The 144,179-nt window shown below is 37.8% G+C and overlaps 1 protein-coding gene and 1 long non-coding RNA gene across 4 annotated transcripts; one reads left to right on the forward strand and one right to left on the reverse strand.

Moving 5' to 3' along the window:
• The first annotated feature begins 14,796 nt into the window (after nucleotides 1-14,796).
• On the forward strand, nucleotides 14,797-112,535 carry LOC127636120 (cell adhesion molecule DSCAM-like). Of its 2 annotated transcripts, XM_052116524.1 has the most exons (33): nucleotides 14,797-15,426; nucleotides 35,625-35,942; nucleotides 37,421-37,567; nucleotides 70,438-70,584; nucleotides 70,770-71,048; nucleotides 71,464-71,739; nucleotides 72,408-72,704; nucleotides 73,471-73,746; nucleotides 74,781-75,059; nucleotides 75,159-75,278; nucleotides 77,199-77,378; nucleotides 87,803-88,017; nucleotides 88,364-88,460; nucleotides 88,632-88,760; nucleotides 92,089-92,256; nucleotides 92,704-92,774; nucleotides 93,414-93,654; nucleotides 96,725-96,871; nucleotides 98,669-98,824; nucleotides 99,048-99,181; nucleotides 100,416-100,569; nucleotides 103,115-103,232; nucleotides 103,600-103,760; nucleotides 103,846-103,944; nucleotides 104,967-105,155; nucleotides 106,810-107,100; nucleotides 107,224-107,400; nucleotides 107,581-107,611; nucleotides 108,217-108,332; nucleotides 108,435-108,602; nucleotides 109,351-109,548; nucleotides 110,315-110,617; nucleotides 112,174-112,535. In XM_052116524.1, exons 1-33 carry the CDS (start codon nucleotides 15,384-15,386, stop codon nucleotides 112,521-112,523), a joined length of 6,075 nt encoding a protein of 2,024 aa, XP_051972484.1. In that variant the 5' UTR covers nucleotides 14,797-15,383; the 3' UTR covers nucleotides 112,524-112,535. The 2 variants fall into 2 exon arrangements, with proteins under 2 accessions (XP_051972484.1, XP_051972483.1); XM_052116523.1 differs by lacking the exons at nucleotides 14,797-15,426; nucleotides 35,625-35,942; nucleotides 37,421-37,567; nucleotides 70,438-70,584 and having other exon boundaries at nucleotides 70,971-70,996.
• A 3,868-nt stretch (nucleotides 112,536-116,403) lies between these two features.
• On the reverse strand, nucleotides 116,404-120,533 carry LOC127636132 (uncharacterized). 2 transcript variants are annotated; one of them, XR_007969554.1, is made up of 5 exons: nucleotides 120,457-120,533; nucleotides 118,616-118,739; nucleotides 118,383-118,491; nucleotides 117,580-117,973; nucleotides 116,404-116,538 (listed from the first exon to the last, which is right to left on the reverse strand). It is a non-coding gene; the product is annotated as an uncharacterized LOC127636132 (long non-coding RNA). The 2 variants fall into 2 exon arrangements; XR_007969553.1 differs by lacking the exon at nucleotides 120,457-120,533 and having other exon boundaries at nucleotides 118,616-120,110.
• Between the last annotated feature and the right edge of the window lie 23,646 nt (nucleotides 120,534-144,179).

The following is a 144,179-nucleotide window of genomic DNA, read 5'->3' on the forward strand; positions in this document are numbered from 1 at the left end:
TGCATGCATAAAATGCAATCCTGTTCTTTCATCTGTCTGTCATGTTGACAGCTCTTCTGCTAAAACAATGTTAACGTCCCATAGCTGTTCTCCAGCGATGAGTCCAGATGGAGAATATGCTGGTACCTGCCCTTCCCTTGCCACTGCCAGCACATTCACTCCGGCCCCCCCAGTACACCTCCACTTCACAGCATCTGTGCCATCCTGCCGTCTCTCCATCAGACAGTTACAGGTTCCGCCATGCGTGGCAGGCCTGCAGCTGTGCAGACAGCCAGCACAACATCTGTGTGTCCTGTGGGACAGACGTGGGGAATTTCCTGCTGATCTAATCAGCTGCGGTCGGCCTTAAGCACAGCTATGAGCCAATTCTGTATTGAAAGGATTTCCCTGCCCAGTATTTCTTACTGGACTGCTTTAACCTCCAAAAATCTACAATGTAAAAACACAATAATTGCAAGAAATTTCAAAACTCATATTCAGGAGCAGGTCACAGAGTGTTCAGTTCATGTCCACACTAATACGTTTTTGAGTGAAAACTCTGTTTTCGATTTCCCAATGTAATTTATTCCCGAAGTATGAGGTACTAGAGTGCATTTATGAAAGGATGAGAGGCATTTACGTGGCAAAGTCTATATATTTTCAAACAAAAAAACATATAAGTGTGGACAAAAAAAGTGTGTAGTAGAATAGAAAAGAATATGGTAGGATAGGGTAGGCTAAAGATGAGCATCACAGAATAGAATAGAATAGAATAGAATAGAATAGAACAGAATAGAACATAATAAAATAGAATATGCTAGCATAGGATAGGCTAAAAATTAATAGAATAGAATACAGTCAGGTCCATAAATATTGGGACATCGACACAATTCTAATTCTAATTCATCGACACAATTCTTTTTGGCTCTATAAAACACCACAATGGATTTGAAATTAAACAAACAAGATGTGCTTTAACTGCAGACTTTCAGCTTTAATTTGAGGGTATTTACATCCAAATCAGGTGAACAGTGTCAATATGAGATCCAAAGAGCTGTCACTATCAGTGAAGCAAGCCATCATTAGGCTGAAAAATTAAAACACCCCATCAGAGAGATAGCAAAAACATTAGGTGTGGCCAAATCAACTTTTTGGAACATTCTTAAAAAGAAAGAACACACCGGTGAGCTCAGCAACACCAAAAGACCCGGAAGACCACGGAAAACAACTGTGGTGGATGACCGAAGAATTCTTTCCCTGGTGAAGAAAACACCCTTCACAACAGTTGGCCTGATCAAGAACACTCTCCAGGAGGTAGGTGTATGTGTGTCAAAGTCAACAATCAAGAGAAGACTTCACCAGAGTGAATAAAGAGGGTTCACCACAAGATGTAAACCATTGGTGAGCCTCAAAAACAGGAAGGCCAGATTAGAGTTTGCCAAACAACATCTAAAAAAGCCTTCACAGTTCTGGAACAACATCCTATGGACAGATGAGACAAAGATCAACTTGTACCAGAGTGATGGGAAGAGAAGAGTATGGAGAAGGAAAGGAACTGCTCATGATCCAAAGCATACCACCTCATCAGTGAAGCATGGTGGTGGTAGTGTCATGGCGTGGGCATGTATGGCTGCCAATGGAACTGGTTCTCTTGTATTTATTGATGATGTGACTGCTGACAAAAGCAGCAGGATGAATTCTGAAGCGTTTCGGGCAATATTATCTGCTCATATTCAGCCAAATGCTTCAGAACTCATTGGACGGCGCTTCACAGTACAGATGGACAATGACCCGAAGCATACTGCGAAAGCAACCAAAGAGTTTTTTAAGGGGAAGAAGTGGAATGTTATGCAATGGCCAAGTCAATCACCTGATCTGAATCCGATTGAGCATGCATTTCACTTGCTGAAGACAAAACTGAAGGGAAAATGCCCCAAGAACAAGCAGGAACTGAAGACAGTTGCAGTAGAGGCCTGGCAGAGCATCACCAGGGATGAAACCCAGCGTCTGGTGATGTCTATTCGTTCCAGACTTCAGGCTGTAATTGACTGCAAAGGTTTTGCAACCAAGTATTAAAAAGTGAAATTTTTATTTATGATTGTTAATCTGTCCCATTACTTTTGGTCCCTTAAAAAGTGGGAGGCACATATACAAACTGTTGTAATTCCTACACCGTTCACCTGATTTGGATGTAAAAACCCTCAAATTAAAGCTGAAAGTCTGTAGTTAAAGCACATCTTGTTCGTTTCATTTCAAATCCATTGTGGTGGTGTATAGAGCCAAAAAGATTAGAATTGTGTCGATGTCCCAATATTTATGGACCTGACTGAATTTTAGGATAGGGTAGGGTAAAGACTAATAGAATAGAATATGATAGGCTAGGGTAAAGACAAATAGAATATGGTAGGATAGGGTAGGCTAAAGACGAACATCATAGAATAGGTCATAATGGAATAGAATATGTTAGGATAAAGAGGAATAGAATATGGTAGCATAGGATAGGCTAAAGATGAATAGAATAGAATATTATAGGGTAGGTTAAAGATGAATAGAATGTGGTAGGATAGGGTAGGCTAAAGACGAACATCATAGAATAGGTCATAATGGAATAGAATATGTTAGGATAAAGAGGAATAGAATATGGTAGCATAGGATAAGCTAAAGATGAATAGAATAGAATATTATAGGGTAGGTTAAAGATGAATAGAATGTGGTAGGATAGGGTAGGCTAAAGATGAATAGAATAGAATATTATAGGGTAGGTTAAAGACGAATAGAATGTGGTAGGATAGGGTAGGCTAAAGACGAACATCATAGAATAGAACATAATAGAATAGAATATGTTAGGATAAAGAGGAATAGAAAAGAATAGGGTAGGGTAAATACAAACAGCAAAGAACAGAAAAGAATAGAATTTGGTAGGGTGAAGTGGAATAGAATAGATATGATAGGATAGTGTAGACTAAATATGAATAGAATTAAATAGAAAATAACTGAATAGAAAATGGTAGGACAGGGTAAAGACGAACATAATAGATATGGTAGGATAGTGTAGGCTAAAGATGAATAGAATAAAATAGAAATAACTGAATAGAAAATAGTAGGACAGGGTAAAGACAAACAAAATTGTATAGGTTTGGGTAAAGATGAAAATAATATAGAGTAGAATGGAATAGAATATGGTAGGGCAAAGACAAAAAAAATATAGAATAGAGTAGAATAGAATAAAGTAGCTATAGGGTAGTCTAAGGACAAATTTAATAGAATATGGTAGGACAGGATAGGGTAAAGATGAATATAACAGAATAGAATAGAATAGAATGTGCTTGGATAGGGTAGGGTAAAGATGAATAGAATAGAATAGAATAGAATAGAATAGACAAAGCACTTTATGGAAAATGAGTTTGATTCCCTTCAGGTTTAAATAAATCCACATTTATTATCCCTTTCTGAGAAACTACACTGCAACATAATATGCTGATGTTTAGATTTCAAAATGTAAAAACTATTTCCAACAAATATGCCACTGGTCTATAAAGAACTATATCTGAAAGTGTGTGAGAGAGAATGAAGAAAAAGAAAAAGAAATAAATGAAAAGAACTTCATAAATTTTTATGATATAAGGTCAGCCATGTGCTTTCGTTACTAAGCAACACTGCAAGCCTTGGTCTGAGGGTTTGTCAGAAGTTGACTCAGATGTGTTTTTACAGCCGTGAGAGTGACAATCAGGCTTTGATTACTGTGCAGCATCAAAGCCCACTGCAGCTGCACATGAGCTAATCTATATATGAATCTACCTCATGCTCGCAGATTATTAGGGAAACGTGAACATAGCAAAATTATATATACAGTGTAATTACTATTACTAATTAAAAAGTGAGATTGGAATAGAATAGCTTTAATGCACACATCATTGAAAAATATAAATATGTTTTTTACACATAACATTAATTTATATTTACACCATGTAAAATATACAGGCTGTTTTATACCTTTTTCCTTATTTCAGCCCGTTTCCTGTTTTAAATCCTTATTTCAGTGTTTCTGTTTTAATGTACTGCAAAATAATTAGTATTGGAATGATGAGCCCATGTAAAAAAAAAATAAAAAATAACGTATCAAAGGTGCAGTTTCATGATGCTTCTTAAATTCCTCTTTAATTTCCTTTCATTTTCCTCTGTCCATCTCTCTCTATTTCTCTCTCTCTCTATTTCTCTCTCTCTCTCTCTCTCTCTCTCTCTCTCTCTCTCTGTCTCTCTCTCTCTCTCTCTCTCTCTGTCTGTCTCTCTGTCTCTCTCTCTCTCTCTCTGTCTCTCTCTCTCTCTCTTTCCTACAGAGTGCTGTATTATTGCATTATGCCTGTAGTGTCCTGCTGGGCATGGATCGGTGCAGAGAGCCAATGGCAAACCGACAGGCAGGTGGAGGTCAGTGGCCAGTGAGGCAGGGTGGGGTTACAGTGTAAAAATCAGAAAAAAGAAAAGGGTCAGCTGTTCTTTATTCATGCACTGAAAACAGAGAAATAATGATATATATATATATATATATATATATATATATATATATATATATATATATATATATATATATATAATTCTACAGTTCATTTGATTGAACAATGAGTGCAGTATAAGTAATCAGTATTTTTGTCAGTTTTCCCTGAAGAGAAAGGTTGTACAATTTGAATATTTGACATACAAAATAAAATATTTGTATATTTGATAAAAGTGAATTATGACATTTTAAATTTGGGAATGGTCACTTTTCATGATCCAATCAATCCCTGATTGATAAAATTATAAATATAAAACATCCGAATTGAATATCCTGTTTTAGTTAAAAACACATTAAAAGTAGAATGCATTGTAGAAATGTAAAAATGCTGGAATAGTGTTTTTTTTTTTTTTTTTTTTTTGGTTTTTGTTTTTCTGAGCAGAGATCGGAAGAGGTTTTATTAAACAGATAAATGTAGACATTATGAAAAGGACATGTTTCTTGACTTGTGAATGATGGTGCTGCTGTATAGAGCCTTTAGAATCTGAGAATTCAATATATATGATCAATACATGGATTCCCTACAGCAGGTCATTAAGACTGTTCAGCCCAATCAAGCGCTTATTCTCCTGTGTGAGACAGATTCACCATTTTATTTAGCTCCCAGTGATTCATGAGTTACCTTATTAAGCAGGAGCCCTCCTGTAAAATGAGCTCATTCGCTTGATCACACGGCTGCTGGGATTAATCAAATCAGACATAGATCAAATCGTAAGCATTTTAAACAAGATTGTGACGAGGAGGAGGGTGTGGCCGGGCCGTGATGGTGCACTGATCAGCTGATTCAGCGCTGCCAGAATCGGCCAGGCAATGCCCTCCTCATCACACTCCACCCCCACCAGTTTCAGGCAGGGGCACCACCGGACCAGCCGATGATCCACCCTACCTCATGTGAACCAGGGGGAGAGACGAGGGGGAGGCGTGTAGAGAGGAAAAAGGCAGAGCCGGAACCCTCCGTCCCCAGGCAGATGGCCGCGGCTGCTGGAAGCGGCGAGGACTCTGCGAAAGTGCATCCTCCTCCCTCCAAGGTTTTGGCACCACTGTAACAGCATAAGGATGGGCAAGGAGGCGGCGAACAATCTGAACAGTCAACCTAACTTTTAATGTAAAACTCAACATAAAGGAGGAGTGATGGTGGCGTAGTGGGCTAAAGCACATAACCAGTAATCAGAAGGTCACTGGTTCGATCCCCACAGCCACCACCATTGTGTCCTTGAGCAAGGCATTTAACTCCAGATTGCTCCAGGGGATTGTCCCTGTAATAAGTGCACTGTAAGTCGCTTTGGATAAAAGCGTCTGCCAAATGCATAAATGTAAATGTAACGTAAAACAAACAATAATAAAAACACATACATGTGCAGCCGCATGCGCTCTCTCTCTCTCTCTCTCTCTCTCGAACTTTACCTCTCACTGTTTACATAGATATACCGGACGGACGGATAGATAGATAGATAGTAACACTACATGCAGGGGAGTGTCTAGAGCATTTTCAGTGGGGGGGCCATGCTGGGGCACTGCCTCCAAACGGGGTGGCCGCCAGTGACCAAAAAAAGCTAAATTCTACAGTATATTACGTAAATCCTTATTTTTTTAACTTGAATAAAGTTACTTGTAAACAAATGTAGTAATAAAGCACATTTTTGATTAATTTAGTTTTTTGTCATCCCTGTATATATCCATTAAGTTAAATTTGAGAGCCAGTGTTTATTATTTTTAGTGTTTTCATAAAACTAACAAGTTTATAAAATAAAAGCAATTTGAATAATGAGCAATTTTAAAAACCCAGAAGCAGAAACGATGTCAACTATTTTCTTTTAATTAGTTTGGCCATTACAATATATAGTAGTTTTATTCACAATCTCTTTCAAATAATAATAATAATAATAATAAATTCCCCCCACTGTAATAATTCAAATGGTTTGGCCAAAACATCACGGTGTTTCATTCAACATTTATTTCAGATTAATTTACAAAAAAGCTGAGTAACACAGAGTTGAAGTTTTAGCACTGTAACAGTTCAAATGAAAACACCACAGTTTAAAAATAAAATATGGAACCATTACATTGTGCTCTGCTAATATATTAAAGAACAGTCTTTAGTTTAGAAACAATAAAAACATTAGCAGAAAGAGAGGAAAACAGTCTAAAAAGAAAGAAGGCAGACCTCAACTAAAACAGCTGGATTCTTCTGTTTCGGTGGTGACTGGCAAGCTCACATTATTATTTATAATGGTTGCAGAGTTATTATCTATATTGATTAAAAATAATGGTATTGAAGATCTTTCAGTGTTGGATAGACATGTACTTATAAGCCAGTTTGCTGACGATACAACATTGTTTCTAAAGAATGAATATCACATTCCATTAGCTTTACATTCTATTAACCAGTTTTCTAAAGCTTCGGGGCTACATTTAAACCTAAACAAATGTGTAATGTTAACACTGCATGAGTTTCCTTTGCGGTCATTATCTAATATACAAATTAAAAGGGAAGTTAAATATTTGGGGATTATTATTTCTAAAGATAAAGATGTTATGAAGAATAAAAATGTGTTGAATTACAGATAAATGTAAGTCCATATTGAATAGATGGCTGCAGAGGGATCTTACACTTTTTGGAAGGGTTCTTTTATCTAAAATGGATAGTTTGTCCAGACTCATCTATCCAGCCTTCTCCTTGCCCATATCGACACGTATGATTAAATTAATAAATAAGGTGAATTTTAAATTTATTTGGAGAAATAAGTGTCAGTACATTAGAAAGGAGGACATGATTAAAAAATATGAAGACGGTGGGGTGAATGCTATCGATTTTGACATTATGAATGGTGTTTTGAAACTGAAATGGTTAAAATCCTTCATTCAAAATAGCCACTCCTTTTGGTTTATTGTCCCCAATGCTAACTTTAACAAACTGGGGGGAATACACTTTCTGTTATGTTGTGACTTTGAGTGCACCTCGTTACCAGTTAAACTTTCAGCCTTCCATCAGCAAGTGCTGCTCTATTGGAAACTATTGTTCAAACATAACTTCACTCCTCACAACACTCCAGTTTGGAATAGTAGATATATAAAATTTGGCAGAAAATCTGTATATCTTGAAGAATGGATATGTAAAGGGATTTGGGCTATTACCCATTTTTTGGATGATAATGGAAATTTGTTACTATATAGAGAGTTTTGTGAGAAATTCCAAGTACCGTGTACCGATAATATTTTTAATAGAATGATTAGAGCTATACCAATTATGTTAAGATTAATGGTTAAAGAAGACATGTTGTAGTCCAAAATCTCCCCAGTGCTGAGACAGCTCTCCTTAGAAGGTTATGATTTTTGTAATAAAAAATGTACAAATAGAGTCATTAGAATTTATTTTTACAGGCTTATTACCCAAACCCAATTAGACGGGAATACCTGCTTAAAGATTTTGATAAGGTTGAAATAAAAAAACTTTGGAAAAATGATTTGTCTTTTCCTCTCCCTCCTAAAGCTAAGGAGGTGAACTTCAAAATTTTAAATGAGATTTAGCCTACTAAAGAATTTTTAAGATTGAAATTTAATTTCGATGTGAATAATTGTGTTTTTTGTGAAACAAATATTGAAAATCTAGAGCACGTCTTCTTTGATTGTGATCTGGTGCAACCCTTTTGGAGTGAGGTGCAGAATTGGTTAAGGTCTAGGAGGGTTGAACTCCCACCTCTCATGTGGAAGTTAATTAGGTTTGGTGTTTGTCTGGAAAACAAAGATTGTGATTTTGTTATTAATTTCTTGTTATGTTTTGGAAAGTTTTTCATTCATAAATGCAGATGGTTTAAATCTAAACCCAACTTTAATCACTGGATGAATGAGGTTAAACTCTGGTGCAAATCTTTAAAATTTGTTAAAAATCAGAAAGCCCTTAAACTGATTTCTCTTTTGGATATGTTTAAATTAATTTAAAAAGTACCTATTTATTTTTTCATTTTATTTATTTTTGTTTTTTTCTATTTAATTATTGGTTTGTTCATAGTGTGTTTTCTGTTCTTTGTACTAGCTATGCTCAACCTATGGCTGAACAATTGAGGTTATATTCAGAGATTTGTTGATGTACCTTGTTTGTTTGTGTTGTTGAAGGATAATAATAAAAAAAAAAAGTATGTCGAAACAATTTATGGCAATTGTAGACAGTAGTTATTTGAGAAAATTGTTATGTATATTTTGATAAGTCACTTGCGATTTGTATCCTTTTTTTTGGCAATAAAGATGACTTTATTAAGCTTTAAAAAAATAAATAAAAAAAAACGTCTTTGAATCACGAACTTCAATATAAACTGTAAACTGTCTATAAAAGGTCTATAAACTGATTGGCCGTAAAATGAACCAATCACAAGACATCTTATAGGGGGGGGCACCTGGGGTGGCCAATCGAATTTCGGGGGGGGGGGTGGCCCCCCCTGGCCACCACGTAGACCCGCCCCTGACTACATGAGGTTGTTGAGCTTCCTCATCTTTTTAATAGATAATATCCATTTCACATCCAGAGAAAGACTGAAGACTTCTGGAAATCCAGTAAGATTATTTCATTTATTTTTACAGCATTATAGATGAAACGAAGGAGCATGTGAGAAGGGTTCAGAGAGAGCTGTGTGCTTTTGTAAGGCATTCTCCAGCCCAACGGCTGCAACAGCTGCAGGAAAGGCAGTTCCTATGCTGATGCTCCGGCAGAGAAATGCTTGTTAGGGCAGAATATAGCCAGAGCTCCAGGGACCAGCCAGACACAGAGAATATTCATAACTGTAATGGGTATCAACAACATTGACAAAAAAAGCTGGTGTAAGAGAGAAAGAGAGAGAGAGAGAGTGAGAGAGAGAGAGATGTGCTGAAAACACGAATTTATCGAAAATCTGTATTGCATCAAATATTTTTTTGCTCCGCTTTCCTGCATTCCAAAAGCACCACTATAGACCAGTTGTTCTAAACTTTTTTTGCTTAAAGGGATAGTTCACCCAAAAATAAACATTTTCTCTTGATATACTCATATCCCAGATGTGTATGACTTTCTTTCTTCTGCAGAACACAAACAAAGATTTTTAGAAGAATATTTCAGCTCTGTAGGTCCTCAAAATGCAAGTGAATGGGTGCCAATATTTTGACACTTCAAAATCCATATTAAGGCAGCATAAAAGTAATCCATATGACACCAGTGGTTAAATGAGTGTGCTCAGACACAATATGATAGGTGTGAGTGAGAAACAGATCAATATTTAAGTCATTTTTATCATAAATTCTCCTCCCTGCCCAGTACGGGGCGATATTCACAAATAATGTGAATCACCAAAAACGCAAGAAGGGGAATGTGAAAGTATTGATTGACTGAGCAGGGAGGAGAATTTAGTTAAAAAGTAAAACTAGATACACAAAAAGTTTTCTCAACCACACCTATCATATCTCTTTAGAAGATATGGATTTAATAACCAGAGTTGTCTGGAGTACTCTTATGTTGCCCTCATGTGGATTTTGGTGCTTAAAAAATTTGGCACCCATTCACTTGCATTGTGTGGACCTACAGAGCTGAGAAATTCTTCTAAAAAAATCTTTGTTTGTGTTAAAGAGATAAAAGAACATCATAGAATCTGGGATGGCGTGAGGGTGAGTAAATGATGATAACATTTTCATTTGGGTGAACTAACACTTTAAGGAACCAGATATTACATTGGACATCACTTTACAAGCCACAAAGTACTGAAATAGTTTATCATACAAAAGTAGCAAAAATCAAACATCAAATGTATTAATATACCCATGAACTTCATAGTCCCAGCAATATGCAAAATTACAGTATTAAAGGAATATTCCGAGTTCAATACAAGTTAAGATCAGTCAACAGCTTTTGTGGCATAGTGTTGATTACCACACACACAAAAAAATTTCATAGAAAATTTACATCCCTCATTTATCTTTAAAAACAACAACAGAAATGCAAAAATCAAGGTTAAAGTGCAGCACTTACGAATGTAAGTGAATATTCATGAATAAAATGGTTTAGCATGTAAAACAAACTCAAACATCAGCCCAAATCCCAGCAGACTCCTGCCTGTACTGCTTATAATTAACTGCTCTGTGTTTTAATACGTTCCCTTAGGTTTTCTCCCATCCTCTAGGCTGGAGTCACTCCGAGAGAGCAAACCACAGGAGACGTGTCCATGGGCAACACCTATCTATGGACGCAACATCCCCGGCATGCCTGGTGTACATGACTTGCCCTCTTGAGAAAGAACACCCAGTGCCGCCCTGATATCTGCTCTGTAATAGCAACCAACAAGCTGCTCTCTCCTAAACCCCACAGATGAACAGTAGCTTTTGCTCTCTACCTCTCGTGATCTGCGCAGAACTGAGCATAAACATTGTTATTGGCTGCAAACCCATCTTTTTCTCCCTTTCTTTATCCACGTCTTGTGAAATCAGCCTGTCTGGTCTGAGCAGAAGCTTTGTGAATCAATGGTTGCTTTAGACACAAGCTTACAGTGCAAAACATGCATGAAAACTCAATTTTGCTGCAGTAAAACAGCTCACGCATGAAGCAAACACATGAGCACAGGTGGAGTACAGGTTAAAATCACAGTCACTGATGTGATTAATGGATGAAATATTGTAAATTGGTAAATGCTATCAATCTGATTTGAAATAGATAAGACACAATAAAATGACATGGATGTGTTTTTTCAGGCAAAACCAAACGAGAGACGAGAATCCTGGGAGCAAGGCTCTGTAATTCAGGAAATGGTGCAGAGGTTGTGCATGGTGGCGGGTGGGGGGTTATAGGATGATCCGAAGGGAATGAAATGACTTGTGCAGCTCACGTGAAGAAAGCAGGCAGCACTGATAACTATGAATACTGAGAAAAGAAACAAAACGTGTGCCTTGAAATTAATTCTTAAAACATGTGGCTTTCCTTGCATTTCTGGTTCTTGTTTTTATTGGCCATTCAAATTGTATGTTATGCTGCCTGTTGAGTTAATCATAGCAGCACAGTGCGGGCACTTTCTAGTAAGTTGCATCTGTCTTTCTGTAAATGCATTGCAAATGTATCAGGATAAACGAGTGAGTAGACCTCAAGAAAGCAGACTGGAGCAGAGGGTTAGCTGTGTCCCGCTGACTGACTCTAATAATGTGTTGTGGTTTTTGGCAGTGACGAGTGACAGCTACTGTATACTGCAGCATGCATGGATCTGGAAGTCACAGACAAGAGCCTGCAAAGACAGGACAGGGGCATTTTTTGACAAATCACACTAGAAATAGAATGTGTAATGGCTAAAGAAATATATATATTATTCTAATCTTTTTTTTTTATCACACAGCTACATGGAATACTTTATTCTGATTGTTCAATCGCGGCATTCTGCAGTCAAATATTTTTGTATAATAAATGCTAGATTGTATATAATTGATCGTTGTCTCTAGCAACTGCTAGTTTCATCTCTCTTGTATCATTCCATAAAATTAAACTTAACTGGACATGAAGTATTAGGTATATTATTCAGTTTAAGTATATTATGTATTTGATAAGTAGTGGGTATTTGGTAAGTTATAGAAGTCCTGATCATCCTGTCAGGGTTTAATTTATATTATAGTTCAAATTTAAAACAATATTATTATTATCATTAAAAATGAAAAAAAAAAAAATGTTTTAAATAAGTTTATTCTATTATTATAATATAGAGCATAGGCTACTCAAATCTAATTAAAGGTTAATGTTTTTCATGAAAACGCAATGAGATGCCTCACTGCACAGGAGGCAAATGCTCTGATTTGTCAAGGTCAATTAATGGAGGCAGCTTCGGGGACAAAGAAAAAAAAACACACATGTCCTCAGGGGTCCTGAATCCTATAAACCACATTAAATGACACAAATTCATGTCTTCCAATTAAGAGCATTTAGAGGAAGCTGTCATAGACAATTGTGATGTCACTTTTTGCTTTATTTTTTATAGATTACAGGTCACCGTAGAGTGACTCGTGTACAATTGCTTTAAATGGAAATCTATGTAAAAAAAGGAAAAAAAAAAAATATATATATATATATAAATTTACAATAAAAACTTGCAACTGTGGTTGCCAGAACTTTACAGCAAAAAATACAGTGACAATGTTTCAGGCATGACGCGATGGCATTTTGGTGTCTTTACAGTTTATAAACAGTATATCATCACAAAATGTAAACATACCACCTTCTGGAACTACAAAAATGTATTGTACTTAATAATTTAATACTTAATAATGAAGGTGGTAAAATAGAAAACCACATGATGACTTAAAAGTAATCAAAAGTGGCCCTTCATCAAAAGACACCCGATTATAGTTTTTCACTATAGATTTTACAGTAGTGTACTGTAAATGTGCATGTATGCATGGGTTGTCTTGTTAAACATAATCAGAACCAAGTTTCATTGTTGAATGTAATTTTTTTATGTCTAAAATATTAGACAACAATTTTGACAATAGGCCAATTTAACTGTAAATTTACAGGTATTGTCATACATTGTGTTAAATATATTTTATACTGTAAATGGTAGAAAAGATAACCAGAAAATATGTTTTTTTTTTTTTTACTCAAGCATTTTTTCAAGTTTTTTTTAACAGTGTATGCTGCAAAGGTGCAGTCCTTAAAGTCTAACTTATAATACTCAGAGGTGTAAAGTAAGAATGTACAAATTCTTTGTTAAAGTACTCAAGTATTTTTTTTTATATATTTCTGCTTTACTCTAAAAAAAATTTGTTTTTCATTACGGTTGGTTCTGAACAGAAACTGTATTTTTTCAGTTTTGGTTTCAGAGTTCCACAGGCGTCTTTCCAAACGGTAACCGGTTAGAACGAAATAAAATAAATAAAAAGGGTCCTTTTTAAAATGACAGTACTCTGTGGTAAGGGTGAATGATAAGCCAGTTGCAGTTGTTGCCAGATCTCGTCTCGTCAAGATATGGTCTGGAAAAACATGCTCAATATAAGGGACAAAATAAGCGAAAATATGAATATGCAATACAATTTTTTCCTACGTGGGGGAATCATCAGCATAGAAATCATAAGTGTAGTATGCAGTAGCCTTTATAAAGTAATGTCTTTACAATAAATGTATTCCAAATATTAATTATATCCCCCAAAATATTTCAAATATGCACCTGGCCAAATCAATAAATAGCTTTTATCTCTTTTTCCAGCATGCCTGCACACACTGCGTGTGCACATTTGAACTAAATGTGACCTTCTGATGGCCAAATTATTATATATATTTTTTAAACCCATAGAGAATGCATGCACAGACCATGTTCTTCCAGAGCTTTATTCTGATTTAACAACGAACATTGGGATAAATGAGAATGGTGCACACACTCATCTTTAGCTGCAATAAGCCATATAAAACAGAACAATTAACTGTATAATGGACAATTACATTTTAATTACAGATCTACTTCTCAATCAATACCCGGTTCCCATTCTGTTTTTCGGTAACATTCTGTAAAACATTTTGTATTTGACCTAATTTTTTTTTTGGTTTTCATTCCTTGAACCAAATTTATTCCCTGCTCAGGTGTAAATACCTCTGATGACTTTAAGTTTTTCTTTACTACGTTTTAAAAAGAAAATGTATATCTACTTTGCTCTAATATGTTTCTCCAGACCTGTTATATTTATGACTAAACACTGTAAATAATAACAGTTGGAAATGTAAACTGCATGTGGCTCGGTGATAGTTAGGCTATGTTTAATTTAGCAAACAATGCATTTTAAACTTTTGTTCAATTTGATTATTTTGAATTGGTCAATCTTTTTGTGAACCGATTTGTGAATCTTTATCAAAATCACAAGAGGCAATGCATGTCTTGCTTTATATCATTTACTTGTACTATTTATACTTAAGTAGCCTATATGTAACATCAGTTACTTTAATACATTTACGTAAGTATTTTTCTCATTAGCTACTTTAACTTTTATTTGAGTACATTTCCATAATTAAATCTTTTTACTTAGTAGGCCTATGAGAATTCTCTGTAGCATATTTCATATGACACTGATAATGAAGTTAGACTGTTTGGTGTGCTTGGACTCTTTCTTTAAGAGCAGTACCCCTGCACCTTTAAGGCTGAGAGAGAGAGAGAGAGAGAGAGAGAGAGAGAGAGAGAGAGAGAGAGAGAGAGAGAGAGAGAGAGAGAGGTGGGGGGGTGTAGTTATGTTCTCTGATGCTCTGGTGCTGAGACTGAGCTCTGGAGTGATCAGTGCAGCAGGGAAAGATGCGCGTGCTTGCTGACTGCTGGACGGCGCGAGGTGGTGAAGAGGGATTTTGCTCTGAGTACAGCTAACAACCGTAATCTCTAGACATTCATGAGCTGGAGTTTCAGGGCTTTTTCTTTTCTTTATTTTTTCGTTCCTTTTTATGATTTTTTTTTTCCTCTTCTTTAAAGTTTCTAATATGAATTTGAAACATGATTAATAGAAGTGGATTTACGTTTTCGCGTTTTGTTTAAGCTTAAAACGTTAATTAGGCCCTCTATTGTGCGTGAAACTACACCTGTGTAGTGCTCTCAGTAAGCGCGCGCTCTGACTCAGCATTGCACCTGCCTGCCGCTCATCGTCTCGCGCCACAGCTGGATCTCAGCTCGGCGTTTAACGGAGAAAATCAGCCAGGAGCGCGTGCGAGCGTGCGTGCGTGCTGGCGTTCGAGGGAGAGAGAGGGATAGCGAGCTCTGGTACATATGCATCTCTTCTGCTGGAACTACCAATGAAAGATATTTAATATTTTTCCGCAAGAGTTATTTTGGAGGAAAAGTGTGCAGTGGGTAAAGACAAATCTTAGTTTGGAGATTGAAAGGAGCGGGGCATGTGGATATTGGCCATCATCTTTTTCCAGTGCATTTTGAATGGTGAGTAGTCTTTTTTCAATTGTCTGGCTTCTTGGAAAATAAATAAACATCGAATTGAATTAAGTAAACAATTAACCATTTCGTGATGAAAGGTGATGCATTCTGGTCCATTTCAGCACAGCTCGAGTTTGTCTCTCATGTCACATCCGCAGGTTAATTCTATTCAACTATACACACGTCGCAGAACCATTTCAACATTCTTTGAATTAAATGTAAAAAATTTAAAAATGTTAACAAAAATCAAAACATGCATGCTTAATGTTCCCAATAGATAAATAAAAAAGCATGAAATGTATTTGCTCATGGGCTAATTATTTAGGAAACGCCAATGATGGACACTCAATTAAGGAGCATTTAAATCGTTTGTTTTGTGAGGAACTTAAATCAGCTTTCACTTTATTACTTTAACAGTTCATAATATTAAACACACATGCATAAGTATGCAAATATGATGATAAAGTGTATTATGAATGTCAAGAATTAAATGAATCTTGCGGTCCCTGTGAGACCAAAAGCTGATGTTTTTACAGATTTGCTTAAATAAAAAAACAAATCCCAAAGGGGGGAAGGAAAAAAAGGAAGAAATTTAATGATAGAAATATTAATGTAGGTTAAATGCAGGGTACATTTTTGAAAGAAAGCTCAATAAAAAAAATTATCTTAAAACCCTATATGAAAACAAGACAATTTGTTTTATTGTGGCATAGTGGCACAGCCGCCATGTTTCAAGAGGAACAGTGGAGCATTGAATAAAAAAAAAAAACTCTCAGTCACTCAATTGCCACTTTATTTAAACAATTGAACTGTAACCATTTTCAGATGTTTTATTCCACACATGCATTTTTTGGTTTGGGTGTCCAAATCTTATGACCTCTAAAATCCTACCGCAAATGCTCGTCAGGAGGCGAGTGTGTTGATGGCTTTAAAATGGAGAGACATTGAGTGGGTGCTGGTTGCTGGGCTAAAACTGGATGGGTGTGTTTGTGGTAGAAGACAGAGAGAGAGAGAGAGAGAGAGAGAGATTGAAGGGGGGTGGGGGGGTGCATTTAGGTGGCTTTGATAGTATTTGAAAAATATTAGAGGACACAGCTATGCTTTAACACAAAGGGAATCACTCAAATCGACAAAAAAACTAAACAAACAAACAGTTTTTTTTTTATTTTGAATATCTTTTTTGTGAGCTTTAATGAAAAATGTCACATTTCTGCAGGGTAGGGATGCAGCCAGAAGAGACACAGTCATTTGACCATAATTAATGGTATATCGATGCAATTGATTATCATTTCAAAGAGATTCCTTTTTTGCAGAATTGAATGGTACATGCCTACTGAACTGTGTTTAAACAAGCATTTCTAAAAAGCATTTTAAGTGTTTCTTTTTTATCAATATGTTCCCATTTGTGCTGTTGTGTATGTTCTAGTATATGTGGGTCTCTCTCCGAGGCTCAATTGATCAGTTGTCTGATGCAGTGCCGTTGCTGTCAATGCAGCTCTCTCTCTCTCTCTCTCTCTCTCTCTCTCTCTCTTTGGGCAGTGTAGCATGTTCCTTGCGAAAGTGTGTGTGTTTGGGGGGACAGTTGGGAGCCATACAAATTGAGCCTTTCATGATTTGGTTAAGCTCACAGCCCAGTTCTCTACTGGTCTCCATGGAAACTCCTCAAATGTATGTTGGTGCAGTGGCCTTGGAGCTTCCTGCACAGGTGACCCCGGAAGTGTTCCGTATAATGACTACCAGATAAACGGAGGAAAATATTGCGTGCTTGTTTGTAAAGCTGTTCGGGATCTTTATCGGGTGTTAAGGATAAATGAATTCCCCAGCCTCTTGAACATCCCTACAGAGATTTTTTTTTCTCTTGATGTTCTGAAATAATTTTTGGACACAGGAACACCCTTTCACAGGAATGCTTGTGTAGAACAATTAAATGAAAAAAAAAAAATGTGCATCTAGATTTTACAATTCTTGTTAATACAGTAATTAGTAGATTTGAGGGATTGTTCACCTAAAAATGAAAATTCTGCCATTTACTCTTCCTCAAGTTGCTTTAAACATATATGAATATCTGTATTCCTAACTACAGCCTCAATCATTATTTATGTTCATTGCATATTTTTTATTGACAGTGATTGGTGAACGAGGCTAACATTCTGCCCAACATATCCACTGTTTTCTAAAAATAGAAAGAAAGTCACCCTGGTTTGGAACACCATGAGGAAGAGTAAATGATGACAGAATTTTCATTTTTCGGGTTAAATCAACCCATTTTTCAATCAATGCAATTATTTCATAAACTAGTTTAATGCTGTTATTATGTCAGTTTTTCTGAGCTCGGCTCCCTGCTATTGAACAAATAATGTTTTTGCATATAAAATCATGCTGAGATGTTATCAATGGCTCTTGTGTTTTTGAAGAGCACTCGAGTCTGTGTGCATATTAACACACAAATGTAATTGGAACAGCAGAACTGTCCTCGCACAGACCAAGCAGAAAGTATGAGTGATGTTGTTTTTGTAAACTGATGCTAGGGGCCGACTCTGACATAAACACAAATGGACATGAGTAAACAGTACAGTGTAGAGCAAAGCGCCCAATCAGTTGTCGCTTTCCCAAGACAGTTTTAGCTGAGTCCATATCAAACAGACAAATGTGTGTGGGCATATCCATTTATTTTCCTGGACTATACACATGCCTTTGAAGACACAGTGTACTGTGGTGTGCTAGATAAATCAAGGCCATGTCACAATTGGGTAGCATTTTAATATTGATCTAGTTCTCATTATTAAGATACCACTTGGGTGAATCAATGCATCAGGAAAGCAAAATGTATTTTAGAAATAAAGGCAAATCCCTTATAAAGAGATGGATATATTGTCTGTGTCAAACTCTACATTGATTTATACAGCTCTACACAAGTGAGTAGATCTTACTCCAGCATAACAGTAATTCAGTAAATGGCATTTTGATGACCAGCTTTGCTAACTGTTTAGTAAGAACGCAGTCTGATCAGTGTTCCTATTTTACATCACCACAGCTTATACTGTCTGACTGCATAAAATATGCCTGACTCCATAACAGGCTGACAGATGGCCCTGTGCTCGCAGCAGTAAAGTGTATATATCTCCTGCTTAGATGACTTGGCAGAAAAAACACCAAGTATTTTTTGGTAAGGAAGCTTGATGACTTTAGAACAAGCTACTGTGTTTCTATGTGCACTATGACTAGATGTCCTGTGGCTGAAAGAAACTTGGAGGACACTTTTGCTTTTGGTCTTTGATGTTGTGAAGAAAATTAGTAGAAAAGGGTTATTTCTGGGGAGTCTTTTTTGAGAGTACTTGGGAAGAGTCTTCATCATAGGCCACGAGTGTGGATAGATCTCTGCGTTTTATGTTTTTTTAGACATAGGCCTAACGTATTGTAGCATCCCAGCAAAACTTTGTTCTTAGTTCTGATTGGCTGTTTACGTTGTAAAGGATTATGGGTTCATACTATTTTTCCGTTAGAAGTTTAGTGATTTTTGTTAGGTGCTTTTGTGAGTTGTGTGTGCTGAGCTTGATCCCTGTTAAGTTACAGATGTAAAAGCTCCTGTGTGTTAATCATGTCTACCTGTATTCCATCTGGTTGATGTCAATAAAAGAGATTTTGTTGAACCCCAAAATCTGTGCTGCATTACACTGGTGTCAGAAATGGGACAGCAAAGATTTACACAGATCCTGTGGGATCTGGATGTCTCGTTGCAGACCTGCGTCAAGGTTTTCAGCCCCAGGCTCAAAATGGTGATTGAGAACACTGGGAGGGGATGTTGAGACACCTGACCAGAGAGAGGTAGTCAAAGCTAGCATGAGACACACCGGGTTCCAGGAGATCGGTGCCTGTCCCCGCAATGGTTCGATCGCCTCTTTTGAGGCACGAGCCCAAGTTCCCATGGCCAGAACTGGGAAGAGGATGGTTTGCTATCAGACAAGAGTGAGCATGCAGGCCTCGATCGTCTCAGAAGACAGCAACAGGTTGTCGTGCCGGACGAAGGTGCGATGGAGGCAAACACAAGGGCCCCGGTGAAGCTGCCAAGGTATGACGGGTCAGCGCCACCTGAGTCATACCTTGCACAGGTCCAGCCGGCATGTGTGGTAGGTGGAGCCAAGAGGGTGCAGCGGCCCACCTGGCATTGGCGCTTGAGGAGTTCAGCTCTGCAGAACCTTCTTAATCTTGTGCCTGCTGAGCAGCGGCATTATGGTAACCTCATGACAGCACTGGAGCAGCACTTTGGGGAGCAGGGTACCCCAGTGCAACAGCGGGATAAGTTGGCTAACAGTCAGAGGAAGGAGGGTGAAGGCCTGGGGTTCCTCGCAGCAGATGTCCAATTCTACACGGGTAGACACAGTGTGTAGTGGGGGAACAGTGAGAGTTGGCCCTTCACACCTCTACAGGCACTCCTGCCTGAATGTCTTCGGCAGCACGTCTGCCTGGCCATGCTCAATTTCCTAATGCAGGCACTCCAGGAGGCGGAGTGTGTGGAGGACTTCTTCAGCATGGTGTGGCTTGCCCCTCCCATGCGAGGGTGCATCCAGCTGGGTACTCCAGCTTGGATGGCAATGGAGGAACGGAGGATGTCCGCCAGGTTGACACACCGGCTACACCATTGGAACTTCCACCACCTTCCTTTGGGTTAGCAAAGTGGCAAGACACCCGGCTGGAGCCCTGGAATCGTTGTGGCGAGATGGGACATGTGGCATGGAACAGCCCGGTGTTAGCGCCTCGCCCTCCACCGATGTCAGGAAACTAGAGGAAAGTGGCAGGGAGGAGGGACAGTTGCTCACCTCACGTATTACCCCCCTCCATGGGTAATGTGCGATTGTGGGTCAGGATTGCGGCCTCTACATTTCATGCACAATGGACGGTTACCTCTGCTAAGCCCTCATGGATACCAGCTCTACCATCTCTCTCGAGCAAATGATGTAACTGGTGCTCCAGGAAATTTCTTGCCGCTGCTGTCTAATCTATTTGGATGACCTCTGCAAATATAGGTCCAAGCACCAGTGTTGGCATACCCATGTAAAGGCCAGCCCTTCATTTTGGACACTAACGGCAACAACAAAGGTATTGGCGCTGTGCTCTCCCAGGTCAGGTAGGATGGAGAGAAAGTCGTTGCTTACTACAACCAGACACTTATCCATCCTGAAAGGACATTGTATGGATAGAAATTACTTTTGCAGACAGAATATGCATCACTGACTTGGCTCCTTAATTTAAAGGATCCGGAAAGCCAGGTGGCTGGAGGCTCTGCAGGAATACAAATGTGAAATTCAGCATTGGCCTGGTCGGCAGCATGGCAATGCTGACATTCTTTCCTGTCGACCCTGCAAGGCAGGGGAATACCGCTATTGTCAGTGTTTGGAGGAGCGAACAACATCTAGCCCTGGCATTGAGGAGGACCAACTCGCCTTTGATCACCAACAACTGTGGCAGCACCCGGAAGGATTCCCAGTACTGGCGCGGATGCAGGCTTGGCTAGAGGATGGGCAATGAGCAGTGTGGGAGGTAGTAGCATAGCTGGACCCCAAGGTAAAAGCCTACTACTCACAATGGGACACTCTGGCTCTGCAGGATGGCTTTGAGTATTGGTGCTGGCAGTCACCAGTGGATGGAACTTTCCAGTTCCAGTTGTTGGTTCCATGGTCCCTCTGGCCACAAGTACTAAAAGTGGTGCATGGCTCAGTGAGGGTGGGTCATTTTGGGATAACAAAGGCCCTGAAATGGCTGCGGACTCATTTCCACTGGGCCGGTTGCAGACAAGATGTGGAACAGTATCTGCATTGCTGCTATGTACGTACTGCTTAAAAAGGGCCATCCCCAAGACCAAATGCCCCCCTGCAGCAGTACTTGGTGGGGGCACCCATGGAACAAGTTGGGGTGGGCATACTCAGGCCATTTCCCACCTTGGAGGCTGGGAATCACAACATTCTTGTGGCAATGGATCTAAGTGGCCAAAGGCGTATATGATTCCTGACCAAAGTGCCATCACGAATGCAGGGATGTTTGTTGAGGAGATGTTCTGCTAGTTTGGGGTACCCAAGGAGATCCACAGCGATCAAGGTTGGAACTTCGAGGTGGAGGTATTCACGTGGTCTTTCAGTGGTTGGGGGTATGAAAGACCCGTACCACCCCTCTTCACCCGCAAAGCGACGGTCTAGTTGAGTGCTTCAATTGCACCCTAGCCACTCAGCTTGCCATCTTCACTAGCAAGTATCAGGATGGTTGGGATTAACACCTAGCTTTGATCCAGTGGACATACCAAAAAGGCAGTGCAGGAGTCGACTGGATGTACTCTTACGGTTCTCATGTTTGGGCACAAGCTACGAATACCCACAGATTTAATTATGAGGCATCTATGGAGCTGTAAATTCCTGATGACTCCTGTGTGGATTACCTCTGTTGGCTGTGGGACCGGCTGTGGGTAGTTCACACCCTGGCTAGAGAGTGACAAGTGGCAGCTGCTGCAAGCAGAAGCGCACTTATGATGCACAGACAAACAGCCAGGACTTTGGCGCTGGAGATCAGGTTTGGGTTTACTGCCCTATCAGGAAAAAAGGGCAATCTCTTTAATTTGGATAGTCATTGTCTGGGATCCTGTGAGGTGTTGAAAAATACCTCAGACATTGTATACAGGGGTCATATGGTGCCTCGGCAGCACCGGACATTGGTGCTTCATAGGGATCGCTTATCACTGTACCAGCCACGGGTGGAGGTCTAAACAAATGAGGGCTCTGAGGACCTTGGATACCTGTCAAGCACTGCACCATCGATGGACATAATGGGACCACTGTCACTTGCAACCCTTTCCCGCATGGACAGATTACAAACGAGGTGCAATGTCCACGGCGCGCACTGCGACGGCCTGGATTCCTATGGGTCTACATAGCGTCAGATGACTAAATATTCAGTTGTGGGCAATGCAGTGTCCCAGCATAAATTTGTTCTTAGTTCTGATTGCCTGTACACATTGCAAAGGATTAGGGGTACTTACTATTTTTCTCTCACCATCCAGAAGAAGTGTAGTGCTTTTTGTTAGGTGCTTTTGTGAGTTGTGTGTGCTAAGTTTGATCTGTGTTATGTTACAGATGCAAAAGCTCCTGTGTTTAAATCATGTCTTCCTGTATTCCATCTTGATGATGTCATTAAAGGAGATTTTGTTGAACCCTAAAATCTGTGTGGCATTACAATATGATGTGTGCTCTTGTTAACTTGCCAGGTAATTGCCAATTATGGTACATCATTTTTGCACTTTACTGACGCTTTAGAAAAAAAGGAACTTAAAAGAAGATACATGTTAGCACATTTTACTTTCTAAATCAGTATTGCTAAAGCCTGGACATCTCCAAATGGGAGAAGGGTCTGTGTCCTAAACAGGATATTTAACAAACAATGCAGAGCTGGGGGCTTTATGTTATCCATTTAGAATTGGTTAGATCATAAAAAGTGGACTGAAAAATAAGAGGGATTGGTGACATCAGCAAAAAAGAACAGACATGTCAGAGTTGGAGCCAATTTTTTAATTTTGATCAAAGATTACCAGGCGATTACCAGGTTATTTTCTTCGGAATAACATTCACTATGATTTATTTATTCATTGATTTATTTGCTTATTGCTAAAATACAACCTTAAAGGAATTTTAGGACATTTTTGTCCATGAATGTTTGACCACTAAATGAAAAAAAAAAAAAAAACCTGGGCAGCATGTCAACACCCAGAAATGTGTAACATTTGCGGAGATCCCAGCGAATGTCTCATTAAAGCTGCTTTGGCCTAAGGTCTGTTCTGTTTCTATTCCGCTCTCTATCGGCCCGTCCCCAGAAGTGATTATTCTAATTGCTGTTTGATCAGATGATTAAATTATAATTTGATTAATCCTGAGCACTAAATGCTCTGAATACATTTACATCTGCTTGGCTGCGTCAGTGTGCATGGGTGCAAGCTTTCTGCTGTGCAACCAGCGTGGAGAGTGGCTGACCTGGGACTCACACTACGTATATATTAGCATATGCACATGTTTAGGGCAGAACGCGGTAGATTTGGATCTGTTAACTATTCATCAAAAAAAATTAAAAGATTCATACTTTTAGTCATTTGACAGACACGTTTATCCAAAGTTAAAGATATGCATTTAGTCAGTTTCCTGGTAATCAAACCCATGACTTTAGTGTTGCTAGCATCATACTAAAAAATAAATAGCAAGATGGTGGCGCACATGAACGCAGCTGCCTCTTTGGGAAACTAACAGTGCAAAACTGTGCGTTTCCTTCGTTTTGTTTACTGTTTGCTGTATTTCTCTGCTCTTTGTTGTTAAACAACCATCACAATGGCTACATACAGCATGGAAACCTGGTACAACATCGGCAAGAACTGCAGTTTGCTACTCGTTAAACAGGCATCAGTGCTAATACCAGAGCTAGCCTTGCATGGCATCCAGCAACCAGCAGGCCCTAGGTCCGTGGGCTTACCTGATCATACAATCCGTTCAAGTGGACAGTGCAAGTGGTGTACCTGGAAGCAGAAATGAAGTAAGTGAGGTGGCACCCAGGCCAGGCTAAAGGATAATCCCACCAACTTAGGTCACTAGACAATAAAATGGATTTACAAAGACACTCAAAGGGAAATAAGGGAATGCTGCACTCTGATTGTAACTGAAACGTGGCTTCAAAACAACATTCCTGACTCGGCTGTTCAACTGTACGGGCTCATTTGTTTACATGCAGACAGAACATCCACGTCCGGGAAGATCAAAGGAGGAGGACTGTGTGTGTATGTGAACACAGGTTAGTGCACAAACACTCAGATCATTTATAGTTGCTGTTCTGCGAGTGTGAAATATTTATTGATGAAGTGTCGGCCGCTCTACCTGCCGAGGGAGTTTACCATCGTCATTATCGCAGCAATGTATTTTGTACATTGAGGAGCGCAAACATAAAGGACGCACTAGGAGAGTTACACAACGCCATCAGCTGCACTTAGAACAGCCACCCTGAAGGGTTTTTCATCATTGCTGGAGATTTCAATCAAGCGAATCTCAGGGACATGCTACCAAAGTTTCACCAGCACATAAATGTACCAACGAGGGGGGAGATCACACTGGACCATGTTTGCACTAAAGTGCGCAGCACCTACAAAACCATTCCCCATCCCAACCTTGGCCATTCACATCACATCTCTGTGCTGCTAATCCCCACATGCAAACTAGTGCAGAAACGTGAGAAACCGACCACTAAGAACATCAAAATATGGCCAGAGGAAGCAAGCTCAGATCTTCGAGACTGCTTTGACTGTACTGACTGGAACAGTCAAAGCTGCAACACACAGCGGCCACACTGACCTAGAGGAATATGCAGCATCCGTCACTGGATTCATCAGTAAGTGTGTGGATGATGTTGCACTCACTTAGACAATCAATACACATACCAACCAGAGGCCCTGGCTAAATACTAAAGTCCACTCACTGCTCAAAGCCCGTGATGAAGCCTTCAGATCGGGTGACAAGAGTGGCATTCAGAGCAACCAGGATTAAATCACACTCGCCGCATCAATGAAGCCAAGGACTCATATGCCACCAGAATAAAAGAACACTTCAATAAAAATTAACCACAGGGGATGTGGAGAGGCATTCAATGTGTCACGGACTACAGGCAGAAGAACCACCTCGCCCGTACGAAGGACACATCTCTACCAGACACACTGAATGACATCTAAGCCAGATTTGAAGCAACTAACTCCAGGAAGGTGGTCAAGACTACCCCTCCACCAGATGACCAAGTGCTGTCTGTTTCTACAAGTGATGTTAGGAGGACCCTCCTCAGGGTAAACCCCTACAAAGCCGCGGATCAGATGGCATCCCAAGCCGCGTGCTCAAGGAATATGCCCACCAACTAGCAGATGTTTTCACTGACATCTTCAACATCTCCCTCATTCTGAAGTCATCGTATTACATTGAGTATAACATTTTTCAGAAATAAATTTAAATCAGAATCGTTTCTGATTTGTTTATACATTTTCTTGATTCAAAAATATGATCGTGCCTGGTAACATGTGCATATAAAATGTCTAGAAAAAGATTTTTGCCTGGGTTAAAGCTGACAATTTACACAAGGTTTATTTCTATTCCTTCTGCTCCAAACATACTTCAAGCTTACTTCTCTGTCTGCTCGTTTGAATGCAACACATCCTAAGAAAGTGTTTCACGGCTGTTCAAATGCTCTTTGGATCATATCATTTATAAGTATAAATGTTTTCCATCTGAAATAACTAAATATTAAATTAAACAAATTACAGTAAAATGCCAAGTAATTTCTTCAGTAATCAAAATACTTTTTGAATGTAATTGAATTGTAACTGCAGTGGAATATAGTTACTTGTATTTTGTATTTTAAATACATATTCCAGTTACATGTATTCCGTAATCCCCAACCCTGCTCACGTGTCAAAACAAACAACACAAGGCATCAGTGAAGTGATAGTTTTTATTTCACCTATTACGCTGTATAACGACAGCCGACCCTTCCCAGCTGCTCCAGCATCGGACGCAACAAAGAAAAACTATTGGTGTGGATTTTTGCAGATAACCGATAGTTCCAGAAATCTGTTATAGATGCCACTTAATCGACAAAATCTAAAGATCAGTCGACCTCTAATAAGAAGTCTACAGTATCATGCCTCAATGACTACCGTCCTGTCGCACTCACCCAAGTGATCGTGAAGTGTTTCAAAAGACTGGTCATGGCTCACCTCAAAGATCCCCTCAACAATTTGCATACAGACACAACCATTCAACAGATTTTGTAATTGCATCCACAATTCACATAGCAGTCTCACACTTGGAAAACAAAGACTCATATGTTAGAATGCTGTTCTTTGACAGCATTCAACACAATCATCCCGCAGATGCTAATTGAAAAACTGTCAGCACTTGGATGAAGCACGTCCATGTGAAACTGGATACTCGAATTCCTGAGCAACCGAAAACAGGTAGTCAGAATCAACACACAGACATATCAACCCATCACACTGAGAACGAGTGCACCACAGGGCTGTGTACTGAGTCCACTGTTATTCACTCTTCTGACTCATGACTGAAATGCAAAATAGCAAATCAATAGCATCATAAATAGCAGATGACACCACAGTTGTGGGGCTCATCAGCAACAATGACAAGACAGCATACAGGGATGAGGTGAACCAACTCATAGCCTGGTGTGATTTCAACAATCTATCCCTGAAAGTCAACAAGACAAAAGCTATGATTGTTGACTTAAGATGCACCGAAGCTCCTCATCAGCCATTATTCATCAACAGCACAGAAGTTTGAAACATCTCCAACGACCTCACATGACCACTGAACACCTCCTTAGTAAAGAAGGCCCAGCAGCATCTTTATTTTATTAGGAGGCTGAAGAGAGCTGGCATATCACTAATTCAGCTCTGACTCTTACTTTCTCTATGAATGTCTCAAAATGAAGCAGATTTGCTCTTTGTTTTAGCGTATGTGCATGTGTGAAATTATAGTATGTACTGTACATGAGTTCAGCCTCCATATTATATCCATGGACAGGCATATTGGATATTGGCTGTGATGCAGCAAGAACAGTATACTGCAGAGGTTCAGACACCTGATTCGAGCATCTCTCTCAGAGAGAAAGAGAGAGAGAGAGCTGTAAACATTAACACAGAGCAATCGGTTAGTCAACTAGCCTATAATAGCATTTAAATATGCATTTTTGTTTTTTTAATACCTCAAATTTAGTGTCTACAACTTGATAGAATCCCCTGCAATAGGTGTCCTGAGAAATACCACCTGTCTTTGTGACTGGCTGACTGCACTATGCTCATAACACTATGCTCAAACAGCAATAAAGTGTCCGGGGAGCAGCCCACACATTTTAGCCAATCAGAAAACACCCTCTTTCTCTCTGCTTTTAAAGGAATAGTTCGTTCTAAAATGAAAATCCTACATTAACTCATGCCATCGCAGATGTGAATGACTTTCTTTCTTCTGCAGAACATAAAGATTTTTTTTTTTTTTTAAGAACATCTCAGCTCTGTAGGGTCATACATTGCAAGTGAATGATTACCAGAAATTTGAAGCTCCAAAAGCACAAAAAGGCAGCATAAAATCATCCAAATGACACCAGTGGTTTATCCACGTCTTCAGAAGCAATATAATAGGTGTGGGTGAGAAACAGATAAATATTTAAAGACTTTTGTTTACTATAAATCTCCTCTTTCAAATCCACATTTCATCTTTTGTTTTTTTTTGGTGATTCACAGTCTTAGTGCTTATCGCCATATAGGTGGAGATTTATAGTAAAAAAGGACTTAAATATTGATCTGTTTTTCACCCACACTTATCATATTTCTTCTGAAGACATGGATTTAACCACTGGAGTCAAAGGAAATACATTTATGCTGCCTTTATGTGCTTTCTAGAGCTTCACATTTCTGGCCACCATTTGCATGCATTGAGCTGAAATATTGTTCTAAAAATCTTTGTTTGTGTTCTGCAGAAGAGAGAAAGTCATACACTTCTGGGATTGCATGAGTGTGAGTAAATGATAAGAGAATTTTCATTTTTGAGAGAACTTTTCCTTTAATATCTTTGAGTTTGCTGACGTGTCTTTTGGAGAGCAGGGTTTTGAGAGAAGAGGTGCATCATCAAAGGAATGGGACAGTCTAATTCAAGGGCTACATTAGCAAATCGGCTGAATCGCTTACACATAAAAGCTGATTTAACGTTGCTGTGCATAATTACACAATGTAAAGGTGAAGTGTGTAATTTCCACTAACTTAACCAAACGGAATTCCAAAAACAATTATTTTCAAACCGATTTCTTGAACGATCCCCTGGTCTGTCCCAAATCTGTCCCAAACTCATGCCATTGGTTGAGCCAATGTTGCTCTGTTGAACAGCTTGGGATCCTTCAACAAACCTAGCAATGTTTTGATAGAGCAACAGAGCCACAATGAGCGAGTTTACATGCACAATCTTAAACCGATTATGCTTAAAAAGCAGAGTTTGTGGTCATGTAAATATCTTAAACCGCTTTCCTTTATCAGGGTAAGATCCTAACAGTTTCTGCAAAAACAACACATGGGTAGATTTTTGCCCATTATGCCGATTTTGCGTTACATGTGAACACCTTTACAGGCGTTCTTACTGGTTTATCAAATGAGCGCAAGTGATGTGCGCATGCCTGTTTTCGTTTTTCGAAAATTTGAAAAGCAAATAACCCAATGATTTAAAATATCATGTAAACTGCGTTTTCTTGTGTTGCCGTTGTCAGATTTTTTGTCTTGAGCTGATTTTTGGTATAACAGCGTATTGGTTTGCATGTAAATACACTCAGTGTGCTGGCACACTTTTTGGAGAAAGAAGTGTAAGAATGGCTTGTCTTTGCATTACACTCAGAAGGAATCATTTTAACTTAAATCTTTCCTACTTAAGAGATAAACGTTGATTTACCTCTAAAACTTTGCACTGTACATAAACATGACAGTAAAGATTAGCTTTGGTGCACAAACAAATTAAATGGGCTTACTTAAATATTAAACATACTATATATAGCTTCGCTCAGTTCAGAATATGCAGTTGGTCTTGAGAATATGAGTTGTTGTATTACACGTGTCTCTGGGAAGAGACGTCAGCCCAGCGTGAGCAGCAGAGACTCGTTTAGCTCGCGTTCACTCATCCGAGTCAACGGCTCTTTAGATTCAGACATCAGTGGCGTCGGCCCTGTAAATTGCTGTAGATCCACGGAGGCCGTTTGATCTTCTTCCCACCATGGGGAAAGCTCTAAACGAATGTTTGCTCTGACATTATTCAGATGATATTTAAATCAGTTCACTTAAGACACGAAGAAAAAAAAAACTTTTCCAGTGGGACTCGCGCTGCTCCCACTCTCTCACCCTTTATCAAGAGATATCGTCAGCTTTACAAATTGGCAGTGAGTGCTGGTCCATTACGCTCTGGGTTGTGCTTAATATTCATGAGAGCAAATTGCATGCTGGTTAAATTGCGGTGCTCCGGTACAGCTCCCTGACGCCGGGCTCGCTGTAGCCCCGAGGCAGAGACATGAATTCAAACTCACCCGGCTGCTGTTCCGGGCTCTCCCCCGCACTCTCTGGTTTCCACCCGCCCGCTGTCTTAATTACCTTGAGCACGTGACGTTCTGTCAAGGTTCCGCAGCCCGAGGGTGGAAACTACCCCTCCTATCTGCTACACAGACAACAGCGCAGACACAGTTGGCCAGCAGCCAACAGAGTGGCCCATCCACCCACATCAGAGCCAAGATTTCATCCTTAGAGAGCTTGTGAGTTTATTTCACTGTTTACACTGTGATTTTAACAAGCATTGTTTGTTTTACGAATTGTACACAAGCAGTTCATCAGGGAAATATTCAAGACATCCAGAAATATTTGATTATTAGGCAATAGTGGCAGTGCACTGTTTAGAAAGAACAGCATATTTTATCTACAGCATATTTAATATACAGTATATTTAACCTAGGAAAATACCATGTAGTATTATGTTGTTTGGACATGGTAATGCCATGTTTTGAGGATAAATATTTTAAGGAATCATACATTAACATTTAATCATGAAAATATTCAAACCATTTTAAATATTTGATAATAGTGCAGGTTTAAAATGCCAAGAGAAAGCATATTTTACTTACATGGTACTAGCCTATAATTGTTTTATGGTTGTAGCATGTTTTGGGACATTATAATGTTTTGGAAATTATACGTTATCAATTAATCATGAAAATATTTAAATTATACCAAATATTTTATTTAGTGTTTAACAGGGGCAGAGGAAGCATGTTATTCATCGTGGAAATATTCAGATCATCTAAATAAAAAATATTAAGGCAATTGTGCCAAATCTGAGAGGGACAGTGGCAGCATATTCTACATACAAAAAGAACCATAATATTACCATGTTAACTTTACCTTGGTAAAAACTAGTTTTTTAGAAATGTACTATGGTAATATAAATACTATTGTAAATAAATATGGTAATCATTCAGTACCATGATTTTTATCAAAGTAGCATCATTGCCATCATTGTATTATGCTGGTGCCACAGTTTGCCCTGATCAACTTTAAGCCAGATATTCCTGTTCCAGATTTATACATTTTAGCACCAGATCAGCGCATGTAGTTTGCTGGGTAAATATTGATTGCACGTTACTTAAATAAATCGCCTGGCTTGTTTTGAAAAGGGTCTTGTGATGGCTGCTTACACAATATCTGTGGAGAAATACTAATGTGTTTTCAAAAGACAAATCCATTTTTCTGCTCGTTGTAAATGCAACTGTCATGCCGCTCAAATTTTTTATTTTTCTCACTTTTTAATCATTAAAGTCTGTTTCAAAAAGAAATCAGTCTTTGAAAACAAAAAGAAATGTTCATTGTATTTGAATGTGCTGGGTCTGATTGGGCATCTGTAATCAAGAGCAGTCACATGACTTGGATTTAGTTCTTTTAAAAAAGAAACATGATGACGATTTAGGTTACCTGACATTCTTACAGTATGATTTGACTCAAATTAATGCTATATATTGTAATAATTTTGGAGCTTAAAGCTTCTTGAAACAATTGATTCAGTTCACAAATCCACTGGAATATGATAGAATAACCACTTGAAATGATCACTCAAATTGTCTGATTGTACATTACCTCATGACTAGTTTATTAACAGGTATGGGTTTTTTATGGCAATTCTGATATCTAGAAAAAAGGCTGGTAAATGACCAAAATGTTGATATGCTGTATATACGTACAGTACCATTGTACAGATAATATAAGGGAATTTGAGCAAATGAGCCATACAGTAATTTGTTGACATTAAATGTGCCAAATAAATAAAAAATAATAATTTCTGAATAATTTTCCAATTTATTAAAATTCACTAAAAAATATTTCAACAACACAGCTGTTGACAAATTTTGGGACTGACACAAGGGGAGCAAACACTTCTGGTAATTGACCAATCAGATAACTTTATCAGCCATTGCTAATGTATTGCCAAATAACATCCAGGTACATTGAAGCATGAAATCATCTATACACCTCAATGTTAATATTTCCAGCAGTACCTTTCTATTGTATATTTAAAATTATGTTTATTGTAGATTTTGAAAGAAAAAAGAAATATACAGTTAAATGTTAACCAGACATTCACCTTCACTGGAGAAAATGTGTGCTTGCACGACCACCATGCACCCTTGATCAGCTTGACTTTAAGATGGTCTCTGCCCTTGAGCTGTCACATGCTTACCCCATAAATATCACCCTGAATCAAGCCCAGACAGGGCCACAGAGGGCCAGCGTGTTAGTCTCTCTCACTAAGAATTTACAACAATCAACCTTTAAAAAAAAACCCAGCAACATGCATTGACAAAGAAAAAGCTCCATCCATTATTTCAGTCAGATAAGGATCGCTTTTAATCAAACAGCATGCAGCGCCAGATTCCGCTCTCTGAAAAAGCCAGATTAATAATGAATTCATTCAATACATATTTGAAGAGTCTTGTCTGCTCATTTCTATCGTTTAGATAATAGAGAGTGGAATGATTTTGACGGCGTCACTAAGCATGTGGTGGTATTTAGAATCTAAATTTGAATCAGACTGACAGATGCTGACCGAGCAGATTTGAAAAGATAAGGTGGATAGAACATAAGTATTTCCAACAGTGAGTCCTGTAGTGGTCAGATCTATGCACAGGCCTTTAAATAAAGCTTGACGTGTGGTGTTTGTGGTACCAAACTGCCCGGATTACATCTGTGGTTTCCTTTATGACATATTCTTGTGTTTGTGGGTTTTAAGAGTCTGCAGGTTGAAACCTTATCTGTTTTACTATAAGGATCTGTTTTCCTAGCAGCATGCATACTCTGAAAATATTACGAATCTTTTATTAGATAGATCTGTAATATAAAATATATATAAAATATATAAAATAATAGAATGTGTGTATATATATATATATATATATATATATATATATATATATATATATATATATATATATATATATATATATATATGCATATACACTGATCTGCCACAATATTAAAACCACCTGCCTAATATTGTGTAGGTCCCCTTCGTGCTGGCACCAACCCACATCTCAGAATAGCATTCTGTGATGCTATTCTTCTCACCAGAAGGTTATCTGAGTTTCCATAGACTTTGTCAGTTTGAACCAGTCTGGCCATTCTCTGTTGACCTCTCTCATCAACAAGGCATCGCCGTCCACAGAACTGAAAAAATAAATTAACATCCAGTTAGAGGCAGTTCTGTGGACAGAGATGCCTTGTTGATGAGAGGTGTCGCAGTCCTTTTCTGCATATCGCTACCCCCTTCGGCATATCGTGGTGCCATTTTGTGGTCTGTTCTGCATAACGCGGCAGCCCATTTCAGCTAATCAAGGCCCAATCGGCCCCGTTTCGCGGCCGGCCCTTTGGGAAAAGTCCCGGTTCTTCAAACGGTCAGTCTTCCCCTGCTCCCAACCCTGTATATATATATATATATATATATATACATGAATAACTTGAATGTAATAGATTATTAGAATTTATAACAGTAGAAAAGTATGCTTGTATTTATAAAATAAATAATAAATAATACTATATATAAATACAATAGATGTGAAATATTCACCTTTAATTTTTTTTTATCTCAACTTTTAAAACAAGTCTATGTAGTCAAATAATAAAATACAATATGTCACATTAACAAGAACATGACAACTAAAATGCAAAATAATACGAATAATAACATAAAATCAAAATGTATTCAGTTCTGTTTATGGAATTGTTGCAGTTCATACAATATTTGTTAAAATGCCACAGTGTATCTCTGTCGATTCTCAGTATTGACATAAACTCTTTAAATATTTAATGATTCTTAAGATTCTTTTGATCTTTCATTGATGCGTGGCTCTGTATTATCAGTAGAGTTTGAAACTACTCTGTGCACACAAAAAGCATAAAAAACAATGCTAACATATTGTATGCAGTGTTTTATTGTATTGCTTTTTAAATGCTGAATTAAAGGTAGACAGGCATTTGCAATTAATGGTAATTACAAAAAACCTTACTGTTAAAAGTCCATCTAATCTTAAAAAGGACAGAAGATGGTGTGTGACGGTCCATGGCTTTTTCCGTGAATGCATTGTCTTCCTGGTTTGCACCTTATTGGCTCAGAGCTCTGCAGTGCTGTGCGGCACTGACATTCTCTTTCTGAAAAACTGAAGAACAAAATGTGTTTTATCTCCCTTCGAAAAGCTATGCGGTGTGCCCCTTCATCTGTGTTTTGCCATGTTGCGGAATCAACTACCCTGAGAATGGGTATACTTTTTTTATGTGCTTTTAGTCAATAGCAGCTTTACTATGGCACACAACTTAGCTCCATTATTCAATATCAGAGTGCACTGAAATAATTTTTTGTGACCTCTGAAATTTTCATTTGTAAGCGAGCAAATCAATTCAAATTCTAACAAGCTGTATTGACATGACTGTAAAACAGTTTTGCCAAAGCAATGGCCATTACTAAAAATACAATGAAAGTCTTACAGATATATGACAAGACAATTTATAGGCCTTCAATTTGCCCCACCCAAACTTCCACTTCAATATACATCAACACAGGACAAAAAACTGCACCCGTCAGGTGAAGTTATGTGGTCTGTAAACTGTAATTGTCCCTGCTGGACATACATAAGCAAGTCATTTTTTATATTTATAATGTGTCAGTTATGCTGTGAATGTCGAATCTGGTGCATGTATTTAATCTCCAAATTTGAGAAGTGTGTGTGTTTATGTACTGTAAGCAAGTATGATCTTGATTAATTTAGGAGCTGTTATAGCCTTGTGTCCCTGGAGATAAGTAGGTAACAAGTTGCTAGTGCTGACAAGCTATATATATATATATATATATATATATATATATATATATATATATATATATATATATATAAACAAATTATAATATATATATATATATATATATATATATATATATATATATAAACAAATTATAATATATATATATATATATACTGTACTGTGCAAAAGTTGCATAGTGAGGATTTCTTCAAAAATAAAAAATAATTCCATCAGATAGTTTTCATTTATCAATAAACACCATACAAGGTCCAGTAAACATAAAAAAGCAAAATCAATATTTGTTGTGGCCACCTTTGCCTTTAAAACAGCCTCAATTCTCCTAGGTACACCTGAATACAGTTTTTTGGGTTGTTGGCGGATAGGATGTTTCAAGCATCTTGGAGAATTCGCCACAGTTCTTCGATCTATTTAGGATGTCTCAAATGCTTCTGTCTCATTATGTAATCTCAGATTGACTCGATGTTCAATGGGGAGCACTGTGAGGACCATGACATCTCTTGCAGGGCTCCCTGTTCTTCTATTCTAATATTTACTATTTGCAAATGTTTGGGAGTCTAAAATATATTTTTCCTATTGACATTCTAAAGCTGAAGATATAAATAACCATCTTAAGACAAAAGTTTTTGTGAAACATCTTAAAACTTTTGCACTGTACTGTATATATATATATATATATAACTCATTATTAAAAGTTAATGAATATTGAATATTGTGCTTTAAATAGAAGACCTAAAACCTAATAAATGAATCGTTTATTGATTGCGTTCATTTACACTAATTGTCTAAGTGAACCGTTTCACTAGAATAACTTACTGCGCTACAGAGAACGGTTTAGGACGAGTCGAATAACTAAAATGACTCAAACTATCTAAGACTACATGATAGAGATGACAGTCTAGGAAGAATTCACTTAAATGAGTTAGACTTTCCTGAGCTCCACTGATGAAGAAGTGTTCTTGTACTTAATAAGGAAGAGTCATTGCACAAATACTTGTCTTTGTGTCTTGAAATTTTTTTTTTAATTTTAAGTTCTTTTTAACTTGATATGGTATCTAAAAAAAAACATGGCGCTCCTGCACAAGACACTGAAAAACATTATGATGCTGTGCAACAGCCAAAGATACCTATCTAGTCTATGTTTACATTGGAAAACAATTGCAAAAATAGTGTGGATGTATGCAAAAATGCTAATTTAATAAAAACGTTAATAGATCTGCTGGAAGCTAACCCCATGTCTTCTCTTATGCAGTTCTCAGTGAAGACCTACATTCCAGCTTGTATTTTGTCAATGCATCTCTGCAAGAGGTAGTGTTCGCCAGCACCACGGGGACTCTGGTTCCCTGTCCTGCAGCAGCGGTGCCGCCTGCTACCCTGCGCTGGTATCTGGCCACCGGCGAAGAGAGCTACAATGTCCCAGGGATTCGCCATGTTCACCCAAATGGCACTCTCCAGATCTTCCACTTTCCTCCGTCCAGCTTTAGCAAAGTGATACACGACAACACTTACTATTGCACAGCGGAAAATCCTTCAGGGAAAATCAGAAGCCAAGATGTTCATATTAAATCTGGTAAGTGTTTATATATGAGGTTATATATACACTCACCTAAAGGATTATTAGGAACACCTGTTCAATTTCTCATTAATGCAATTATCTAATCAACCAATCACATGGCAGTTGCTTCAATGCATTTAGGGGTGTGGTCCTGGTCAAGACAATCTCCTGAACTCCAAACTGAATGTTAGAATGGGAAAGAAAGGTGATTTAAGCAATTTTGAGCGTGGCATGGTTGTTGGTGCCGGTCTGAGTATTTCACAATCTGCTCAGTTACTGGGATTTTCACGCACAACCATTTCTAGGGTTTACAAAGAATGGTGTGAAAAGGAAAAACATCCAGTATGCGGCAGTCCTGTGGGCTGAAAATGCCTTGTTGATACTAGAGGTCAGAGGAGAATGGGCCGACTGATTCAAGCTGATAGAAGAGCAACTTTGCCTGAAATAACCACTCGTTACAACCGAGGTATGCAGCAAAGCATTTGTGAAGCCACAACACGCACAACCTTGAGGCGGATGGGCTACAACAGCAGAAGACCCCACCGGGTACCACTCATCTCCACTACAAATAGGAAAAAGAGGCTACAATTTGCAAGAGCTCACCAAAATTGGACAGTTGAAGACTGGAAAAATGTTGCCTGGTCTGATGAGTCTCGATTTCTGTTGAGACATTCAGATGGTAGAGTCAGAATTTGGCGTAAACAGAATGAGAACATGGATCCATCATGCCTTGTTACCACTGTGCATGCTGGTTGTGGTGGTGTAATGGTGTGGGGGATGTTTTCTTGGCACACTTTAGGCCCCTTAGTGCCAATTGGGCATCGTTTAAATGCCACGGCCTACCTGAGCATTGTTTCTGACCATGTCCATCCCTTTATGGCCACCATGTACCCATCCTCTGATGGCTACTTCCAGCAGGATAATGCACCATGTCACAAAGCTCGAATCATTTCAAATTGGTTTCTTGAACATGACAATGAGTTCACTGTACTAAAATGGCCCCCACAGTCACCAGATCTCAACCCAATAGAGCATCTTTGGGATGTGGTGGAACGGGTGCTTCGTGCCCTGGATGTGCATCCCACAAATCTCCATCAACTGCAAGATGCTGTCCTATCAATATGGGCCAACATTTCTAAAGAATGCTTTCAGCACCTTGTTGAATCAATGCCACGTAGAATTAAGGCAGTTCTGAAGGCGAAAGGGGGTCAAACACAGTATTAGTATGGTGTTCCTAATAATCCTTTAGGTGAGTGTATATATATATGAGGAATTCCAATATTCCAACATAGCAACCATTGGTTCAACCAATATTGTGAGTTTGGGGAGGGACTAATGTATTTGTTTGGCCAACAAATGAAAAACACAGGGGAGTGTTCGGGGAAACCTGTTTGGAAACAGCCATTATTTTAGCAATCCCGTATGGTGATTATAGTGAGACAGAAATTGTACACTCCACCTAAAATGTTTCATGTAATTTTTCTTCTCTCTAGTCTTACGAGAACCCTATACGGTCCGTGTGGCGGACCAGACCGCAATGAGAGGCAGTGTAGCGGTCTTCAAGTGCATTATTCCTTCCTCAGTGGAGAACTACATCACTGTTGTGTCATGGGAGAGAGATACCGTACCACTCGTCTCAGGTAGGAGCTGGGCATTCTCTCGCATTTTAAATCTAAGGACAGAAACATACTTAATGCAAGTATGCAAAACACAATTCTTTAGCTAATGCTTTGGGAATCATATTGAACATACTTAATGTTTGCTTTTGCAGTACTGTGGCAGCAACAAACCTCAGTATTCAATGGGCCAAACAGTTAAATGTTTTCAAATGTGCCTTCAAATGTGTTATAACCAAGTTGCTAGATAAAAACTTGTTAACTTTAGCTAACTTGCTTGGTGAGAGTTTCTACAAATTGATCCTCTGCAAAGACAATAGTTGGCTCAAAAGGGAAAACTGACCAAAAGAAACATGGCATACACATTTATTGCTTGCTAGAGCGCCCCTTGTGGAAGAGCTGTGTATACAAAAAATTCTTGCTCGTTTTGAATTGTGGTGTGACACTAAAATCAAGCAACAACCAAATGCATTCATGCACTTGCAAACAATGTTTCTGGCCTAAAATTTTCAACACAATGATGCAGCAGAATCTTCTTACCTTATTATGAATTTTAATATGTATATGTGCGCACCATAATGTGGCATGATGTTAAAATGCGTGCAGACATCCCTGGGGATTGGTGCAGTTTTGATGTTCCTAAGCAAAATTCAGCCAATTAGAGTTCCCTGACTCCATGATTTTCTCAGTCCCCCATCAGTTTAACAAGCCCAAGCCTGCTCTTGAGAAGGCATCCACATCTTTAAGTCGTTTCTACTTCTGTTGGTGACAATGTGAGATTTATTAGTCCCTAACTTGGCATGCTGTCACAGAAACGTTATAAAGAGTTCCTCTTTCAGCTGTCTAATCCTGAAGAAGTGGACGGTGGCAGTCGTGTCACTGAGCTTCACTGTACTGACCCACTTCCCTTCCAGCGGCAGCCAGTGAGAACAAGCTTTGAAAATCCGTATCGGTTAAATGGAACACTCGTCTACACAACTGTTTCCCCCCCCGGGGCTGGCGGCTCTTTTTATGGGGCATTTGGCAAATTCAATAAAGAATCAAAAGTCGTTTAGACTGGGAGCGAGCGAGGACATTTTTCCATCAACATGCCGCATGTTTTTGAACAGGAAAATATACAGATGAGATATAGGAATCTTTTATTCATCTTTAGAGTGTAATGTGACAAATGTTCGCCCAGAGCTGATAGATGGGATGGTTTTGTTGCAATATCCTAAATTACATCTAATTAATTTTGAAGAATTTAAATAAATTAAATTCTTCAAACATCTTATATCTAACGCTCCATCTCAATTTATACGCACATTTCAATCGTGTATGAATGTCGGAGCTCATTTTTACTGGAGATGGGTGTATTTTTATGTAGATTATGAACAGAGAGGCAATGAATTTGACAGATGTCTGTCATTTAATAGAAGCTGTCACAAAACATTTGCTTGCAGTTGTCTGCGCCCCTTTTCCATGCTAAATATTTAATAAGGAAAGCAATATTTCTGCAGACAAACACAGTTTAAACACAGTTCAGTGCATGTGGAACATTTGCACTTTTCAACACAGGCTGTTGAGAGCACTTTGGAGGAATGGAGTTTGTGTGTGTATGTGTGTGTGTATGTGTGTGTGTGTGTGTGTGTGTGTGTGTGTGTGTGTGTGTGTGGGGCATACATTTCCTGATGGCCCCTCTAAAATATTCTAAGACCTATTCTTCTGCGATGTCTTATAAATAAATACGCTTTCTAAGCTTTCTAAGCGATCACACATTAGATGGAATGAAGCTATTCTTTTTTTGTAATAAAATATTCATGAATATATCCGTATTTGTGTCTGGTGGACTTTTGGCAGGTAGTGACATATTTGTGCTAAACTGTTTGTTCTCAAATGTTAGAATTCCACATAATTCAGGCTTATATCATGTAAAATGGATATAAAAACATTACAGTATCTATAGGCGTTACCAGGGTGTTGCTATGCGGTTGCTAAGGTGTGCTGAATGCAATTTGGATGTTTTAGTTGAATTTAGTTTCTTTCTGGCATAAGTCAAAAGAGACTCCCTACGTCTTTATGATGTCCTGGTCCCTAGACATGGCTCGGATCCCTCCTTGTACGTCTACGGGACCTATGTCATTGTCCGCCAGGTGAAAATCGTAAGTCTAAGTGTTGTTGGGCGTATTGGCACATGTGAGCTCAATTGACCAGTTGAAATGTCCGCGGAGGGGCGCCAAAAGTGACTCTCCACTGGAATTTCCGAATATTCCTCAATAAAGAGAGTTCTAAGCTGTAAACAACATCAACCAGCTCTGAGAGGAATAAAAAAAATATTGCAAAATTTGAATTGAAGTGAAATAATTTTTTTTTATATTTGGATCTGAAATCAGACAAGACTGTGTATATTTTTTAAATGATATTGTAGGTATAAAAACAATATATTATAAGTAAGCAAAGTATTCAGATCATTATAGTTAATGTTAAATTATTATTAATGGAGAAAAAGAATGGGATTTGTAATTCTGGAGCCTGTTGAACTGTGTGGTAAAACTTGCCTTAGCAAGCTCCACTAATGGCTTAAATACATTCAGTATTGTTTGGTATAGCACAGGTGTTCTAGTCGCAAGGGATGCTGGGAAGATCTGGATGCAGGCGGCTGTGTTATGCAGCAGTGAGCCACTGAACAAACTGCTACAGGCACTTTAGAGGGTCCTTAGCATTCCACACACACACCATCTCTCACACTGAGACCTCTGGCCAGAGAAAACACTAAAGAGAGAGAGAGACAGAGACTTTCTGTTCCATTTTTTCCCTTCATTTTTTCTGATTCCACCCTACTCAGATTAGGCAGTTCTGTCTTCTGACAGACAAATGCATGTTGGTGCAGAAGGATTCGGTGAATCACGTGATCTGTGGGTAAAAAAAAAGATGCTTTACAGTATGAGCATGCAGTGAATAAATAAAAATAATGAAACTATGTTCTGCCCTGTTTGCAAAACATCACTTTCTCAATCAATATTTTTGCCTGGGTTTTCATTAAAACATCCTTAAAAAGCAAGATTGCCACTTGAAAAGCAAGATTTTTTCTTTCTTTCAAAAAACTAATTGGTTACACTTAAAAAAATGGTTCCATTCACTAACATTAGTTAATGTATTAGGTATCATGAACAAAGAACAATATATTTTTACAGCATTTATTAATCTTTGTTAGTTAATAAAAATACAATTGTTAGTTCATGTTAGTTCATAGTGCATTATCTAATGTTAACGTATACAACTTTTGATTTAAAAAAAGTATTAGAATGTTGAAATGAACATTAATCAATATTAATAAATGCTGTAAAAGCGTTATTCACTGTTAGTTCATGTTAACTAATGTTAACAAATGGAATTTTATTGTAAAGTGTTAACAACAAATTATATATATATAAAATAAGAAATTAAATACCAATAGGGTGAGAAAAATAAACGTAATTCAAGATATATTCTCTAAAACATACACTATCTCTTTTATTTATTATAAGCTAATTTACTTCTCAAGAAAATCCATCTTGATTTAAGGACGTTAAGATGTTTTTACTGGAAAACAAGACTAAAACACTGGTAAAGAAAAGTATTTTTTGCAGTGTACAACATGTTTCGATAGACATTAGATGTAGTAAAGAATGCCTGCTTTTGCTGTTTCTTTTCGAGTGAGCAAATCCCACCTTGAGGCTTGTGAACTGATGCTGGTGCCATGGCTGAGAATTCCCATGTTTCCCAGTTTGTTTTGTTGACATTTTGCAAACCATTGAGCAGCAAGCTGACCGTTGTCTGAAAATCACAAATCAAGCCCGTTGCAGGGGTAAGCGCACGTTTAACCCAACACCCTTTTAATGGGGTGAATCTAACATGGCCCAGAAGTAACGAATGGATTCATTAGTGCTAATCTGCTCCATAAAAAAAGAGATGCATTGGGGCTGAGAGCAATCAATACAAATTCTAAGTAGGGGTGGGCGGTATGACCAAAATCTTATTTTGTGGTATGAGTTAGGCTATATTACATGCAATGTAACAATACAGTTATTTTTGGTAAGGAATTAAAAGAAAAAAGGTTTGTATTTTAACAACCATATGCTAATGGCTATTTATTTGTATTTTTATTTTTATATATATATATTTTATAATCAAGTAAAATAAATATATTTGACATAAAGATAAAAAATACTTCATCTCATTTAATTATCTTTTTTGTTTAGAGCTTGATGGATGCAAACCAAAAGATATGTCAAACCAAAATGAATAAGTATGGCATCAGTGCACGAACAGTTTTACATAATATTACATACGACTCTTACAGGGTTAGTTCACCCAACAATCAAAATGTTCTCATCATTTACTCACCCTCATGCCACCCCAGATTTGTATGACTTTCTTTCATCTGCTGAACTCAAATTAAGATTTTTTTTAAATAATTTTTCAGCTCTAATGGTCCTTAGAATGTAAGTAAATGGGTGACAACATTTTTAAGCTCCAAAATCCACATAAAAGTATTCCAGATGAAAAATAAAAGTATTCCAGATGACTCTGGTGGTTAAATATATCTTCTGAAGCAATTTGATAGGTGTGGGTGAGAAACAGATCAATATTTAAGTCTATTAAGTCTACTATAAATTTTCCTCCCTGCTCAGTCAATTTCCACTTTACTTTCACATTCTAATTCTACTTCTTCTGTTTTTGGTGTTTCACATCTTTCTAGCATATCTTTCTGATTGGAGGAGCCACATTCAGAGCTGTTGTATAATAGCCTATATACACTCATCAAGCACTTTATTAGGAACACTATGGTCCTAATAAAATGTCTGATGTGGTCTTCTGCTGTTGTAGCCCATCCGCCTCAAGGTTTGATGTGTTGTGCATTATGAGATGCTATTCTGCATACTACAATTGTACAGAGTTTTTATCTGAGTTACCGTAGCCTTTCTGTCAGCTCAAAAGAGTCTGGCCATTCTCCAGACGTTTCGAGTCAGGCGTTTCTGTCCAAAGAACTGCCGCTCACTGGATGTTTTTTTGTTGTTGTTTTATTTTGGCACCATTCTGGAAAAACTCTAGAGACTGCTGAGCGTGAAAATCTGAGGAGATCAGCAGTTACAGAAATACTCAAACCAGCCCGCTGGCACCAACAATCATGCCATGAAATCGCTGAGATCACATTTCTTTCTCCATTTTGATGGTTGAAGTGAACATTAAATGTTGTAACAATTGTAACAATTTTCATGTAATATTCACCTTTTTTTGCCAATGTGTGAACGGCTTGTAACACAACTTAAAACAATTAGCCCTTCCTGGACTTCCTAGGTTCCCTATTAAAGCCTGTAGATTGATTTTTATGCAATAGGAAGCGGGTCGCTTTGCTGGGAAAATCCAAAGGATGTCACGTTTATGCGCACTCCCAAGAGCCTTGCCTCAGTAATAGCTTCTCTTTCGCTATTCAACAGCGACAACTGTCTGCAACACTAGGTAATGTTATCTTAGAGATGGAATCCAGCACAACACCGACTCCTACACAAACTCAGAGTAAGCCACAAAAAAAAAAGAATTATCTACTGAATCTTATCTGGCTAAGCGGGAACATGATCGTGGTCGAGCGAAAACTAGAGTGAACATCGGTGGGGCATTTGATTCCTGGAGGGACCTTTGTTCAGTTTTGGGGACCCTAAATTGGCATTCTTCTTATTGGACAGGTAAGATTACATAACTGCAAAGCAAGTGAAATATAGTGCCATAAGGATTGATTTCTGTAATTTTAGCTAACTTGAACTTGCCTGTTAACGCTGATGAATTTCAAGCTACTTTGCTTCGTAACTTTCAAATAATTTCAACGATCTTCTCTTTATATTAAATGTCAGGTATACAGGATAAATTTAAGCAGGTATGCTGATTTCTTGATTGTAGTACAACATATGATATACAAAACATACAATAGTGTAACATAACATTACAAGAGTAAACTGTCTGGTATAGTTCGGTAGTATGTAGTTGTGTGTGTGTGTGTGTGTGTGTGTGTGAGCGTGTATTTATCACTTTGTGGGGACCAAATGTCCCCATAAGGATAGTAAAACCCGAAATGTTTGACCTTGTGGGGACATTTTGTCGGTCCCCATGAGGAAAACAGCTTATAAATCATACTAAATTATGTTTTTTGAAAATGTAAAAATGCAGAAAGTTTTCTGTGAGGGTTAGGTTTAGGGGTAGGGTTAGGTTTAGGGGATAGAATATAAAGTTTGTACAGTATAAAAACCATTATGTCTATGGAAAGTCCCCATAAAACATGGAAACACAACATGTGTGTGTGTGTGTGTGTGTGTGTGTGTGTGTGTGTGTGTGTGTGTGTGTGTGCTATGTTGGCTGATAAGTAGTTTTAGTTTAGTCTCAAAGTTTATAGTAAAACAAATATAACTGTGTAATTTTAATTATGCTACCTCATCTGTCAGCATGATGCCGGTGGATCACGTTCGGTCTCTTTGTAAGTTACATCATTGTTTTGGATGCTCGTGTCCCTATAAAATTTGTGCTCAAGCGCAAGCACAAGCAATGGTAGCTGGCTGCAGTTCACTTAAAGGCCACAGGTGTCATTAATAACAAGGGTTTCTGAATCTTACATACTGCACCTTTAACTGAAGCTCATGACCTGTATCTGCATGATTTTATGCATTGCACTGCTGCCACACGATTGGCTGATTAGATAATCACATGAAGAAGTAGGTGTACAGGTGATCCTTATCAAGATACACACCTTTGACTGCACATCAGCTGAATTCTATATTAATATAGCAAGTTGCGATATTGCTCGCAAACCGAAAACAAATAAACACTCGACGTGACCTGGATGGGACATGCTTGAATCTGAATTTTCACATAACTCCATGTTTCTTTGTCGTCAACATAACGTGTCCTGCCCTCTTAAAGCCTTGTGAATATATCTACCATGGCTGATATAAATTGTAAAGCAACTAACCATATAAACTGGTTTTTAAACATGTCCACACTTGGGAATGTAGAAAAAAAGCTAATTTAGGATTAAACCATTTGTAGCATAAGGATAATGTTTTTAACTGATCCCACTGTGGATTTTTTCAGAGCTTGGCAAGGCTGAGCTCTCTCCTCCGCAGACATGCACCAGGTTTTTCTGCATGACAGGCAGGATTGGGGGCTCTTGTCCTTGGTTTTCTTCTTGCGATTGGTTGAAGTATTGTTATCCGGAGGAAAAATGGGTCAGCCATTCCGCAGAGGACAGAATGTGTAAACAGGCAAACCAGAGAGGAACTCGCTCTGGGCTGGTGAGTGATGCTCTCTTCAGCCAAAACTGTTAAAAACCTTTTCTGTACGTCAATGCTCAGTGAGTATTGAATCCCTGTGTCTTTTCCCACTCAGACAGAGACGAGAGAGGCTTAGCTGGATAAATAAAAGGGATACTCTGAAAAGGAGTGGAGGAAAATCAATATCAGTTTGCATTAATCATGCTGTGGGTGCCAGAGAGAATTATGGCTACACAGAGGGAGAGGTGCATGTGTGCTTTTGGTTTCTCAGGCAGAGGCTTATAGTTTTCTCAGACAGTGGTGTTTCTGAGCAATTAGGTATAATTTCATACATTTTTGCATATTACATTTATGTATTAATACTGACCCGCAACCCTACATAGGACAAGCGGCTATCGAAGATGGATGGATGGATGGATATTAATACTGGCTGTTGTAATATTTTTCTCTGCAAGAGAACATCAGTAAACTGATAGCTAGGCTTGGGTTTGGGCTAAACCCAATTGTAACAACAATGTTTATTGGTTAGTTTATTGATCTCTATTGGAATGCATGTTGTGCGTTTTGTTTGAGCCAACTCATACAAAGTATTTTGCCATCTCGTACTATTATCACAACATGCCGTGAGACCGGTTGTATCAGACTATTATCACTATTTATTTATCGCTAGTTCTTCATACACATGTAGACCTATTTTTCACACTAGACGATTTTAGCTCGGCCTGATACTGGATCGCATCCAGCTTATAAAATGCACAGATTAACAATAAACACAAATCAAAGACTAATTCTAACTGTACAGAAAAATAATAATAATAATAAGAAAGAATCCCTGATTATGAGCACAACCACACCACATTATATATGCTTACAAAAGTGCATAACAATAATATATTCTTCCCCTAAGACTAATGTTGGAGAATGAATATGTGTCCCAAATATTATTATTATTGTGAACATACTTGAAAATACCCAATCTGGTAAATTATTGTGATGTCATAATCACTGGGTATCTAGCGTTTGACCTTTGACTCCTAATTGTGTATCCTGCATCTGTAAATCAGCTTCCCCATGGCAGAAGCTAATCGCTCTTGAGGAGCATGTCCATGAGCCCTTATCATCAGCGGGCAGCTGCCGCACAGCGCTTGAATGGTGCCTACGTTTGTGCACCATTCATTGTACTCATGACAACAGCCGCCTAACATACCGCTTCTCCGCTATTGTTTACTGAGAGAAAAGGGGGAAAAAACCTGGCAGCAGCTTTCATGATAATCTTTAAGAGAGCTTTCATGATAATCTTTACTGAACGTTGAAACGCTCAGTAAAGTAAAACATTCAAGGTTGTTTGTGTGGCAACAAAGTAGTATTTGAAGCAAAAAAAACTAACAGCTGCTATGACAACGACTTTGTCAATGTTATTGTGTTAAGCTTTGCTGTTTTCATTTGAAGTATGTTTACTTACGAATTTATGTTTAGATACCAATTGTGTTTAAAGCAAATCATTGACAGTCCACCATACAGTGGATATATGTGGTACAAGGGTCATTCTACAAAACGGGTATAATTTCAGCCCCTCATATTCATACGTGTAAAACTAACTTTAACAAAGAAAAGCGGATCCCAGCCATGATAATGTGTTACTATAGACAACACCTCAGCAAAATCCAGGTTTTTTATTTCAGTTTTTTTATGCTTTACCTAAAGTAGTAAAGCATAAAGTCATTTTTAATCATTTTGTTTCTAAATATTTGTAGATTTGAAATGGCAATGTATTATTGAAATGATTTAAACTGCATCAACAGTGTTATCTTTCTCATATGATACATTTATAAAAAATGTATTAATTATGCGTCATATACAGTGATCAGTGGAAACAGGATGCACCTGAGCTAAATTTTGCTTTCACAGGCTGTGAATACTTATGTACATGTGTTTTTTTTTTTTTTTTTTTACAAATTTGCAAAGATTTCAAACAAACTTCTTTCACGTTGTCATTATGGGGTATTGTTTGTAGAATTTTGAGGAAAATAATGAATTTAATCCATTTTGGAATAAGGCTGTAACATAACAAAATGTAGAAATAGTGAAGCGCTGTGAATACTTTCCAGATGCACTGTATGATAATGCAATTTATTAATGGAATAGTTCACCCAAAATGTTAAGAATTCTCTTATCATTTACTCACCCTCATGTCATCCAAATATATCTCCTTTTTCAATATAAATCTCAACATCAGCAGTCTCCTAATGTGATCATGAATTCAAGCTCGATAACACTTCTGGTGCTATCTAGAACTCTGCATATGCATCAAGCACTAGGAAGTGTAATCGAGCTTGAAATCACGATTGTGCCAAGAGAATGCAGCTACAAGATATACAGTGAACAAATAAGTTATTTATTGGTCTGTTCTCACCCAAAACCTACTGAATTGCTTCTGAAGATATCAATTAAACCTCTGGAGTCATATGGATTAATTTATGGTGCCTTGAGGTAAAATTTTGGTCACATATCCTTGCATTGTATGGACCTACAGAGCTGAAATATTCTTCTAAAAATATTCATTTGTGTACAGCAGAAGAAATAAAGTCATACACATCTGGGATGGCATGAGGGTGAGGAAATTAAGATAATTTTTATTTTTGGGTGAACTATTCCTTTAAAATTATTTGTCTGATCGTATACAATAACCTTACAAAAATGTACTTTAAAAATTACTTTTAACTTTTTAAAGGTTCCCATTTCATAAAATTACCCACAGAAATAATACATATATGCATGATACATTTTGCTGTGTTTTAAAACCACAATACCAACTGCCAAAGACAGAAAAATACAGGGAAAAAAGTTTTTTGGACCATTTTTAAGGAGACACTTTTTATTTGGACTCATTAGTGAGGAAGGTGTACAATGTTTACTGCACACCAGAAGGGCCATGCATCCATTCAGTTAACACTTTACAATGAGGTTATGAATTACCACAAAGTCACTAATAGCATACGACAGAACCATTAAAACGTCTGTGATAAATAGGAGTGTTGTTGATAGGGTTCTCAGCTGATAGCTACGCAGGTTAAAATTTTTAGTAAATTGCCAGGAGAAAGTGAACAAAATAACTGAATGGGGAGGGGGGTTGCGTTTCATCTAATTGAGAGCTTCAAATTATCTGTGCGGCGAAGATAAGCCCTGTTCACTTAACAGTTATTACTCACTCTGTTTGTAAGTATGTTTCATCCTTTCTCATGCGCTCTGTTCAGGCCCGCTTTCTCTCTCTTCCTCCCGCCAGTAAAGCTTTTGCCGCTAGTGAAACTGCTCAAACATGCAAACTTCAAAATGGAGGCCAAATCATGTGACTATGAGCAGCCATCTTCTGTGTGAATGCACAGTCAAGTTTGACTCAAGACAAGGCTTTTCATTTACACTGTTGAACGAAGTGTTTTTGGGCACTAAATGTTAAGAGTGTAGAAAATGATAGATTCATTGGCATTCTACCAGATAGACCTACATAATCCAGTCAACTCCAGGTTAATAAATGATCCAGGGCTTGAGGCAAAATGCCACAGAAAGTGACAAAAATTCCCCAGATATTGCGAATGTGGGGGATTTGTTTTTATTGAACATTTGATATTTGTTTTCTAGTGTGGATTTCATGGCCTATGCAGACACCATAGTGGCCTGTACACTGCAAACAAATCATTGTCTTGTTCAAGATATATTCTTCTTTTTTTTTTAAAGCAATTTGATTTTTAATTTTAAGGATATAAATATTTCTACTAGAAAACAAGACAAAAATAATGATTTAGAAAATAACTTTTTTCGCAGATATTAGTTTTTTTTTTTTTTATCTTAATTTGATTTTATAATTATCAAACATAATTGTTCTGATTGTCAATTTATTTTAATTAACTGATTCAGCTGAAGTAACTGACATAAATGATTGGCATGTTGTGTGTTTTTCTATTGTTAGAAAATATTTATCCTCATTAAGGACAAAAATGTAGCTGAATATCAATTCTGGGGGGAAAGTATTGCAAAAAAGGACCTCAGTAGATTTGGAGCCCTGTTTTTAGAGCGCTAGTGTTAAGCGCAACACAATGGCAAAAGTCATAAGAGTAATGTCAGTGGGCATGGCCATGAAATTTTGGTATTTTTGGTAATTTAGGTTTGGCGAAATCATCTGTGAAATGCGCATATGGATTATAATATATGAATAATGCAGAAAATGTAAGCGCAGCGTAGTTCTAGCGGGAATACTAGCAGCTGTACATCATCGCACGCACATGTAAGCTGTTGCTTTATCAGTCTGCTTACAATGCTGTTTAAGTGTGCTAACTCAGCAACCTCCACCACCCCACCACCACCAGTTGAGTCCCGTCCTGCACGGGGGTAGGCTCCTCAACCCTGCTTCCTATCTCCGGCAGGATATGATGGTTCCGAGTACGACTTCTTCAGACCACCAGATGCCAAAGAGAGACATTACGTTTCTGTTTTATATTCATCAAATAAATGTCATCTTAAATTTCACTCAATTCTGCAAGTCTTCCTGATAGAACTGATTTTGAACTTTTGAACTTAACACTGAGTTAAGAGGTTGTATTAAAACATATTACAGCTATTTCTCAGGAAAAGAACAAATACACCACACAATACAAAACATACAATACACCCACAGTTTGCATGCCTGCACCCACAATAGTGCAAACACTCCCACCCATGTCCATTTGCGCTTTGCTCACTCACAAATACAGAGCCCATTGTGTTTCTCAACGCACTCAGCTGATCTGCACTTGCTTGTTGCAGCATCAGTTGAAGCCAGAGGCACTAGACACCAGGGTAGGGTTGCACCAGCTTTGCGTAAGTCTGACTTAAGTTGAGACGTAAAGTTCACTCTAAGGGCTTAGTAACTACTAGTTAGTTTGTAACTAAGTCGGTGCTTAATTTGGTTGCACCACCTGTTTTTAAGGCAAGACTTAACTAGTAGGTTGTAAGCTCTCCGTAAAGTAATGCGTAGTCGCATAATATGACGTTTACCTGTACTGATCCAATAAACATCTTTCAAATTTGACATTGAAGTGTTAAAAAGCTGTGAGTTTCAGTTTCATCTTGTTAATTCAAACCTTGTTTGCTCACATAACTGTCAGCAGTAATCAATTATATCCACATTAAAATACGATACGTAATAAAACAAGAATTCATTAATGATATAAGCTATTTCGCTTATGTAAATAACAATATTCAATAACTTTACCTAAAATGAATAAGGGATAATAAATAAATACTAATACAACAGGCTGTAAAAATAGACATTTATTCATTTTAATATTTTATATATTTCATATATGTTGAAACTTGACACCAGGCGTAGTACACAGGAAAGTGCACCTGTTAGATTGGTTGAATCATGCTGATATTCTCCCGTATATGTATACGAGTGTAAATGACTATCATCATATATGTCGAAAGGACTGAAGCCTGTCAACCAAAACATGAGCACATTGATGTCATTAAATGAGTCTGCTTTTTTATTCCATCCATTACTCCTGGTTGGAGGCTTCCACAAATATGTGGCGCCAGTTCCTTTCCACAGAAATGAATTCTGGTATGAATATCATGAGCATATGCATGGTAAATTATTTATGAATGACTGACCCCAGACACAACACTTTTTAAAATGTGTTAAAATGTAATAATGTGTTCTCTTTTCAACCTAGATATATAATTGATTACATCTGAGCATTCGTTTTTATAATTTTTTCGAGGGCTGAGCGTCTATTGCGTCATAAGAGCTGACATATTTATTTGTTTTCTTTGAAATAATAATATGGACAGGTGTGCCATCTGGCTAAAAGTAACCTCCTCCTATGTAATCAATCAGATTTCTTCGTGAATGGAAACAACTGCTTTGTAATCTGTAATGTCAACTTTTAGACATCGGGCAAATATTGGTGATTGTCCGCACTTCAAACAGCTTGTGTTGCTGCTGTCATGGCTTGTTTGTTTGGTGTTCTGCGTGGGGTGTATCGAGCAGATGGGGCTCGGCAGATTAGACGGACAGATGAAAGGAAGTGGGGGTTTGGGTGGTGACCTCAACAAGCTGACCCTTGAGATCTAAGATTTAGAGGAAAAAGGAAGACAGTGCACCAACTACGTTTCATACAAAGCTTCAGTAACCTCTGTAAATAGAATCATCTACAACAGAATAGATTCCCAATTTCATAGGAATTTAATTCAACCATTACAATGTGAAGCTAATGCAAAATATGCATGTTGTTTTCAAACTGGATCATTGTTCAGCACATTTGATGACATTTTATCAAAGATAACCTACCTGAATGAGAGAATGCCCTATGTCTGTTTTTGAAATAAAGGAGATCCCTATAAATCTACTTATCAGGTATAAAAAGAATGTACTCTATTGACCTCTTTTGACCAATTCATTTCCATATCTTTTCTAGTCATTCATGAACACTGGATATGGATTTTTAAAAATCAATATTTTAGAGCTGAGATTAACTAGAAAAATGTATTGTCACTATAGAAAATTCATGACTTTTCAAGACTCACAATAATGAAAATTCCCTCATATTTCTAGGTTTCATTGTGTGTTACAACCTTCATTTTGTCTTATCAATGCCACTTTTTTTATTTTTTATCTTTGCTCTGTCTTCGGTCATTTGAAGATGGCAATGTTTAGTCTTCCTCTGTGATGGTGATGCCACTTGTCTGATAAGTAGAAAAATGGACCCCTGGGATGCAATCTAAGGCCACACAGACAGGGGCCACGCAGAGTAATTAAAGTGTCCACATCCAGACAGCAGATCTGTTGGTGTGTGGTAATCCGCCTGGCATATGGAGATGAACAGAATTAACGCAGAGACCAAAACAAATGAATTAAAGCGGCCAGAAGCTTAAGAGCAAATATTTGGTTTTTGGTGACTTGTCAGGATTCTCTGCTGAGCTGAAGTGGTTCAAACAGCAGCTTGCCATCATACTCACTGACCCAGAGCACAAGTTGGTCCGATGTTTACTCTGGCGTACATGGGCATCTCTTAGGGTTGGGCACTGTGCCCTATTTGTTGCTTCTATTGATATAAAACAATCTAACACAGTATCAAGGTTTTATTAAGGGGATATTCCGGGATAATTTAGAGATTTTCAAACTACTCTGATGGAAAAACATTACCAGAAAACCATGCTGAATCACCAGCTAGACCAGCACTAAACCTACACTAACCAGCATGAACAAGCATGGTAATTTATGATGGTCAGGGCTGGACTGGAAATCTGGCATACCGGTCATTTTCCCAATGGGCCGACACACTTTTGGGCCGATCGGGGCAGAATGTCCATCGAGACAACCAAGTGGGCCGGTGGTTTGGCCGCTAAACGTGCCAAATGGGCCGCGATAAGCAACAATGTCAGCGACACCCCCCCAGTTGGGCCAGTTGCCATGTAAAATCCCGGGCTGATTTCTCTTCCCAGTCCAGCCCTGATGCTGGTCTTTTCATCATAATTAATGAGTTCCATGGTCCATGTGTTTTTTATTAAGAAATCAATTCAGAAAAAGAACATTAGCCAGTATGTTACACAGACAGTTCTTCAGTATGTATTTGACGTGTCTGGGCCTGTGTGTGGTGACAGAGAGGGGGCAGAGACAGATCACTTCTCTTCATGGCAGTAAGTCAGGCTGTTAATGTCTAATTGGCAGCTAATGAGGGACTGTGCTCTGACAGCCTCTGAAATTCGCTCTCATTACCTCTTCAATGCCCACAACATCATGACTGTGTTCATCTGAAAAGCCTCAGTTCATCTTTAAACTCTTTAAATGATCAGGTTGGTGCATGATTTTAATCAGCCCGATCAGGATGATAAAAGACTCTGAATATTATTATCAACTATAAATTCACAAGCTTGTAACTTGCATGCAAAACCGAGGGTAGGGAACAAGTACATGTATGCATTTGTTAGAAGCTTTTATGCAAATTGACTTGCAGTACATTCAAAGTATACATGTTTTATCAGTTTGTGTGTTTTCTGGGAATCAAACCCACAACCTTGGTGTTGTTAGTTAGTGCAATGCTCTAGTTGAGCTACATTAGTTAGTAATTAAATCAGTTTTACATGCGTTTGGGGTATTTTTTCAACCCGATCTCATGAAAAGTCGTGGCTATTTCTTGTGGTCTTGCACGATGTTGTTTGCATAAACACGTACGACTTCATCACGTGCAAATTCCAGGATGTCTAATGAATGTACAGGCTGTCTAATGCGGAAGTAAGCCTTACCTGTCAACATTTGGGTAACAAAATCCGTGAGACCTCTGAGTGGGGGGGTGGAGTGCTGGATATTTATATTTATAATAGTTATATTTACATGTATATATATTTTTTTTCTTCGTCTTCTCCTCCCATCTACCAGTGATGGTTGAGGTCACAAATGGGTTGAAATTTGATTGTGTGAGTAGGATTCGTTTCATACAAGATCTGGCAACTGGACAACCTTTGAATTATATATTGATGTGATTATTCATATAACGAGGTTTGGGCCATACAAATTACGGGAGTTTCCCAGGAGAAATAACAAAATGGGAGAGGGGTGGAAGATGGGTGTGAAATACGGGAGACCCTGCAAAACAGGTGTGTTGACAGGTATGAAGTAAGCACGAATTCCATGCATGAGGAAATACTTATTAATATTATGCCATAACCCAAATCCCTAAATCTGTAAACATGATAGGAAGCTGTTATGTGTGACAGAAGCAAGTAATTGTCACATATTAGATGTAAACGATGTCTAGCGATGTCATTGGCTTTAGTGAAAGTCGTAGGAATTCAAACGAGTGCAGTAGCAGGATATCATATGAATTAGCCAAATTTAGAAAAGTTGTATGAATTCTTACGATTTCGCAGTGAGAGTGTGTTGGATTTGTTTTAAATATTTTTCTTTCCTCTCAAATGCTCCTTATGTTTATTTTAAACTTGTTTCTGAGATGAAGCAAATATAATACATGTATCTAGTTACATGCTACAGGATTATAGATATCAAGCTCTCTCTGTATCTGCCAATCATATAATCACATGTGTTTCAATGTTCTTGAGCCACTAATCTGACTATCTTTACAGATTTTGTAAAAAATGGCATCTGCTTTAACAAAAAACCCACAATAATACCTAAATCTCTCTGGAGGATTAACTGAACTGAATTCAGCCGCTGTACAGATTTTGGTTTGTGTAGAACTCTAGTGTATCCACCTTATTCCTACTCCCCATAATGCTTTGCACGAAATGTGGGACGTACTTCCGCTTAGAAGTAAGCACAGTTGTAGTTGCATTTTACGTTCATTAATTTTTGCATTGGGGTGTTGATCATTCATTCATACTTCTAGATGTGTGAGCAGCACATTTTGGCAGAGCTTAATAAGGACAATATATGGATAGTCATTCCATCTTTGATAGAGGTTTGGGAAGATGATTTAAAGAAGTGGCCTCAGGATGTATGTAGAGCTACGAACCACACATGTTATCCCTGAGCACTGTAAGGACATCGTGACGTGTTGTAGCTGAAACGACTTGAGCAAAATATAATGCAATACTCACTAAGACCTTATTCAAAAGTTTATTCTTATTCAAAATAAAATTACTCAGTTTTTGACTTGAATCTGAACATATGATGTGATCGCACATTACATGTTGGTCTTGTGCTGTAGGTCTGTTTCTCAAACCATTTGGAACATTTGCTAGAACACAGTGCAATCTACTGGATTATTGAAGAACAACAGGTATTGTAAATAATGCATATCATCACAGTATAAAGATGTATTTCGGGTGATCCGATCACATGTAGTCAGGCAAGACGCATCACTGTTGGTCGCACAAATGCATCTCCTGTGAGCACTTGTGATATATATAATATCATCACCACATCATACATTAATAAACCGGAAAAATGTCACAAAAGACAAAGAAGCTTGGAAAAATGGTGCACCAAGGTACAGCTGAAATTTCTTCTATTTTAAATCCACTCAAAGACGCACTGAAGAAGATCCGTTAAGATCTCATAATTGTTTATGTAAGCTCTTTTTCCATTTTTCCAGATCGGACAGTTATTTATTTTTAAAGCCATGTGTCACCAGAGTCACTTCATTTACACCTGTATATAGTGCTGATCACTTGTCATCACATCATCCGAATCACATCCTAATACCAGCTGAAAACAGGGTCTAAATGAACGCTGCCTACAATAGTGAATGCTACAGAGCGACTTCCGGTGGAAGTTCATCCCACATTCGTTTCCCTAGAAAGACCTCCAGGATAAAGGTGGATATCCTAGCGACCGCCGTTTGAATCCGCATCTTGTGCCACTTTTTTTCCCATCCAATTTCCAGTTTCCTCTCTTAATATTTCCGTTAACACTACTTAAAATAATAGATAAAAATGAATATAAATGTTGATTTCATCGCAGTGATTTGGTCACAGTGAATGTCGGGGGGTGCAGATCCGAAGGCGGGGTCTGTCAATCGCACTCGTTCCCGCGTGAACCATGGTTATTGTAGTAAAACCAAGGCTATTTTTTTTCTAAGGTAAGGTTAATATTAGGTTTAGGGGTAGAGGTTAAATACAATGTAAAATCTGTGGAACTCACAATAAACACACTGCAGTGATGCCCATACTGTATGTTAGTATTTATATATGTGTGCAAATAGTATCTGAAACTGTTTGCACCAGGGTGCAATTAGTGTCTACCACTATTTTCATCAGGGTTTGGGTGCAAAATAATATCTGCCACTATTTGCATTGGGGTGTAAATAGCAAATAACATAATTTCCACCAGGGTGCAAATAGCACCTCTAAAAATAAATGAGCTGAGATAGGTCAATTTACATTATGGTCAGACAATAGACCAAAAGCCATTCATTTCCAACTGAGAGTTGCATGTGGGCTGTGTGGAGTTCTGACCATCTGACCAATATTTCAACTTGTGTGACTAGACCATATGCAACCATCCAACCTGATATCAAATCAATGTATGATGTATTCCATTCAAATGCATGAGCGCCAAGTTGGGAAAATCAGTGATATTTGTTCTTTCTTTTAAACGGCTGCTACTTTGGCAGATTGGATGGTTATGATTGAAGAAATAAGACATTGTAATTTATGTTGCTAATATATCACAAAAGGCACTTGTAATTCAATTGTAAAAAAATATTGTTTCATTTGTTTCTGTACATGCAAAGGATTAGCTGCAAAATGGACCAGACTTTATGCCGACAGTCAAAAGTCCAGTATCGGAAAAAGCCCCCCTTGATAGATGGTTTTCAACCTTGCAAATGAAAAAGATTTTCATGTGGCAAAAGACAGTGAAACCTTTTTGAATAGGTTTATGCTGTTGGTTTGCACATGATGCTAATCAGCGGTCCCTCCCAAAACAGCTCTGTTCCCCTAGAGACACAGCAGCCTGTAGCCTAGCTGTAGTTAATGAGTAAAAGTGGCTTGGCAGGATTACATGTAAATCCTAAAATTAATCTAATTCAGAAAACAATGTTTGCTAGAAGGAAGAAGCTGACCTTGTGCTCCTGCATTTCACATCCAAATGCTCTCCTCTGAACTCGACTGCATCTGTGTTCAAGTGCGGCTCTCGCACAAGTTCATCTGCATAAGATGATACTGTATCGCCTCAGGATATGAACAGATGGGAGTGTTTAGCAAACTCAAAACCAACCTCACTCCCCCTGCCGCAGCGCGTCACCCCCCACGGGTGGCTCTGTTAACCTGTCACTTGTCATCACAGAAGATCCAGGCACCATATGCCCAGAGCACCAGAACCTCAGCAGACATGAAAACAGGGGAGTTTTTTTTTGTTTTAGTTTTTTGGAGTCTGTTGTCACGATCAAAGATCTGTCACTTCTCGTCTGCATAATGTGGAGAACTGCTCTGATCATGCAAAGTCGTCTGCTTCTCAGATTGATCTCTGGGAGATGTCGCTAGTGCATGGATCCATTGCAGACACATGTGAGTTTGGAACTCCTGTTGACTAATGGTTCACACAAAAAGGTGGAAATTGTGTCTCTCATCTGCATTTGTGAGGAGACTGACAGGATAAATGATATTCTGAGGTGTTTTCTCATCATGTACAAGTTACTTAAAGTTCACAAAGATAATATATTTGTTTTATGTTAAAATACTTTCTCCTATCCCAGTTTAATCCGCTTAGACAACTATTAATAAACCAAGATAGATTTCCCCAAAATGAATGTCCCTGCCACTTTTAAAAACATTGCTCTGTTGGTTTAATCATCCCGACCAGCCCAACAAAGCAACATTTGCACATCCAATAGTGTGAGTTTGGGGTGGGTAATCTGTTTTACGACCAATGGAAGGGGGCTTTCCAAAAAATAAATAGTTTGCAAAAACAAATTTCAACATGTTTACAATAATGCACATACAATGTAATTAACATTTATTTTCGTTTAGTTGTAAGTTGTAACTAGTCGAAAGTTCATTGGTTGCTGCCAAAAGAGAACTGTCTAAAGGCTTTTTTTTTATACTTGATTTTGGAAAATGGGTAAAGAAAAGCATTTGGCAAAAGGACGGAAAAATGTTACGTTTTAAAAAAAGAATTTGCATTTAAAAATGATGTATTATTACTTTATTTTATTCTTACATTTTACTACATTTTGAATCAAAAATTAAAAAACAAAACCAGATTTTTTTCTTTTCCGGGTGCCGTCACTATACCAGGGTGTTACTCTGCGATAACTGCACATTGTTAGGTGGTTGCTAGGGTATTCTGTTTGATTGGAAGGTAGTTGCTAGGTTGACCCAAGTTAGAAGAGCCCATTCCCAAGTATCTGTTATAATGTGATCTTTAGATAATGCATGGGACTCTCCTTCAGTGTAAGTCTATGAGATTTTTTGTTTTACATCTGGCAGGTGAAAATTGTAAGCTTAGAAAAGTAATTGCACACTTCATCTCAAAAGGTCATACAGTTTTAGGTATCATTAATTTAGCACAAACGTGTGAGACGAGTTAGGGTTAGGGGAGGGATGGTGTTTGTTCAAATTCCTGACCCTGAGTATGAGCAATAGTTACAGTGATGCTTAGCACACAATTATCAGACAATTTATTTCTATAGCAAAATCTTATATTTCTGTTGTAAACTACATGTGATTAAAACATTTTACAATAATGGTATTAACAGCAAGACACTCTCTCTCTCTCTCTCTCTCTCTCTCTCTCTCTCTCTCTCTCTCTCTCTCTCTCTCTCTCTCTCGTCTCTCTCTCTCTCAGGTTTAGTACTGTATGTAATGGTCTTTCTGTCAGCTGCTCCACTTGAACAATGTGCATTGAATGTTACCTTGGAGATAGACAATTACTCCATTACACTTTTGTCAAGTTGACATTGTTCTTTTAACTCTCAACATCCTCCACTGGAAAAATTACATTTGCCTTCGAGCAAAAAACTTGTTGAAGTTTCCTGAACCTACATTATATACATCATCTAATCACAGATCTTTTGGCTTATGGTGTTCGACATCATAACATCCTAAAACTTGTCTTCATTATTTTAAGCGAACAACACCATTTTTGGTGTGCTCGAATTTTACATCGCGTCCCCGCCACAGCTGCTGCTATCTGAGGTAATTAGCCCCTGGCTATGCTTTAATTTCTTGTCAGCACATGCAGTAAAATGCAGGTTAAACGCCCAGGTGCCAAAAGGCTGTGTTTCCTCAGTACTGCCGCCCGCAGTGTTGTGAAGCAGACAGAGAGTAGTGCGAGGGAGACAGTCAGTATGTGACAGGGGCTTTTGCTGCATACAGCTGTCCTGTGAAGATTGCAAATTTGCAAAAGTCGGGTTGTCATGTCTGAAACACCCAATTTACGCCCGATCAACCCCTCCCCAGCCTCTCTCACGCAAGACTGCAGACTCTGTCTCTTTCTCTCTTTCCTTGACAGATGTTCTTTTCTTGTGATAAAAAAAGAGTCGAAAAGCCTATTTGTCTTGCGTTTTGCATTTTCTACTACTCTACTAGAAGACTTATTGCCCGCTTAAGGTGTGATGTGACAGGGAGAAGAAGGTGAGTTGGTTACTGTGGCAACCAGCGGAGTGACTCGTAGGCTATGACATTAGCGCAGAGAGGAAACGGGTGGAGACGAGGGGTGGGGGGTGGTATTGCTGGAGGCAGATCACAGCAATGTGTCAGTGGGCTACTGCACCAAGACATTCTCCCTGTCTACTTCGCGCAGGAATAAGCTCTGGAAGAACACATTTTTGGGAGACCTGCCTCAAAGGATGTCAAGCCCCCAACGATGGCTTACTCTAATTTAGGATGCATTATACATGTTTTACGTGGTGGTCTTTTGGTGGACACAGCTGTTTGAAATTGGACGGTTTGAAATTTGATGTGCAATAAAAAAAGAAAATTTGACCTCTGGTGTGATTTTCACAACATCAAAGTGGCAGTGAGCTCTGGGGAAAGTTGAATATAAAGAAAGATGAGACTCCACTGTTTAATTATTTGTGTGTGTTAAGTCAAGCATCACTATTACTATTGATCATACTTAGGGTTGTTTAAACAAATCCTAATCTTAAATGTTTAACGTTGGTGCGTAACGTGTCCTTTACCAATTGTAATATGGACATATTGGCTGATAATAAATTGGGCAAAAAATTCCCACACTAATTGCACTATTTTCGATGGAGGCACCCAAACCCCAGCTTTCATATTTTGCCCTCTGATCAGGGGGTTTCCCTCTCGAGATTTTTCGCCATCTTTCCAGGTCTTCCCTTTAAAATGTGGGACAACAAGCATACTTTTGCCTTAATTTCGGCTAAAATACAGGACATGCAGTATTTTACAGTAAAGTTAGCAACCCTAACCTACATAAATAAGACTGATCACACTGAGAATTCAGCAACAGTAGGTTTAAAGATTTGCATCTGAAATCGGCGTGTGCTTACTGAAATTCGAATCACTGCCCCAGTGGCTAAAGCTGGAAGTGTGTTTTTAATGTATTGACATGTGGAAGCTCCAGTGTACAGGCAAAATGTCCAAAGAGTGGCGCCAAAAGCAGCTTGTATTTTTAGTTGTAAATGATGTAATACAGTCAACAGGAATGCATATAAATTAAATACATTTTCGGGTTTGATACAAGTTAAGCTCAATTGCCTGCATTTGTGGCATAATGTTGATTACCACAAAATTATATTTTGACTAATCCATTCTTTTCTTTAAAATAAATAAATAAATATTGAGGTTACATTGAGGCAAATACAATGGAAATTAATGTGGACAATTTTTGGAGGATTTAAAGGCATAAATCTGAAGCTTGTAATTTTATAGAAGCACTGAATTCTCCTGTCAAAACACATGTAGTATTTTTACAGTCATTTCAAGGTTTTAGGGTTTGTTGACATTACATCATCATGGCAACATGTAAAATTCCTCACAGAAAAGGTAAGTGATTACATGCATATTGTGGCTATATTTTTTTGAAAAAGTGAGTATTTTTACATTAAAAAATTGGCCGTGTTTACTTCCATTGAAAGTGCCTCACTGAAACCCAGATTTTTGCTTTTTTAAAGAAAAGGAGAGGCAAGTCAAAATTAACTTTCTTGTAATAAATATTATTCTACAAAAACTGTTGATTAAACTTAACTTGAACCGGAATCGCACTCACCACTGATTATGTGAATCCAATTACTTCCTGGTTTCCATGGGACAAGAACCAGAGATTTTCGGAGATTGATAATTAGCGCTAGAGGGCAATGCGTTCATGCTTGAATTGTTGCAAAAATGTCAGATGGAGGATGACGCTTGTCTGTAATTCAGCTGAATGTGGTTGATTTCAGGGTGCATTAACTTTTAGTTGCAACATGTCGATTTCCTGTGTGATCACGTTGAATATGTCTAGATAACAAAATATAGAAACTTGGGGATGGCCTCTTGGCTTTGGGCTGTAAGCACCCACCCAGAACCCCACAGCAACAACCTAGCAATTCCCCAGCAACCAACAAGAATACTATAGCAACGGGGCCTGGGTAGCTCAGCGAGTATTGACGATGACTCCTACCCTTGGAGTTGCGAGTTTGAATCCAGGGAGTGCTGAGTGACTCCAGCCAGGTCTCCCAAGCAACCAAATTGGCCCGGTTGCTAGGGAGGGTAGAGTCACATGGCGTAACCTCCTCGTGGTTGCGTTTAGGGGTTCTGGCTCTCAATGGGGCACGTGGTAAGTTGTGCGTGGATCGCGGAGAGTAGCATGAGCCTCCACTTGCGGAGTCTCCACGAGCCATGTGATAAGATGCGTGAATTGACTGTCTCAGAAGCGGAGGCAACTGAGACTTTTCCTCCGCCACCCGAATTGAGGTGAGTAACCGCGCCACCATGAGGACCTACTAAATAGTGGGAACTGGGCATTCCAAATTGGGAGATATGGGGATAAAAGAAAAAAAAGAAAAGATAAAAGAATAGCATAGCAACCACATAGCAACATGCTAAAAACCATTTAGGACACCTTAGCAACTGTATGGCAATGCCTTGGAAACACCCACAACACTTTATCAACCATGGGAAAGCGTCACTCACATTTTCTTCAGAAAATTACAAAAATGTAATTACAAAGAGCAGATATTCTGCACCAAACATTGAAAAATGTTTATATCTACATTAATTAGTTGCGTAGGCACCAAAAATCAAATAAGGGAAAAGACAAAGCTTGCATACTACTCATACCAATTTTTATTTTTTTTTTACTATTTGGAAATGGTCGTTTTAAATATTTTTCTGACTTTGATCTGATTATTGACAATATATTAGTGAGAATAAAAAGTCAGTTATTTAAAAAATGGACAAAACAGTCAAGCTGCTTTGTCTTTGTTGATAAAATCCAGTGATTTTGTATGCAGATGAGTGTGTCTATTTGACATGGAGAAGTGTTGTCCGGGAGTCCCAGGATGCACGTTACCGTCTGTTCCTGTTTACTCTGACAGGGATGGCAGTTGTGCCAGCAGTCACGAGGGGATGCAAACTTCCCCCCTGGAGCAATTAAAACCTGAGGATAATTGACAGGGTGTTATCACACCTCATCTCTCCACTGACTCACAGAGACAGAGGTGCATGGAGATTATTTGCAAATAAACCTGGTCATCAAATATCCATTTTACAAAGAACACATTGGCAGGGCACTGACTTCTTTAACAATCTAGACATTTGGATCGCACCTCGTATTGTGTGAGCATCAAAGCGTAAATCAATTTATTTTCATTTTTTTCCCATTTTATTTTGTTGACGTCTTTATCCACAGAGACATACAGTGGATTCAAGGTTTAAGTCAAGGTATATTTTTTTAGTTTGTATGTTCACTGATAATCAAACCCATGTGCTTGCAGTTGCTGGTGCCTTGCTCTACCAGTTGAGCTATAGGAAATGAGGGAAATGTAAATTAAATGTGCAGTTTCTCTGCACATTCTCAAAGTAGGTTATGCTCATGAGAAAAATATCAACCCTCCAGTTTTATGTAAATACAATTTTGTTTGTCTTACATGTAAAATTTCCTCCAAAATCAGACTAATATATTTCCTAGTCTCATTGCCATCAAGTGTTCACAGTAAATAGAAGTAGTTTCCCAGTAAGCAGCATTATCAAAGATTAACAGGATCTAATTTAGCACATGATTTGACTTTATAGGCTTCAGATCGCGGCATTTTTTTTTTCTCTCCAGGAGTTTAATGAACTGAGAACAACAGCAAGGACATGTGTTCTCACAAGCTTTCATCCGTCCATCTATCTTTCATTTGTCAAACCCCCCCCCCCCCTCATGCCCTGCCTTGGCGCTGAATATTTAATGCCTTTGAATTATAGTGCCTCTCATCCATAATGAAGAGATATAAGACAAATGGAGCTTCTGTTTTCAATCACTTGTTTCGCAGCTGAGCGGCTAACTGATTTTAAGGGTCAGGTTTGTTTGAATATCTAATCCAGATTTAGTCTCCATGGCTACTGTGTGTTCTCTGACTCAGCGCAGTGAGGTTCTGTCAGCTGCCACTAATCACTACGATGAGAAGCAATAATAACACATTACACTGCTGGGAAGTTAATTGTTATTTAAGAGAAATAAATTTCAGATATACACTAATTGGTAACACTTGGAGCTTGTATAATGCATCATAAACGTATTCTTAGTGCACTTTATAATAAACTGTATGTTCTGTAAATAATTGTAACCACATTTATAAGGCATTAAAATACTTACCCATTAACTTTTAATTAGGATAATGTATTAATGATCAACAACTAATTTCATGTGTTATATTACGTATCCTGCTGTGCTAGAATACATCATCCTGTTTAAAGGTGAGTAAATATTACTCTATACTGTATTATTGCTCTAGTTACAATTATTTATGAAAATGTATAATCCATTACAATGTAAACAACAAACCATTATATTTAATTTTATTACAAGATATTTGAGTAGTTCTTGTCTTCTAATCCGATTGGATTAATGGCACTCCAAGAATGCAATATAATAAAGTCTTTAATATACAGTATTAGGCTGTAGAAGAATAGTATATTATTTATTTATTCTTGCTTGCATCATATTGCAACCATTATGTACCTTTTATTAATACCTTTATGATATATATCCTACATTATACAGACATTTTATACAGGCTTCCAAAATACTGAAGTTCATCAGATTTCTTTCGTTTTCTACTGTATTTGTTTGAGTAATTGATCATAATGATGATATTTATTTACACTATAAACATTTCTTTTAGAGAAATGTGTCTTTTAGTTTAAAATAAACTTTGTGGTGGGGTGAGCAAGAGACATACAGAGCGGGTACTGTTTCTGGCTTCAAAGAGGCATTTATTGGAAATAATAAACAACATTTTTAAAAAGGGGGGATGTAGTGTCCATGGGGAAAATCTCCAATATAAAGGGGAATCTGGCACCCTCGCGGTGAATGGGGCACCTTTTTTCCATCTACAGAACAGGGTAAGGCTAATTTAAATTTTTTTATTTTTATTTAATGCTTTATTCATTTGTTAATTTATTTAGCCTAATTTAATACAGGGAATTTTGCTGGCATTTTTTCAAAAGTATAAACAATAATTTTATAGAATTGGGTTACATGTTAGAGTTACAAAAAAGCACACTGAAGCTTTTCTCCTTGTATTGTTATTTTTTAATTAAAACATCTATGTGCACAGAAATGATATATATTTTTTGTATTGTGATCTAATTCCATGACTGCTGTCTATTATTTTGAATGGTGTGGAAAGGCAACATTAATAAATAAACGGATGGCTACCACGATTAAATTAATGACAAACAGTGGTCATTGATTTGTTCTTCGTGCACTTGTCGATGTGCATGATACAAGATATTTGTGTTGGCTATCATGGACGTGTCATTCTTGCAGCATCGGATCTATATGCCATTAAGATCAATCCATAATCACGTACAATAAATTGTCTTTCAAGGATGTATACCGTCATCATGATTAACACAGGCTAAGGATTGGTGTAAATTCTGTCATGTGACACTACATTTTCTCGATAAAAAGTGTTTCCGAACCAGTTTTTTGTGACATTTGAAGTATCGACATAGAGTTTATGCGCTAGAGTTAAACGAAAAAATATTATGTTGATATTTGTGACATTTTAGCGATAATTTGCCATCAGCTTTATTTTGAAGCGCTAAACTTTTTTCGCAAAAAATCCTTGGATGGAAAAGTAGTTAGTGAGGTACTTACAATGGAAGTGAACAGGGCCCACTTTTGGAGGGTTTTAAAAGGCAGAAATATGAAGCTTATAATTTTATAAAAACACTTACATTAATTCTTCTGTTAAAACTTTAAAAGTTGCAAAGTTGTTAAAATCAACATTTTTATGGTTGTTTTATGGTTACCAGCTTTACATCGTCATGGCAACAAAGTTAGAAATTGGATATAACTGGACACTGAAAATGTTAGAAAGCAATTTTATCACACTAAAATCATGCTAACATGTATAATGTATACATTTTGTGGCTATACTTTTGAAAAAGTGAGTATCTTAACGTTGACTGCTTGGCCCCATTCACGTCAATTATAAGTGCCTCACTCTAACCCTGATTTTAGCGCTTTTTTAAAATGTTTCAAAATGTTTTTTTGTGGTAATTAACATTACACTCCAAATGGCTTTAAGATCAGTCCTCCTCAAATGCAGAGAGAAGAGAGGAGTGTGTGTACAGTAGCAGGATGGACCACATTACCCTGACAACAGCAGCTGCTGTCACCATCTCTCTGACAAATGATGCTTTTTACAGTCATGTTAATTGTATTCCATCTCTCTCTCTCTCTCTCTCCTATAAAGAAACTGATCAGACAGAAGCTCAGTTATTAGCATGATTAAGCTTTATCTCTTAGAATGTGGCATCATAAGAGAACCTGCAGTATGGTTTACTATTGATTGATTTATTTTATTGCTCTCTTGAAAGAGTAAAGGACTATTTAAAATGTAGGAATATGCTTTTAGTTCTAGCGAAGAGATTTTAGAGAGTGCCTAATACTGTTCAATTATTATATTATCATATCAATTTATCTTATTCTTGTTTGGGGAAATCAACCTGCTTATGGCTTAGTTATAGTTTTATCTTCGTATTAAGCTGGGATAGGAGAAAGTATTGCCAAATGAAAGAAATTACACACTTCATATTTAAAGGGATAGTTCACCCAAAAATGAAAATGCTGTCATCATTTACTCACCCTCATGCAATACCAGATGTGTATGACTTTCTTTCTTCTGTAGAACACAAATGAAGATTTTTAGAAGAATATCTCAGCTCTGTTATTCCATACATGTTGGGCCAGAACATTGAAGCTCTAAAAAGCACATACATGCAGCATAAAAGTAGTCCATAAGACTCCAGTGGTTTGATTCATGTTTTCAGAAGTGACTTGATAGCTTTGGTGAGAAACAGATCAATATGTAAGTCCTGCGATATGCACAAAGAATTCCCAAAGGTTGCAAAATAAGAGGTCTTTTCTTGTGGAATTAAGTGCATCAATGAATCGTGAACAATAAGACCATGAACATGCATTAAGAAAGTCCAAGAAAGTCAAATAGGGTCCATTTGGATTTAATGTTGACTTTTGGCTCCAGACGGATCATTGCAGGGGGAAGAAATTGATTAAAATGTAATTGTGGGTTTCGTACAAAAGGTCAAGGAGTATGGGTTGGGTGTACTCCAGTATGTAAAGAAGAAAGAGAAAGTGAGAAATAGAGCATTCTGCTTTTACAGAAGGAGAAAGGAGACCAGTAACCTGTCATTTCTAAACAGTTAATGCACCTCAATAGCTCCCGCTATCAGATTAAGAAACTGGGACACACGACCCACCTATCGACTCTTCTGTAAGTACATTCTTCAACGCCTGGCCCTTTTTATTCCACTGTCTCCAATATTAAATAGCATGGCATATAAATGCTGCTGAGTTACAGTAATAATCCTGAAACGGCTTCTCCTCATTCTCAAGACAAATACAGCAGCACATTAAGTGTGACTGTTAGTAGAAATTTAATTTGCTCCTGCTCAAGAGTATGTTTGAGTAAAAGGGAGATATAGTAGCTGCAGAGACGTGTGTATGTGTGTGTGTGTGTGTGTGTGTGTGTGTGGGTTTGGGTGGTTTACGAGGAAATTTTTTTAGGTTACAAACTGGTAGTTACAAGGGTATTATGCTATAAATGAGGTTTATGAGGACATTTCTAGTGTCGCCATAATTCAAATTGTTTAAAAACATGCAAAATTATGTTTTTTTTTATGTAAAAATGCAGAATTTTTGTCTGAGGGTTGGGTTTAGGGGATTGACTCTATAGTACGCATAGTATAAAAATCATTATGTCTATGGAGAGTCCTTATAAGGATAGCTGCACCATGTGTGTGTGTGTGTGTGTGTGTGTGTGTGTGTGTGTGTGTGTGTGTGTGTGCCTGTGCATGCCTGTGTTTGTGTCTGCTGTCAACTGCAGCTTGCTAAAGCTATGCTGATCTCCACACCCTAAGTTATATTCTTTTTGTCATGGAAGACAAGCTGTCTACTTACTCTATATACCAGCACTCTTCACATGCAAAGGGTACACATAAATGTGTACGTCAGTGTGATGTGTCTTGCTGAATTCAGACTACAGGAGTGTAAAATAATGTGAGAAAACAAGACCGAGTTTAAGATGTGAAAAGTTTTTCTTAGCCTGGTTTATCATATGTTTGTAAGAAGGCTCTATTTCTAGTTTAAATGCGAGAATAAAATGATATTAAGGATATTGGGACACCTGCACCATTAACTATCAGAAATAGTAACTATAAATAAAATTATGTGAATTGAGCTCAGTTTTTTATTTATTATTTATTGTTTTACAATATACAATAGGCTACTCCCCACTGAGCATCGAAAAAAGAAATATAAGTAAGGAATAATTGACGACGGGCCGTTGAATTATTAGAAAAATAATGCACACCCGGGGTGGTAATGCGGTCACGACGCGAAGCGGAGTGCCCGTTACACCTCGGGTGTGCATTATTTTTCTAATAATTCAACGGCCCGGAGTCAATTATTCCGCTTATACTACAGTTACCACACCTCGAAACATTGTTCAGATGATGCGATTCTAGACGTTTGTCAAGTTTTTGTCATTAAAACGCTCTTGTATGTAGGACTAATTTCTTACGCATCTAATCCCATGCCTCCGTTGCTAATTCCAAAACGTCATTTTAGAGTTAGTAACGGAGGTTTGAGCCACTGACAGCAGACTAATGCAGTTATTAGTGTAGTTATTAGAGAGACAGAGGTTGCAATAATGAGACAGAAAATCATGTGCGTCATATTATTTAATTTATTTATTAATTCATACGTTATAATTCATTCGTTAATTCGAACGAATTTATTTATTAAAATTAAACTGCACGTTTCCATTGATGGTGAAGTCAGACATCGAAAATGGCAGATCAAGCGCATTGGGCTGACAGAATTCAAATCATCCAACGACGTATTGGGCTGCTGTGTCTGTTGACAAATCCTCTTGAAGTTGAAGTGGATTTGTCGCTGTCACTTCTTGTTATGAATTGTATCCTATTTTCCGTTATTACAGTTGACTACGTGAAGTGATATGGAACTGTAATGCGGTCAAGACCTGCCTGGAACTACTTTAGCCGTGCGTTTCCCTGAAAATAATTGCACACCTTAGAACGTTCTCAACCAATCAGAATCAAGCATTCAACAGCCCTGTAGTATATAATATGTGAAATAATACAATATAAAAAAATAACCTTAACACATTATAAAGTGATCATTTAATCCTAATTTAAATCTAATTTAATAAACTATATTTAAATTTGGACCCTTGCTTCCTCATGCTAGTGGTTTAAAAATCAGACAGACAAAACGTGCTCTCTCTCTCTCTCTCTCTCTCTCTCTCTCTCTCTCTCTCTTTTCTCTTTCTCTCTGTGTCTCTCTCTCTTTCTCTCCACCCACTCGTAGTGTAAATTGTAGCTTGTCACACTCCACATTAAGACCACGACTGGCAATGCCCGCAGGACCTCAGATTTGCGGTGTGTCATCTCTAACTGGGTCAGAATTCACAATAGCTACATTTCGCCGTTTGGCTCGCTGTAGCTTCTTTTATTCATCGCTAAACTGTTTACTTATGGTCCTTGATTTAACACACAGAATGTAACAGACTCACACACACAGACATTTTTTAATAAAATAGAGATGCTTTCTAGAACAAAAGCACACAGGATAAAGAGAACAGAGAGAACAGGCTACGATTCTGAATTAAAGGGATAGTTCACTCAAAGAGAACAATTATTTTATTATTATTATTATTTACTCACCCTTATGTCTTATCAAACTGATATTACTTTCTTTCTATTGTGGATCACAAAAGGAAATATAGTATTTTGAAGAATGTCCTATTAAAATGTCCCCTATACAATGAAATTTAATTGGGATGGTGCCTTCTGAAGCCATACTAAAGTTTTATGTGAAGGTTCATACAGAAAACATGTTTTAAGGAAGGTTTTTTCTGTTAATAGATAAGCATGGCTTTGTTTTTGTTTAGTTTTTACTGTGATGGATTTCTAATTTTAAATCATTGGTGCCTTAATTTGCTTTTCAGACTAGTAGGCTTTAATAAAATATTTCTGTGCCTCTGTTCGAGAAAGTATGGAAACTGAGTATCACTTTTGCTTTAAATGACAGTGGAATTACCTTCCCCGCCAAGTGCCATGTGATATGTTCTTATTACAGGAAGTGAGACAAATTCAGCCCCCCAGTTTTAGTCATTGCTTTGGAAGAACAGGAAATGGCATTCTCAATCAAATCTGGCACAGACATCTCCTCTGAGAGGCCCGGCAAAGCGTGAGGCAGCGTTGGCCAACATTATTCCTCATAAACTTTTACAACCTTCATATTCTGAGTGATCAAACCATTAGCATGAAATCAGCATTTAGGCGTATGTGAGCGGTGGGCCAATCAAAACCGCACATGTGCGCCGGGGGTGTCTGTACTAAATCAGAGTGGGTTCCTATGCAGAGGCTGATGGGAAAACAAGCTTCTGTTAACAAGATCCATAATGTCTCATTATGACATACAGATACTTCTGATTACCTGTTTGAAGTACACCAATTAAAGCCATTTTTTTCTCCAAAAAATGAAAAGTCTCTCATCATTTACTCACCCCTTGCCATTTGTGCAGAACACAAGATTTCTAGAAGAATATCTCAGCTCTGCTGGTCCTCACAATGCAAGTGAATGGTGACCAGAACAGCAGTACAGTAAAGACTTCATAAAAGAAATACATACATGTCCAGTAATTAAATCCATATCTTCTGAAGAGACATGATAGGTGAGTCAGTGATGTTTTCTCAGAGTAGGCAAGGGAGGCAATGTCTCCTCAAAAATTCAGGTAATCAAAATAAACAACTGTACATAAATAAAACAAATAAATTATTACAAAATGTGAGCTCAAACAATGTGTATTTCTTTGTAAAGTTACTATGTCAAACAGCCCCGGGACGTACCCCTTTCCCAGGGGAGGTGTGCCTTCCACCGTCTGCCAGCAGGTCATCGCCATCTACCTGGATGAGGGAGGGGACAAGGTGAGGGAAACAAAAAAAAAGTGTGCCACCTATACGCTGTAACAGCAATCATGCAAAATGAACATAACATTTTAAAAAGAGAGGGAAAGGCCAACACAGAGCGGCAGTGGAAGAGAGAGAGGAGAGAGAGAAAAAACACGTACTCGCCAGTTCTCCGATACGCCGTAGATCGGCCCTTGGCCACTCCTCCACCCTCTAATGGATGACAGCCGCGCCTCCCCGGACGGATCGGAGGCAGTCCTCCGGCCCCTGGTGGACGGAATGCCCCGCCACATTTTTGGTGGACGGTAGGCTTCTAAAAATCTTCATTTCTGTTCAGCAGAAGAAAGAAAGTCATACATCTGGGATGGCATGAGTCTGAGTAAAAGATGAGATAATTATAATTTTTGGGGAACTATTCCTTGAACACCAGAGTGCTCATTACTTTGCAGATTGAGGCTGAGAAATTTTTATACATTGATGCATCGTATTTTGTGGTTTCAGGGGCTCGATTCCTCATAACGTCCACGGGAGCCCTGTATATCCTGGATGTTCAGAAGGAGGACGAATTATTCAACTATCGCTGCATGACCAGGCATCGCTACACGTCTGAGACCAGACAGAGCAACAGTGCACGCCTCTTTGTACCAGGTGAAGGAGTTAAATTATGTATTCAATTAGCTGAGACATTCTGTACTCCCTACAAAAGTACAAATAAGTACCATAGATAGATAGGAAAGAAAGAAAGGAAGAAAGAAAGATCTATGTCTACTCATACTTAAAATATTTTATTTGAAATTTAAAATAAATTAACCTAAATATTTTCATGTCAAAAGATCCCACAAACTCTGCACCTGTGATCCTCGATGGGTTTGAGAAGCGGGAGGTCATGGCATCACACAGGGTGGAGCTACCATGCAAGTCCTCCGGACACCCGGCACCAAAATACCGCTGGCTGAAAAACAACAGACCGCTAGAACCGGACCCTCGATTCCGTCAGAGTGTAACAGGCTTGCTGATTGAGAGAGCCCAGCCCAGTGACACCGGCAGCTACATGTGTGAGGTGTGGAATAGCTATGGAAATACAGAGGTCATAGGTCACCTCGCAGTAAAAGGTATGTTTATTTTTAGGTGATCTATCCCTTAAATGTATCCCCTTTTCTCCCAATTTGGAATTCCCAACTCCCACAACTTAGTTGGTCCTCGTGGTGGCGCGGTTACTCACCTCAATCCGGGTGGTGGAGGAAAAGTCTCAGTTGCCTTTGCTTCTTAGACCGTCAATCCGCGCATCTTATCATGTGGCTCGTTGTACATGACACCGCGGAGACTCTGCATGTGAAGCCTCATGCTAATCTCCGCAATCTATTCACAACTTACCACGTGCCGCGACTCCAGGGGTGGGAGTCATTGTCACTACTCGCTGAGCTACCCAGGCCCCGATCTATCCCTTAATTTAAATATAAACACAGTACTGTCATTGTATTGTAGTCTTGCTCAAAATGCTTGTTCTGAGTGTATGTGTTGTTGCAGAACCTCTGAAGGTGGTGGTCAACCCGCGAAAGGTTAAAGGAAGTGTGGGTAGCCAGGTGTCGCTCACCTGCAGCGTGACTGGCTCAGATGAGTACGAGCTTTCGTGGTATCGCAACGGCGACAAGATCAGCGCTGGCGCTAATGTGCGAATGAATGGAATCAATAAGGAAAATCTGGTGATGGACGGAATGGCAAAGAGTGATGGAGGAGCGTACCAGTGCTTTGCCAGGAAGGACAAGATTTCAGCTCAGGACTATGTGCAAGTCATTTTAGAAGGTCAGTATCTTCTCAGTCTTTTGTTTTCTATAGGCATTCAATTAAGATTAGAACTTTAAAGCAGAACTTTAAGCTCTTCTCAAATATCCTGATTAGGAAGGAGGCATTTGGCTCTGTGGTGAACTGTAGTGAGCTGCTTTACTGTCTACATAGGCAGCTTCCATACCATAGCTTACCTTCCATAGGGCCGTTCTCACCGTATGCACTTTTTAAATCCATCTGAGCTGTTTTTCAATTGTTTCTCTATGTATATGCACTAGATGAAAGTGTTTGACCGTTGTGCCGCATCTCATTCAACTTTAAATACAACTTTACTTTATCATTAATGTGCTCTGAACTTTTCCGACTCTACTTTAAGACTGCAATTGATGTTAGCTTGTTGCAAATCTAATGACTCTATAATCTAATAAAAAAACAAATGAAAAAAACAAGGCAGGGTGGGCAGCATATGATATTTGCACATATAATTTGAGAGCATGTGTCTGTAAAGAGCTTTATACACTGTCATTAGGGGCAATTGGTTCATAAAAATGATATGGAAAAAGACCATATGAGGTTTATGAGAGAATATTGGAAAGATTATGTTGGATTATAAGAATGCATAAGTTATATCATTAAAGTTGTTGTGCTTCTAATGTATGCACATATCAAACTCTTCCTCTCTACAGATGGAACCCCTAAGATCCTGTCTGCCTTCAGTGAGAAAGTCGTCAGCCCGAACGAGTTTGTCTCTCTGATGTGTAACGTAAAGGGTACTCCACAGCCAGCGGTAACATGGACTCTAGACGATGACATGGTCATGAAGGACAGTCGGCACCGCTTGGGCCACAGCATAACCACGGAGGGCAATGTGGCCAGCTACCTGAACATCTCCCACACCCAGGTCCGTGACAGTGGGGTCTATCGTTGCACCTGCAACAACTCGGCTGGGACGGTCTCCTACCAGGCTCGAATAAACGTAAGAGGTGCTTGTCAGATCGGCTCTTTTAAAAGCACACACCTATTTCATTCTGCTCATCTGAACTTCATGCATGAGACTAGGGCCTGACTAACATCAGGGGTTATTTCAGTTCTCTTGAGAGCTTTGGTCTTTTAGTTGCTTTACCTTTTCATAACATTACATTTCTTACCATGTTCCTCTGTGTGACTGTAGGTTTTCCTCCAGTTTTAGTTGCTTCTCAGCTATATTGAGGGTTGTAGTTCGCAAGACCCGTTTCATTTGATCTTGATGTTGTCTCAGTCTTGAAAGCAAAAATGGAGACCAAAAATGAAAACTCATCATCTTGTTGTTCCAAACCCGTATGACTTTCTTTCTTGCCTGTAACAAAAAAGGAGATTTTGCACTGTATGTTTAGCTCAGTCACTTTTCTCTTTCATTGAATGAGCAAAAAGATGCAATGTGATGAAAGTGAATGGTGACATCATCTTTTCAAGCATACTGTATATTTCCAGATATAATGTGACGTGTCCAGAGAAATTGGTTTTAAAATTTGATAAAGGGAAGCAATGGGTGAAAAGTGCGTCCATTTAGGAGTCAAAAAGCTGCATGAATTCTAGTCTTAAATTAGTTTTGTATGTCTTTATTTCTTTGATCTTAGAAAGGCCCTCATCCATAAACCATAAATCAATATTTTCTTTCTTTTTGCTACATCTAGTGCAAATCAACCGATTTTTCATTGCAACATCAATATTCTTTTAAAGAGAAGTGTTTCTTTTTTGTGTTCTTCAAAGGTGCCGCTGACATCCGACCAATGAAAAACCTCACAGCTATAGCTGGGCGGGACATGTACATTCACTGCCATGTGATTGGTTACCCATACTACTCCATCAAATGGTTCAAGAACTCCAACCTTCTTCCATTTAATGACCGTCAGAGGGCATTCGAGAACAATGGCACGCTGAAGCTGCTGAACGTGCAGAAAGAGCTAGACGAGGGCGAGTACACCTGCCACGTACTAGTTCAGCCACAGCTGTTCAAGAACCAGAGTGTTCACGTCACTGTGAAAGGTAGTGGAGATGTTTAGTGGTGGAAATCTTGTGAACAGGGATAAATTCAAATGAAATGCAATCTATTTTACCCACTTACCTCTTACTGATCTTGAGCTTGGTCTTGGCCATTCTTGATACTGGTCTCTTCTTGGTGGCAACTGAAGTTGCCTTGATTGCAATCCTGACTCCATTTGGTCTGATAGGTTTTTGGCTGTTCTGTCATCCTGGTTTAACAAATGTCAATCAGCAAAGTAATATAAATAAAGTTAGAGACTTTTTCTTCAGCACTTCAAAAGCAATCAGTCAAAGAAACATTAATATATACTCTAGTTGAGGACATAAATGCCTGGTTAATAAATAAATACATTTAAGAAATCTAATTTGTAAAATCTTATCTTGTAAAATCTGTATACAGGATTTCCATTTTTTTTTTTTACCAATGGTTTTATATGAAATTTTGCTAATGAATCATTCAGAACGATTTGTGAACTAGTTTGACCAATTCATTAAAATTCACATGATATGAATACAATGACTAGTTAATTACATTAATATCTATAATAAATCAAATTAGTAAATCTTTTGGACAGGGTTCCTGTACTTTTTGACCAATACATTTTAAGTCGTTATTCATTTAAAAAATCATTTTGATTCAGCCTATTTCACTTATTAATCATTCAGACAGATTTGTGATCTAGTTTGACCTATTCATTGAAAAGAATGGACTGAAGAGAACAATTCATGCATTACTGTGTTTTGCAAGCAAGTTTGACCCCACACACATTTTTATTATATAAATACATTGCCCATTTAAATACAGAAATACTTAGAATAACTAAAAAAAAAAAAAAAATTCAGCAGAGAATGACTAGAAAATATTTTTATATGACTTCTACAGGATTTCTATGATTATATACATTTTCATGACATCTCCAGGCCTGGAAAACACCATTTAAAGAATTCCCTAATATTTCCAGGTTTTCCATGACTGTGGGAACCCTGTTCAAATAAATGTAGAGCCCTTAACAACATTGCATCTCTGTTTTTTTCAGTGCCTCCCTTCATCCAACCTTTCGAGTTCCCACGGTATTCCATCGGACATCGCGTCTTCGTACCTTGCGTTGTGCGGTCAGGTGACCTCCCCATCTCTATCACCTGGGAAAAGGATGGAAAACCCATCAACGTCAGCCTGGGCGTGACCATCGACAACATCGACTTCACCAGCTCAATGCGAATCTCCAACCTCCAGCGAGTGCACAACGGCACCTACACCTGCATTGCCCAAAACGATGCTGCTGTTGTCAAATATCAGAGTCAGCTCATTGTGAGAGGTAAGACTCATATTTCAAACTAAATTCAAACCATTTGTCCAAGACCCAACTTGTGAAATTGTAAACACATTGTAAACTATTTATTTTTAAATTGTGTAGTTCCGCCAAGGTTCAAAGTCCAGCCTCAAGACCAGGATGGAATCTATGGTAAATCGGTCACCCTAAACTGCTCTGCGGATGGTGAGCCACGCCCGACTATCGAGTGGAAATACTCTAAAGGTACATGGCTTCACCCCCAACTGGGTGATTTTCAGAAAATGTGTCAAAAAAATGTCCTGGTCCTTTTTACTCCAAATCAAAAGAAACAATTTAGATATATTTTGCAGAGAGAAAATTAAACCTATTTTTAAGAATATATTTTTTTTTTACATTTTAGGGATTTATTTCACATTGTGACAAGATTTTCTTAACAGTTGCACACATTTTAACCCCAACCCCCAGTTCTCATCAGCGCAGTGTAAAAAAAGAGGTTAATTATTACATTCTATTTACCGTAATGTGAATATATATAACACACACACACACACACACACATACTGTGCATGTGTGTGTGTATGTGTATGTATGTATATATATATATATATATATATATATATATATATATATGTATATACTGTATACAACCCCATATCCCAAAAAAGTTGAGACCATATGAAAACAAAAAGGAGTGATTTGTAAATTATATTCACCCTTTGCTATATTGAAAGCACTACAACTACACATTACATGATGTTTTACCTTGTGAATATTCATTTAAATTTTTTTAAATGTACAGTAATTTAAAATCAGATGATTGCAACATGCTCCAAAAAAGTTGAGGCAGGGGCAATTTAAGACTAATAACAATTCGACGATTTGAAATTTCAAGTCAATTAGAAACAGGAGATGTCAAGCAGGTGAGGAAATTGTGTCATACAGTATACTCTATAAGGAGCCTCCGAAAACGAATCCTTCAAGAGCAAGGATCGTTCAAGACTTGTCAATTTGCCAAGAGATGCTTCAGCAAATAATCCAGCACTTCTGAATGCACATAATCTCTTATTCCTCAGACATCGCTGTCTTAAAAACATCATTCATCTGCTTGGAATTACTTTAGTAAACCTTAGTCAACACCACTCCCTGCTGCATCCACAGATGCAAGTTAAGATTTTACGATAAGAGCAACATATACTGCCATCCAGGGATGTTACTGCATTTTTCAGCAGGACAACTTCAAACCATATATTGCCCGGATTACAAGTGCATGACTGTGCAAGCAGAGAGTGTGGGTGCTAGATTGGCCTGCCTGCATTCCTGACCTGTCTCCAACTTAGAATGTGTGGCGCATTATGAAGCACACCATCCGGCAACGAAGACCCCGAACAATAGTTACGTTAAAAGTTAACTTAATTAGAAGAAATGGTGATAAACACTCAACTATCCCAACTTTATGAGCATGTTGCAATCATCTGATTTGAAATGAATGAATAAAAAAAAACTATGAAATTCACAGGTTAAATATAATATAATGTGTAGTTGTATTGCTTTCAATATAGCAAAGGGTGAATATAATTTACAAATCACTCATTTGTGAATCATACTGATGAATCATCATATACAACTTTTTAACTATAATACCAAAAAAAGAATGACTATGTGTTACAGTAATGAGAATCATCATTGAAATCATTGGGATTAGTTAAATTAAAACCTCTGAATGTGTTGCTGTCATGAGAATTGAGGTAAAATGTGCTTAAGTGTACTGAAAATAATGTCACAATGCAAACAATCATAATGGTCCTACTTTTTCATCTTTATTACTGTAATACTGTAAAAAAATAATTTTTAGAAATGACTGTAGAAAGGTAATGAAAATCACGTAAAACAATTGGAATAGTAAAAGTAAAACTCCCCGATGAATTACGGTTATGAGAATTGGGGGGTTAAATGTTCTTCAGTGTCCTGAAAATAATCTCTTAATGCAAAAAATCTTAATTCCTCTAAATCGTACTTCTTTTTTCTTAATGCAAATTGTATTTTTTGGGGTTTAAATATGACCGAGACATTGTTAGCAGGTATCGTGAGAATCACCCAACTACTAACATCGATGCCACCTAAAATATGTTCAGCTGTTTAACTAGACATTTTCTTCTTTGCCAGGTGCTGGGGTGCCCCAGTTTCAACCTATTGCTCTAAACTCAGGCTTCAGGGTCCAGCTGCTCGGGAACGGCTCGCTGCTGATTAAGCATGTTCTTGAGGAGGACGCAGGATATTACCTGTGCAAGGTCAGCAATGACGTGGGAGCCGATGTCAGCAAGTCCATGTACCTCAACGTGAAAAGTAAGAAGGCTTATTGTACTGAGATCTTGGCTGGTTGTTTTGACGATTCATTCTAAAATTCTGATCAAATTCTGAACTCTCAGCTGTCCTGAATATTTAGTGGTAAGTTGAGAAAAGCTGTCACTTTTCTCGAAAGCAACGTAAAGGGATAGTTCACCCCAAAACACTAAAAGCTGAACCTGATATTTCAAAGCAAAGCTGTCTTTGGATCACCTTTCAGAGAGCTTGGAATTGATCTTTATAACAAAAAGAGTCAATATTGTTAGACATAATAAGAGTTCATTGTAACAGGGTTTCTGCTGAAACAGTGTTGTCTGTCTCAGACACACGTGGGTGTTTATCCACGAGTAGCCAAAAACCTTTTCCCCCTCATTACACTGTGAACTCCTGCAGGAGCTGACTTGTGGAAAAGTGTGTGCTTTCAATGTTCTAAATGTGTACGTGCACGTGTGTGTAAATCTCATTCCATTTCTGTTTACTCCAACTCTCTGCCTCACTCCTTCAAACCACACACACACACACACACACACACACACACACACACACACACACACACGTGCACACACACACGCACACACGCAGAGAGATTATACTTCTGATTATAGACATGTATTTGGATATTCAGAAAATGATGATTATTATGTGAGAGGTAATAAAATGACAAACAATCCAAAGAAGATTTAATGTTTTTAAATTGGCTTGATTTTATAGATCTGGAATTGATTGGGTTGTGAAAAGTTGTTTCTATGGGTGTGTTCAATTCAGAAGTGTTCACCCCTAAATGCACTGTTCCCTTGGAAGACTTTACCCTCCACTGAAAGAGCTTTGGATGACTGAAAGGTGTGAGGCTCATAAATAACAATCATCTGGGCTCACTTTTGAAGTCATTTGTATTGGAAATTCTGTTTGAACGACCATAAAGCTTAACTATTATAATTGTTTCCCCTTCAAAATGTATGTCATTTTGAATGGGGGTGTTTATGTTGTAGATGTAGGTGGTTAGAAGGGAGATGTTTAATACAAAGGCTTGGTGACATCAGCTGTAAAGAAAAGTTGTTTGTTTTAGATTAAGAACAGATTACTTTTTGGAATACCTTGCTCGAGTTATAATTTTCATAAATTATTTTATTTAAGTTCATATTTTTTTACAATTCCATTTGGTGCCACTAGTGCCACTGAAATTACACTCTTAAAGGAATAATCATCCAAAATTAAAAATTATGTCATCATTTACTCATCTTAATGTTGTTCCAAACCTGTATGACTTTCTTTCTTTCGTGGAACAATGAAAATGGAGATGTTTGGCAGAATATTAGGGACTGACAGCTTCAGTAACTAATCACTTTCATGGCATGAAAAAAGTGGCTTCAACATTCTTCAAAATCTTTCAAATCCATGGAAGAAATAAGGACTCACGAAAAATACAGGTTTGAAAGGACTCACGAAAAAAAAAAATATATTTATATATTTTTTTTATACATTTTATGTAATTTTGCAATGAAATTGAAATGCATACATCTTAAAAATAGGGTAAAATATTTTTGAGTGCTAGAATAAATGATGACAGAATGTTCATTTTTGGATGAACTATCCCTTTAAGTGAGTACATAGGGTCCATTTTAATTTCACATTCACTTTAAAAGTGTAAATCTTAATTTTTTAAATAAGTTAAATCTATATACGCTTGTGCAAACAAACACGTCTTGAAATTAATTTGATTCAACAGTGTGTTTTTCAACCATTCGTGGCAAAGTGGCTAAATGAACTGTTTTAATGTCGGGTTATCCAGCTAATCCCTGTCTGCTGCTCCTATGCAAAGGTGGCTGCGTTTTCCTTTGATCAGAGTGTGATGTTAGAGAGGCTTATTTTCACACCCTGCTCTTATCAGCACACAGCAGGAGCTTCCCCACAGAGTTGCTCTCTCTCTCTCTCTCTCTCTCTCTCTCTCTCTCTCTCTGCCCAATACAACCTCTTCTGCATCTATTCTCTCTACCGCTCCCCTTCTCATGTCATGTAACACCACACACACAAAACTGTGTTCTCAGGGAGATCGATCAGGGTGACGGGTGAAATAGTGTCGTGTACTCGTTTCAGTGAAAAGAGCTCTGCTCCCGGAGGCACAAGCATATTGTTGTGGCTTTCTGTAGTAATATGAATCTCCCTTAGAGGTTTGTCCTACAGTCCATTGCGAATTTTCCAGTTTACCACAAAATAGCTGCTCGTTAACATCTTCTGCAATCAGCACAGAGCGTTCAGATGTCCTCAAAGCCAAATAACAGGGGAGTTTATTTGAAAAACTAAACAAAAACAAAAGTACAGTTTAAGTCAGATGTTAACATACACCTTAGCCAAATACATTTAAACTCAGTTTTTCACAATTCCTGACATTTTATCATAGAAAACATTCCCTGTCTTATGTCAGTTAGGATCACTACTTTACTTTATTTTAAGAATATGAAATGTCAGAATAGTAGAGAGAATGATTTATTTCAGCTTTTATTTCTTTAATCACATTCCCGGTGGGTCAGAAGTTTACATACAATTTGTTAGTATTTGGTAGCATTATATTTAAATTGTTTAATTTGGTCAAATGTTTTGGGTAGCCTTCCACAAGCTTCTCACAATAAGTTACTGGAATTTTGGCCCATTCCTCCAGACAGAACTGGTGTAACTGAGTCAGGTTTGTAGGCCTCCTTACTCACACATGCTTTTTCAGTTCTGCTCACAAATTCAGATTGAGGTCAGGTCTTTGTGATGGCCACTCCAATAACTTGACTTTGTTGTCCTTAATCCATTTTGCCACAACTTTGGAGGTATGCTTGTGGTGATTGTCCATTTGGAAGCTTTCACTTCCTGGCTGATTTCTTGAGATTTTCTTCAATATATCCACATGATTTTCCTTCCTCATGATGTCATCTATTTTGTGAAGTGCACCAGTCCCTCCTGCAGCAAAGCACCCCCAAAACATGAGGCTGCCACCCCCATGCTTCACTGTTGGGATGGTGTTCTTTGGCTTGCAAACCTCACCCTTTTTTCTCCAAACATAATGATGGTCATTATGGCCAAAATAGGACATTTCTCCAAAAAGTAAGATCTTTGTCCCCATGTGCACTTACAAACTGTTGTCTGGTTTTTTGTAGCATTGGCTGACTGGCTGAGCAGCCTTTCAGGTTATGTTTATATATGACTCGTATTACTGTGGATATAGATACTTGTCTACTTGTTTTCTCCAGCATCTTAATAGGTTCCTTTGTAGTAGTTCTGGGATTGATTTTATACTTTTCGCAGAAGGCATCTCCTTCCTGAGCTGTATAATGGATGTGTGGTCCCATGGTGTTCATACTTGCGTGCTATTGTTTGTACAGATGAACATTGTACCTTCAGGCATTTTGAAATTGCTCCTAAGGATGAACCAGACTTGTGGAGGTCCACGATTTTTCTTGGCTTAGGTCCTGGCTTATTTCTTTTGATTTTCCCATGATGTCAAGCAAAGAGGCACTGAGTTTGAAGGTAGGCCTTAAAATACATCCACAGGTGCACCTCCTATCAGAAGCTAATTGGCTAATTATCTAAAAGCTCGACATCATTTTCTGTAATTTTTCAAGCTGATTAAAGGCAGTTATCTTAGTAGCTATATGTTAAAAAATCTGTCTGTAAACAATTGTTTGACAAATTACTTGTGACATGCACCAAGTAGATGTCTAAATGACTTGCCAAAACTATAGTTTGCTCATTTTAAATCTGTAGAGTGGTTAAAAAATATGTTTTAATCACATCAACCTAAGTGTATGTAAACTTGTGACTTCAAATGTATGCATAATACTGAGGCCTTTCAAACCAAAATGAAGTCCAACTTTCATAATATAAGGTTTGAGTTTTTCGGAATAAGAGATTATTAACTTCTTTTAAGAGATATCATAGTTAACTGCTTATTTTTATGTATTGTGATGTAAAAGCAGTAGAAATTATCATGCTAATTTATGGAAGCTTACTGCGTTGGGTCACTCACTATGTTTGAATTGGAATACTAGTGTACACTGCATACTGCATATGTTTAATATATTATGCTATACAGTATACTGCTTACTATTTATTAAAATAGTATGTGAAATACAACACAGTATGCAACAATAAGTGTTTTAAATGTTAGCATGCTATTATGTTTTCAAATGACGCTGCATGATGTTACATGTTTAATGCAGCATTCGGTTCATTAATTTTTTTAATAAAAATTTTAACTTTTTCATCTAATTTTGTCAAAATATCTTAAATCATGGCAGTGTGAGTAAATATGTTTTAAATTGCGGCTGATGTTACATTAGTTCATTCATCACACTGAAAAGCCATCTGCATTACTTAAAAAAAGTGTTTAGTGGAATATCTGCTGAAGAACTACACAAAACATGATCCTGTAGGAGAAAATCCACCAATCAGAGAATCGCAGCACACAAACCGTGGCAGCAACAACCACCAACTTTCACAACTGTGTCGGCCTCCCTACACCCTCAATTTATAAGTATTTTGCACTTTACTTTAAAATATTGATTCAATACTTATGAATCATTTCAACTTTAAATCAGTAGTTTATGTTTCTATTATTTTAATTCAATTACATCAATTACAATGCTTCATGGGATTGTTGTAGTTATGAAAGACATTAAGTACACAGTCTTGTCTTTATCAATTTTTTTTATTCTTTTTTGCTTCAAATCAAAGTTTGTAACATTTTGATTTACTTCAGAGCTGGTTGGTTTGGTTCATGGCTTAGAACTCTTTTATGAAGGATCCCTATGTAAAAAATGAAAGGGAAAAATACTTTGGGAATCAAGATGGCTGAAAAAGTTGGCGGGCACTTTTTCGCTTTATTTATGGTTTTAAACTATACATTTTGGCAAATGTCGTAGGTTAGTAGTACTGTAGTATGCTATTCCAAACTTCAATATGCTAAGTTGAGTCTTAAACCAAACTGAAGCAGACACATTGATGAATAACAATAATTGTTTATCAAAAAGTTGGTTTTCCTCAATTAAATACTGTCCATAAATGAACAACTGCGATCCCAAGAAACTTCATAAAATTAGATATAATGGTGCATCACGTCACTGGCCATTTTAACATAATCCTTCCCATTCCTTCACTCTGATTGGTTGCACGCTTTTCCATTTTCGGCAGCATGATGCGGCTCATTCTCCACACAAAGCCCAATGGTGCAGTAAAGGAGGATATCAGGCAGCAGTGAACACGGCCACTTAACCAGTCCGCTCTCTGTTTACCCCGATGCATCATGAAGCAGGGGCTGCTGTACACATGCGTCTCATCTGCCCGCCGGACCAGTGAGGCGAAGGGACTTGGCCTACATCCCCCACACACAGCCCAGAACGCTGATGTGATAGGGGCTGATGGGTGCGCTCACAAAGCCTGCAGGGAGCAACAGTAGGAGTCGCCATGAGACTAAGATGAAAAAGACATCACTCTGGGGATAGACTCCATTTGAACCTATTCTTGATCAATTTGTAATGCAAAGAAACTAAGCAGATAAATAATTAAAAAAATAGAGGAAACAAGTTGTCACATTGGTGGAATCTTAGTAACTATTGGATTTTGAGACACAAGTCTAATTACACATATGTGTGTTTTCTCTAGCAGTGGCTATACTGTATATATTGGTTTGACACACGTAGTTCAAACCACTCTTTAATTATTATAATTGTTTTTAATTCTGTCCTCCAAACAAGAATTTCAAAATCAACATATGTTTGCTTGTTTACATTTGGGTTAACAAGTAGTAAAAAATAACAACAACAACAAAAAACAAGACAAGAATACATTCATGCAAGTGTCACCCGTTCAATGGATGTAATTCTTCTAGAAAGGTTTCATTTTTAATCCGAATGGGGCAAGTTGTCACATGTGTTTTAAATGTTATTAATTTATACAGTTTATGAATTACAGTATTGGTTGGTCAAAATAATGGTTTGATATTTAGGTACATTACCTTTTACATGTGCACTGTATCATGAATTGTTTTGTGTTTCATAATTGTTGTTCTGTTTAAATTTTGCAAAATCTCATATTGGCTGTTTTATGGCAGTTTTCACTGCAACTTACTCCATATAGCAGGGCATGTTGTCACAAAAGTTTAATGTGTGTTAAAGTAGCTGTGTTTTTTTCTACTGGGCAATAATGGTGGAAATGTTTAATAGCTTTTTTATATCTGCAGAAATTGACTTATTCTCTGTAGAAATACTGATTGGAATAAAAAAGTGTGACAACTAGCCCTGGTTTCCCCGATCTTATGTTATTTTTTTTGCTTTGGAGACATTTTTTGCAATTCTGTCATGCAGTATAAGGGAAACTGAATCATATCATGTATGTCTCTTTCAAACATGTGGCAAACGTGTCTCTGATTCTCCTATTTATGCGTTGATTGATGGTTTGGTGTCAAATGTTGCAGAGCTGCGCAAAGCCAGTTGTCAATGCTGACCCCTTGTGACCTAATTAGACTGATTAGTTGACAACCCCTCCAGCCTTAAACAAATCAAGACATTATAGAAACACAATCTTTTCTGTGCATTTTTTCCATTTGTTTTCTTTTTTTATATAATATTTTTGCAAAAGTAAAAAAGGCAAGATTAACAGGTCATCTTCCCAGAGACTTGTATCTTCTGCTTGGATCCATGATATAAACATGCAGGCTGGTAACTGCTCTCCTCTGAAAATCAATTCTGAATGTTTGTTCTATTTTTGTCCTCCATTGACAGCACACTCTTACAGCTGGGGAGAGCAAGCAGGCTGAAGCTGGTTGGCATGGTAACGTGTCCAGGTGAAAGGGAGATGCAGGCAGGGGAGGGGAGACTCTCATGGGGGGAAGCCAGGATTCCCTGTGGGCTGGATATAAGCCAGAGATCACAGACTCCTACTGTATCTCAGTCAGCTAGACCTGACAAGGACACAGATATAATAAATTAGCTCTGTTTATAGATAGACAGAAAGACATTTATTCATATTACAATAGTTATTTCCATATGTCACAGGAACAGTCTTTAGAAATCACACAGATCTCAGGGGCAGAGAAGTGAATCTCACTTACTCTGCCCCTGATTGACCAAGGAGTAAAACCAGCTACCCTGACAGAGGGTGAGTTATTGGGTGTATATACCTTTTTAAACTCTTCTTGTTCCTCTGTTTCATTAAATGCTTGTCAGATTTTTGTCTAGTGACCTCAGGACAAATGGTGTTTGGTGTTGTTATCTATAATCCATACAGAATATAAGTTATTGTTACTTCCAGGTTCAACTCCTAGTCCACTTATTCCAAATAATTATGATTACTTAGATTTTGTACTGTACTGCAATAGATTTGAATGTTTTATTTTTAATGTAAGGTCAACTAATTGGATTTTATAGTATTTCAAGTTCTACAAAGGCAAGCTTAAAATAATACACACACTCACAAGCACAAAGCGACCAAATATAATTTTTGTCTGATTACATCCTCTAAGTGAATGAGTAAAATGACCCTGCATCAATCAGAGAGGTTTGAGAAGAGACGTAAATCACTCCTACAGCCGGAGAGGAAGTTCCTGCCCAGTAACACTCTGTTACTCTCTCTGGATCTTAGAAGGAGAATTAGCACCTCCACTCTCAGTCCAACTGCTGCTTATAATTCTGCTGGATATTAAAGAAATACATCAACACAGCAATTATGCAGCCATTATGAAGACAGCTCGCAGCCTGGGGGATGATGCAGCTGCCCCTCCAAGACACAGACTACTTTCCTCTTTAGTGTTCTATACTGGATAATCACATAACGACAGAGCGCTCGGCCGCAATAAGAAATAAGATACCAGTTTAACCTGCCTGCGTCTTTCACCGGGGGACTGTACAGCTTAATTTATACCTGCTGATCAGTTGTAGTAGTTTTCATTGACTTCACGCACGTTACTAAAAGTAACCTTGCTTGCAAGCAACTAAAAAAAAGCAATGTTCAAATCATTTGGATGGATGAATGGATGTAAAATGGTGTACAATATACACAATCAACATGCATACTATACACAGGGTACATAGTATTGAGGTATGTTTAACACTCTATTTAAGTTTATGTATAAATAGAAATATAAGATTTTCCTCGTTCATGGACAGATTAGTAAAAAAAAAAAATGATAACGCAAATTCAAACCGTTTTTGTTTGTTTTTCCTGCGAAGCTGAGAATTGCTGGAGTGAATAAGAGATGAAATGTAAATGGTCTGGACTTTCAACCTGACACATTCAATTATATCACACGCTGTACCGGCGCTCCCACGTACACGCCTGGTGCTCTGCTCCCCCAATAAATGCCTCTCAGGAACTAGGACATGAGTGTGTGCTGTGCAGGGCTGTGTGTGTGTGTGTGTGTGGATCCTAAATGAACTCTGCATGAAGCATTAGATTTAATCTTGTTTTTGTCATAGAGCTTTAAAACATTTATCTTGTTTGGGCTATAAAGTGTTCTGATCGTCACTCTTTGAAATGTTACATTGCGTTTGTACAAATGTAAGTTTGAAGTCGTTGCTGTCATAAGAGAGAGTCATTCAGTTTGATTCACAGTGATGTTGCGTTTTAATCATAACATACATGTTCACAAGTCTCTGAAACAGAGTCGAGGTCAAGTCTCAAGATTTTCAAAGCCAAGTTTAAGTCTTAGTCTTTTGTCACGACTCCAAGACAGTTCTCAAATCCCTTTTGGTCAGTGTTATGTATGCTGCAGATTAGTTTTATACATTTTTGTAAAATTAATTTAATATATTTAGAAAAATGTATTATTTCTGTGGATTTCCTTATTGATCAAGTCAAATGTATCTTATAGAAAATATTTGGCTTTTTAAGACAAGTCAAGACTTATTTATTTTTAATTTTTTTACAACCCCTATTCTGAAAAAGTTAGGACAGTATGGAAAATTCTATTAAAAATGAAAAGGAGTGATTTGTACATTCTATTCACCCTATGCTATATTGAAAGCACTACAACACATTATTTTATGATTTATCTTCATAAAATGAAAATATGATTGAAATCAGATAACACGCTCAAAAAAGTTGGGACAGTTGAGTGTTTACCACTGTGTAACGTCACCATTTCTTCTTATGATACTTTTGTGCATGATCTCCGATCCCCCCACTGTTATAAAAACAGTCTTTTGTTTGTAATGGATATCATGACATCAGATCTGGAGTACTTTGGTAAACCATGGTGCCAAATTTCTCCAAAAGTAAAAAAAAAACACAATTTTGCAAACAAAAACAATCCGCTTCGCAAAGGAAAACTTGACTCTCAAACAATCAGAAAGAGATTTGAAAATACATAGTTGTCTTTACCACAGGCTTAGCAAACAAATGTGTTGTGTTTTACAAATATAAAAATTGTGTTTCATATAAGCCTACATCATATTTCACAAATAAATACAATCTATTCGACAAATTCTACAGGATTGTATTATTTGTATATTTTCTAATTACCAGAAAGGATCTAATTTTTACAAGAAAATACGTTGTTTTTACCATGTAATATGTAGTAATGAAAAAACTGAGTGAAAGTATGAGGCAGCACTGTGCCATCTACTGTTTTAAAAGAGGAGGTGGCTCAGCGCATTAGTGAAAATATTGATGCATTTGTGAGAAAATCAGGACTGTGGTTGAGAAAAGTGTGGCAAAAGTCACGTGACTCACAAGTGGTATGTATTTGTTCACATCGGATTTTGTATTTGTTCGACAATCCTGTAGAATTTGTAGAATAGATTGTATTTATTTGTGAAATAATACGTATAGTAAACCTTTGTCAGTCAACAACATCCACTGATGCAAGTTATGGCTTTACTATGCAAAGCAGAAGCCATACATCAACACTGTCCAGAAGCAACGCCAACACTTCTGGACTCAGTCTCATCTTAGATGGAAAGTAGAACAGTGGATTCGTGTTTTGTGGTCCGATTAGTCCACATTTCTAATAGTTTTGGGGGGGGGAAACAGCCAATAGTATTTACAAATCACTCCTTTTTGTTTTTATTAGCATTTTCCATACTGTCCCAACTTTTGGGGGAATGTTTTTTTTTTTTTTTTTTTTTTTGAAATGGATAGTTCCTCCAAAAATGTAAATTCTGTTATTATTTACTCACCCTCATATTGTTCCAACCCTATATGACTTGCGTGGAACACAAAAGGAGATTTTAGGCAGAAAGACAATCTTAGTGACTAAGACAAACATTTTGCCTAACATCTCCATTTGTATTCTATGGAAGAAATAAAGTCTTACAGGTTTGTAACAACATGTGCGTGAGTATCTGATGACCGAATTTTTATTTTTACTATCAAGTTAAGTTCGATTCAAGTTGAGTTTCTCTGCTTCATAATGCATCTCTTTGTCTTTTTCTGTCTTTTTCTCTCAGTTCCAGCCATGATCACATCGTACCCCAACAACTCCCTGGCCACAAAAGGAGAGAAGATAGAGATGAGTTGTAAGGCTCATGGTGAAAAGCCCATCATGGTTCGATGGGAGAAGGAAGTGGAGAAGGAAAAGCAGTCACACATGATCAATCCAGACATGTGGCGGCACACAGTTACTGTCAAGAAGGTCGGCGATGAGGTCGTTTCCACCCTGCAGGTCTGCTTCTCTTATTAAACAGAGTGGTTTTAAATGCAATTCTTTCTGCTCTGTCTAAGGGAAAGTCCACCCAACAATGAAAATTCTGTCATAATTTACTCACCCTAATGTTGTTCCAAACCTGTATGACTTTCTTGCTTACATGGAGCACAAAGAGAGATGTTGGGCAGAATGCATGAGGGTTAGGGTAAATTATGATAGAATAAACATTTTGGGGTAAACTATCCTTTTAAGTCACATCAGATGGTATTAGGATCAGGGCCCATTTAGAACACACATGTCTTTTAATTGCATGATCTGATGGTTTTCCTGGGTGCATGCTCACGTGCAATCTTTTGGAATTCAGATCTATCCAACATTGAGAGAGGATTCTGGATTTTTCTCCTGTCATGCCATCAACTCTTATGGTGAAGACAGAGGCATCCTTCAGCTAACAGTTCAAGGTAAGCACCCATAAAATCATCTGGGCTTGGTTCAAGACTCTAGAGATTTGTTAGCCATTTGTGACAAGGATCTTCAGGAAAATCCTCTGATTTAAATGGCATTATTTAAATGTGGTGAGTGCCTTGCTATTCCCATCTGAGATTCTAAGTGCTCTATTCTTGAATTCTTAGAGCCACCAGAGCCTCCGAAAGTGGAAATTCGTGAGGTAAAGGAGAGAACCATCGCCCTCCGCTGGACAATGGGTTTCGACGGGAACAGCCCTATTACCGGCTACGATATTGAGTGTAAAAATAAAACAGGTGCACAGTCTTTACACTTGATATTTTGGATCAAAATGAGTGCAAACAACAGTATCCAGGGTTCCCACACATCTTGGAAATCCTGGAATTTTGCATTGCAGTTTTCCAGACATGGAAAAGTCATGGAAAATTAGAAAACATTCCCTTATAAATGTCCAGGAAAATAATTACTGTATTTGTCCAGGAAAATATTTTAGTATAATAAAACTGTTTGATTGTGTCACTGACAAGGTTTTTGTTACATGTACAAGTATTGATATAGTGTAATTTTTTTTTTTCCATTGCTGCATGTAGTGTTAAATATAAAACTATTTGAGTTGTAAAATTTAGATAACAGCAAAGGTCGGACCGCAATTTTTTCAATAATTCAATGATTTCTTATGCGAAAATATGAATGGAATCACTGAATGCAGTAAAAATTGCATTAGCTATAAAATGTGTAACGTCATGGAATTTGACTATTTGTGACAAAAAAGAATGTTTGAATGCACAATCAAATTATAATCTCGATATTTCCAAGTGCGATTATTAAACCGCAAAAGGCTGTGATTTAATTAAATAAATAGACAATCTGCATGTGCTGCGTGCTTCAAAATGAATGTGTGAAGCCGGCCGCTCATACACTGAAAACACCTCATCTTGAGCATCACGCATGCTCTGGGTGTGCGTATGTATTTGGTAGATGACAGTGAGTAGAGTGCTCTGAAGCATGCGGCACATACAGACTACATTTTTATTTCATATCATATTTGAAATCACAGCTTTTTATGTTTTATAACCCCACTGGACCATGTCACAAAAGTTGAGAAACTTCCATCAAAAACACAGAAACACCAAAATGAATAAAAAAACAAGCTTGATTTAAATGGATGCATGAACTGGGGAAAAAGATCATGTTTAAGGCAATTAAATAATAATAATAATAATAATAATAATAATAATGTGTTAAAGCAATATTTCACATCTGTGATATTCTGTTCTGCAGCACTTTATTTGACAAAAAATATCCTCAGTGTTGTTTCGGATTGTGCTGTGAAGATTTTGTAGATAAAGTACTTCATTTGATAAAATAATGCAATGTTATGTTGAAAAATTTAATGAATACAATTCTCTTTTAGTTTTATAAAATTTTTGGAAAAATGTATTTGAATAGCAACTATTTTAATGATTAAATTTAATTAAACCGCCAAATATAAACCCTCCAATAACCAACATTTTAATGAACGTAGGTTTTTTACGGAGGCCGTGAAGTCCAAAACAAAACAACAAATCTGAAAACACAACGGCAAATACAAAGACAAAGTAACAATTTAGAAACAAAACAACAAATAATAAAACACAAAGGCAAATCCAAAAACACAACAGCAATTCAGTCGAAATGGAAAGGGTAAGTCCCATAACTTCTCACCTAATTGGATGCGTGGAGAATAACTCGTCATTTCCTCAGGACTGGTTTACTGCCCACTTGCGCGATTATTGCAAAATTAATTCAAAATGCTCAATTACGGAAAATTGTAAGCGGTTTGTTACTCAGTAAAACAGTAATGGGAGACTTTATAACACAGAACAAAAACAGCGAGCGGGAAAATGTCAGGTTCGATATTCATCTACAGTGTGTAAGGGACCGTCAAAAAATTCCACAAACTGCGTTAAAACGCCAGTGTCCAAGCGTTCATTCAGTTGACTTGCATATCAGAACATAACAAACACTGTTATTAAAAAGCATTTTTACATTCTAAAGGTTGCATTTGAAGCCAGTGTGTCTAATTATGAGTTCAGTGTTCAATTAATTTAGAAGAAAAAAAACTACTGACATTTTACGAAGATATTATTTTCATATTGTAAAAGTTGTAGAAGGCTGCAATTGAAGATTCTGACTGACTTTAGGTGAGATTTTCCTAGGATGTGAAATTATACATATACAGTATTTAGTTATTTAAAACATCAACAACAAAAACAATGTAAGTTAGTCATTCACACCACTGGCAGCCTGCTACAACCTTGTAAAAAGTACATCTTGATGAATTTTAGTGGTGTTGTTTCTAAAATAATTGAAAACTGTATCCATATTGTTGCGTATACATGGAAAATCTATTCACTAGCAGAAACCGGAACATTTATCATTTTTATTTATATAATTTTTTTTAAACAACAGTGTTTTTTAAGTTAGAGCATGCAAGTTGAATGAACGCTTGGACGACACTAATGTTTTGGAGCAGTTTGTGGACTTTAAGATGATCCTTTATGCACTAGAATCTAGATGAACCATGAGACCATAGATGAACATCGTACCTAAAACTAACTTTTCCCACTCGCTGTTTTTACTCTCCGAATTAAAAAGATTCCTGTTACAGTTTTCCCAAGAGAAAAAACACTCAAAATGATGTAGTTTTTCAGTGAGTGACCATTTGGCATGGATTTTGATATTTAATTGAACCAATTCTGAAGAAAGAACTCGGACTCATTCACAGCCAATCAGGTGAGAAGCTCTGGCACCTGCCCTTTCCATTTAGACTGAATTGCAGTTGTGTTTTCTGATTTGCTCTTGTTGTTTTGTTTCTGGATTCACTGTTGTGTTTTCTGATTATCGGATTTGCCGTAAAGTTTCATTATTTGTTGTGTTTCTGAATTTTTATTTTGTCTTTGGATTTGCCTTTGGGTTTTTAGATTTGTTGTTTTGTACTTGGCCACCATAGTTTTTGCTTAAATATTACAACCGTGTGGCACATTAAATGTCCTGGAAAATTGTGCCTTGAAAAGAATGGGAACCCTGGTATCAAGTGCCTTAAAGGGATAGTTCACCCAAAAATGAAAATTCTGTCATGATTTACTCACACTCGTATATCTTTGTTTCTTTTGTGGAACACAAAAGGAGATGTTGGGCAGAATGTTAGCTTCAGTCACCATTCACTTTCATTGTATAGAATAATGAAGCTATGAAAGTGAATGGTGACTGAGACCTGAGATCTCCTGCCTAACATCTCCTTTTGCGTTCCACATAGAAAATAATGTCTTATGGGTTTGGAACAACATGAAGGTGTGTAAATGATGACATAATTTTCATTTTGGGGTGACCTATAACTTTAAAACATTTAAGACCAGTTATAAGTACTGAACTAGGATCGTTTTTACCGCATTCATATCATAAGTAACACTAAATAGATAAGGTGGGACCAAACAAGATTCTTATGGCTTATGAATACAATTAAAATTCAAAATGATTAACATTAAATTAAGTTGAGTGTCATCAGTGTAGCCATCTTAAGCTGTTTTTGTTTCATTATCTAGCAATGTTCTTAACCAGTTGTTTCTCCCTCCCCATGAACAGAAACTTGGGAAAGAGCTCGCAGGACCAGAGATGTTTCGCCCACCCTTAACCAGGCTACCATCATAGAACTCCACCCGTCCTCCACCTACAATATCCGTATTTTTGCTAAGAACCAAATTGGGGACAGTGAACCCAGCAACGAACTCACCATAACCACAGATGAAGCAGGTACAATCAATTCACTATATCTGCAGCATCATTCAAATGCTTAACACCGTTTTAATGCTTCAGATGTGGGCATGTTGATAAAGAAATGAAGATTTTTTCATATTTTTCATTCCAGGCCCAAGTTGTAGCAGTCATCACTTTTGAAGCCTTAGTTTTCATCTGTATTCTATAAATGGCATCTTTTAGTATAACACAGAAATAGGATCAATTTAAAGAACAAATGGCAATTGTAAAGATGTTGTAAATGTTTCACTTCTGTCGAACTGTTTCACACAAGGAATTATGTTACAGTACTGCCAATTGCTGGTCTTGAGTAGCATTACAAGAGATTGACTGAAAATCACTAATGCCTGTTTATGAGAAATGACTCAAAATATACTATTAGATCAGGCCAATGTTATATATACACCAGCACAAACACTCAGAGTGAATGTTTCACTACTTTAGATCCCGAAGGGCCGCCCCAAGATGTAACGCTGGAAGCCATCTCCTCCCAAAGCATAAAAGTTACATGGAAGGTACCCCACTGTGTATTGAAATCATGACTGTTTTATTTAAATTATACATATATATATATATATTCAAAATCCAATATACACCTGAAAGTTGTAATATTTTGTTAAAACAAAGAAATGTTATGATGTTAAATTGATTAGAAATACTGCACTATTTCACTATTGTTAATCAATTAAGGAAATGTGGCATTGACCATGCTAACTCATTTGTACTAAAGGTCATGCTGGGATAACATGGATCATCAGGTTCTGCACAAACTTGTGGATTCCATGCAATATTCCAATACATATGAATTTGAAAACTTCAAATTGTTATGCCAATAAGATATGTTGTAACAAGAAATGCTAATTAAATTCTGTAATACAGAAATGCAAAAAAGAAGTCCACTGTATATATGTAACCGGTCATGCTCTACCCGCTATGAGCGAGGTTCAAACCGGTGATAGCCAGCATGGGAGGTGGGTGCGCTAACAAGGAGGTTAAAGGCTACGTGTGCCTCATGAGGCCAGGGAAGTGAGGTTTACACATATCGCACAGCTATCACGTACCAGCTGGCTCCCGTTACATATATAGTCCTACGCTATTTACTGAGGACTTGCTTTGTATATTTGTTATTCTAAATGTAATTTTATCATTCATAGCCTCCAATGAAACACCTCCAAAATGGCATGATAAGGGGTTACCAGGTGTGCCACAGAGAACACTCTGTAAACGGTAGTCACCAGTTCATCTGCATCAGTATCGAGGCCACGGGGGAGACAGAGACCCTGAGCCTCAATAACCTGAGGAAATACACAGAGTACGAGGTGGTGGCACAGGCCAGTAACAGCGCCGGTCCAGGACCTGCTTCTAGTGAGGTCCGTGCCACTACAATGGAGGATGGTAAGCCAGTTTTATCTTTCAAATGCTGAATGGGGTATTAGGTATTCAATGGTCCATTAATGATGCTGTAAATGTTAGTCCTTTTATTGTAAACATTGAGTGAATTATTGCTAATTTGGTTTCATAGTGGAGAATGTAGAGAGGTGGGCAGTCAAGAGAGTAAACATTATTTTTAATTATTTTATATTAAATTTTTAAAACCAATACAATAATTTGTCAGTTTGTGAAAGCTGCAGTGTGCAATTTCTGTGCCACTAGAAGGGTTTGAAAAAATGAATGCCTGTTTCCAAACAGGTTTCTTAAAGATCCCGTTTACAGTACACCTGGTATTAAGATGCATTTCGGGTGATCTGATTACAAGTGGTCAGCGTTAAATACAGGTGTAAATGGGGTGCAAAACGTTTTGTGATCGGATCACAAAAACCACAGTCAAACACACATTCAACCACATCACATTTGAGGTGTCAACCGATGCACTAAAACAAGAGTTTAAACTTTGCCTGTAACGTATGGCTTTAAAAGGAAATAACCGTCTGATCTGAAAATGTAAAAAGCGAATATATACACAAGCACGGCAACTTCAAGGATATTCTTCAGTGTGTTTGATATACACACAGAACATCTGAAGATCCTTTAATACAGGTGCTCCAATAAAATAATGGATAATTCTGCTCGAAATGTTGCGTTTGCACTTAGATTGAATTTAAACCGCATCTGGTTTTGTTTGCCCTTTCCGACCTTGTGTTTTTTTTTAATTTTTTGTTTATTATGATATAGTAGCACAGAGACATAATGATTGATGTATGTCATCATCAAATCAGAGAATCTACCCTTCAAAATCCTAGCACAAGTGGTCACAGGAGACGCATTTAAAGGAATATTCCGGGTTCAATTCAAGTTAATCTCAATCGTCAGCATTTGTGTCATAATATTTATTACCACAAACACCAATTTGGACTTTTCTTTAAAATGAGGCACTTAAAATGGAAGCGAACGGGGGCCAATTTCTAATGTTAAAATACTCACTTTTTCAAAAGTATAGCTATAAGACATAAACAATATGCGTGCAAACATGATATTATTGTGATAAAATCACTTACTAATCCTTTCTGTGTAAAGTTATAGGCAATTTTACAACTTCATTGCCATGATGATATAACAAACACTAAAACCCTAAAATGAATGTAAACATTACAATTTAATCAATTTTATAGCTCAAATAATGCATGAGTTTTAACAGAATGAATGTACTCTAAGAGCTTTTATAAAATAATAAACTTCACAATTCCTTTAAAAACTACAAAAATGTTGCCCCATTCACTCACTTTGTAAGTGCCTCACTGTAACCTCGATTTTTGCTTTTTTTTAAAAGAAATTCATTTTTGTGGCAATCAATATTTTGCCATAAATGCTGTCGATTAAGTTTAATTTGTATTTAATCCAGCATATTCCTAAACGATAAACGATAGTCCCGCCTTCAATTCAAACCATTGAATGAGCCAATGTCAGGCCGCTACAAAAACTGCAATGTTGAAAGTGCCACTGAGCCACAGTATTTACACTTTTCTGGGAAATAAACAAATGAATGGCTTACTTAGAGTTGTCTCTGAACATTTAAGCCAAGTCAAGTCATTTTTATTTGTATGGCGCTTTTCACAACACACATCGTTTTAAAGCAGCTTTACAGAAAATCATGCTTTAACAGAAAATTAAACTGTATGTCTATAAAGTCTTAGAGTCATCATTGTGTAGTTTGATTACATATGATTTTAAATTGTATATAAAAATAAATCATTAAATAATAATTGTATTTATAACCCCAGTGAGCAAGCCAAAGGTGACTTTGGCAAGGAACACAAAACTCCATAAGATGTTTTTTAACAGAGAAAAATAACCTTGGGAGAAACCAGACTCACTGTGGGGGCCAGTTCCCCTCTGGCTAACATCATGAATATAATGCCAATATGAATTATTTATGTGCAGTGCAAGTCATGGTTTAATATGAGTAAAATAAGTAAGTGTTAAGGGCCTGTGTTTATACAAAGATTTGTATGAACTGTAAGATTAATGACTAAAGTCCATCCTGGATTCATTTAAGAAGTTCACATAGCTGCAATTGTCCTTTATTATTTGGCTGATGAAGGCTTTTGTTGGTAATTACTTGATAGTCTACTTATTCCATTTCAAGAGAGTAGTCCAACATTAGACCAAGGTGATGTGGACAGAGATCAGTGAGGTGCATCACAGTTCAACCGGCAGGCCATTTCGTTAAGGGTCAATCCTAAATCCAAGGTTCAGACAGTGGCATATGAAATATCCCATGTCTTATGGTTGGAGTTGGGATCAGTTCATCCTCTGAAGTCCTTGGTAGTAGACTTAAGTGATGTCTGGCTGGCACCGGCTGCATTTAGTCATCATCACTAGCAGTAGAGTCTGACACCAAGCAGGACCAGAGCTGGATCTGGCCGGCTCTGGTAGGAGTGGTGGTGGTGTAGTGGGCTAAAGCACATAACTGTTAATCAGAAGGTCACTGGTTTGATCCCCACAGCCACCACCATTGTGTCCTTGAGCAAGGTACTTAACTCCAGGTTGCTCCGGGGGGATTGTCCCTGCAATATGTGCACTGTAAGTCGCTTTGGATAAAAGTGTCTGCCAAATGCATAAATGTAAATGGGATAGGAATAATATCAGCGTAGATGCCATTCAATTTTTTGCAGTTATAATGATAAATGTTTCTAGTTCCGGCAGACCTAACTGGTGTATATATATATATATATATAATTGTATTTATTTTTTAAAAGACAATGCAGCTTTTAAGTGTTTTCTCTTCATCGTATAGTAAGCACATTTACTGTATTTGCTTACTTTGCTGCCATCTAGTGGGTTCTTTTTACAGCAGCGGTATAGTGGATTACTGTTGCAAGGAATATTCCAAAATTAAACCAAAGCCAATTTTTACATTTCAGTTTCACCTACTTAAGTAATTGTGCTGTTCTGATGGTTTCGTAAATGTGGTTTTGACTGAATTTTAACTATTTATTACATTTTTCTTTTGTTCTAATGTTCTCAGTACCCAGTAGAGCTCCAGAGAAGGTTGTGGCCTCTGCTTCCTCCCCTGAGAGTATCTCTCTCTCCTGGCAGACTCTGCCCAGGGAAGCTCTCAATGGAGTTTTACAGGGCTTCCGCGTCATCTACTGGGCCAATTTACCAGACGGAGGTACAGTTCAGACACCAACTGGGTTTAGACCATGTACTATCCCTTCAAATATCACCATTTTCATTCTGCAGATTTGTTTTTACTCAAAAGCAGTTCATAGTTCACAAACTGCAGCCAGGGGTTAAATGAATAGTTCACCCAAAAAATGAAAATCTGTCATAATTTACTCACTCTTATGTTGTTCCAAATCCATATGACTTTCTTTCTACAATGGAACACAAAATAAGGTGTTAGGTAGATTGTAAGTAATGAAAAAGCATTCAATTAAAGTAAATGGTGACTAAGAAGTAACATTCTGCCTAACATCTCCAGTGACTGTATCTTCCAGCTCATGGGGTGCCCATTCCTGGATTCGAACTGTTCGATTTTGTCTCGGCAGCTCACATCTTTACCTCTAATCTGCTTCAGTGAGCTTATTAAACTTATATAAATTGCTTACGTTACCACTATTTAAGAATGCATAGGGAATGCAATGATGTTAAAATTACCACACCGCTTCATATTTTGCATCCATGTACCACTAGGGGGCAGAATATACCTTTTCAATTGGGAATTCTTCATTCAGAAACCAAAAGAAACAGCTTGAATACCAATAACCATACTACTAACATACTGTTTGCTATAGTATCTGTTTTGAACTAACATTGTACTTTTACTATTTCTGCAGTATATAGTATGTGTAGTCTGCACATTGTAACAATGCACAGTATTCAGTAAGTAGTTATTCCAGTAAGGTAGTATTCCATTCCAAACATACAGTGGATAAGTTCACGATAGTATACTATCATATTACTGTTACTATTTTTGCTCTATATACAGTTAGACATAGCAAGGTAGTATGGAAGTATGCTATTCCGAACATAGCAATAGCCTATATTGTGCCTGATTAGGAATAGTGTGTCCCAAATCATAGTATATTGAAATAAAATTCCAGAATTTCAAATTCTGCATCTGTGGATGTTTTTTGAGCTAAGATTGCCAACCCCTTGCAGGAAATAAATGGAGGCATTTATTCTCTTAAAAGGATGCATGCAACTGTGGAACAAAGGGGTCTATGGTGTCAAGACACATTTTTATTGAAAGATAGTCTGTGCCAATACTGTGCCAAAACCCATAAGTACCTACTTGCACCATCACCAGCACAGTATGTGCATTTATTACAAGTATGCTAATTGGGATTCATTCAGCAAATAGTCTCTTTTCATAAGTGTTGTGCCAACACACAGACCTGTATTGTCGAGATAGGCCTCTCGTGATTTAAACGATGATTTTAGAAATTCAATCACTCAACTCTACAACACGCAAACTAGAGAGCAATATTATACATTCCACACCTGTGTAATTGGCTGCTTTATGGCTGTGGATCAAGTTCTGCTCAGTAAAACAAACTCACAGCACACATTATCTCTATGCCGCTCTTTCCAGGAGCTATTTGCTTTTAAATTGCCTTATTACGAAGCAGCAGATTTCAAGCCAGGCAACTCTGGGACAAAATTCAACACCAAGCAGCAAAGACAGTGGCTGCTTTCCAGACTACAACAGCATGTGGAAACACTCCAGGAATTATTTATCTGGAAGAATAGAATAGAGAAAGGAGTAAAGAAAAAAGTGAAGAAATCAATCATTTAAAACCTGCAACTTTGCTAGATAGCAGCAGAGAATAAGGAAGAGTTCAGTATCTGGCATTATAACATCTTTAGGAAACGTCAGTCTCAATGTCTGAAATGTTATATATTTGTGGATGGTCTTCGAGGAATATTTCATAGCTATATATGGCTTTGTTATTTGGTCCTGCAGAACTGGGGGAAATAAGAAACGTCACTACCCAGAAGACCCCACTGGAGTTGGAGGGTCTGGAGAAATACACCAATTACAGTATCCAGGTGTTGGCCTTCACCAGAGCAGGAGACGGTGTACGCAGTGACCAGATCTACATTCGCACTAAAGAGGATGGTATGGCCAAGCTATATCCATTCTTTTAAGCTCTTTCACTAGTATTATAAATGGCCAAAATACTGCACTAATGAATTGTTCACAATAAGACCAGGAACATGTATTAAAAATTAGGGTCAATTTTGATTTTATATTGTCTTTAACATCGTGCCTTAACCAGATGTGGACGCGCTAAATCAATTAGCTCTCTGTTCCTAAAACAGCCTGACTCTTGTCTCTGCAGTGCCAGGTCCGCCTGGCGGGGTGAAGGCAGCTGCAGCCTCCAGCTCTGTGGTGTATGTTTCCTGGCTCCCTCCACTGAAACTCAATGGCGTCATTAGAAAATACACAGTGTTCTGTTCCAGCTCGTATCCCACGGTAAGCCTTGGCCAACTGTGGTCTCAAACTATCAGGAGAGAAGAGCATCAGGCTGGCAATTAAGGCACGGTGAGGAAGTGCAAAGCAGTTTAGCGCAGGGACAATGCTGTCTCATCAAATTTTAAAACATACTGTGGCACTTTTGCGTGCAGTATTCATTAACAACGCTATCTGTGGTTGTATAGCGCTGTACCATGTGTATTTAAATTAATTAATTAGAATTTTTTCAAAGTAGACATGCCACCTTTTCCATGTTAAAGGAATAGTTTGCCCAAAAATGAAAATTCTCTCATCATTTACTCACCCTCATGCCATCCCAGATGTGTATGACTTTCTTTGTTCAGCAGAACACAAAGATTTTTAGAAGAAAATCTTAGCTCTGTATGTCCATACAATGCAAGTGAATGGTGACCAGACCTTTGTAGCTCCGAAAATCACATAAAGTAAACATAAAAGTAATCCATATGACTCCAATGTTTAAATCTATAAAGTCAGAAAAGTTGTTGTAGTTGTGGGTGAGAAACAGAACAATATTTAAGTGATTTTTGTTTTTACTCTTAATCTCCACTTTAACTTTCCATTTCAGATGTGAAAGTTAAACTAAACAGGCACAACATGTGACTTTCAGATGTAAAAGTGAAAGAGGAGATTTAGAGTAAACAAAAAAAAAAGAGAACTTAATTATTGATCTGTTTCTCACCCACAGATATTATAATTCTTCTGAAGATATGGATTTAACCACTGGAGTCATATGGATTACTTTTGTTTCCTTTGTGATTTTTAGAGCTACAAATGTCCGAACACCATTCACTTGCACTGGATGGACCAGCAGTACTGAACTATTCTTCTAAAAATCTTTGTTTGTGTTCCGCTGAAGAAAGTAAGTCATACACATCTGGGATGATATGAGGGTGAATAAATGACAACAGAATTTTTATTTTGCAGTGAACTATCCCTTAAGTTGTATTATACAGATAATTGCCTTATTCACAAAAGTCAGTGCTATATTCTTGGGGCAATTACATTGTGCTATTACCACTGACACAAATAGCATGTGCAAATAAAGATTGCTATCTGCAGGCACAATTTATTTTAAGATGATTCCTCTTCTAGGTAACAAAGCACAATGCAGTCAATTATTCCAGAAATGTATGTATAAATGTAAAAGTAAAAAAGAAAATGTTAATTGAAAAACCTATATAGAGTGCAGTTTGTCTCTCAATTTTTCATTCAGGTGGTCAGTGAGTTTGAAGTGGCTCCAGATGAATTCCTGCACCGTGTGCACAATCTTAGTCGTAACAGGAAGTACAGTATCTGGGTGATGGCCGTTACTGCAGCTGGGCGTGGCAACAGTAGTGACATCATCACTGTTGAACCTCTGGCCAAAGGTGAGTGAAGCACCTTCCTCAAGTTTAAAGTGGGAAAATCAAGCTGATCTGTGGTTATGAGGGAATGTTTTTAGTCAACCCCCAAGTCAGTGATTTTGCTTAAATGCATAACATAGAATACACAGTGGCCCCAAAAGGCATTTGGACACTTAAGCAACACTTTAAAATGTATGAATGTTATTGCATTAAAGAACAAATTTCAAACCAGTAGCTTTACTTTGTTTAGCCATTTCTGCAAATACTTTTAACATTTAATGCTTGACAACCAGAGAGTGTCCAAATACTTCATCTTAATTATGAATAGTATCCAGGTATCTATTGTTTAATCATTTAAAAGCTAACTAACTTATTTTTGTGAAATGTTTTGCTTAGAAGTATACTTGTGTTTAGGACTGGGTAAACAATATGCATCGCAATCCCCAGATCTCGAAATCGATTCTTAATTCCCAAAATCAATTTTTTACTTTATGCACAACCCTCTACTACAATGAGTTGAAATCACTCCCATTTGCAACAGAATTTCATGCTTTATATGACTAAAGTGTCTATGATAGGCCACTAGCTGTGACAAGTGATTGTGTGTAAAAGTTTGGTTTGACTTGTTCCGTGTGTTTGTGTCTAAAGACAAGATCCATGCAATCCATTTGTCATTGAATAAAGTCTCTTTTAATAACATTTCAGTTATTTACAGTCAGTTGTTGATCAAAAAAACCCAGCAAAAATAGAAACATTTAATTGCAATCACACATAGCACGGATGAGGTAAAGCTGTTTGAGTTTCTCTCATTAACATGCGCTCATTTAACCCTTGTGCATCAATTAAAAAAGTTACACATAGGTTCATTATGGACAAAAATGTCCATGTCCAAAAACTGTCATAAAAATATTATAGATTTATATTTTTTTCCACTTTCACTGACATAATTTTTTTAACCAGCATCAGCTCTAATCATAATGACCAAACATTCATTCATTTTTAGAATTTTAACCCTTTAAACGCTGTTTTGTTTACATAATGCCACTGTTGTTTTTTTTATTAAAAAATGAAAAATAGTAATTATTTTCAATTTAATAGATGCTAAGCAGAATTTGTTTTCTTTGATTATTAGAGCCTCGGATATGTCAATGATTAATAACAACATTCATTTTGATGCTTTCATATTTTTTATGCAGTATCAGATTTAAAAAAAGCTACCACTTAGGTCCATAATGGACAAAAATGGCCATGTCAAAAAGTGTCATAAAAATATTATAGAATAATATTTTTTCTACTTTCACTGACTTATATTTTAACCAGAATCAGTTCTAATCATAGTTACCAAACATTCATTTATTTTCAGAATTTTAACACTTTAAACGCCGGTTTGTTTACATAATGCCACTGTTGTTTTTTATAAAAAATATAATAATTATAATTATTTTCAATTTAATTTTTATTATTAGAGCCTCAGACACATACAAACCACACTCTGAAATCCATACCAACACACTCACACAATTATATATTCATAATGTATCTAATTGGCTCTATAATATGCATAAGCCAAAAACAGCAGAAAACAACAACAAAAGCGATGATATGCCAAACCTGAAAAAATGGCACGATCTGGTAAAAAATATTTAAAAGGTAAATTTTGAAGCCTTGCCAACATAATGAAAGCATGTTAAACAAGATTGCATAATTTTATAGTTAAATGGCACTGGGATTAATAATAGCAGTTTTAATGGGTTTCAATGTGCCATTTTTGTCCAAAACGACGCTAAGAGGGAGTATTTTGTGTAACTAGTGCAAAAAATATATTTTTTAAAGAAAATAGGGTGAAATATTAAAATTCCAATAAAAATTCACACCTGTGGAAAATTTTCTGCAGTTAGCATTAACACAGACAAAGTTATCAAAAAACAAAACTGAAAAAGCCAAAAATGTCCACAAGGATGCACAAGGGTTAAAGACACTCTTTACAGAACTGCCAGTTTTCTTAAAGAGACAGTAACAGTGCTTAGCACATGTTCAACAAATCAATGTAAAACCTTGTAAAGAGTACAAGTTATGCATGTAAACAATAAAAATGGAAATAAAAATAATATATATGCAATATAATATATTTATTGATGGAATACATATATTTGTTCATTTTTACAAAGCACCTAGTTACAAGGTCCCGTTTTAATAACAGCATTGTCTAGAGGAGAATTTATTTAATATGTAAGCAAAGTGGACATTATAACTGAAATATACCCATATCAAATCGAAATTGGAAACAAATCGAGAGCTTGTGAATTAGAATAGATTCAAATTGGGAAATCTGTATCAGTACATAGCCCTAATTGTGCTATGCTTCTTTAAAATCAATGTTGGTTGGTTTGATATCTATTGACAGTCATACAGTAGATTTTTAAGTGTACAAATACATTTTTGGTGCCACTGTATTTTCTCATGTGCAATATTTCTTTTCTGCAGTAAAATGTAGAATGAATGTTTGTGAAGAATTAGGCTTTCGCAGATCAACAACACATGCAATTTTGTTGTTTTTATATCTCAACAGCTCCTGCCAAGATCCTCACCTTCAGTGGCACTGTCACAACACCATGGATGAGGGATGTTGTTTTACCCTGCAGAGCAGTTGGAGACCCACCTCCTGCTATCAAATGGCTGAAGGAAAGGTAAGCAAACTGGGGTCAGGGTCACCAGAGGCATTATGCATGGAATTTACACTCTCAAAAACAATACTGACAAATGTATCCAACGACTGAATTAATTTCCATGAGGTTTCCAGGCCTGAAAATCATTCAGATTTTCATGGTTTTCCATGACCATGGTAACCCTGCATTTATGCAAACGTTAAATATTTTAATATGCCCTTCTATCTGAATTCATTTTCAGAGTGTAAAACAAACTGCAGCGTTACCCTTTCGTTCTAAGAGCAAACATAACCATCTGAATACCTATGAGTCGTATCAGTCATTAGGGAACGCTGTAAAATGTCAAACTCTGCGCCCTTCATTGACAATTCACACTGTTTTTCGGCAGCGGGAGCCCAGCCCCTGTGGTCATTGATGGAAGACGCAGTATCCATGGTAACGGCAGCTTTGTCATTAAGACTGTGAAAGCAGAGGACTCTGGGTACTACACGTGTGTTGCCAGCAATAACTGGGGATCGGACGAAATAACTCTGAACCTGCAGGTCCAAGGTGAGTCAGGCAGTGTGGTCACTTTTCTGTATAATCCTCTTTAGGTTATTGCACTGTATTTCTCACTATGTAATCTCATCTTCAGTCCCCCCTGACCAGCCTCGTCTCACGGTGACCAAGACAACCACGACATCCATTACTGTGTCCTGGATACCAGGAGACAACGGCGGGAGCTCCATTAGAGGTGAGCGATTTACAATGTCCACGTTAGTACTTGATGGATAAAACCCTAAAAACAGTGTTTTGTTTTGGGTTTTTTTTCTATTGGCCTGATGAAAAATTTAACATTTTGAAGGTATTTTTATATATATACAATTGCTGACTCTATTGTCTGGCAAAGTCTAATTCAATAACTAACTATTGTTATGTACAGTATCCTAAATACACACAATTAAATAATATTTTCACACTTTTTGCTTAATTTGGCAAAATTACAGATTGGTTGGAAATGACAGCCTTTGGAAATTTGCCTTGATTTTTATTTGTTTTCTTGTCTCATTTGTCATCTCAGTCATGCCCTTCACGGACACATTTGTTGACTCTGCTAACAAGTACACTATTTTTGGGAAAAACTTTATTATGGCAAAATTAGGAATCATATTTTTGAAAAACTTTTACAAAAAATTGTTTATGTATATTTCACTCTTTGTTTAGATTATAATAGTTTTAAATGTAGTAATTAGTATTTTTTAAGTCTGTCTAGAACAAGGCTAAAACAGAAAAACCTTTATATAAAAGGCATTTGAAAAGTATCAAAAATAAATGAATTAGTCCTGGTAAAAAGGTTTCAAGTCATTTGTAGTGTTACTTTCATTTAACAAAAATAAATAGTTGAAATCAGTATTTTATATATATATATATATATATTACAAGAGATCAATTTTGAAGAAACACTCAATTAAAACTTCCCACTGGTATTAACCATTCATGTCTTTTTTAAACTCTCAGTGAATAGCAAATTAGTTAAAAGGGTGCGATTTGGACATGAACAGAGGCATAATTTCTTATTGTCCTTCTAATGCCATTCTCACAACTTACTACTCTTCAGTTGCTAAAGAAGAAAGACTTGGTATCGTGCTCTCACTTAAATAATCACTATAGCAACCATTTCTGGCATACCATATATTGAGCACAGCAGGAACAAACTTAAAGTGTTAATTCTGTGTGTCTAACTTTGTTTTTCCTCCACTATGTGTCGTTATGTAGGGTATATTCTACAATACTCAGAAGACAATAGTGAGAAGTGGGGAAGTATTTCCATCAGTCCGAGCGAGCGCTCGTACCGTCTGGAAACCCTCAACTGTGGCACCTGGTACAAGTTCACGCTAACAGCCCAGAATGGTGTCGGGCCGGGCCGAATCAGTGAGATAATTGAAGCAAAGACTCATGGAAAAGGTATGGGGCACCTTTTTTTATTATGTGTATCATTATTAAAGGTGTAATGTTTAGGTATGTTGGCTTGATAAAGCCACATTAACTGTTATACTACTGACCTTGTTTAGAGTTTTTCCAAAATCCCTAAAACAAATTTAAACTTTCAGACAAAGTCTTTTTCAAAACAACATCGAAGTTTGTCTTCAACATTTTTTCCTATCTACTAAAATACTTTCTCATATTAAAGGTGCACTCAGTCATTTGTTTCTCATTTAAAAGTTTTACCTTTTCAGAAATTTTAATTTTGAAATATATTTATAAAATCATGAGCATTCACATAATATGAAGACTAAGTCATATTGTAACCTTATAAAAGCTGTTCTATACAGAGAGGGTCCCCTCATGGGTTCTGCCATGCTAGGATCACATGATCAGCCAAATACTACAGATGGCTCTCAAAAAATCTGAATATCGTAGAAAAGTAAAAAAAAAAACATTCCGTAATTTAATTAAAAAAGTGTGTATTCTAGATTCATTACACATAAAGTGAAATATTTCGAGCCATTTTTTGTTGTAATCTTGATTACATCTCCAAATATTAGACTAAAGAATTTATGATACAGAAATGTTAACCTTATGAAAAGTCTGTTAATTTATTCACTCAATATTTGGTCAGGGCTGCTTTTGCAAGAATTACTGCAAATAATTATTGCTCAGTGGTCCAAAGTCCTCTTTTCAGATGAAAAGTAAATTTTGCATTTCATTTGAAAATCAAGGTCCCAGAGTGTGGAGAGGCACAGAATCCAAGCTCCATGCTTGAAGTCCAGCGTGAAGTTTCCACAGTCAGTGATGATTTGGGGTGCCATGTCATTTACTGGTGTTGGTCCACTTGTGTTTTCTCAAGTTTAGAGTCAATGCAGTAATCTACCAAGAGATTTTAGAGCACTTAATGCTTCCATCTGCTGACAAGATTTATGGCGATGCAATTTATTTTTACAGCAGAATTGGCGTCTGCCCAAAGTGCCAAACTACTAGTAACTGGTTTGTTGACCATGGTTTTAATGTGCTTGATTGGCCAGCCAACTTGCTTAACCTGAACCCCATAGATAATCTATGGGGTATTGTCAATAGGAAAATTACCCAACAATACAGAGGAGCCGAAGGCCACTATCAAAGCAACCTGGGCTTCCTTAACACCTCAGCAGTGCCACAGGCTGATTGCCTCCATACCATGCAGCATTGATACAGTAATTTGTGCAAAAGGAGCCCGACCAAATATTTTGTGCATAAATTAACATACTTTTCAGAAGGTCGACATTTCTGTATTATAAATTCTTTATTCTAATATTTTGATACTGGATTTTTTTATTTCCATGAGCTGTAAGCAATAATCATCAAGATTAAAACAAAAAAGGCTTGAAATATTCCACTTTATGAATTAAATTACAGGAAAAAATTTACTTTTCCACGATATAAATCTTTTTTGAGATGCATCTGTGCATGCTTAATACGATTAACTGCCTTATTATTGGACACTTTCACTCATTTAATTAACTGAGTGGCTAGGTGCAAATAGTACCTGCCACACAGCATGGCTTTTTGCACTCAAATAGTCTGTTGGAAGCACAGAAATTGAAGGCAAACTGCTCTTTGTCATCCTCTTTATCAATCACAGAGCCACAGTTCTCCAAAGAGCAGGAGCTGTTTACCAGCATTAACATCACATGCGTCAAACTTAACCTGATTGGCTGGAACGATGGTGGCTGTCCAATCACCTCCTTCACTCTGGAATATCGGCCGATGGACAGTCCCGTGTGGACCAAGGCAAAGCGTACTTCTCTTACCAAGAGCTACAATCTGCTGGACCTCCAGGAAGCCACCTGGTATGAATTGCAGATGAAGGTCTATAACAGCGCCGGACTGGCAGAGAAACGTGTCAAATTTGCCACTCTAAACTACGATGGTAGTAAGTACCTCATAGGTTAAAAATCATTCTTGTTTGACATTGGGCTTTGATTGCACGCAAAAATTACAAGATTTTCTTTTTTTCACCTATATATTAATTCACTATGGCTCTCTGTGTGCAAAGGCACAATTTCTCCACTGGTGAAGACCGCAGTGAAGGACCCTGTGAAGAAAACCAGCAATGAGGGGATGAAGATGATGGTGACCATCTCCTGCATCCTGGTGGGAATGGTGCTGCTCTTCGTCCTGCTGATGGTTTTGAGGAGGAGGAGGAGAGAGCAAAGGCTGAAGAGGCTCAGGGGTCAGATGTTCTTCACAGCTCTTATTTATTTTTCTATTTTAAAAAACAGGTGTAGATCTGTAGCCATAAAATACATCAACATATGTTGCAAGTTAAGATCTTACTTGAGTCAGCTGTACTTGTGTCGACACTACTTCAATATTTAGTGCATGTTATTAAAGCTTATTGTTTGTCCTACAGATGCAAAAAGTTTGGCTGAGATGCTTATGAGGTAAACACTTCTTACTTTTTAAAGGAATGGTTTTAGAAGAAAAAAAAGGGAATTCTGCAATCATTTACTCACCCTCATGTGGTGCCAACCCTGTATGCCTTTCTTCCATGGAACACAATAGGAGATGTTTTGAAGAATATTCTCTGAATAATAACAGTGAATGGGGACTGGTGCTGTCAAGCTCCAAAATGACAAATAAGCCCCATAAAAGGATCATGTGGTCTTGCTAATTGTGCATTGTATTCCAAATCTTCTGAAGCCATATAATGGTTTTCTGTGAGGAACAGACAGAAATTTTAGTCAATATTCACTGAAATTATTGACATCTGCATCCAAGACAGAAGTATCTGTACAATAAATAAGTTCATAGTTCAGGGATTCTTCAAGATATCTCCTTTTGTGTTCCACAGAAGAAAGCCATCCGGTGTTGGAATGAATGAGGATAAGTACACAATGACAGAATTTTCATTTTTGGTCGAACTATCCCTTTAATGCTTAATTTTATTTTTATTGTCTGTGGCATTATTTTCACAGTTCCTCAAGTGTCACGCTGACCTTGTGAAAAATGAGATATTATTTACAGGCTTGTTTATGTTTTCCTCCAGTAAAAACACAAGGCCTTCAGACACCATGAACAAACAACAGCAGACCCTCCGCATGCACATCGACATTCCCAGAGCGCAGCTGCTCATCGAAGAGAGAGACACCATGGAAACAGTGGGTGAGTCGTGTTCACTGAACCGTATACCGACCTGAACGTTTATCTGAGAAACAGTGATGCTATAGAAGACTCTTATAGTTCCATCTCTCCCCTCACATTTAGATGACAGATCGACAGTTCTGTTGACTGATAATGATTTCGGAGAAACTGCCAAACAGAAGTCGGCCACCGTCACACACTCTGTCCACTATCAGTCACTGTCCCAGGCCACTGGTCCTCTGGTGGATGTCTCTGATGTACGACCTGGGACGAGTAAAAGCAGTCTCTCAAGTAAGAAAAATTCTGGTTAAAAAGGGAAATTTCTCCCAAAAATGTTCTGCCATAATTCACTCACCCTCATGTTGTTCAAATCCATTTGACTTTCTTATCTCTCTTTTCCCTAAAATGAAAGTGAAGGACTATGGCTCCACATTAACAAAAAAGCACCGTAAAATTGGCTCAAAAGACTTGTGATGAATATTCCAAGACTTCTGAAATCATATTATTTAAGTCATTATTCACTAATAAACTTCACTTCCAGTTGGCTGTTAACTGTTGTGACTGGATCATGAGCCAGTGATTTGAAACTGAGAACCAGTCTGATTCAGAAATTCTGGTTTCATGAACTAGATTAACTGATTCAACTTGCTACTTCTTCATGAACATGTGAAGGAAAAAAGGCAGGAGGTCAATGTTTTCTGTGAATAATTATTTCAATTTAGTCTGTCCCTTATGCTGATCTTTCAAATGGCTTCAGAAGACCTGGAATATAATGCTCGAGTATGAGACTTTTTTCCTTTTTTTGGACATCCCCAGACCTCATTCATTCTCACTGTGTAGAAAAGAATGGTCAGGATAGTTTTCCTTCTTTGTTCTATGAACGAAAGTTATATGGGTTTGAAATGGAATGGGGTGAGTAATGAATGACAGAATTCTCAATTTTGTGTAAACTAATCCTACAATGTAATTATTAAGATGTAAACGATCTATTAAATATTTGATCATGGTATTAAACAAAACTTTTAATAAATTTACCCAGATCCTACCGCTCGCCGTACAGCTAAAGCTGGACCTGCGTCTCGTAATCGCTACGCCAGTCAGTGGACACTAAACCGCCCCCATCCCCCTGTCTCAACCCACACACTCAGCACGGATTGGAGGCTAGGAACACCCAGGGTTGCCGGCTCGGTGGACAAGGAGAGCGATAGCTACAGTGTCAGTCCATCCCAGGACACAGGTTAGCCTACTATACTTCCAACCAGCCTACAAAAAAATACATGTTAGACTTTTGAACCTTACATCATTTCTACAGTGGAAGTGTCTCAACTTAATCACTCCCATTATAATAAACAAAGCTTTCTACACTGGACTCACTATCAAATATCATTAGATAATGGATTTACAGATAACTTGAATTGATAAATATGAATTGCATATGAGATATATATATATATAATACTGTTACCACAAAACTACATTCTGGCTCGTCAATCCTTTAAAAAAAATTTAAATAACAGAAAAAATAAAAAAGACAAAAGACAAAATCTGGATTACAGTGAGGTAATCAATATTTTGCCACAAATGCGGTTGACTGAGCTTAACTTGTATTGAACCTAGAATATTCCTTTAAATAACTTCTGGCTGTTATACCATAAAATGGTTTTGCTATTCAAAAACATTGAAAATCTGGATTTCAAAATCAACTTTAAACCTTTAAATAAACAGAAACTTTTAGGATTTTGAACATTTAAAACAACAAAATATTGTGATGTAAAACCATAAAGAAATATGAGGTGATGTGCGTCAACAATTCCAGTGTAGACAGCCTTAAGCAATGGCTGGTGCTTCCAGTGTAGACACTGCTTTATTAACAAAGGTTTTTAATTACAATGTTTAGATGTAATGCTTTGTCCTGAATATTTAGATTTAGCATACTGCAGTGCTCTTTGAGGAGAGTGTACAATGTTATTGTTCTGACCCATTGTGTTCGGCCTTATGTTCAGACCGCGCTCGCAGCAGCATGGTCTCCACAGAGAGCGCTTCTTCTACGTACGAAGAGCTAGCCAGAGCCTACGAACATGCCAAGATGGAGGAACAACTGCGACATGCCAAGTTCACCATCACAGAGTGCTTCATCTCAGACACGTCCTCCGAGCAGATGACTGCTGGTACCAACGATTACACGGACAGTCTGACCTCCAGTACGCCTTCAGAATCAGGCATCTGCAGGTTCACTGCCTCACCACCCAAACCCCAGGACGTCTGCCGGGTCATAAACATGGCCGTACCCAAAGCCCACAGACCAGGTGAGAGAGCTGTAACAAAATTATCAGCCTGTAAAATAATCCTTAAATATAGCTTTGCATTAGATTGGCATAAGGGCTGGTCCAAAGACCAGATTACAATGAACTGGAGAAATTGGAATGACCAATATGGCAGATGTAGAAAAGGAAAATCAAAATTGGAGTTTTGTGGCTTTTAGTCCATGTCTATTAGCTTTAGGGTCAACTGTATGCTTGTGTACATAAAACTAAATGTTAGCAAATATGTAAATGTACTGCAACATTTACGTTCTTTCTCTTCCGGGTATACTGACCAAAAATATTGATGACTTATCTTGCACTACTCAAATTTTTGTCTATTAAGATAAAATATGCTCTCTACCACCTGCCACCAACGAGCAAGTGTAAACGGTCCTGCTCGAACCACTCCGAGTGGGATTCGAACCGGCATTGGAGGCGGACGTGCTAACAAGGAGGCTAAAGGTTACAGCCTCTAGTGTCAGTCACCATTGCGACCCTTGAGGCCAGGGGAGTGAGGTTTACACATACCGCACAGCTATCATGTACCAGCTGGCTCCCTTTACACTCACCCCTCCTAAACCTCACTCCCATCCGGGGCACGGCACCACTGTAACTGGTCCTGCTCGACCCACTCAAGAGCGTGATTCGAACTGGGGTCACCCGGCATGGGAGGCAGACACGCTAACGAGGAGGCTTAAGGCTGCAGCCCAGAACGTCAGTCACTAGTGTGCCTCTTGAGGCTAAGGGAGTGAGGTTTACACATACCGCACAGCTATCACATACCAGCTGGCTCCCGTTACACAAGTACATGAGAATATTATGGTTCACAGCTAGAATGTAACTCAATCCTATTTGCTATTTTAAGCTGAAGTGTGTAACTTATATACTTTTTATACTTTAAAATACTTTTTCCTATCCCAGCTTAATATGTAGAGACAACTATAAGCAAGCCATTAGTAGGTTAATTTTCTTGAAAACTGTAAATGCCATGTCTCTGTAGTGCTATAAAAATTCCTGTTTGTTTTGAGCAACCTGTCCTGCCCGACACAACAACAATGACACAACCAGTGGAATGAGTTGTGGGCGGGACTATCAGTTTGTTCACTCAACAGCAGATGGGGGTGTATTCTGGAGGCTGTTTTAAAACAATGTTTATTTTTTTCATTCTGATCAGTGGTGCTAGTGGAGCAGAAATTACACACTTCAGATTTAAAAAAAGAAAGAAAACTGGGCTTGGAAAGTTATTTCCTGGGGTCTTGTATCATGCGGTCTTTGCAAAAATACATTGGTGGAGCCAGTCTGTTGGTTGGTTGGGATTTTTCTTCACCTATTTTATAATTTCTCAGGTGAAAATCATAAGTCTAATTCCTTAATAGCACATCTTTTGAGGTATCATTCATGTCTGTAGCACAAACGGTGCGTGACAAGTTACAGGCCAAGTCTTAATACTTGGGGTTAGGAGTTTTTTCAAATTCAAAAAAAGCCCAAGTATGAGCAATAGTAATTGCAAGCACCAATGCTAGTCAGTGATGAAAACCTGTCCCTTTCTCTTCCTGCAGGAGGGGAGCTAGTACACCTGCCTCCATACTTGCGGATGGACTTCCTTTTGAACCGAGGTGTTTCCGGAGGGTCTCGGGAAGCGGCGATAGGCCAGGCCTGTTTGGAGCCGCAAAAGACCCGCTCGCTAAAACGCCCCACCCTGCTGGAGCCGACGCCCATGGAGGTGCCAACCAGCAGAGATGTGCAGCAGTGGCAGCCAGGCACGGCCTCTACGCTCCCACAGAGAGAGGCTGGATCGGACTTGGCGCAGGCTGCCAAAATCAGCACTTCCCAGGAATCACTGCTGGACTCAAGAGGACACTTAAAACAGACCAACAATCCATACGCAAAGTCCTACACACTGGTATAACAATAAAATGGACAGATGCAAACAAAAACAAAAAAAGAGCAAAAAGTTAACTCTTCACATGCGGTTGTATATATGTTTCCCATTCCGTATGGAAGGGCCACTTCTACTCCTAACAGTTTTATCTCATGCTTTTATAACGGTGAATTCACTTCTTCAAAACGACTCCACATGCAGAGTTTGCCAAAAGGATTTTATTATATTATTCTTATTATTAACAATGACTATGATCGTTTACTAATTTATTTATATTAGCGGTTCGTGTGCACAAACTAATGACTGGGAGTCTTATGGTTTCGTTTTTATTTTCTACTTGAAATTTCTTTTTTAATTAGTTTGAGATAACAATGTGTGCGAGCGAGAGTGATTACCACTGGTCCAAAGTTGTCACCGTTCTCAAGACTGTTGAAAAATCAGTTTTCTGGGAGTGCATGGGGACAAACCAATTTAAAACAAAGATGACAGTATGAATACAGTCTGCTGGAGGGTCCAACCCAGAATTTTTTCACCAGAAAAATAATCAAATGTGAAGATTTCGTATTCTTATGAGTAGAAGTATATTAAAAAGATATATATAAAATGAGAAATCACATTTATTTGTGGGTATTACAGGGAAAATTTTTGATTTGGTTAATAAAGTCCTTTAGTCATGTTTGCACATATCTTGTTTAACCTATACAAATTTGTGTTCCATTCTCTAATGGTGCAATATGAATACACATTTTTTTCTACTGTACTGTACTGTATCTCACCCACGACATCAGAGAGCTTGAGCAAATGAAATGATAGATTGTAAAACAGCTGTGGTACAAGTAAAGTTTGATTTAGCATGTTGGGGAGATTTTGCCTCCTACTGCATTGTCAGTATGACTCTGCCAACCCCCCCTGTACAGTATGTAGTGCACTAAGAAGTGTCTTCAGGGCACGCTCTTTCTGTTGTCTTCACTAGATTTATTTTTGCTGTATTGCAGTAATGCTCCGCTACAGGGAAAACTGTGACAATCTAAAGAGATCCCCTAAAAAAGAATAACAATTATGATGATAATAATAAAGAATCATTACCAGTTCTATATGATTATGGACCGTATGGTAGCAATATGTTATTGTTGCCGCTCTGCACCAAACTGTCTTGCAGGGAGAGTTATGATAAAAGAGTTCTGTGAGATAATATTTCACTATATTTGATTAGATAAATCTATTGTCCTCGCTATACTCATTTTTTTTAATGTTTTTGGTTTCTCACCCCTTTTTTATTTTTCTGGAAAGGGTGCTCACTGTTGTGACACTCCAGAAAAGGTTTTCCATGATAATTCTGTCGACTAATAAAAGGTTGATCCCCTACTGAATTTGGTGGTTTGGTTAACACATTTTATTTTACGCTGGGATGTAGACATGATACGCTGTGAAATTGAACAGCTTAATATCCAAACCAAGGTTAGTGTGACTTAATCAAGAGCAAAGACACAGAATCCTTCTTCATCAGATCATCTACAGTATATCTGGTAAGAGACAGGAACTAAATGTTGTTTTGTTGTTGTTTTTTGGTAACCCCCATCCCTATTTAGTAGTGCAGGAGATTTTAATTCATCCCAATGACCAGGGCTTTAGCTGTAAGTGGAATTAGTATAGAGTATATATACTAAAAGCTGCAAGACTCAAGCAGCTGTTATTGCTCAATTAGACAGTTATAGGGGACCCCCTTGTGGCCCAAGAGGGAAGGGAGAATGTAATTGCAAAGAGAGATTTGTAGCTAGATGTGACAGGCATGCGGACGCACAAAGGGCTTTCATCATGATGAAGCGCACCTACAACAGAAATGTGATTCTACTGGATTAATCTGGAATTCCGTTTTTTCCGACCTATAATTGTGACCCACTTGAATTGTGTAAATCCGTAAAAAATAAAATGAAAGATAAGGGGTTTTAATATTTAATCTGGGTTAATATCTTATCGAGAATGCCCTGTCTTGTGCATTCTCTATAAGCTGCTTCTGCATCATACATAAACTTTGTTGAGCGTGCTAGATTAAGGCTACTGATTTTTGCCATCAGGATTTCATTAAATTAGACAGGTTTACATTAATTAATCAAGAGAAATAAAATGGTTGTATATAAAACTGGGTTGAACCATTGCCATAGGTTCAAAATACCACGCTACTGTTAGGGGCAATTCTAGTGTTCCTGATGTGGTATTTACAATAAAAACTTGAAATTTATCTTCACATATACTCATTGGTAGTACATTGAACAATTTGTCTGTATAATCATAAATCCTTGCAGATACAGTCCAGGCTATAGAAAATGTTCAGTCTAGACAAGTTTTTTTCTGTATTTCCCATTGGGGGTGGGTAATGGGGAGTTGGGGGAGAGAAGGGGGGAAAAGAGGGGCCCAGAAACAGCCCTGTTATAACTTTCGATTCTTAGCAACGTCTTTTTTTTTTTTTTTACCAAAGTGGATATAGCAACATTTTTGTTGCAAGGGTTTATTAACTGAACAAGTACTGAAACAAGGGCACAGAGCAATATTTAAGTTCAATAAGCCACCATGTATGGTATTCTTATGGTATCTTTTTGGAGATCAATGTATATTAAGTGCTGTACGTGACGTGCCTAGATGAAATCACTGAAATTGGCAGTTAACCTGGCCCATATTATCACAATTCAGGGTGTTCTCTGCCCAAGTAGGGACAATTTTCTATTGTTTGACTAGGGATGCACCGATACCACTTTTTCTCTTCCGATTCATTTCCAATATTGGAAATCTCAGTATTGGCCGATACTGATCCCGATCCGATACCAGTGTTGTTGTTTGCATAATCAGTTTAGAATATCTTTCCATTATTGTGTGGAACTAATTGGGGGTACTATTTAATATGTCAAGAAACACAAACCTCTAACTACACATTATTTCAATATAAATCTATAGCTTATTAAGAAACACTTTATTATTAACTAGTATACTGGATAATGTAGCAGCAAAATTAACAGTAATTCTAGTATTAGTCATCAGTAGATAAGAAGCCGTTTTGTTAATTTTTTTGCAAAACATTTTCAACTTGTATCTGGACTTTAAAGGATTCAGATCTGTTTTTTTGTTACTATTAGTTGTAAGATATTAGCTCACTTTTCATTCAGTTATTTTTTGGGACACATTCAACTTAAATATTATTATCATTTGCAACCAAATAATAATATATTATATTATAGTAATATATCTCAATCGTGCACCTTAAACTTTTAAACCCTCACACTTTTATTTGGACTTTCTGAACTCTCCAGGAAGTCATGCAAGTGGGTCTGTTTGTAGGCAAGTTCACAGTAGTTTAATTAGATTCTTATTCAAATACTGGTAAAATGAACCTCCGGTGCCATACTAAATTAATATTATACGTGATCCGCAGTATTGAGCATCTACATCTGAGATGTTGTTCGTGAGTTGCGCTCAAATATTGCTCACCGCGATGAGGCTAAAAATAGCCGCGAGTGTGTGTGTAAACAGAGTAGTGCCATTCACTGATGCGCTGGAGCAGCACATGCATTTTATATATTTACTTATTAAACACAGCCTTTTGTGATTCACAGAGCTATCGCACATCTTCAAGTGGATTTGAATAAAATACACAAGTTATATGAACTACTTTAATTGTTTTTATGGTTCTTTTATGTCATTTTTGGAGCTTGACATTAACGAACATGACTAACACACAGTATTGATTTGGATCGGGCTCGTCAGACCGATACATGATCCGTCTAAAAGCTTCAGTACCGGAGCCGACACCGTTCCAGGTATCGGATCGGTGCATCCCTAGTTTGCACACAATCAAACTGATTTGATTCCACTGATTTATGGTAAACATACCATATAAAACCTCAAACAGTTTGAGTCCCTGGAATTCTCGCTTGCCATGGCACCCAACAAAATTGTACTCTCTTAATAAGGAGTGGTCCAAAAGGAAGGCCATCATTCTTCGAGTGGCTTCATCCACAGTACTCCCTACAATATGTGCCACCACAGCAACCTATGGGGAAAAAAAAGGTTATCATTAAAGGGGGAGACAACACAGAAACACTTTAAGGCTTTTTGGAAAATTCTTAACTTGTGTTATATTTCAGAAAGGCCAACTTGATATGATAAGTCCTGTATTAGAGATATTATAATTTTAGAACAGTTTAGTAAGAACTCTGGACATTGCCATTTGTTCAGGAAGCTAGCTAGCAATTTTACTAGCAGCATGCTAGCAGCAGAAAGCTGGCACTTGCGACATCATTATCCACTAATGTAGTGCCCGTTCGGGAGAGTCACATTCAGAAAGGCAATGCACACATAAACTAGAGAGTGAAAATGTTTCTGTTGAGACATCTGTCTTGTGTTCTCATCAAGTTTTGTATTCACATCAAGTTGCTACAGGTTATTAGCTACAATTTACAGTCCCATAAATGCCTTAAATGCAGGCAATTTGTTGTTGTGAAAGTGTTTTAGCCAGAATATGAGAACCGCTTACCCAAACGAATTCATCGGATGAACAGTCATCGAGATATGCAAACACACACACACACACACACACACACACACACACACACATATGTTGGTCTACCTATCATTATGAGGACTTTCCATAGACATAATGATTTTTATTCTGTACAAACTATAGATTCTATACCCTAACCCTAACCCTACCCCTAAACCTAACCCTCACAAAAAACTTTCTGCATTTTTATATTTTCAATAAAACATTGTTTAATATGATTTTTAAGCGATTTAAATTATGGGGACACTAGAAATGTCCTCATAAATCACATTTATAGCATAATACCCTTGTAATTACTAATTTGTAACTTACAAAATTGTCCTCGTAAATCACAAAAACAAGCACACACACACACACACACACACACACACACACACACACACACACACACACACACACACACACACACACACACACAGAGTTTACTGTATTTTATAGAGATATGCCTGATATTTCTTATTGAACTCAGTCAAGTGTATGGTGCTCTATGATCATTTGGCGAACCTGCTAAATGGTAATATTAGGACATACCACTTCTTTGTGGAAGGTGGGGTCTGCCAATTTCTGCTCCATTGCTTCAACATCCGAGGCCATTTTTAGGGGGGAAACGGCATCCTCGGATAGTGCTGCAACATCACGTTGTGTGAGGAGTTATTGTATCATCTTCCCATGAACCCTCTGCTTCTCCTTGATTTCATCCAGGAGGGTTAGAAGGTGTACAAACATGCCATCTCTAAATGGCACTTTGCAGAACAGCTGAAGGTGTTGAAGGTGGAGGGGGCTGGATAAAGGGACAGGTGTTGAGTGAGTGGGGAGCCTCTGGTTGGAGGTCCTCTGGGACTGGGTGAGGTGAAGGCACATTGGATGGTGGATGATCATCCCAGCACCATCTGATTCCTCATCTAAGCTTAACAGAATCAATGGCCTTGAAATACACAAAATTTAAAGCATAATTATGAAGTTTATAAGTTTCTATATACATTTCAAATTAGGGCTGTACATGTGTAATGTTCTTAGCTGTTAACATATTTGGGTGACTGATTAATTACAGTCTGTAAACCAGTGTTAATAAATTTAGCAGGTGCCAATTATGGCTATGGTTATTGTGGGATCTAGACACAGGTAAGCTTGTTAGCTGTGTTAGCTATTTTGAACAAGAGCAGATGCCAGATGAGAAAACTGTAGGTTTTAACAACAAGAAAACTGGTAGGTTTATTATGTTTTAGTTTGTTTGTTAGCCAATTCATCAATCATTATTAACAAGTTAATTAATAATCCTTTTCATGAACAATCTTTGCTTTTAAAATATATGTATCCTAGAAATATGGTCTTACCTTCTTTTGCGCTTCCTTTTTCAAATTCTTCCTCAGGAATCTGACTCTGTCTGCAAGTCAGAGTTCACCTGAGACTACAAAAGCTTTGCTGTGGCATGGGCATAGTTTCCTGTAGGCGATAGACATTTACAAATAAAAAATAGTAACTACTATTTCAGATGTATGCCTTGTTTGTGTGTAATTTATTGATACATATAAATATTATCATCACCACTCAAAAACAGTTACATTACCTGCTTTTCCCAAGATGCATACTTTTAAACTGCGGCCAGTCAGTGTTTGGAGCAAGTCCATCCTTCACTGCTTTGCTAATGTTGACTCATCCTGGTGGACAGTAACAAGCATCTTCCTCTGGTCCTGTAAACCACTTGCAGAGTACAATTGCTACACCTTCACCATCCATAAAATCCACAACTGCAAATGGTAGCATGCTGAAAAAATTTTAAACAATGCCACATATCCAGACTTTAATGCCATTTTTCTCCTTAATTCCTCAACCGACACAACACAAAAGTCTTTGGATAAGTTTGAAACAAAGTGAATTCCAAGGCATGCTGAGTCAATTGGGTAGCTAAAAAAAAAAAAGGAGTCGTAGTTTTCAAAGAAATGACACAGTACTTTGACAGCTTTAACAAGAAGAAAGCAAAATATTTCTCACAATGATAATTCTGCTCCCTATGGAAAAACAGTTATTGCCTTAAGAGCAAGAAATGAATGTCTGTCCATCATTGTACTGCTGACATGATCCATGTTCATAAATCACTGGTCCAGAGAGATGGAGCTGTTTAAGGGGAGAGGAAATAGATATTTTCTTCTGTTTTGCTACTCTCTACTTCTCATGGATGTGCCTGACAATTTGCTGCACAGGATTTTGGGGCCTCCGTACAATCTTTTTAAAGGTGCAATACGTACAATTTTTCATGTAATATTTGCCTTTTTTTGCCAATGTGTGAACGGCTTGTAACACAACTTAAAAAATTAGCCCTTCCTGGAATTCCTTGGTTGCCTATTAAAGCCTGTAGATTGATTTTCTTGTGAAGGGAGCGGGTCACTTTTGCATGGAAAATCCAAAGGATGTGACGTTTATGCGCCCTTCCGAGAGCCTTGCCTCAGTGCTTCTGCTATTCAACAGTGACAACAGACAGTCTGCAACACTAGGTAATGTTATCTTAGAGAACTAGAAATGTCTGGCTCCCAGCACAACACTGACTCCTTCACAAACTCTGAGAGAAAAAACTAAAATATATCTACTGAATCCCATCTGGCTAAGCTTGAACTTGATCATGGTCGAGCGAAAACTAGAGTGAACATCAGAAGGACATTTGATTCCTGGTGGGACCTTCGAATGTCAAAACCGACCTTCTTCTTATTGGACAGCTTACAGTTATGTAAGCTTACATAACTGCAAAGCATGTGAAATATAGTGCCATAAGGATTGATCTGTGTAATTTAGCTAACTTGATCTTGCCCGCTAACGCTGACGAATAGCAAGCTACCTTGATTCATAACTTTTAAATAATTTAAACGATCTTCTCTTTATGCTAAAAGTCAGGAATGCTGATTCACAGACCTAATGTTAAGCTGTAATTATTCAGCCAGATAAACTACAATAACACATGAAATGAATGCTAGACAATGTTCAAAATAATGCAAAAAGCTCCATTCATAAGTGTAACATAATTTGGTTATACAGAAAATATATACATTATGTTATTATAAAAATATAGAGCATCGATATATCAAAATGACAGTTGTGATGAAATCACATCGATACTGAATTGTTTCAACATATTTATAAAGTAGTCTATTTTATAAACAGCTACTGTCATCATCCACCAAATTTAGCTAACAGCTATTGATAAAGCTGGCTAGCTAGCTAACGCCGATAGGCTATCCTATAAATGCTAATGTATCATGCAAAGAAAAGTAATTACTTCAAACTACAGTCTCGCATATTCAGACCTATATCCACACTTTGTTTTAGCCCTGTTCCAGCACTGGAGATTAAAATATAATATACAGTCTCAAAGTTTCAAGTAAAACAATCATAACTTTGTAATTTTAATTATGCTACCTCATCTGTCAGGTGCCGTTGAATCACGTTCAGTCTCTTTGTTTTGGTCGATGCTAGTGTCCCTATGGAGTGTGTGCACGTGATCACGAGCAACAGGCAACTGGCTGCAGTTCACTTATCAGCCACAGGTGTCATTAATAACAAAGGTTTCTGAATCTTACGTACTGCACCTTTAAGTTTACCTAAAACATTTTTGAATGGGAAGCAGGAAATGCTATCCAAAGGACCAAAGTTCCGTGTATCTTGGGCAATGTGTATCAAAGAATGTTATAGCCAACAAATTCAAGGCCGTAAATCAAGCCAAAATCTTTCACAAAAATGTTCTAAATATCTTCAGCATAGTCACAATTTTCGGTACAAAAATCAGGGCTAAGAAGAATTCTTACAGATATAGACAAAAAGTATAAAGTTTCTATACATTCTATTGGGTATATTATTAAGTAATAATATACACACCAGTGTAAAGCAAAACTGCCTCAATTCAGTTGCTTTACACATGCTAATTTTTAGGAGAGATCTTGGTTTCCTTGCAAAATTCCTGGGTAAATACTGCCTGACAGAAGCCATAAATGCTGAAATCACAGTGAGAATTTGAACAGATTGCCTGTATTATAGAGGCCCTTTTAACCAAAGATAAATCAACGGAGCAAGCCCTGATTAGCCTTTCTGGCTTTTGTCGGCGATCACCACAAAACTGTCGGTGAGCGAAAAATCGGGCTTAAAATCGTGGTGTGTAGACTCGGCATAAGCACAGAAGGTGCATATAGTCAAGCACAAAACTTGAAACTAACCCCACACCTAACTCAAATAGGGGTGAAACTCCTATTTGGTGCTCTTCGTAACCCATAGCCCTAAACGTCTGATCAGTCCTTTGCTCAGCTGACAACTCAGGAAAACACATTCTTCTGCTTACATCTAGAAGACCCATTTGAGTGCAGCGCTCATGCATAATAGCCAATGTGACCCTTTACAAATCTGAGGAAAGCGCGTGCTGGAGCATCACAAATGAATGCATCAGGAGCAGCAACTCTGAAATGCACTTCATTATATTGAATACCCTCTTGTACAACAACTTTAATATCTTGAATAAATTCATTCAAATACACTTGCAGATGAGATGGTTTGGTCACACCTGAGTACAAGCCAATCACAAAGACATTTGGATTTGGAAACTCCTTAATCTTACCTAAAATAGGCAACAAACTCACATTGGTGCTGCGGGATAAAAGCAGACCATCGATACCTTCTTAAGCGTAAGAGTGTCTGTCAGATCTCTCAGATCTAAATCTAAAGATGCCAATACTGCTACGACCGAATTCTTAATTAAAAAATGATAGTACGACTATCGTACGACTATTGTTCAGCCACTTTTGCAGCTATTTTCCTTCCCTTTGTTCTCTGAGAATGCTCCATTGCTCTCTGTAAGAAAAAATGCTTTTTAATTTAAAACAGTTAATGTTCTAATTGAGGCAAAAACAGGCTGTATGTTAGGCTTGCCACGGTATACGATAAAACTGGTTATACCGTACATTAAGGACAATACTGGTATCAAATTTTATAGCGGTTTAAATGGGGAAACATGAAACTTACTTGACAACAACAGTTCCTATATTAATATCATAACGAATAGCATAGCCTTAAATAATGTATAGTCACCTAAAGGGCATCTTACACAGGTACTTTTTATACACAGAAGCACGTTCAACGAGGACGCGCATGTTGTTGCCATGGTAACGAACAACAATAACTGCTTGTGACAGCGAGTGATAATATCCTGAATCTGACGCTAAATCACTAAATATTGAGAATAAAATAAGGGAAATCAGCAACAGAGCATATTTATTTTTCTATATGTTGTTTTAGATCACACATATGTTCACTTGTTTCTGTTAAAGACCCAAGTACATAAGCACATGTCACCCCACAGAACTTGTCCTTCATTTTTGGTTTAACTGAACTAAGAGTGTAAATTAATAATTTATTTTCAGTTTAGTTTATATATTAGTTAAAATAAATAAAAATAAATGTTTAGAATCAAACTGCCTTAAATTGTGTATGCAATTGCGCAGCGAAAATTACCCCTTAGAGCACCACCTTTTGCAGACTAAACACGACAGATCGGTCTGCGTACAGTATAAGTTTGAGTCTGTTATCTTTGACAGATATCTGTGCATTTTCCTCTGGCATCTGGCAGAAGCCCACATAGGAAATCAATAACTTTTCGTTTAAATACGACCGTTAAAACCACCGTTGGACAGTTATTGCTATTAAACACAGGACAGATTTGAATTGCTAGTTTTATTCTAATTTCTTATCGTTTTGGTTATGGAGCGCCAGAAATTCATGAAAAACGGTATACCGTCATCTAACAATAAAAAGAAGCGCGAACTCTGAGGGAGAAAGCTAACCATTCTAACGTAATATTCTAACGTGACAAGAAACCAAACGAATGTTTTGGTTAACATTATGTTGTTAAAACAATGTATGTCTAATACTTTTCAGTTTTAATATAATATTGTTCTTACCTTAGGTAAACTGCGAGCAGATTTAAGTCACCTCTGGAAAATTCTACTGACAGAAACGGCAGTGATACGATTTGCGAAAGTCAATTAACAGTCATGTGTGGGGGATGAGCGTTGCTGTGTGAGATCTCGCGAGATTCCACAAAAGTTACGCAAGTTCTCACAATAGATTTTTCGTAAGTAGGCTACTGTCACAATGGAATTAGCCCATAACACAAAGGAAATTGAGCAGCAACGGTATTAATAGAACATGAATATATGGGGAGTAAAATGCTTTGTTTCAAAGTATGCATTTTCCAGAGCAGTTTTGTTGTAAGTGACTTTATTGACACCATAGTTTCCCTCAGGGCTGTAAGACCAACCACCATAGAAATTCGTGCATAATTTACGAGTTGGCTATTTCGTGTGGTCATGCACAATGTTGTTTGCATAAACTTGTAGGACTTCGTGCAAATTCAAGGCGTTAAGCGTACTATTAACAATTAATATATGCCCTTCCCCAACCCCCTTATTTAAACTTAACCAATCAGTAGAGTGTTTAAACATGATAGGAAGCTGTTGTGTGTGACAGAAGCAAGTAATTGTGGCGTATTAGATGGAAACGGTGTCCAACGACTTTCACTACAGCTTATGAAGTCGCAGGAGTTCAAACGAGTGCAGTCGCACAATATCATACGAATTAGCCAAATTTAGAAAAGTCCTGACGATTTCGCCGTGTGTGTTAGAACCTCCCTGTAAAACCATCATAGATGAAATGGGGAGCTCCTTCAAACAGTGTAAGCTTTCACAATATTTCCGTTCATTTTTAAATGCCGCTGGTGGCTGACAGTTGTAGTAACTGAGCTATTTTGGTAGAAGTGGTGGTTACCATGGTGAATTTTTGCCCGGCAAATAGTTCGTTTCAGGTATTCCTGTTAATTCTGTTGTTTTCATCGTTTGATATTTTTGTAGCGCTGTTCCCCCATAGAGCACCGTCCATATGATCTCGTGAGTGAGTCCCAGCACACGCGGGAGCGACTCTCTGCTAAATTACTCAATTGATTCAGAGCGCCGGCCGCCAGAGAGCTTGGACAGAAATTGGTTTTATGGTGCCATGTCAGCCCGGTGGGTAATAGGGAAACACGTTAGTCATCGTGACAACTATATTCTCAATCTTCGTCTATACTGCACAACAAATTAAGCGTTGCTGGCACATATTTATAAACCGTCTCACTCAGCTTTTATTAACCAATGTCATAAATAAAGCTGCAGTCTGCTGAATTTTACCCCAGAACACAAGGCTATCAGCAGCCCAACGCTGATTGCATCTGCCAGTGAAGAACACCTGACTGATTTCCTCTCATATTAAGTTCTGTTAACCGTTATTGCTTCTGCTTGAGTTATGTAAATAAAACAGGATGTGCTACTATACTGCACAGTAGACATTGTATACTGCCTAGCCTAATACTACAAATAGTATGTGAAACAGTGTCCATTATTCGTCTATCATAAAATTTCAATCTGAAGCGTGCTACATTGCGGTCTCACGACCTTACTGGAATTTTGTCTATCATTTAGGAAATAAGATGGTACTTTGCGGTTTTAATTCAGATTTTGTGTAAAATAGACTTAATGGAATAGTTCATGCAAAAACGAGAATTATTTTATTACTCACCCTCGTGCCATCTAAAATGTGTATGGCTGTCTTTCTTTTGGTGAACGCAAACTTTAGATATTTAAAAAAATTAAATATCTCAGCTCTGTAGGTCCGTACAAGGCAAGTGAATGGTGACTAGAACTTTGTTGCTTCAAAAAGCACATAAAAGTAATCCATGCGACACCAGTGTTTAAATCCATGTCTTCAGCGATATGATAGGTGGGAGTGAACTGATTAATTAAAGCCATTTTTTTTAACTATAAATGTCTACTTTCACAGTTGACATTAGTTTAATTGCTCGACACACCACTATTTGAATACCAAAATCACAATTCGGTTATTCTACACATGCAGTAGATGACTTCATCCAGACCCAAACTCGACAAGTTCTGACAAACCATCAGGTTTGGGTCAGTTTTTCAAGTATAGGGCAAGTTAGAGGATTTTAAAACATGCTTTCTGTGTGTCTGCACTGTTTTTCTATTTACTGTTGTGGGGCAGTGGTGGCTCAGTGGTTGAGGCTCAGGGTTACTGACCAGAAGGTTGGGGGTTCAAGCCCCAGCACCACCAAGATGCCATCTGTTGGGCCCTTGAGCAAGGCACATAACTCCAGGTTGCTCCGGGGGGATTGTCCCTGTAATAAGTGCACTGTAAGTCGCTTTGGATAAAAGCGTCTGCCAAATGTATAAAAATGTTAACACGTGTGGGACAGGCGTCTTTGGGTGTTGCACTGCATCTCGCTGTTTTCTCTTTTAGTGTGTCGTGCAGGATCGCCACATTTTTAGACTCCCAAGTAAAGTTAAAATAACTTTTGTTTTTTATAAACACCTGTGTTGCTTCATTTGTTGCATTGTGCTGCTTTCTGAAAACATTCAGGTTACATAGAGTACTTCATGTGACTGTTACACCCAAGGGCATAGATTTGGCTTGAACATTGGGGGGTTGCAGCGTGAAGAATTTACATGTTTCCACTGATCATGGTATAAATATTAGGGGGGTTGTACTTGTACGTTTTGATTATTGGGGGGTTACCTCCCCCCATCCCCCCTTGAACCTACACCCTTGGTTACACAATTATACATGATTCCAGGTTGTTTTTCAGCACTTTATAAACGGTAAAACATATGTGCATATGCCACCCAAAACATCAGCTTGCACACACAAATGAAATACCTTTTTGACAATTAATAATAGTATTTAGTGGTGTAGAAATCCATCGATGTAATGCTCAACCTTTGATGCATAAATTACGGAATTTAGTAATCTATTGCAATGACAAGAATAATACCCAGTGTGTAACAGAGGCCTTCTCAGATTGCATGCGCACTCTGGCAACAGATGCTACCGAGTTTGAATTTTTGCCTCATTATTCATAATTGCATGCCCCAATATAAGCATAAGTTAATTGTTGTTCTTTGCTTCCCCAGTTATGATATATTATGTATTTTATGGAATATTTGGGGAACATACATGAAAAGGTACAATAACGCACCTTTACTTGTGATGTTATAGGCTTACGCCATTAAGTTGTTAATTCAGTGACTCTGTGTTACGATTCCTGGTTGTCTGCCCCGTGTTTCTCGTGTCCCATGTCTTTAACTACAATTCCCATGATTCCCGGCCCTCATCACTGCCAGCACTGTGTCTTGTTTTCACTTTTGCTCAATAAAGAACCTGCGTTTAGATCCCCACTCCTCGTCTGCCTCTCCTAATTACGTTACATTCTGCTTGATGTAAAAATTGTCTTTGCATTTTAATTATTGGTTAAATACATTTCCTTATATTAAAATGTATTAAGCATATTCAATGGTCTACTTGATAATTAAATCTATTTTTATATTCTAATATTTAGATACATTAATAGGATTACATATTCCATTGATATGTCATTATAACATAACACAATTTAGAACTGAGAAGCAATTAATATGTTCAGCTCTTGTACACCAAGTTTTCCCTTGGCACGCTCAAAGCCTCGTTTCTGGCAGCGTCACAGTTTTAAACCATTTTAAAATCAAAGCACCCCAAAGAGACTATTTAACCTCAGCACACACATGATAATACTTTCGTTCACTGCCTCACAGAAATGTCAGCCCGCCCGGGCAGAGCGCATAGTACATGCAGTGACAATTTGATTATTTTTGTTTAAGTTTAATGTGAGTGTGGTGATGGGGGCATGGTTGTATATCTGTCTGCGGGAGAGAGAGAGCGGTAAGGCTCGTCACCTAGGTTATCATTATCTCTAACACCTATTTCTTGTTGTAGTGATTGCGGAGGGAGACATAAAAAGGGGCACAAGGTGTTAGAGTGGGAGAGAGAGACCAGAGAGAGACTGTACCAGTGTGTGCGACAAGAAAAACTTACTCGTTTGTGTATGTCATCAAGGCCCTTGCCAGCATGCAGCAAACACAACACCAGGCCCTCATAGTGTTACGCCTGGAGCAGGATCAACGTTTCCTGCTCCAGGCTCAAGCGGAGGACTGACATGCATTCCAGAGCCTGATAGACTGAGAGGGGGCTGATGCTACGACTCCACATCACCGTTGACCCTTGTCAAAATGGGACCAAGCGATGATACCGAGGACTACCTCAACCTCTTTGAGAAGACCGCTGAGGTGTGGAAGTGGCCTACCGTCCAGTGGGCAGCCCGCCTGTTACCGCTACTCTCCTTGGAAGCACAGCTAGTGGCCCAGCAATTTCCTGCCACCAGCCTCTTTGAGTACAAAGACTTGAAGAAAGCCATCGTGCAACGGTTTTGCCTTAGCCCCGAATAGAGCAGCCAACTTCAAGTCCCTGAAGTTTGGGAAACACATCCGCCTGTTTGCTTTTGCACAACAGCTACGGGATGCCTGCCTGAAATGCTTGCTGGCTGAGGAAGCCAGCGGCACTGTGGAGATCGTCAACCTAGTGACACTGGAGCAATTCATCTCCCATCTTCCTCGGGGGATGGCTGAGTTAGTCCAGTTTCACCGCCCGGCATCGCTGCAGGAGGCCGTCCATTTATGGGAGGCAGCAAATCAGAGGCTCTTCCTTCTCTCTCTCTCTCTCTCTCTCTCTCTCTCTCTCTCTCTCTCTCGCTCTCCCCTGCATCTCAACCCCCACACACACACATGTGTCCCCCACTTCGAATTAATAGGTATTAAATCGATTCACACCAGTGTTTACCACCCACAAATGGATGGGTTTGTGGAACGATAAATTATTTTATTTTTTTAAATATGATTCGTAAGTTCATACACGAGGATGCTAGAAACTGGAATAGAAAGTGGCTCTATCCCCTGTTATTTGCAGTGAGAGAGGTCCCAAAAGCCTCCACAAGGTCACACGGCGAGTGGGAAATCTCATATTATGAGGTTAGGCGAACGGACAGTTGTGGGGCATGTCAAATTTACCACCTCAACCTCCTTAAATCGTGGTGGGAGGTGGTCCCTGTGGCCTTGGTGACGGTAGTCCCGGAGAGGGCGAAACTCGGGCCGGAAGTGACTCTCAAACCTAATTCTTTCATCCCGGTCCCGTGTGGAGACCACATCTCACCATCGCAGCTCATGGACATGGCTGAATTCACAGATGGGTGGTGGTTAGTAGCCGCCCCTGAACACAAGAAAAAGGTTGTTCAGGAAAAATTTAAGGCAATGCTCGAGATAGACTCACTCACGAGTCTGTGTAGACTGTTGCAAAGTGAACGCGTTGTTCAAATTCGATGTGTACCCAATGCCTCGGATTGATGAGTTTCTCAATCAGTTGGGTGCGGCTCAATTTTATTCGACACTGGACTTAACAATGGGTTATTGGCAGATCCCTTTAACTCAAATCATCTGAGAAAAATGTTTTTTTCCACACATTTTGGCTTTGCGACCAATTTGTGACACTTCTGTTTGGTTTGTTCTGCCCCCGCCACATTCCAGCATCTCATGGATAAAGTTCTCAGACCACATATAGCATATACCACCACGTATGTAGACAATTTTATTATTTATAGTAATGACTGGAGGTGGCACATCAAAAAATCTAAGTAAAAAAAAAAAAATCAAATCACTTTATTGTCACACTACTATGTACACAAGTGCAACAGTAGGTGAAATTCTTGTGTGCAGCTCCGAGCAACATAGCAGTCATGACAGTGACGAGACATATACCAATTACAGTAAACAACATACTTACACAAAACAATTTACAAATCAAATGTACACATACTTACACAACACAATAATTATATACAATGTACAGTAAACAATACACACAATATACAATACACAATATACAATACAATAAGTAAGGAGTATATGAAATATATATATATATATATATATGAAGTAGTATATTGAGGAGAATATGTTGACAGTCCAGTGTGAGATTATAGATGAATAAAGTGCAGTGCTAATTATTGATCGTGATAGATCAAATGTTCAACAGTCTGACTGCTTGGGGAAAGAAGCTGTCATGTAGTCGGCTGGTGTGGGTCCTGATGCTGCGATACCGCCTTCCTGATGGTAGCAGTGAGAACAGCCCATGACTCGGGTGGCTGGAGTCTCTGATGATCCTCCGATGATGGCAGTTCGCACCACCCTTTGCAGGGCTTTGCCGTTGTGGGCGGTGCTATTGCCGTACCAGGCAGTGATGCAGCCAGTGTGTTGGTTCATTCCAAACTTCCTCAGCCGTCTCAGGAAGAAGAGGCGCTGGTGAGCCTTCTTCACAACGGCCTCAGTGTGGACGGACCATGTGAGTTCTTCAGTGATGTGGACACCGAGGAACTTGAAACTGCTGACTCTCTCTACCGGTGCTCCATTGATGGTGATGGGGCTGTGTTCTCCGTCTTTCCTCCTGAAATCCACCACAAGCTCCTTGGTTTTACTGAGGTTGAGGGAGAGGTTGTGCTCCTGACACCAGCGTGTCAGAGTGTGCACCTCCTCTCTGTAGGCTCTTTCATCATTGTCAGTGATCAGACCTACCACCGTCGTATCGTCAGCAAACTTAATGATGGCATTGGAGCTATGTGTTGCCACACAGTCATGTGTGTACAGTGAATACATGCAACATCTGAGTGCTGTCCTGAGGTCGCTGCGACGGGCGGGGCTCGCAGTCAACCCAAAGAAGTGTGCAATTGGGCCGATGGAAGTTAGGTATCTGGGGTTCCACACGGGCCATGGGCAGGTGTGTCCCCAGGTTAGCAAAACCGCAGTGATTGCATCCTGTCTGAGGCCCAAGACCAAAAATGAGGCGAGACATTTTCTGGGACTGACTGTCTACTACCGTTTGTACCTAGTTACTCTGACGTCACCAGCCCGCTGTCTGATCTTACTAGAAAGGGGGCCCCCAATCCAGTTCAGTCGTGCCAACAGGCTTTCCTAAAAATAAAATCTGAACTTTGGGGGGGGGCTTATATTATATGCTCCTAATTTCACTCTCCCTTTTATTTTGCAGATGGATGCATCAGACAGAGGGCTGGGGGTGGTGCTCTCTAAGGAGTTTGAGAGGGAGGAGTGATCGGTGCTGTACATCAGTCCTAAGCTCTCGCTGAGAGAGACTAAGTACAGCACCATGGAGAAAAGTTGTCTAGCGATCAAGTGGGCCATCCTCACACTCCACTACTACCTGCTGGGATGGGCCATCACCCTCTGTTCTGATCACGCCCCACTCCAGTGGCTCCACCACATGAAGGATACCAATTGCGGATCACCCGTTGGTACCTGGCACTTCAGCCGTTCAAATTTGAGGTGATCCACAGACCAGGGGTGCAGATGGCTGTGGCTGACTTTATGGGGGGGGGGAGTTGGCAGTCCGGATTTTGCCCTGGCTTGAGTCAGGGAGTGGGGATATGTGGTGATGGGGCGTGTTCGTGTATCTGTCTGCGGGAGAGAGAGAGCAGTAAAGCTAGTCACCTGGGTTATCATTATCTCTAACACCTATTTCTTGTTTTAGTGATGTGGAAGGAGACATAAAGATGCACGAGGTGTCAGACAGGGAGAGAGGGACCAGAGAGAGACTGTACCCGTGTGTGCGCAACAAGAAGTACTTACACGTTTGTGTGTGTGACTACTTGGCCACTGAGTGCCCTTTTGTTTAGGTTTGTGAATGATGCTGAAGAGTAATAAAAAGACTCACATTGACAGTTCGCTGCCTCCTGACTCCTTCTTTGCCAAGATAACAAACCTGCTACGGTGAGATTTTTTTTCTCATTTGAATATCTACGTATTTTGCTATTTAGGCTCATAGCTCACTGATCATTCTTCATTCCCATGTCCCAACTCCTGACAAAAAGCTGATTAACCGTTCATGATACCTTATTGTTATCCAATGTGAATTTTCTTGAAAAAATATGATCGTGCCTGGTAACGTGCATGTAAAATGTCTAGAAATAGCATTTTAGCTTAGCATAAAGCTGACAAATTACACAAGGTTTATTTCTATTTCATCTTGTAACACATCATAAGAAAGTGTTTCACCACTGTTCAAATGCACTTTTTTTGTGCTATTTTTTGCTCTAACAGTGTTAGTGGGCATTCCTACTGATGTCGTTCTAACATATCGGTGGAACGCAGATCTGGCCAAAGTAGCTTTTGAAATGCTTATTACAGATGAGACTGTAGGTAAAACTATGGTTTCATTCTAAACTAAAAAGTAGTCAGTTCTCTTTCTTCTAAAGATGAACATTCAGCAAAGGAGAGTGTTTTATTTAGCCTGCAACAGATGAGACTGTCAGTAAAACTAAGGTATCATTCTAAACTTACAAGGAATCAGTTCTCTTGCCTCTAAAGATGAACATTCAGCAAAGGAGAGTGTTTTATTAACCTGCAGCAGTACTCAGTGCATCACATCATATAACAAGTAACTTCATTTTTGTTAAGAAGAAAGTCAAACACATTTGGGATGGTATGATGGTGAGTAAATGATGAGAGAATTTGTATTTTTGGCTGAAACATTCCTTTCACTCTAGCAGTCCGATCAAATAGCGAGTGAATTAAAAGTCACAGCTGATGCTCTGTTGTATACTGCACAATTATGCAAATTAAGTATCATCTGACTAGTCCATTCATACAGAAAAAGTGTATACTGTGTATGGCAGAAATAGTAATAGTAGTAGTAATGCTGTTGTGTAGTAGTAATGCTGTAGTAATGCTGTTGTTTGGAATGGAATGCTAGTGTAGCCTACTGCACTGTATACAATAAACACTGGTTATTATTTAAAGATGTAAATATATTATTTAAAGGTGCACTCATTAATTTTTCCTAATTACAAAAAATTAAACTCCTAAATACATGAATTGTAATTTTGAAATATATATAGGAAATAATGACCACACATTATAATGAAGATTCCAGTCATGTCAGTAACCTTATAAAAACAATCTACAGTTTCAATCTACATGGAGAGGGTCCGCACATGGGGGCTGCCATTTTAGAATCACATGACCAGCCAAACTCTACTCACTTAATCTCAGTAACTGTCCTGTTATTTGACACTTTTAGTCATTGATTAAATCATGGCAGACAGTACAAAATTTTGCAGTGGCATCTGAAACAGAAAACTATTGATTTTAAATAATGCTGTATTCAAGCCGATAGGTGTCACTGTAAGTCCAAGATGACACAGAGAAAAAAGTTACTGAATGCACCTTTAAATATGGATTATTTAAATGGATTATGCAAGGATAAACATTTCAAACCCTGTTTTAAACAGTCCGATACTTGTTATCACATGACCTCAATGCTTTTATTTAGCAAGTGACATCCAGTTGTTATCTTGGAAATTAATTAAAACATATATTTATAATTGTGTCATAAAATTTTGCATAAAAATGTGAGAAATAGAAACAGAAATAGTAAAAGTAGTATGCCATTCCAAACATGACCACTGTTTGTATTTGGATGTGGCAAATAGTGACCTGTTTTTGCATGCACAGAATGTTTCATCATTTCTATGCTAAATGTTAATTTCAAAGTGTGAAATTAGCAAAGTAATACAGATACCTCCACAGATTTCTTTTGGTGAGCAACAGCTTATAGATCTCTATGAATACCTCTTTCAAATTTTGTTGTTATTGTTGTTGTTGTTGTTATTGTTGTCATTACTTTACTGGGTACATCTCTTTGAATCCCCCACCCAGCTGAGACCTATTGAACCTGTCAGGGCTCAGCATGTGGTTCTGTACAGAAAGAATCCCGTAATTAGACCCATGAGAGGGATTTTCTCAGAGCTTCAGTGAAACCTCTAGACTCACAGAGCTCAGTGTCTGCTGTATAAGGTATGCTGCAAATGCAATGACACAAAACTACAGTAAAATACTGCATCTTTTAATGGGATGGGGTTGTGGTTGGAAGCAGATTATTGCGACTAGAGAGCTTCTGTCTGGAAAATGTTCTCCGTTTTAAATTAGTATTTGTTAATTCGTTGAAGTAATTAAGTAAATCTCTTTCACTGATCAATATACTAAGACTGTATCCAGAGTGAATTCTTCGCAGTGGCTGCACTCGAAACCGAAGGCAACCAATCAATTACTTAACAGACAGCATTTCGAATGAAGGTACCTCTAAAAGGAAACTAGTTGTAGACTGGTTCTATAACGTCATGTGTAATGAATTAGAACAAATTTGAATAAGATATAACCAAGCAAATATTTAATGACTACAATGCTTATTTTTTTCGATAGAAATAGAATGAAACGCTGGAAAAAAAAATGACATTTAGAAATAAGTTAAGCACAAATGACAGCATTTGCGGCATAATGTTGTTACCAAAAAACTGCATTTTGACACGTCCCTCATATTCTATAAAAAAAATAATACAAACAATAAAACAATACAGTGAGTCTCTTCCAATGGAAGTGAATGGGCCAATTCACTGTTCCAAAAATATAGCCACAAGATGTAAACAATATACATACTCTATTAATATGAATTTATTGTGATAAAATCACTCACACAAATTAATTGCCATGACGACGTAACACCATAACCCCAAAACGACTGTAAAAACTGATTTAAATAAGTGTGTAGCTAAAAATAATACACAACTTTTAACAGTAAAATGAATGCAAGTGCTTTTATAAAATTACAAGCTTCACTTTTCTATTGGCCCCATTCACTTCCATTGTAAGTGCTTACTGTAACCTCAATATTTGCTTCCTCTTTTTTAAAAGAAAATGTGGGACGAGTTGAAATTATCTTTTTCTGATAATCAACATTGTGCCACAATTCCTGTTGATTGATTTTAACTAGTATTGAACCCAGAATATTCATTTAATACAGGGGTGGGGATATCAGGTCTCAGGGCCGTATAAGGCCGACGAGACCATTTGAGAAATAATTAAAAAAAGCAAAAAAATGGCCTTGATTCAATTAACTTGAAATAAAAATTACATTAAAATAATGATTAAAAGTCATTTAAAATTATAACAATGCACAATATTGTATAAAAGGCAGACTTTTTAGTGTGTTTTTTTCTTGTGCATAAGCACGTAACAGAATGTGTACGAAAATTTAACCCACAATCAGAAATTGGAAGCAGTTGTATGGCCCGCAGATAATTTCGTAAATACTCGAATGGCCCTTAATGGGGAAAAAGGTTCCCCACCCCTGCTTTAATACATCAATGCTGCCTTCAAAATTTGTCCAGATGAAGGCATCTTGGTAGGCAGGATGTTACATAAGGTTTGGATCCAAGGTCCAGAACTTTGGTTCGGAACGAAGTTCAGAAGTAAAAAAGGAAGGTGCTATTAAAATCTGGAGAGATTATATTAGAAACAGCATTGTTTAGGTCATCCCAATATTTATTCAGTTCACATATGATTATTATTTCCATCTGTTTGTCAGGAATATTACAATACACAACACTGTTTGCAGACAAAAACATTGACTTGAATATAATGATAACAATAATCCACAAACATAATATAAATTAATATTTCTAGACAATAGGAGGAATACAACATGGGCGAATGGTAAAAGCAAGCGGTTTGTAACTTAATAACGCCGAACAGGATGTTTTCCATGAGCAACATTCTTCTCTATATGGCATTTGTATTAAACATTAAACACCTCCGTTATCTGGTCTTAAACACAGGAAATATGTTCACATGAGTGTTTAACACTTCAGGGTGGATATTTTCAAACATCTTAATGTTGATGAGTGGTACAATTCTTACGTCTGTTTGTATTTATCAAAAAAAATAACAAAAGCCTTTTAAAAGGAAAGAGTATTGTATCGAAAAAATCTATGTACTAAGGGGAACCAAATCACCAAAAGATCACATTTTATTCCTGACAGATGATGGCAAAAGGCAATTTGCCACTTCGCCTCTCATCTGGCCCCTCCCCCACCCAAATCTACCCCCATGACCCCACCCGAGAACAGTGCAGATTATCTGACATGCAACTCCCTGCCCTAATAATGCCATTGGGCCCGCATGGGGCCAGGGCTGCCCTGCATGGGCATTATTATGATTTCACCACTTGCTTCTTCTTCTGGAACTTTCTGAACTGAGACTGGATGGCGACGGCGGCCTTCTCTGTCTCCGGGGCCCCCATGTCAATGTCGATGTCCTCTGCAGGGACGTCCTTCTTGGACGGGTCTGTAGGAAGGACACGGTATTGAAACGAAATTGGCCAATGTATTTGTGTTACTGTCATTTTGATAAAACAATGTACAAGAGGCAGAATCAAGAAACGCTTTACCAAATGAATTCAGGTCAAAAAAAAAATTATAGATGAGATTTTGTCTATTTTTCAGGCTTGTTTGTACTTTATTTGGTTGATTGTTAAACTTTTGGAGCTCCTTATGACAAAGAAAGGTACATTTACTAAAATTCATTGAATAGTTCACCCAAAATTTTACATTTTGTTATTATTTACTCACCTTTTCACATTTTTTCAAACCTGTATGATTTTCTTTCACGGAACATAAAAGGAGATACTGTTAGGGATTTATTTTCACTGGAAATCTTTCCCTCTGCCGTACCTCTCAAATCTCATTCATGCTCGCTCATATTCACAAGTCATGTTGCACCATGTTTGATGTCAGTGTCACAAAACATTATCCCCTCATAACTGATCATTTTTGATTGAACTATTATATTAATTGGGCTCTCCATTAAACAAATCTGTGATTTGTAGGTCATGCTTTCTGTACTGATCTACACTTACCTTCAGACATAAAGTCATATCATTGCATTGCCTACAAACATTACTTTCACTGTGTAAAATGTTGATCGAACTTAACCCAAACACACACTATTGGTTGAGTCAATGTTCTTCTGTTGGGCTGGACAGGTCGCTCAAATCAGAAGAATTTTTATAGCACCACAGATACACAGTATTTACAGTTTTCAAGAAAATGTACCTACTTTTGGCTTACTTTTAGTTGTCTCTACATAATCAGCTGGGATATGAGAAAGTATTTTAACACCAAAAAAGTTCAGCTTCTGCTTTAAGTTTGTGTATATAAAGGAAGAAAAAAAAAATCAGGAGATACAGACACAGCGACTCTTGTAGCTCAAGCATTTTTCTAATACTTTAGAATAGAAGTCTAAATCTAATTGCACAAAAAGCTGTGAATGATTACTGTTGAGTCTTTTCCTGAGGTTTCAATATCATAGAAATGTGCCCACGCATTCAAGTGTTTCAAACGGGAAGTCACCAGCACAAAGAGCCAAGTACCACCTACTCAAATACTTAGTGCAATTGCAGTGTGAAGTAGTGAATAATACCTTGTCCACCTGAGGGTTTGCTGTTTCCAGCTGATCCGAATTCTTGTCTCTGTAAAGAAACAAAAATGGAAAATTAATATTTGTACGTACCGGTTTGAGCAGTAACTAGTAACACTATGTTTTGCACATTTTTTTAGAAGCATGAAAGTAGTAAACCTGATCTTATGAAAAGTAAGAATAGTAATTTCCTTCCTCCCGTGGTGTACAAAATGTATTTGGATGCAAATCTAAACCAAACAATAAAGTCTAACACCTTATCCAGACCAAACAAAATTACCATTATAATAATGTAATGTACCATGGAAGAAACAAACACTTCCAGGTTTTCAATGCATGTTTGCAAGATCTTTCCTCATTTTAACCCCTAACTTAAACCCCATACCTAAACCTTACCATAAAGTCAAGCCCATTACCATAGTATTAATTGGAAAATATGTTTTGTTTACAACTAAAGGGAAATATCAGGGTTAAGAAGAAGAGAAGCATATCTGATTGGTTGGTCTAAAAGTCATGATGTTTTTGTATGACTTGATATTATACAATCTCTCACATAAATAAGTTGAATTGTCATGAGACTGTGTTGGTTCATCTCATTCATGTAAATAACAAATTCAATAGACTACTTAATTATTTGATTCCCTGAGCAGAAGTCCCAGCATGGCATTTTAGGTCTTCTTTTATATATAAAATACTTATTTAAATGTTTACAATGTTTTCAAATTAGTTATTTAAAATAGGCTGTATTATATATTTTTGGTAGGGCTGTAAATAATAATATATTATTACTTGAATAATATATTTACATGTTATTTACATGATATGCTGATTAAAAGTGTTGGGGAGTAACTAGTTACATGTAACAGTGTTACATAATTTAATTACAAAATAAATCTAACTGTAATCTGTATAGTTACTGAGAAAAAATATTGTAATTAAATTAGTTACTTGTGAAAATGTTATCGATTACAAAGGGAGGTTACATCTGAATATTTTCTGTAAAAAGCTAGGATATGTTGAATAATATGAATTTATTGCTATGCCTGTTTTCAATGTGCAAGATGCCTCCTGCCATTTAAAGGTTGTTTAGTAAAGCGATGCTATTCTGATGCTTTTGATTGGTTCTCTTGTTTGAATTTGCAGCGCACCACGTCTGCCAATAACATCAATCCACATTACCACTGAAAGCTTTATGCTACAACTTGTCTGAGAGTTGCCACCATGGTGATAAAAATGCGTTCCAGTGCTGGAAATTTAAAATAATTTCATCCAGAAATAATAACCCTAATCCTAATCAGAAAAAGGCAAAAATATAACAGCTCAGTGCAAAATATGTTTGCCAACCATTGAAATGCTATCGATATAGGTTTCAATGTCGAACCTGAGGAAGCATCTGCAGGTATGTAAGCCTAACTTAGCCTACAGTTAACTTAGCAGTCATTAACTAAAGTAGGAAAGGCATTGCCTTCTCCTGTCTGCCACACCATGCTACTAATGTGTATTCAAGATGTAGTTTAGCTCTGTATTGCATGGTGCATGTCCAGAAGTTTATTTAACGATGTTAATCTCCATTCATAAGAAATTAGCTAGTCTGCTAGCTAGCTAAAAACGTCTTTACCAGCCACACTTCTATTTATGAACCCTTTGACAGAAAATGTATAGCTAACGTTTTTCCTCCTTGAATAAGGTTGGTAACCATGTCAGATCTAATATTACAGTCATTTCAGCAAAGTAACATAACCTACATTAATGACTTACAATGTCATTGAGTTGTGAAATTCAGGGCACCAATGATATTAAATCTGTATTTAAACTCAGAATGATCTCAAATTAAAAAGAGGTTCTTAAGTCTGATTTTGTGGTGGCTGTGCTTTAAAATTACATTATTAGAATCTTAATTCAAGTGATGAAGGATTTTGAAAGTCTGACAGTAATCAGTGTCGAGTACTACTGTTAAGGTTAAATGTTTGAAAATGATTAACAGTTGAAAACATTTGTTAGAAATTTAGAAAAGTAATCAAATGTATTCAGTTACATTACTTTAATAAAGCAATAGTTACACTACTTATTACATTTTAAATGGGGTAACTTGTAATCTGTAACCCATTACATTTCCAAAGTAACCTTCCCAACACTGTTGATTAATTTATAGAATTAAGCTCAATTATTCAAAAATTTGCTGAGAAACTTTAATAAATACAATCATTTAAATAATTAAAATACATTACATTAATGTGGCAGATGAGTAAAGCTTTAAAAGTTCACCCAGTAATATTTCCCCCATTAAAAAAGATTTACTTCTAATGAAATGAATTGTAATTTTGTATATATTCATGTATAATATGTATAAAATAATGACCACTCACATGAGATGAGGACTAGGCATTTCAGTAACCTATTAAAAGCGGTTTTATTCTACATGGGGCAGGGGCATCCTCATGGGGGCTAACATTTTAGAATCACATGACCATCTGAATATTACTCGTCTGATCTCAGTAACCATCTTGAATTTTGGACACCTTCACTCTTGGATTAAATGAATCATGGCTGATTGTGAATAGTGAATTTTTACAATGGCATCTGCAACTGAAAACTATTGATTTTGTATGATGCTGCATCCACACCACTAGGTGTCCCTGTAAGTCCAGGATGACGAACAAAAAGTTACTGAATTCCTTATTACTGTCTGGGGCATGATTAATTGTTCAAATTCTTTTTGTATTTATTGTACATGTATCAAGTTTTATGTAGTCGAGTTGATTCATTCAAAACCCTTTATTTTTGTGCAAAACAATAAGGCATTGAAGAAATTATTAATGATATCAAAGGACAGCTATATATAAAAATACATTACCCATCTATTTAGATTCTATGTAGAGTAGTTAACTAATTTGTGCTAGTTACTTGTAGTGTAGCAAACTACAGTACATTTTCAAAAGAGTAACTTGACGATAGATAAACTACTTTTAATTAGGAGTAGCATTTTAGCATGCCAAGCTACAATTCCAAAGTGGCTTCCCCAGCATTGGTGCATATTATCAGTGCGCAACTAGATCTATCATATATTTCAAAATAATTATACACAAAGAACTGAGACAGGCATTTAGGATTTCTGATTCCTCTGATGTGTCATTAGCTGATCGCAATTTAGTGCTTCATATCCTGAATTAATAACCTCATGTGTTCAATGAATTTCAAACACTTCAGAAAACCTTTGAAGCTCTGACGCTAAAGCAATCTTCCTCTCTCTCTCTCTCTCTCGCTCTCTCCATGCGTGTGTGCTGCTCGTTTTTTGCTGATGGCACTCTGTGTATCTGGTTACAGTGGAAAGCGTGTCATAATTTGCAGGAGGATTATTCCACACATACCCTGGCATAATTTAATCATATTAGTCTCTCTCTCTCTCTCTCTCTCTCTGTCTCTCTCTCTCTCTCTTCCTCTCTCTGTCTACCTCAATCAGTTCTTTTGCATTCACTTCTATCTTTGTCTTACAGGCTCTGATAAACTTGTGTAATTTGCATAAGAATGTTTGGCAGAGGAAAATCTGCGAGCGCTTCATGTTGCCGGAGTTGCCAAAGTGTCTAATATACCAACCGCTCGGTTATTGCTTCGCATTAAGAAGCGACGCAAAGAAATCATCATGCTGGATTGTGTGGCGTAGAGTTTGAGTCGTGGGGATCGTGAAGGGCGCTGCTGCATAAATTACAGTCATTTGAAATGTCACACAGTGTGGAAATTCCAATGCACAGAGCAAATTACATGAGACGCTAACAACAAGAGACCAAATTTATGCACTATCCCAATCAAGAGGAAACAACAGAAAGTTCAAAAAAGCAAAAAAGACATTCAGAAGAATGTGATGTGAAATGAAAGATGCTGCGGCTATAGGTCAGGACAAATTCATGTATGCCAGGGCATTTTATGCAGCTATACATTTTTTTTCAGAGCAAAGGTTTACATAAGAATGAAAATTCTGTCTTCATTTACTCACTGTCATGCACTATTTTCAGAAGCCAAAGGATACATTTTTGTTAGGAAAAGACCAAAATGTAAGTCATTATTCACTGAATGACAGCCACGTCCCCCTTTCACTTTATAGAAAAGAGTTGGCAGGATATTCTTCAAAAATTCACCTTTTGTGTCACACAGAAAAACAACATGAGGGTGAAAAAATTATGACAATTTTCATTTTTGTTAAACTATCCCTTTAACACAAACCTAACCTCACTACAGGTACTAACCCACAGAGAGACACCCTTCTCGTCTCTCTTCCTGCTTGAAAAGGGGTTAAATGAGAGAAATTGCCACGCTGCAGAGGAATACGCTCCTGTTTCTGTGAGGAAACTCGAGAGTGAAGACCAGAGGGAGATGTTTTCCAGCAGCATCAATACCAGCACTGTTTCATCCTTGCGTCCTGTCAATCTCAAACCACAGACCCTCAAAGCTAATGCCATTAAACTTAGATAACTACATTGGGCTCCAGGGAGGCAAAAACAAACGCATTAATTGGAGTGGAGCGTCAGTCAATTGTGCAGCATCACTTAGAGTAAAGAGATGTGTGCTGTCATACTCTAGTCAAACATGAGTAAAAGAGAGCTTTTATTCAGTTTATTTATCTACACAAGCACAATATCATGCGTCATTCTGAAATGTGTCAGAACGCAATACATCGTGTAACTCCAGCAGGGTTGCCACAAGGAGCACTATAGGGGAATTAGCATAATTAGCATTTCTCTGTCAGGTCAAATACTGTCATGGCAGAGGAACAGTTTCTTGCTGTGCAAGAGTTTATAGTTAAAGGTATAAGTGATTTCTTTCTAAAATTATGAAATATTATACGTCTCTGTAACTGCCCTTGGCTGGGTAAACAGCAGGGGGAAAGTGTCCTTGGGCTATGCATCTTTTGTTTGTGTATTTGGAGTGCAGGTTTTGGAAAGAGGCAGCGTGGCTAAATCAACGGCTAATCTGGACAAAGCTCTAGAATGTCTAAAATCGCTTACAGCTACTTTAAGGCTAAAACATACTCTATGCAAGTACATGAACTCAATTTCGTGTGTTGTTGCTTTCCAAAATCTGTCACACCGCAATTCATAACGCAACGCAAGTATGCGTTGCAACTTCAACGTTGCCACAAGGGGTGCTATAGCAGACAATGGTGTGAACTGTCCACTTCTACGGTGAGCTTTCTCATTCAAGTCATCTACTGTAATGGCAGAGCAACAGTCTAAAGAGAATATTGCTGAGCAAGTAATTTAAAATATATTTATAGCAACTTACCCAAATAATACCACAAACTGTCAAAGGTATCTCTATCGTGAGTCCTGAGGTTTGTTATCACCACAGTAACACAAAAACGGCCAGCTCTCAAAACCTGCTTACTTGCATAACGCATGTTCCTGGCCTTAGATAAAAAGTCGACATGTTTATAGCTAACTACTTGAATAATATTTCATCCGGTTTAATGATAGACATTTGAAGGTAACTCTATCGCTTCCTTGAGTACTGTGGTATGTTACTGCCACAGTAATCCAAGAATGCACATTTTACGGAATCACGCACTTGCAATGCACTGACCAAGCATTTGCATCTACGTTTCTGCCATTATAGTGAACATGATGTCTAAACTACAAAGAGATGCCAATGGCGAATCATGAAGGCAAATGCTTGTGCAGGTGTGGCTGTTTGTTTAGCTCACTCTGAGAGCAGGACAGGGACAGTTCTGCTATGACTGCCAGGGGTCTGCAGTAAGTTGCAGATGAGGTCATAATTCTCCAGGAAACACCCGATCAGCAGAAAACAGCAGCAAGTGGAGGAGAACAATCCTTCATCCAATGGACCATTAGTCCCCTAAGAGAGCCAGCAATAATGCTGCATTCCAATCAAAGTCAAATGTGGGATATTTCTACTTGGTATCTCCAGCTTATGACCATATATAGTGTTCTGTTGTGCAAAGCATAAAAGATGATGAAAAAAGAAACAAAAAGGGCAATGCTAGCATTTGTTGTACAAGTGTACAATAATCATAATTTCCCTTGTTATACCTGCAAACATTTGCAAAGCAGGTTTTTATTATCATAGAATTTTGTACTTTGTCATTTACAACATCGTTTGTCTCTTACGTCAGTGCACTGCAAAAAAAGTTAAAAATTAGCGCTCGAATTGAGCAATCTCGGCAATGATGCAGAAAATAATGACGTCACAGTATAGGGAGATATTTTTGTGTACCGATAGCCCCAGTTTATGGATCCCCCAACCTACTACCAGGTCCCAGAATAATTTCGAGTGAAAACTAGGATTGTTAGAGAACAGCAATAACTTTCACTACCTAATAGGGGTGGGATGATTCACTCAGACAATGATTCAATTCGATTACGATTCTTCAATAGCCTAAAATTTACGATGCATCATGAAATCTGAAACCAGTAATTACAGATGAAATGTAATTTGCTGGCAGATAATAAAAACTATTAGTAGCATTTAAAGTCGGTAACACAGGATGTAGTAACTGTGAGTTCCCTATTCATTTCGGGATAGGGAAAGAGGCACCAGGTGGCTAAACGCCTCTGCTTGTCAAGCCCATTCACGAGAATGCAATCTAATTTTCATGCAGGACTGTTTGTGGCACACACTGAGAAAGATTAAAAAAATTATTATCTTTTCGCGGCTGCCACTTGTCATTGACTAATCACAGGTGACTGTAATCAACTGGTTAGTTCCCTTCTGAACAGTCTGAAGTCGATCCCTATTCTGTAACATTTACTATAAAAAGAATGAATTAATGAGTAAGTGTTTTCATTCACAGCCAATGTCTGCCCACCAGTCACATTTATTAAGCCAAGTTCTATTTGTGGTTAAACAGTTTTATGGAGAAATTACACATTTTAATGGAGATACATAAGCAATATTAACATAATATATATCTGTAAAAGGATTAATGGAAAGGAGGAGGCGAGAACCTGCTTGACAATATAAATAATAGTTTAATATGAAACTGAAACAAAAAGACAAAACACACAAAGGTGTCGGACAGCTGACCGTAAATCTTTCTCTCTTTGTCCCACTGTAGTCTCCAGTTGGCCTTTATGCCTCTCTGCCTCTCTGAGGCTTGATTAGCCTGATTAGGGGCGGGTGTGTGGAAACATGATCCGGCCCCGCCCTGCCACAATATCGTAATCAGGGAAGGCAACAACAATTAACTTACATTGGTCAAATGGATGCAAACAGTTTTTAATAATAACACAGAAAGCCGAACTCTGCAGCATCCATCCATCCATCCTATCTTATGTAAGAAGTAGGTTTGCGGGAAGAACTTGGCTGCATAAACTTTCATTATTTCGAAGTACACTTTCTTTACCTTTAATCTTGCATACACCACACCATGTCGGTTGCGAGAAGGTCAGTGTAATATGAGATGGACACATTGGTTATTGATTTACAATGATAATCGATTCTTAAATTTCATAATCGATGCATAAAATTTTCTTTCCACTATGCATCGATGCATTTTCCCACCCATACTACCTACTAGATTCCAGGTGTAGACAGTCAAACATCTACCTAAAACATTACGATTTTCTCGCTCTGATCAAAGCCTTGAAATGATGCCTTAATGAACATCAAATTAGCAACCTCAGAAGTAATTTGTTGGTCCAAATGAGCCCTGGGCCAGGATGCACACTTCCTGTCACAATACTGTTAGACTCGACCACTGTCTTACAGTACAGTGAGAGTGCAAAAGACAATTTCACAAAGAAGGAAAGGACTGAAATCATTAATGAGTTATGTCCAAACACTGGATCCATTCAGGACTGGCAAAGTAGCGAGCAGAGAGAACCCTTAAAAAACTTAAACCAGCCTAAGTTGGTT

Source organism: Xyrauchen texanus, chromosome 43, assembly GCF_025860055.1.
Source record: "Xyrauchen texanus isolate HMW12.3.18 chromosome 43, RBS_HiC_50CHRs, whole genome shotgun sequence".
In the NCBI taxonomy this organism is placed as follows: Eukaryota; Metazoa; Chordata; class Actinopteri; order Cypriniformes; family Catostomidae; genus Xyrauchen; species Xyrauchen texanus.

Bases quoted from the DNA above. Each gene is read 5' to 3' on its own strand.
- LOC127636120 (XM_052116524.1), top strand. From the start codon at position 15,384: ATGTGGATATTGGCCATCATCTTTTTCCAGTGCATTTTGAATG. The intron at 37,568-70,437 runs GTAGGAGCTGGG...TTGTGGTTTCAG, and splicing joins TACCGTACCACTCGTCTCAG to GGGCTCGATTCCTCATAACG. The intron at 108,333-108,434 runs GTGAGTCGTGTT...CCTCACATTTAG, and splicing joins AGACACCATGGAAACAGTGG to ATGACAGATCGACAGTTCTG.